The sequence below is a fragment of the Peromyscus eremicus genome, chromosome 2 (assembly GCF_949786415.1).
Source record: "Peromyscus eremicus chromosome 2, PerEre_H2_v1, whole genome shotgun sequence".
NCBI classification, from domain to species: Eukaryota; Metazoa; Chordata; class Mammalia; order Rodentia; family Cricetidae; genus Peromyscus; species Peromyscus eremicus.
The window spans coordinates 122,550,224-122,689,012 of record NC_081417.1 but is presented as its reverse complement, the minus strand read 5'-3'; the positions used below and the strand labels follow the sequence as shown (position 1 = coordinate 122,689,012).

Below are 138,789 nucleotides of genomic sequence, written 5' to 3'. Positions count from 1 at the left end.
GAATGTAGGATGACGTCAGGAGGCTAGGCGGGCCAGGGTATTTCTCTGCTTAATGGCCAGGATTTCAAGAAGTGGGTCTGAATGCTAACACCTGTCTCAAGGGGGGTTAAGTATTTTGAATTATTTTCTACTATTCATTCAACATTCCTTCCTTTTATCCATATTTATTGAAGACAGATCCCTGGAATTTGTTCTCTGCTGTTTAAATTTAAAGATGACCAAGAGGGCTGGGGTTCTATGCCTGGTAAAGTGCTGGCTGTCATTTATAAAACCCTGGGTTTGTGATCCCTGTCACTGTCACTCAACTCCCATCCTACAGTTACCCCCCCCCCCCCAAAAAAAAAAACAACAAGAAGCCAACCAAACAAAAAACAAGAACAAAAGGCATTGTGGAAGGCTAAAATCAATCTATGACAATTAGGTATTAAGATAGGCAACTTACTGTCTGAAATATTCCCATTGCTGGAGAATTTTATTACAACTTATTTTCATTGGCTAATAAATGCTGGTATATTTTTGACTTGTTTTTTTAGATTTTAATTTTACATGTATAGTCCGTGTTTTGCCTGATTGTATGTCTGTGTACCACATGCATCCAGTGCTCTCAGAGGCCATTGAATCAGTACTCTGGAACTGGAGTTCCAGATGGTTGTGAGCCAACATGCGGGAGCTGGGACTCTAGCCAGAGTCCTCTGGAAGAGTAGCCAGTGCTCTTAACTGCTGAGCTATCTCTCCAGCTCCCCAGTGTAAGTTTTTGTCATCACTGTCAAAGGTGGTAGCTATAGTTTTGTAGGTTTATTCCTGAGTCTCCTTTCTTATTCACTGGCCTACATGTCTGGCATTGTCCCAGTTTTGTTGTTGTGGTTGTATAGTATAGTTAGAGGTCTGCTATCTCCAGCATTGCTCTTTTCTGCTTAGATTGTTTTGACATTCCAGGTCTTTTCTGTTTCTTTTTAAAAGTAGGTTATTATTTATGTGTGCCATGATGTGCATTAGACAGTCAGAAGAGAACCTTTGGAAGTCAGTCATCTTCTGTCTGAGGTTCTGGAGCTCACTTTCTCATCAGACTTGCACTGCAAGTGTTTACCCCAGAAGCCATGTGTTGCATAAATCCTAAATAGTCCTAATAAAAATCCAGAGCCAGATATTGGAGTAAATCCTGAAAGATCAGAGGAAACAAACCACAGCCACTTTGTACCTCTCCGACTCCTTAGCCAAAAAGAGAAGATACTGTCTCTGTGAATTCTCAGACTGAATACCTCTGAGTCCTCAGCCAAAAAGGCCTCTAGTTACTATCTCATCACGCCTTATATGCCTTTCTCCACCCAGCCATTTCACTTCCTATCTCAGCCTTCCTAGTGCTGGGATCAGTGGCGAGTGTGCTTCCCAAGTACTGGGCTTAAAGGTGTGTGCCACCACTGCCTGACCTCTATATTTATTCTAGTGGCTGGCTCTGTTGTCTGATTTTCAAGCAAAGTTTATTACAGTACAACAAAATATCACTACATTTCCCCTTTTTTGTGTAAAATAATAAAAGAAGGTTATAACTAATATAAGAAAAACTATATACAATAAGTACAGTAGCCATATACAGTATATATAGTCAATTACATTAACAATGTCCAGTCCATAAACATTTGACAAATTCAGAGAAAATACATTATCCTATTTTGATGAGTCCAAAGTGTTGTACCTAATTCACTTTCTATCCTAACTTGTATTACCAACCCAAAACTATCTTTTGATGTCTTTCAAACTTATACATTTTACACCTCTTTAGTGAGGTTTTTTTTTTCCTGAATTTGTTAACAAGGAAAACTATAACTATCTAGTCTTCAGCTCCCTCAGAGACCCGAGTAGGAAATAATATTAGCTGAGTAAGCAGGAAATGCAAACAAGCGACTTCCAAAAAAATGTGAGAAATGATAGAAACAGCTGGCTGCCTTGACAGTCTCCTGAGGTTTCTCTGCAATATTGGGGCATTCATCTTTGGCCTACAGGCTTAGCATACCTGTCAGACTCCTCTGTGAAGCAAGATTTTCTGAAGGGCTGTCCTGCTTTGTCTTGGCAAAGTTCGGCAGTCCTTTCTTTTGTGTCCTGCTTGTCCATTTTGAACAGCATACTGTCAGCAGTCGAGGCAAGGGTATTTTTTTTACCCGGTGGCTAACTTGACACAAAGAAAGTAAACTCCCTGTGGAGTTTCTTTAATGCACATCATCTTCTCTGAAGTTGATTGGTGCTGCCAGGAGCAGACATGTCTCATTGACATAAAAAAAGAAAAAAATCTATGTATTAAAACATCTTAAATACCATAGTCTGCAGATATCTAAAGTGTTTGAAGATGATCTGTATATCTAAAATATATTTTTATTTGACCCTGAAAACATACCTAAGTTTGATTGTAATGACTAACTACTAACTTGCATTTCTTTATTATCCTAAATATTTGGTAATAACTTTCAAGGACTAGAAAATTGCATTACATTGTTAAATGAGCTGTATGGTTACAATACCTTGAACAAGAGTAGAAATGTATATACAGTATATTCTAACAAAATTAATCTCAAATTTGTATCAATATACACAATTTGTATACAGTATACAAAAATTCAATCCAATGTAAAATATTTAAAACTAGTAGTTGCTTTTTAAAAGTAGATTCAATAATCTACCCTTTTTTTGGCCTGGAGAGAGGGCTCAGTGGTAAGAGCACTGGCTGCTCTTCCAGAGGACCTGGGTTCAATTCCCAGCACCCACCTGGCAGCTCACAACTGTCTGTAACTCCAGTTCCAGGGGACCTGACACCCTCACACATACACACATGCAGGCAAAACACTAATGCACATTAAAACAAAAAAAAGTAAAAATAAAAATTTAAAAAAAGAGTTGAAATAGTAGTTAAAAAATAATCTACCTTTTTATCTTACATCTATATTCCCTTTTTTTCTTTTCAGAGTAAATTAAATAATCTACCTTTTTATCCTATCATTTCTATATCTTTTTTTTCAGAATAGATTCAATAATCTACCTTTTATCTTATCATATCTATATCCTCTTTTTTTTCTTTTTCTTTTTTCTTTTCAAACAAGAATCCTGAATCTAATCTCCTTCATACAACTTTTTTCCTGACCATTACCAATAACAACTTGTAGCCAACCACCAAAACAATGGCAAATATCCATAACCCATCCATAGACCAAAAACCACCCGCCCCACCTCTTGGGAATGTGGACATCATGTTCTTAAGTTTGCTTCCTGCTGTCTGGGGGTGATGACATCTTTAGGGGATCCTGAAAAGGAAAAATTTGGGTTAATTGTCAAATTAACCTGGGAGAGAGGTAGCTGTATCGTTTGTTATCCAGTCTCTGCATAATGGGAAAGTGCAGGGCTTGTCTCAGGTCCTGGCTAGAGTAGTCTGTGAAGCTGGATCATCTCAGCTAGCCATCTTGAAATTGTCCTGAGCAGTTTTTAGTCCAAAGCCGATCTTTGCGTGGTGTTTGTCAGCTTAGTGTCCTTATCATAGTCCATGTGGAATCAGTGTTATGGAGTCCCATCATCATCTTGTAGACTTCAAAGGGTCTCATCATCTTTTTGGAGACTTCAAAGGTTGCTGTTAGGCATGGTCATGGTTCACTGCATAAAATCTTTTTCACGGGACATTTTTTTCTGGATGATTTGTCCTTTTTTCTTCAGATGTCTCATTTATCCAATGTTCTTCAGATTCCTTAGCCTTCATTCTCCTGAAAAACAAAAACAAAACCCTTCCCCAACCCTGACTTTAGGGAAGTTCCCAATCTAATCTTTATCAATTTTGATTTATAGTTTCTCCTGATTTTTTTGTTCTCTCTTCTATAGCTGTTAATATCATCCAGAGCAGTATGTTTTTTTACACTAGGCATTAGGTTCTTTAATTGCTCTGGGAAGGAGTTTCCTCCACGATTACAGGAAAGGACTAAATTTGATATGGGGGCCTGAGAGAGGCCCCTCAGAGCGTTTCCTGATGGCAAAGGCAAGGGATTACCTTGTCTGTCCCTTGTTGATCTACATTCATTAGTCCAATGTCTTCCTTTGCCATACCTTCTGCATAATCCAGAAGGGAGGGGTATTCTTTTGGGATTATTTCTTGAAAAAATACTGTTTCTAGGAACGTCCTGTTTACAGTCCCTTTTTAGGTGACCTTGTGTACCACAATTGAAACATCTGACATTACTATTTTTCTTCAAACCTCTGGAAATCACCTCTCCTATCCAAGCGTTGTCATGATCATGAGATTCAATATTGATTGCATCTCAGATCCATTCCTCCAAGGATCTTGCTTTTAACAGCCTAATTACCCTTTTGCATTGTGCATTAGCATTTTCAAAACCCAGAGATTCAATTATTATTTGTCTAGCTTTTGAATTTGATATCATTCTATTTACTGCTGAAGTCAATCTTTGTAAGACTCCTTCCAGTGTTTCCCTTTTTTTTGGGGGGGGGGGATCCTCTCTTTTAACTAATTTCTCCTTTAAGAAATCCCAATTGAGCCGGCGGTGGTGGTGCATGTCTTTAATCCCAGCATTTGAAAGGCAGAGGCAGGCGGATCTTTGTGAGTTTGAGGACAGCCTGGTCTACAGAGCGAGATCCAGGAAAGGAGCAAAGCTACACAGAGAAACCCTGTCTGAAAAAAAAAAATACTGGGAAATTATAATGGCTGTTTCCTACATCCATTACTGTGGTCTTATAAACGGGCACATAAAGCTAAGCTAAGAGCCAACCTAAACTCATCACAGAATTATCTGTAAATACTAATAACTCTCCTTTTTCTTTATTGCATTCTTTTGTTCTCTAGCTAAAACATGAATCCTGAGTTAAGTAACAGTGGAGAAAGTGCTCACCCTTGTCTCAGTCTGGTTTCAAATGAAATTATTTATTTATTTATTTTGCCATTTGGTGTATAGTGTGAGCCTACTTGGGCCTGTTGCATCAGGCTAATTTCCTCAGACTTTTATAATGAAAGCTGAACTTTGTAAAAGGCCTTTGGTGATTGAGATGATCATTATTTCTGTCCTCGAATCTGTTTATGTGCTGTATAAAATTTACTGGTGTGCATATGTTGAGCTATCCTGAATCCCTGGAATGATCAGCTTGGTCGTGATACATAATCTTCTAAACGTGTTCTTGAATTTGCTTTGTAAGAATTTAATTCACAGGCAGTGGTGGCACACGCCTTTAATCCCAGCACTTGGGAGGCAGAGCCAGGCAGATCTTTGTGAGTTCAAGGCCAGCCTGGTCTTCAGAGCGAGATCCAGGAAAGGCACAAAGCTACACAGAGAAACCCTGTCTCGAAAAACAAAAAAACAAACAAACAAAAAAAAAGAATTTTAATTCACTTTTGGCCTTTTGTTTGTTTTGGCAGTTGGTTGGTTTTTGTTTTTATTTTATTTTTTATTTTTTGAGACAGGCCTGGCTACATAGCCGTGGCTGGCCCAGAACTGTAGCTCACTAAGATCTGTCTGCTTCCTGAGTATTGGGATTAAAAATTACCGCCATTCCTGGCTTCCCTCCACCCTCGAGATGACTTTCAGTTTTTTGGTTTTTTGCTTGTGATGGATTTGTTTTAGGTTGTGTATGTCTTCTTGGATTAATTTTAGTAGGTCATTTAGAATTTTAATCCATTTTCTGGAATATTAGTTTTGAAAATATTCTCTAATAATCCTCTGGACTTCGTTGTAATCTGTTGTAACATGTTTAAAATCTCTAATTGTATTAATTTCAGTCTTTTGGTTAGTGTGACTAAGTGAACCTCCAATTTCATTTTTTCTAAGGAGCAACTCCTTATTTGATTGATAACTTTCATCCTATTTATTGTCTCTTGTCATGCACTGCTTTGGGGTTTGCCTGTTTTTCTAAGACCTTGAGGTACACTGTTAGGTTATTCTTTTAAGATCTCTCACATGGTCTTGCGTAGCTCAGGCTGTGTTGTTTTCTGAAGCTAGCAGCCCATCTGCCTGTGGTGCATATGTGTGTACGTTTGTTCTGTCTCCTTGGTGAATGGCTCTCTATTACTATGTGGTAGCCTTTTACCTCTTCTGCCTCCTCCCCCACCTTTTTTTTTTTTTAATCACCCTGGCTGTCCTGGAACTCAGTCTGTAAACCAGGCTGGCTTCAAACTCACGGAGATCCAACTACCTCTGCCGCCCAATTAAAGGTGGGAGCCACCACACCTGTCTTCTTCTAACTAATTTTAAAGTGTAAAGTGTATTTTCCTAGGGGGGAGACCAAAAAGGGAAAACAAAACAGACCAAACGCTTTTGAAAAATACACACACTCACACACCCCTTAGTACAGTATGTTAAATACTTTTTCTGTACCATGGTGTCTTCTATCAGTCTAGAAATGGCATGTGTCTTCTTAAAGATGTAAGAATCACTACTTAGAAAATGATACTTTATATAAAATGTGACTTTGATTCTTTTATTTTGAACCTTTAGATCCTTTAATCCATTTTTCCCACTACTTGGCTGTTTTACGACACCAGGAGTCCAGCTGTGGGCAGTTTGGGCCATGCAACACGTTTGCAGCAAGAATCGTATGTACCAAAATTAGAACTATGTTCAAGCGAAATTCTCCTTTACAGAAAGTCATTTGGGGGAGGGGGTTAAGGGTTGTTGAGTTTTTCCTATATAGTCCTGGCAAGCTAGCATAGAACTCACTATGTAGCCCAGGCTAGCCATAAACTCTCAGGAGTCCTCTTGTCTCAACTTTTTGAGTGGTGAGGTGGATATATACCACCATGCCTAGAACATGCTAGACAAGACTCTTCTCTAACATATATCTTCAGCCCAGAAAGCCGTGGGGTTTTTGTTTTTTGTTTTTAAGAGGTTTTTTGTTGTTGTTGTTGTTTTGGTTTTTTGTTTGTTTGTTTTGGTTTTTTGTATTATGTTTTTTCAAGACAGGGTTTCTCTGTAGCTTTGGAGCCTGTCCTGGATCTCACTCTGTAGACCAGGCTGGCCTCGAACTCACAGGGATCTGCTTGCCTCTGCCTCCCAAGTTCTGGGATTCAAGGTGTGCGCCACCACAGCCCAACTTCTTTTTTTTCTTTCAAGACAAGGTTTCTCTGTGTTTCCCATCAGTCCTGGAAATCTGTAGACCAGACTAGCCCCCAACTTGGAGATGTACTTGCCTTGGTGCCCGCTGAGTCCAGAAGAGGGCATCCTACCCCCTAGAACTGCAGTTAGGGATGTGAGTGCTGGGAGCTGAGCCCAGGTCCTCTCTAAGAATAACAAGTACCCATTACAGCTGAGCCATCTCTTCAACCCTAAGCTCGTTTGTTTGAGACAGGGTCTCACTATGTAACCCTGGCTTGTTTGGGCTAGAACTTATTATTTAGACCAGGCTAGCCTCCAGCTCATAGAGATTCACTTGCTTCCCAAATGCTGGAATTCAAAAAGCCACTGCCATACCCAGTTCCATAAAGCCCGCCCTTTTTTATTTAATTTTTATTTTATGGGTATGGGTGTTTTGCCTGCATGTATGTTTGTACACCACCTACATGCAATCAGATTCCCTGGAACTGGAATTACAGTGGTGCTCTTAACTGCTGAACCATCTCCCCAGCCTCCAGAAAGCCATTTTTTTTGTTTTGTTTTGTTTTGTTTTGTTTTTCAAGACAGATAGGGTTTCTCTGTGTAGCCCTGACTGTCCTGGAACTTGCTCTGTACACCAGGCTGGCCTCGAACTCATGTAGATCTGCCTGCCTCTACCTTAGTGCTGAGGCTAAAGGTGTGCACCACCATACACAGCTCAAAAGTTATTTGTGGTTTTTTTTTGTTTTGTTTTTTTTTCCAAGACAAGGTTTTTCTGTGTTTTGGTGCCTGTCCTGGGTCTCGCTCTGTAGACCAGGCTGGCCTCGAACTCACAGAGATCCACCTGGCTCTGCCTCCCAAGTGCTGGGATTAAAGGTGTGGGCCACCACCGCCTGGCCTTGAAAGTCATTTTTAGTCATTTTTAAAGTAATATTGCACTGCCTTTTTGTTTTGTTTATTTGTTCAACATAAGTCTCACTGTGTAGACCAGGCTGGCCTTGAACTGACAGAGATCCACCTGTCTTTGCCTCCCAAGTGCTGGGATTAAAGGGGTGTGCCATGACCACTGGCTGCACTGATTTTTAAGTACATTTACTTGTGTGGGGGCAGGGTACACATGCTTTTGTGGGTATACGCACCCATGCATACACATTCAAAGGCCAGAGGAGGACATGGGTGTCTTCTCTTTTGCCTTCTGCCTTGCTCTCACTGAACCAGGAGTTGGCTGTTTTGGGTAGGTTGGCTGGCCAGGGATTTTGTGGGACCTACCTGTCTCCATCCCAAAAGCTGGAGTTACAGGCACACATGGCCATGCCTGGCTTTTTATGCAGTTCTAGGATTAGAACTCAGGCTCTTATGCTTGAACAGCAAACCCTTGTACCCATTGAGCCATCTTCCTAGCCCCAAGACACTTTTAAAATACAGAGTAAGAGATTTAGATTATGAATTCAGTGAATTCTTCCAGAGAGCTTGGTAGGTGTGTTTGGTGGCATGCCTTTGTTCCAACACTCAGGAAGTTGAAATAGGGTCAAAAAAAGTTTAAAGCCAGTCTAGCCTGCATAATAAGACCCTGTCTTACAAGAAAAGCAAATCAGAAAGAAAGAGGGAGAGAAAGAGAAAGAAAAATAGGCACACTTAAAAATAGCTGGGCAGCCAGAGGGTGGTGGTGCATGCCTTTCATCCTATCACTTAGGAGGCAGAGGCAGATAGATCTCTTTGAGTTCAAGCCCAGTCTGGTCTACAGAGTGAGTTCCAGGACAGGCTCCAAAGCTACACAGAGAAACCTTGCCTGGAAAAACCAAAAAGAAAAAAAGAGCTGGGCTAAAGAGATAACTCAGCAGTTAAGAGCACCAGCTGCTTTTCCATAAAGGATCTGAGTTTAAGATTCCCAGCACCAAAAAAAAAAAAAAAAAAAATTAAAAAAAAAAAGCCGGGGTTGGGGATTTAGCTCAGTGGTAGAGTGCTTGCCTAACAAGCACAAGGCCCTGGGTTCGGTCCTCAGCTCTGAAAAAAAAAAAAAAAAAAAGACAAAAAAAAAAAAAAAGCCGGGCGGTGGTGGCGCACGCCTTTAATCCCAGCACTCGGGAGGCAGAGGCAGGCGGATCTCTGTGAGTTCGAGGCCAGCCTGGTCTCCAAAGCGAGTTCCAGGAAAGGCGCAAAGCTACACACAGAAACCCTGTCTCGAAAAACCAAAAAAAAAAAGATTCCCAGCACCCACAAGGTGACTCGACCACCTATAACTCCAGTTCCAGGGCATTTGATACCTTTTCCTGGCCTTCTCTGGGCCCTGGCATACAAGGGGTACACAGACATACATGCAGACAAAACACCCATACATATAAAATAAGAATAATTTTTTTTTTTTTTTTTTAAGATTTCCTGAATTCAAGGGAATGAAGTGGAGATTGATAGAGGAGGACACCTGATTTGTGCGGGGGTTTTTTGTTTTTGTTTTTTTAGGCAGGATCTTTACTATGTAGATTTGCTCCATATACCACCGTGCCTGGCCTTTGATGCATTTGTTTTGTTGTAAGCTCTAAAGAACTTGTTTTGTTTTTGGGATAACTTCAAAATGCATAAATACCTTAAGAGAAATGTTCTTGTATTTTTCTTTCAGCTTCAAGATACTGCAGCATGCTGATTGAAGAAGGAGGACTACAGCATTTGTACAACATCAAAGAACATGAACAGACAGACCCCTACGTCCAGCAGATTGCTGTAGCCATTCTGGACAGTTTAGAAAAACACATTGTGCGCCATGGGAGGCCCCCTCCCTGTAAAAAGCAGCCCCAGGCCCGACTAAATTGATAGCCATAGATAGTTGGATAATGAACAACAGGAATCATTTTTGTGGTTGGTTCATTTGGAATAATATGCTCTCTGGTGTTGGGGTGTGTGGTGTGTGTGTGTGTGTGTGTGTGTGTGTGTGTGTGTGTGTGTGTGTGTGTAAGAGTCCTGTGATCCATTTGGGATTGGTAATGTACAGTACTGCCCATGTGAACAGTCTGATTTGTCTTGTGATTTTTAACTTATGAAGCAAGAAAGGTCTTCCTTCATTATTGTCTTTTAGGAAATCTTTCAGTGTTTGAACTTAACCTGTGCTTGAGATGCTACAGTTTTATGATAAATTGCACGAACCCTTATGCCAGACTTGTCTAGAGTCCCTTCCAGGTCATTTGCAGCCAGGTCATTTGCAGCGTGAGCAGGGCTGCTGATGTGACATCGGCTCTGCTTCGGTTGTAAGTTTTATACTACTTCTGTAAAAATGCCCTCATTCTCTGTGTATCTCTCACAAGATGCGCTTCTTTGTGTGAGTGGAAATCCACTGTGTCTCTGGAAGCTCTTGGCTGTTTGGAGCCTGGATAGCAGTCAAAGAAATACAAAAGAAAAGCCTTGGACGAAGAACGGAGTTGAAAGGACTTAGACACTGCTTTTATGGCGTAGCTCTGAGAGTGGGACAGGTTCTCCTTGTCTCCCTCTGCCGAGGCCGGGAGCAGGAGCTGTTCTCCATGCCGAACGCTGGAAGCAGGGACTGTTTCTGCAGGTTACTCTAGAGATACTCCCCAGTTACCACAGTATCCTGTGTCAAAGCCTCTCTGAGACACTGTCTGTCATGTTGTAAAAGAGTGCAGTTTTTTAAATGTCGTTGGTTAAAACTGGCCGTTTTTACCCCTTCTTTCCCAAAGTCAGTCTTACTCAGTGGAGTAGAGACTACTCACAAGAGTTAATTTGCTTAGTTAAAATACAAATTGACAACAGAAAATTTGCTATGAAAATTTAACCTTGAGCTGGGCTGTGGCTCAGTGGTAGAGAGTGTTCTTAGCATGTATGGATTCAATACCCAGCACTACACACAAAAATGTTAATTTTTCTTATGATAACATGCAGATATCTGTCAGCATAAATGGCTCATTCCTGTACTCTTATCACTCAGGAGACGAGGCAGGAGGGGTGCCGTGAGTCTGAGGCCAACCTATGTTAGAGTGACCTTTAGTATATCTTCATTATGTGTTCATGTTAGAAAAGGATGTCCACATCCCACGTCCAAACATGCAAGAGAAGAATAGGCTGCTGCTAAATGATTAAATATGTAGCTGACCAGGTAAAAGGAAATGTTTTTGATGGACTTTTTTTAGACAGTTGCCTTTCCTTTAAGATAATTGATACAGTGAAGAATCAGTTATTGTCCTATTACCCTGGGAGGTATCATGTTACCAACAAACTTAATTTCCATTTCTATTTTCATTTTAAGCTGGGAATAGTTGAGACCTATAGTCCATTCATCACAAGGGTGAGACAGAAGGGATTACACGTTGTAGGTGAGCTTAGGCTACAGAGCTGTAAGCCAGCCTGGACTATACAGGGAAATCCTTTCTCACAAAACAGAACAAAATTTTTATTTTAAGGAGGCTTGGTAGCACTTGCCCTTAATCCAAAACATTAAGGAGCAGGTGGCATTCAAGGCCAGCATGGGCTAGATAACAAGACCCATTTCAAACAGGTACAGTAACAAGATCGTTTTGTGAATAGGTTTAATCTGAAATCTCATCTGACCACATTTTATTCATACACATCTAAAATGTTTTCATTAAGTTTTAAAATGATATTTTTAAATAAGTCAGAAATATTTCAGTTTAGAAAGGAGCTAGTTTAAGCTGGGCATGGGGCATATACCTGTAATCCTAGTGTGTGGAAAATGAAGGGAGAAGACTGAATTCGAAGCCAGCCTGGGCTACATGAGAGTCACTGTCTCTATAGGAAACCAACAAGCTGATTGATTTATTAGTATGCTTTTAACATGGCTGACTCATGTTTCATACTACTGCCACAGACTTCAGACTTGAGTGTTTTGGGCTTCCTTCGTAGGAATGAATACAGAATCAAACTGAAAGAAAATAGATACATAGAATTATCAAAAGGCCATATAAAACAATGGTTGAATTCTCACTTCATTGATTTCAAGGGTTTTTTAGAGCCATAAGATACATTTTCACCTGCGATGGTTCCTCAAACATGATCTGCCACTGGAGAGGCAGGATTGTTGAAAGTTTGAGGCTAGCCTAGACTACCTGTTGATGCTGATCTCAACAGCCTCCACCACAAAAAGATGGATTTTTCATAGTTGTGCATATTTCAGAGGAAAGAAAATTCTTTCAAAGGAGTTTTTGCTTTTTGTTGACATTTCACCCTCAATTTTAATGTCTAAAATTAAAATTCTGACAATAGAATAGTCTGTAGTAGCTTGCAAGTTGGTGGTGTTGACCAGCCAGGTCTACCTAGTCTACTTTGGGGAAGCCTGTTGGAGAACTTTGGTTTCCAGTGTCAGGACAAAAGTGCATGTTCCTGTAAGCTACTACTTAAACTTTCTGCTTTTACAAATCATTAGAAAAATAAAGCCAGATGTTGTGGTACACACCTGTAGTCCCAATATCACCAACCACATAGCAAATTCAGAACCCTGTCTCAAGAAGCAGAACAAGAAATGGTCAAAAAATTATAGAATTCTTCAGAATAATCTGATACATGAAGATTCAAAAAGATTTCAATTTATATTTTGCAGGCCATCAGGGCTACATTACAAAACTTAAATAAAAAATGATCACATCACAAATGTATCAAGATGTTAGTGCCTCTGTGGTTTTGATTTTTGTGTGTTAGGGGGTGGTATTTTTTTTTTTTTTTGAGATAGAGTCTCACTAAGTGTAGACCTAAGGCTATAGTCTACTTTGATCCTACTCAGTTGACAGTTCAGAGTAAGTGATAAGGTTCCAGGCATGTGCTACTATGTCTGGCTCTGGGATGGATCTGAAAGCCATCAAGACAGAATTTTCAATAAAGTCCTGAATATAGCTAAAATATAGTAAACACATGTGTGGTATGTCCAGCCAGTCTCTACAGACCTCCCCTTTGTAATTAGAGACCATAATGTAAGTGCTTGATACCTCCAAAGTCATTGGCTTAGGGATGTGCTTTCAAGCACAGTTTAGACTAAGCTGAATGACCTTGTTGAACTCATCAGTGTACTCAGACACAAGCCATTGGACCAGCAATAGCAACCCTCGGATCTGCTGAAGGAAATGCATGCACAAGGTCCCAGGGCCAGTCCCAGCACCCCTCCCAGAAAGGAAATGGAATTAGACTTTGTAAGATTGTAATCTAATAAAGCAAAGTATAGCAAATCAAAGCATCTGGTGTTTGTGCATCGAGAAAGTTTTGCTATGGTCTTTATACTCTGAATTTTTTTTCTCCTTCTGGGTTGAGAGTGTAACTCAGCTCAGTACTAGAGTGAGTGGCTCTGAGTTCAATTCCTACTATCAGAAAAAGAGAAAAGGATAGTAAATGTTGTTTGTTATCAATAAAACCATACATCAAGAAGTAATAGGGGATGGACACAGTGACTACTGATCTTAACTGAGGGTTTAAAAAAGAGTCCTATCAGACCCACAAGTTCCGGAGTTGACCATAATTGTTGCTGCTTCTTAGCCTGGGCAGGAGGGTTCACCTAGGTGAGGATGAAGACTGCCTTGGGAGTTTGCATCTGTATTTTTTGTTTCTAAAGAATCAAAGGTCCATGTTTAAAACCACCAACCAGTCATGCTTGATGGTACATGCCTTTAATCCAGCACTTGGTAGGCAGAAGCAGAGGCAGGTGGATCTCTGAGTTCAAGGTTAGTCTACATAGTTCCAGGAGAGCCAGGGCTATATAGTGGGATCTTGTGTCAAAAACAAAACAAAAATTACAATCATATAAATCCAGTTAATAAAGCTTCTCTTACAAATGAGTCCTTTTATGCTGGCCTGGTCTTCCTAGTCAATTTTTTGGGTTTTTTGTTTTTTTGGGTTTTTTGTCTCATAAAACCAGAGCTAGCTTAGAACTCAACCGTCCTGCCTGTGTGCCCCAAGCACACCACTTGCCTGGCTGCTTAGTCACTTCAGTGTGGTTGTTGTGTTAAGATAACACTGGTCAGGGCTGGAGAGATGGCTCAGGGGGTTAAGAGCACTGCCTGCTCTTCCAGAGGACCTAGGTTCAGTTCCCAGCACCCACATGGCAGCTCTCACCTGTCTAACTCCAGTTTCAGGGGACCCGACACCCATGGTAAAAACACCAGTGCACAGAAAAATAAAAAATAAATAAAGGTAACATTGATCTATCTTTGATGCCCTTCAGCCATACTTTCCCCCTTTGGTACATGTTATTGAAAACATTGAATGTACCAAGTTGGGGTAAATTAATGAACAGTAAATGTGGTTCAGTTTTTGGTTTTGCTTCATTTTGTTATTTGAGACAGGATCTTATGTAGCCCAAGCTGGTCTCAGACTCACTATGTGTCTGAGGATGACTTTGAACTCTACATCCTCATGCTAGGGGCTGGGATTACAGGCATGGGCCACCATCCTCAACTATTTTTGCCTTTTTTAAAAAAAAAGTGGTTTGTTTATTTTATGTGCATTTGGTGTTTTTCCTGTATGTAGATCTATGTTATGGCGTTAGCTCTCTGGAACTGGAGTTACAGATAGTTGTGAGCTGCTGTGTGGGAATTGAGCCCGGACCCTCCAAAGAGCAGCCTGTGCTCTTAACCACTGAGTCATCTCTCCAGCCCCAATTTTTGCCTTTTTTAGATAGACTTGATATATATTCCAGGCTGGCCTCAGCCCTCTGCGTGCTGGGATTATAGGGGTGTGCACAAAGCCAGGCTTGGCTTTGTTGTAAATGCATCCTCCTCTCCAAAGCCCAGAACAATGTGTAACAAACAGTGCTCAGTTAAAGGGGGAAGAGGTGACCCAGTGAACAATTTTGTGTGTGGTAACCTGCAGCCTGTCTCTTCTCCGATGGCACATTTATATTAGTTGGTTTTTGTGGGACTTTATGTGATCTAAACTTTGTTAATCACAAGCTGAAGGCATAGGTTACGGCAGTGCCCTACTGACAGCTGATGAGGACTCTTCCGGTTTTATCTGCATATTATTTTGTGGGGAGTTTGTATGTTTGGGCTTCAGTACTGCTCTGAGACTGCTTCCAGAGAGGTTTGCGAACTTGCTTTCCTTCTTAAATCCCTTGTGGCGGTTTCATGTGACTAGCTCATGGATGTTGGGTGGTCAGTTGTCATCTGCTGTGTGTTGACACGTTTTTAGTTTTCAGTGTTAACTCAAAAGTGTTCATTTTAGTACTAATGTAAAACCCACCGGTGATAGGAATAACAGTATGATAGAGAATGCTGCAGTTGGGTTTTAGGGGTGTCATGGCTTGTGTTACTTAAAATTTCATGGGACTTTGCATGATGTGGTACACTTTGTGGTACATGCATTTGTTCTGAATCTTAACCCAAGACACTAGGATGAATAGTAGCCTAAGAAAGAACATTTTTTGTCTTTCCAACTGCTCTACTTAAAAAAAAAAAAAATTATCCAAAACTCAATTCAGTTTCTTTTTTTTTTTTTTTTTTTTTTGGTTTTTCAAGACAGGGTTTCTCTGTGTAGCTTTGCGCTTTTCCTGGAACTCACTCTGTAGCCCAGGCTGGCCTCAAACTCACGGAGATCCGCCTGGCTCTGCCTCCCGAGTGCTGGGATTAAAGGCGTGCGCCACCACTGCCCGGCTCAGTTTCTTACTACTGTGTTGAAGGGATGGCCCTTTAGAACAGCACAGCCTAGCTGACAGTCAGACCAGTGATGAGATGAGCAAGAATATGCCAAGCAGTGTGGTAACACATGCTCTTACTTTAACAAGGAAGTGCTGAGCCAGGAAAAGCTTGAGTTCCATACCATCTTGAGCTGCACCCCTATATTCTCAGATACCAGGGAGGCTGAGGCAGGAGGATTATTTGAGGACTTAAATGAGTCACGAGGTTAAGATGAACCTGGGCAACATAAGATCCCACCTCAAAAAACTGTGTGGTAGTACATGATTTTAATCCCAGAACTTGGAGGCAGATCTCTGAGTTCAAGGCCAGCCTGGTCTACAGAGGGAGTTCCAGGACAGCCAGGGCTGCACAGAGAAACCCTGTCTTGAAAAACCAATTTTATATTTTTTTCAAAATTATTTTGTGGTAAATCATAAATCTATTTCATTAATGGTAAATACTTCACTTTGAGTTACTTTATGGAAAACTTTGAGTTCTTTTAAGGATTTTTTTTTTTTGAGTGGGTGAGTGGTAGTATGTTTATTTTTTGAGATAGGGTTTCTCTCCTGAAACTTCCTCTGTAGACTAGGCTGGCCTGGAACTCACAGAGATCCACCTGCCTCTGCCTCCTAAGTGCTGAGATTAAAGGCGTATGCCATTACACTGGACTCTTTTAATCTTTTTTGAATCAACTTTGAAGCAAGAAGTTCCTTACATAATGAAAGTTGAGATACTTTCATAAAAGGAAATCTTTGAGAGCATTTTTTCCTCTAAAAGTTGAATGTTATGTCAAGATTTCTCAGATAATCTGCAGAAACGTTTTTTTAAGTCACTGACTTATAGGCCATTGAGATGGCTTAGTGGGGAAAGGCTTGCTGCCAAGCCTGAGCTCAATTCCTTCTGGTGAGAATCCCCATGGTGGAAGGAGAGAACTGACTTCCACAAGTTGTCCTCCGATCCCCATGTGTGCATTATGCACACTCGTGCCCCACATTAAATAGCTAGGTATAACAAAATTAATCACCAACTTTTTATGTCTACACTCAGAAGGCAAAGCAGAAAGGTCTTGAATTGGAGGCCAGCTCGAGCTACTAAGTGAGGTTCAGGCCATCGTGGGCTCTATAGAAAGACCTTGTTTGAAAAGTCCAAAATAAGTAAATTCATAACAACATGAAAATCTCTGATTTTACACGATTCCTCTGTCAAATTCCAGACTTGTGCATATGAAAAGCTATCTTTTGCTTGAGCTCTGATGGGTTTAACTCTTCAAAGAACAAGACACCCATCAAGAAGTTGAATGTGTATATTTTGGACACAATTCTGGATTGTATGGGTTGAATGAAGGTATTCTAGTTAAGGCCTGGTGAACAAGAGTATTCTGCACATAAATCATTCTATATATTCAAATGGAATATCACTAAAGTATTAATGTTGTATGTACAGATTGGGATTTTTTTGCCTAAATAAATGTTACAAATTTTATGTAAATGTGTCTAGTTTCGCTCCATATACTTTAAAATGTAGTATTAAGCTAAGCTTTATGTTCCTTAGTAATCCATTGTAACAAGTGCTGTCTGAAATATGTAGAAGTCTGTATACTAGAACGTCATTCTGTCATTCCTTAATGAAGTACTCACGTTAGAACCAGGCTTGCTGGTACACCTGTAATCCCAGCATTTAGGGAGACTGAAGAGGAGGCTCAGGTCCAGGCCAGCCTGGGTGATACAGTAAGACCCCCCTACCTCAACAACAGCAAAGTCTGGGTTCCTCAGTGGTAGAGGGATTATCAAACCTGCTTAAGACACTTCAAGGAATTTAATTTTAATGGAGAAGAATAATAGATACTGTTTAACATGTGCTTGTTAAAGGGACCAATGACCACACCTAATTTGTAACTGGACAGTTGAGTCCAATTAGTCAAAAAAGAATTCCTAGAGTGTAGGGCAGTGGTGGTGCATGCCTTTAATCCCAGTACTCAGAAGGCAGAGGCAGATGAGTTAGAGGTCAGCCTTGCCTACAGAGCAAGTTCCAGGAGGACAGCCAGGGCTGTTGTTGGTTGTTTTTGCTCATTTGGGGGGCCTGACACCCAGCTCCCAAATAAATCATACATAGAGGCTTATTCTTAATTATAAATGTCCAGCTTTAGCTTGGCTTATTTCTAGCCAGCTTTTCTTAAATTATCGTTTGCTCCTTACACCTTTTGTTTATACCTTTCTCTTCTGTAATCTTTCTTTCACTCTTACTCTGGCTGGCTGAGTGGCTGGGTGGCTGGGTGGCTGTGTGGCTGGCCCCTGTAGTCCTCTTCTCCTTGTTCTCTTGTTCTTTCTGCTTTTTCTCCCAGATTTCTCTTATTTATTCTCTCTGCCTGCCAGCCCCGCCTTTCCTTTCTCCTGCCTTGCTATTGGCCCATTCAGCTCTTTATTATACTATCAGGTGTTTTAGACAGGTAAGTATCACAGCTTCACAGAGTTAAAAGTAACATAAACAAAAGTAACACACCTTAAATAAAATACTACCATACAGGGATACATAGAGAAAAGAAACCCTGTCTCAAAAAACAAAACAGCAACAAAATTCCTGGAGAAAATGATACCTGGGTTTGTCACCAACAGTGGAGACTTGGAAGTGAAGCGGCAGCCCCCTCTTTACTCCGGTACAATTGGGATCTTGACTAGATGCTACAATAAAGAATTTAAGATGAAGAGGTGGCTCAGTGATGAAGAACACAGGCTACTCCAAAGGACTGGGATTTTACTCCCAACACCTATATGGAGGCTCACAACTCCAGCTCTAGAGGATCCAATAGCCCCTCCTGGCTTCTGCAGGCACTACATGAATGTAGTGTACAGACATATATACAAATAAAACATCCATATAAATAAACATAGAACAAAAGCCAGGCATGGTGGTGCATGCCTTTAATCCCAGCACTTGGGAGACAGAGGTAGGTGGACCTCTGAGTTTAAGGCCAGCCTGATCTACAGATTGAGTTTCAGGAGAGTGGGGCCTACACAGAGAAACCCTGTCTCAAAAATAAATAAAAATAAAATAGCCTGCCGGGCGGTGGTGGCGCACGCCTTTAATCCCAGCACTCGGGAGGCAGAGGCAGGCTCTGAGTTCGAGGCCAGCCTGGTCTCCAAAGTGAGTTCCAGGAAAGGCGCAAAGCTACACAGAGAAACACTGTCTCGAAAAACCAAAAAAATAAATAAATAAAAATAAAATAAAATAGCCAGGTGGTGGTGATGGCGGCGGCGGCTCAGGCCTTTAATCTCAGTACTCGGGAGGCAGAGGCAGGCGAATCTCTGAGTTCGAGGCCAGCCTGATCTACAAAGGAAGTTCCAGGACAGCCAGGGCTGTTACACACAGAAACCCTTTCTCAAAAAACCAAAAATAAAAAATAAAACAATTTTAGGATAAGTCAATAGTGCCCATGCTTTTAATCCCAGCATGTAGGAGGCCATGGTTAGAGGTTTGACCCAATGTTCAAGGCTAGCCTGGGCTATAGAATAAGATTCTATCTCAATTTTAAAAAGAAAATGCTGTGGGGTATCGTTCTGTATGCTGGAAATATGTGTTTCTCTGATTGGTTAATAAATAAAGCTGTATTGGCCTATGGCAAGGCAGCTTAGAGGCAGGCAGTTTGAAGCTCAGAACCTACATAGTGGAAAGAGAGAATCAATTTCCAAAAATGGGGACCTCCACACATGCATCATGGCATGTATGCAAGCAAAACAGCACACACGTATACACACACACAAATACACAAATGTTTAAAATGTAGTCCTGGGTTCGATCCCTGGCACTGTATAAAACTCTGTCGGAAATGACTCAACAGTTAAGAATGTGTACTATTGGATCTTTATGAATTTGAGGTCAACTTAGTCTATTTATTAAGTTGTAGGCCAGCCAGGACTACATAGTGAGACCCTGTCTAAAAAAGGAAAAACAAATTTAAAACAAAGTTTGTGTTGTTCTTAGAAAGAAATGAATTTGGTTCTCAGCACAACTACAGGCAATTCACAAGAGTCTCCTATTGGCGAAATTATTAAGGCCACTCCACGTAGTTAAAAAGGAGGTTTATTTTGTGGGGTAACTTACAAGTGAAGGGATAGTTTACGGGGTCTGGGAAAGGTGTGGCGCAGTCCGGCGGTGTTCTCAGAACTCTGCTCGGTCTACCTCCATCGTCCAGAGTCCAGGAACCAAGAGAGCCGGCCCATCCTGATCCAGCACCCTCTTCTGGCCTTTTAGGGCACCTGCACTTACACACAGCCTGCCCCTCCCCTCCAGGCATATTATCTATCACACGCCTTTAATCGCAGCACTTGGGAGGCAGAGGCAGGCAGATAGATCCCTGTGAGTTCCAGGACAGCCGGGACTGTTAGAGGAAAAACAAAACAAAAACCAGACTAGGTGTGATGGTGCATGCCACTAAGCCCAGCTTTTACGATATTTCCCTTGCTTATTTTGAGATAGTGCATATATATATATGCACTATCTCAATATATATATATATATATATAGCCTAAGATGGCTTCCAAGTCACTAAGTAGCCCAGGCTGAAATTTATCTAGACAATATTCCTGCCTTACCTTTTCAAGTACTGGGATGACAGGCATGTACCACCACACCTGGAGCCTCCTTTTTTTATTTTTTTATTTTTTGAGACAGTGTTTCTTTTTTTTTTTTAAATTTATTTATTATGTATACAGAAGAGGGTGCCAGATCTCATTACAGATGGTTGTGAGCCACCATGTGGGTGCTGGGAATTGAACTCAGGACCTCTGGAAGAGCAGTCAGTGCTCTTAACCTCTGAGCCATCTCTCCAGCCTGAGACAGTGTTTCTCTGTGTAGTCCTGGCTGTCTTGGAACTTGTACTATAGACCAAACCGGCCTGGATCCTACTCTTGTATTTATTTATTTTTTATTTATTTATTTATATTTATTTATTTGTTTATTTATTTATTTATTTATTTATTAGTGCAGGACTGTGGAACCCAAGTCTGGGCATGAGTTCATCTTCAGGCCTGTATAACTTTTTCTATATAATACTTTTTTTTTTTTTTTTTTTTTTTTTGGTTTTTCGAGACAGGGTTTCTCTGTGTAGTTTTGGTGCCTGTCCTGGATCTCACTCTGTAGCCCAGGCTGGCCTCGAACTCACAAAGATCCACCTGGCTCTGCCTCCCGAGTGCTGGGATTAAAGGCGTGTGCCACCACTGCCCGGCTATATAATTCTTGAAATTTATTTTGTCTAACATTTTATTATCTGCCCACTTAGTGACTTTGTTTTTTATTGCCTTACCCTAGGTTTATCTTCTTGTTGTTTTTGAAACACAATCTTCCTGTCTCAGCCCTCTTGTCTCCAGCGTGCTGGGGTTTCAGTCATGTACTTTTACATCCTGCTCTTTTGCTATTTAAAATTTATATATGGGGCCTAGAGAGATGGCTCAGTCATTAAGAGCACTGGCTGCTCTTCCAGAGGCTGGAGCTCATCAAGTCCCAGCACCCACATGGCAGCTCACCATCCTCTGTATCTCCCGCTCCAGGGGATCTGGTGCCCTCTTCTGGAGAGGTGTGCATGTGGTGTGCACACATAAATGCAGGTAGAACACCCAAACACATAAAAGGAAAGAAAAATTCTTTTAACATTATCTTTGGTGTGTGTACGGGGTACAGGTACCCTCGCCTCTGTGCATACGCAGAGGAGGATGTTGGGGTATCTTTTATCATCACTCTGATGACACAGTCTCCAGCTGAACTTGAAACTCTTTTGGCTAGACTGGCTTGCCAGTGAGAATGGACCTGCTGATCTTAGCCACAGGTGCCTTTACCCCCTGAGTCATCTCACCAACCCAACTTGAAGTTTTTTTTTTTAATTCTATTTACACATCTGTGTGTGTACAGGTATATGTGTGTGGGTACACACACATGCCACATTAAGCATGTGAAGGTCAGTGGGAATCCGTTTGTGGGGATCAGTTCTTTTCTTCCACCACGTGGATCCTGGGGATTGAACTCATGTCCTCAGGCTTGTCAGCGAAAGCTTTCCTCTCCAGCAGTTCTCAACCTGTGGGTCGTGACCCTTTCCCAGGGGTCGCCTAAGACCATCGGAAAACACAGACGTTTACACTGCAATTCATAACAGTAGCAAAATGACAGTTATGAAGTAGCAACGAAACAATTTTATGGTTGGGGTCACCGCAACATGAGGAACTATATCAAAGGGTCGCAGCATTAGGAAGGTTGAGAACCACTTAGAATCTAAGCAGGTCTGTCAACGCAAAGTTTTGTTATTATTTGTTATGTTGATTTTTATATTGATTCCTCTCCTTGGGAGTCTTCCTCTCTTCTCCTGTGCCGTTCTGTCTCCTCTTCACCGTTACCAATCTGCAGGAGAGTAGTTCATTGGCAGGATCGAGCTCCATAGTCCATGGAGTAAAGAAGAGGAAGCCGAGGACAGGAAACAGAAAACTCACTTTATTCATGCTGTTACCAGAATTTTAGGGAGTCCCTGTGATCGTAACATGATATCATGGAAATTGGGTTTGTAGTCTCATTAATAAAAAGAATTTAAGAATGGACTTAAATAGAAGGTCAAGGAAAATTTTAAAAAGAGTAAAAAAAGTAACTGGCAGGGCAGGCAAGCTGTAAATCTCAGTAGCTGGCCTAGAGCAGGAGAATGGAGGAGAAAAGAGCCATACCGTGCAAGCTACTGACTGACATGGAAGCCGCCCACATGGCAGCCATATGACAGGAAATGAGATAAAAAAGGCCAAGAGAGCGGGGAGGTGGTGGTGCATGCCTTTAATCCCAGGCAGAGGCAAGCAGATCTCTGTGAGTTCGAGGCCAGCCTGGGCTGCAGAGTGAGTTCCAGGAAAGGCTCCAAAGCTACACAAGAGAAACTCTGTCTCATAAACAAACAAACAAACAAACAAAAAGGCCAGGAGGCAGTGGCGCATGCCTTTAATCCCAGCACGAGGAGGCAGAGGCAGGCAGATCTTTGTGAGTTCGAGGCCAGCCTGGTCTACAGAGTGAGATCCAGGGATACACAGAGAAACCGTGTCTCAAGAAAAAAAAAAAAATATATATATATATATATATATATATTGGTCTCTGAACTCAGTCTCCATGTAGATTCCAGCCTGTGAAAAAATAAGTCTGGCTATCATGGTGGCACACCCCTTTAATCCGAGCATTGAAGAGGCAGAGGCAGGTGGATCTTTTTGAGTACCAGGCCAACCTGGTCTATATACTCAGGCTAGCCAGGGTTACACAGTAAAATCTTGTCCAAAGACAAAAAAGGACAAGTCATGTTGAGGCAGGATAGACAGGCAGGTACAAGTACATGAGATGAAGGAGCCCCTCATCCTAGAGTCTGGCTAAAGCTTCTCGACAGCAGAGGGGCAAGAACGCCGCCAGCACAATGAATTACCCACTACTTAAGGCCTTTCCCTCTGCCCAGCTCTAAACCTGCACTTTCTAGGAATCTCAGCAGAAACAGAAAGGACGTGTGTCATCCCAGCGGTCACTGTTTTACCTTCTCAGGTTACAGCTCCAGCCAATTAGTGTCCAGAGCCACCTCAGTTATCAAAGGGGGGGGGATGTGGGGGGGTGGGGTGGGGTGGGGTGTTTCCTAGCAACGCTTTGCGATGTAACTAGAGACTCATCAAAATGGTATGTGGCTAATGCTCTGACAGGAACTCTACCTCTACCAACCCACACTTGATATGTCTTTCTTTCTAGGAGACTTCCTTCTAACCCTCACTCTTAAGCCTGTACTAGAGTAGCTTTAATCGAATCTCCAGGTTGGCTTCATCATGTACTTACTAGTTAGGCCTGAAATCCTTTTCTGCCATTGAAGCCACAAGTCCCAGTTAGGCCTGAGTCTAGGTGTGCTGGACAGTTTTATGTCAACTTGACACAAGCTAAAGTCAGTTATTTGGGGACAGGCAGTTGGGACGGAAAACGCTGTTTACAAAATGTAATAAAAATTTCTAAAAAGAGGGCTGGATAGATGGTTCAGTGGTTAAACACTGGCTGCTCGTGCAGAGGACCCTAGTCCCAGCATCCACATGTCAGCTCATTACCATCTGTAACTCCAGTTCCAGGGTATCCAGCACCATCTTCTGGGTAAAGTGCATTCTTCCCCCACCGCCACCAATAATAAAATAAATTTTATTTTATTTTAAAATAAATTTAAATTTTTTTTAATTTTAAATTTAAATTTTTTTTTTCTAAAAAGAAAGAGGAAAGAAATCTTACCTTATTGGGAATATAGCTAAGGGGTAGAATATGTGCTTAGCATACATGAAAGACCCTGTGTTCTATCCCTAGCACCAAAACAGACAAACCTTATCTGCACTTCCCATACCTGACTAGAACAGAGTTTTACCTTAGTTATTTGCCACTAGCCCCTGTGAGGAGGTCTTCAGTCATGGAAGCACTGACCTGGACACCAGGACTTTGTGAAAGAAATTGTTAAAAACAAGCAAACAAGCCGGGGGTGAGGGGTAGGGGGTGAAGGGGGTTGGGTGGCGGTGGTGGTGCACACCTTTAATCCCAGCACTCGGGAGGCAGAGCCAGGAGGGTCTCTGTGAATTTGAGGCTAGCCTGGTCTACAGAGCGAGATCTAGGACAGACACCAAAACTGTATAGAGAAACCTTGTCTTGAAAAGAAAAGAAAAAAAACCAAAAAACCTAAAAAAACAAGCACACAAGCCAGGCGGTGGTGGCAAATGCCTTTTTTTTTTTTTTTTTAATTTTTTGGTTTTTCGAGACAGGGTTTCTCTGTGTAGCTTTGCGCCTTTTCCTGGAACTCACTTGGTAGCCCAGGCTGGCCTCGAACTCACAGAGATCCGCCTGGCTCTGCCTCCCGAGTGCTGGGATTAAAGGCGTGCGCCACCACCACCCGGCGGCGAATGCCTTTAATGCCAGCACCTGATGGTCTAATAAAGAGCTGAACGGCCAATAGTGAGGCAGGAGAGAGAAATAGGCAGGGCTGGCAGGCAGAGAGACTAAACAGAAGGAGAACTCTGGGAGAAGAAAAAAGGAGCCAGAGAGGGAGGAGAGAAGTAGAAAGAAGGAGGGAGGAAGGAGGACTCCAGGGGCCAGACACCCAGCTACACAGCAAGCCATGGAGTAAGTGTATAGTCTAGAATAATCTTGAACTCTTGTTCCCCTGCCTCTACTTCCCTACTACATTAATTACAGGCATGTAACCACATACCCAGTTTATCTCATTTTTCAGAAGACAAGATTGATGTTTATAAGACCCAAATGATAGTAGAGTTGTGGGTTTTTTTTGTTTTTTTGTTTTTTTTTGTCTTTTTTCCTTCTATCTTATGGCGCTGAGGATAGAACCCAGGCCTTGTGCATGTTAGGCCAGCGCTCCCCACTAGTGAGCTCAGAAGTATGTTCTTCATTTTTGGGAAGCAGAGGTCAGAGACCTCTGTCCCTTTGTAATTTATGGGCTGGAGAGATGGCTCAGTGGTTAGGGGTGCTTACAGCCCTTGCAGAAGATCCAGGTTCAATCCCAGCAACCACATGGTGGCTCATTTTAAGTCCAGTTCCGGGGCTCTGATGCCCTCTTCTGGCCTCCATGGACACTGCATACACATGGTGCACAGACATACAGACACCCATGTACATAAAAATAAATATGAGGGAGTGGAAAAGGACTCCAGTGAGTGTGCACGGCACAGGACACATGTGGAGGTCAAAGGACAACTTGTTGGAATTGGTCTGTCTTTCTAACATGTGGATTCTGGGGATCCTTGAACTCAGGCTGTAAGACTTGGTGGCAAGCATTTTAAACTGCTGAGCCATCTGGCCAGCCCTATTAGAGATTTCATTGTAGGTTGTTGTTTAGATTTAATTTTTATTTATTATTTATTTATTCGCGTGTATGTCCGTATGTAGCCACATGTGGCAGGTGGCTGCTGAAGCTGGTGGAGGGTATTGGATGCTCTGGTGCTGGAGTTACAGGCGGCTGTAAACTTCCCTATGTGAGCGTTCATATCTGAACTCAGATCCTCTGTAAAAACAGTGAGCTGTCTTAACTGCTGAGCCATCCTCCAGATGAACCTAGATTTTTGGCATTAGAGTTAGAAAAGAGAAAGGTACTCCAGAAGAAAGACACAAGACTCTTAAAAGATAGAGGCTGAAAGTACATTCTTTTATTTTTATTGTGAGACAGGATCTTATTATGTAGTTCTGGCTAGGCTTGAACTGGATAAGTATACCATGCTGGCCTTGAATTCAGCGACCCACCTGCCTCTGCTTCATGAGTGTTGGGGTCAACCAAAGATGTGTTATCACAATACCCAATGAGAAGAATATTCTCTCTCTTTTTATTAAACAAATCTAATTTTAAAAAATTTATTAGCCAGGCAGTGGTGGCACACGCCTTTAATCTCAGCACTCACTCGAGAGGCAGAGGCAGGTGGATTTCTGTGAGTTTGAGGCCAGCCTGGACTACAGAGTGAGTTCCAGGAAAGGTGAAAAGCTACACAGAGAAATCCTGTCTCAAAAAAACAAAAACAAAAAAAATTATTTACTTTTATTTTGTGTGCATTGTTGTTTTGCCATGGGTGTCTGGTTCCGTGGAAATGGAGTTACAGACAGTTGTGAGCTGCCATGTGGGTGCTGGGAATTGAACCTGTGTCCTCTGGAAGAGCAGTCAGTGCTCTTAACCACTCAGCCATCTTTCCAGCCACAAAAAAGAATTTTTTTGTTGTTGTTTTTTTTCGAGACAGGGTTTCTCTGTGTAGCTTTGCACCTTTCCTGGGACTCGCTTTGGAGACCAGGCTGGCCTTGAACTCACCAAGATCTGCCTGCCTCTGCCTCCCGAGTGCTGGGATTAAAGGCGTGTACCACCACCGCCCGGCAAAAGAATATTCTTAAAGTAAAACCATTTGTCTTTGTGTTCTATTGCTTTGAAGAGACACCATGACCAAGGCACCTCTTTTTTTTTTTTTTTTTTTTTTTGGTTTTTCGAGACAGGGTTTCTCTGTGTAGCTTTGCGCCTTTCCTGGAACTCACTCTGTAGTCCAGGCTGGCCTCGAACTCACAGAGATCCGCCTGGCTCTGCGTCCCTAGTGCTGGGATTAAAGGCGTGCGCCACTACTGCCTGGCCAAGGTAACTCTTATAAAGGAAAACATTTAATTGGGGGCTTGATTATGGTTCAGAAACTTAGTCCATTATCACCATGGCGGCATGCAGGCAAGCATGGTGCTGGAGAAATAGCTGAGTATTTACATCCTGATCCTCGCATAGCAGGCAGAGAGAGAGAGACACTGGGCCTAGCAAGGGTTTTTGAAACCTCAAGCCCGCCCCCAGTGACACACTTCCTCCCACAAGGCCACACCCACTCTCACAAGGCCACACCCACTTCTAATCTTTCCCAAACAGTTCACCAACTGGGCGCTAACCATGAAAATCTATGAGCCTATGGGGCCGTTGTCACTCAAACCACCCCACCATTTCAATATACAGTAGTCAAAGGAAAGGCTATCACCAGGAATACTGATAGTTTAATTTAGCTAGGGATGGAGGGTTGTAGCTCAGTGATTAGAGAGCCTGCTTTGCATTTGTGAGGCCCTGGTTCAATCCCCAATCTCAAAAACCAAATAAGCTGCTGCACATGGTGGCTCAAACCAGTAATCCCGGAACTGGGAAGGCTGAAGAACGGCCCCAAGTTTGTGTTGAGACCAGTTTGTGCTACATAGTGAACTCCAGGTTAGCTCAATATAGCATGAGACCCTCTCTCAAACAAATAAAACCCAGAAACAAAATAAATCCCAGAAATAGAAAACCTAAGAACAGATGTGAGAGAGGCTGGCAATACTGCTCAGTGGTAGAGTCCTTGTCTAGCTTTCCAGATGCCTGAAGTTCAGTTTACAGTACTACCAAAACCAAAACCAAACCAAAGGCAGGAGACCGGCGTCTAGTTGGATGGAACACCATGGTTGAGTGTAAGACGAATTGCTGAACGGTTTCATTAATAAAAAACCCGGAGCCAGATATTGGGGTAAAACTGAGAGATCAGAGAGCAGAAAGAAGCCAGCCACGTTCTTACCACTAGGAAATCCTCAGCCCAAGAGAGAGCTACTCCCTATTATACCCACACCTATATGCTGTGCTGTTCTACCATCTTACTTCATCTTTCTGTCCAGCTCTATCACTTCCTGTCTGTCTCTACAGACCTCCAGACCTCTATGGTTAACTAACGCTGAGATTAAAGGCATGTGCCACCACCACGTTTGGCTCTGTTCCCAGTGTGGCTTTGAACTCACAGAGATCTGAATCTCTGCCTCCCGGAATGCTAGGATTAAAGGAGTGCGTTACCATTGCCTGACCTCTATGTTTTTGTTTTTTTTTGTTTTTTGTTGTTGTTGTTTTGTTTTTGTTTTTTCGAGACAGGGTTTCTCTGTGTAGCTTTGCGCCTTTCCTGGAACTCGCTTTGGAGACCAGGCTGGCCTCGAACTCACAGAGATCCGCCTGGCTCTGCGTCCCTAGTGCTGGGATTAAAGGCGTGCGCCACCACGCCCAGCGACCTCTATGTTTAATATAGTGGCTGACTTATTCCTCTGATCCCCAGATAAGCTTTATTGGGGGGACACAAATAAAATATTACCACAGTTAAAGGTGGGTTAAAAAAAAGACACAATTTTTATCACTTGCCTTTCTCTAAACAAACAAATGTATCTTTCTGTCTGGTAGGGGTAGAAAACAACTATATCTACAGCTTTAATTCCTTCTTTTCCGGAAAGCCATTTGGGTTTTTTTTTAATGTTCTTTTTCCTAATTAAGATATAATTAACAAGCCGGGCGGTGGTGGCGCACGCCTTTAATCCCAGCACTAGGGACGCAGAGCCAGGCGGATCTCTGTGAGTTCGAGGCCAGCCTGGGCTACCAAGTGAGTTCCAGGAAAGGCGCAAAGCTACACAGAGAAACCCTGTCTCGAAAAACCAAAAAAAAAAAAAAGATATAATTAACAGATTAAAATATATGAACAGAGGCAGGAAAGATAGTTCAACAGTTAAGAGCAGGTTGTGGACGACCAGTCCAGTTCCCAGGACCCACATGGCAGTTTACATCTGTAACCATTTCCAGGAGATCCAGTTCTGTCTCCTGGCTTGTGCAGGCACATACATGCATGCAGGCGAAACATTCATATACATACAAATACAAATAAATAAATCTTTCTTTAATGTTATAGATGTTTTGCCTGCATGTGTCTGTGTACCACGTGTATGCCCTTTACCTGAAGAGGCCAGAAGAGGGCATCTGATCCTGTTATGCCCAGATCACGGGGACCCCCAAAAGACCACCATGGAGACTGAATCCCGTATGTAAAAGCAAAGAGCCTTTATTATCTTCAAGCTCTGAGCTTGGTCTCTCTGTCCGACGACACAGAGGTGAGAGCAGAGTTCAGGCAGAGTGGGGTTTTTATCTTGGCAGAGGTTGGGGTGAGGGGATTTCCAGGGTTCAGGACCCTGATTGGCTGATATTTGTCTAGGGGTATAGAGAATGTTAGAATGTCAGGTATTTCCTCTTAGATGCAGGCCCCACTGGGTGAGGTCTGCCAGAAATTGTGTCTGGGCCTCTAAGCCTGTCATGGCAGCTGTGTGGTTAAGCTGTTTGGGGACCCCTCTACAATCCCAGTACTAAAAAGACAGAGGCAGGTAGAGCTCTATAAGTTCTAGGCCAGCCTAGTCTCCATAGGGACTTCCTAGCCTACCAAGACTGCATAATAAGACCCTATTTCAAACAAACAGACAAACAAACAAGAACTACCAAAATGAAGCGGTGTTATGGTTCACACCTATAATTCCAGCACTCTGAAGGCAGAGGTAGGAGGATTGCCACATGTTTAAACCTACCTTGTGCATAATGAATTCCATCCAGGTCAGCCTGGACAGTTCTTTTTTCTTTTTCTTTTCTTTTCTTTTTTTTTTTTTGAGACCAGGTTTCTCTGTGTAACACTGGCTGTCCCAGAACTTGCTCTGTAGACCAGGCTGGCCTTGAATTCAGAGAGCTGCTGCTTGCCTTTTCCTCTTAAGTGCTGGAATTAAAGGCGTGAGCCACCACCACCCAACTGGGGACACTTTTTAAAAAACAAACAAAAATTTACCAAACTGAGTTGTATGTGGTGGCCCTTATCTCTAATCCCAGCATTTGTGAAGTTGAGGCAGGAGAATCTGGATTTCACAATCATCTTCAGCTACATATAGCAAGTCCCAGGCCAGCCTGGGCTACATAGACCCTGTCTCTTACCTAGATGATCAGTTGTGTCAAGGAAACAAAGCTAGTAGTTTATTCAAAATAGCCCTTACCTTTCCATATTTTTCTAAAAGAGCAGTCATTTCTAGGTGTCTACCAAAAAACAACAGCTCTCATCTTAAAGAGAATAAGAAAGAGTTTATTCTGGGAGTCATTTTGAGTGACCAGGGCCCAGGAACACAGATTTAACTTAGTCAATGTTTACGAAATTTTATGGTTTTACAGAACAAAGAAAGTCATACATCAAGGCGAGTTTAAAATACATTAGTGTGGGGCTGGAAAGTTGATTCAGTTGTTGAAAGCATGGCTGCTCTTCCAGATGACTAGGGTTCGATTCCCAGCACTCACATGGTGGCTTACACCATTTATAAATCCACTTTCAGGAGACAGAACACCCTCTTCTGACCTCTGCAGGCACCAGGCATGCATGTGGACATATACATATATACATGCAGGCAAAACACATACACATAATAAAATAATTTTTAGCAATTGTGCTGGCTAGTTTTTATTTTTTTAGACTTATTTATTTTCTGTATTAAGTGCTTTGCCTGTACGTCTGTCTGTGCACCACATGCATGCCTGATGCCTAAGGAAGCGGCAAGCCTCCCTGTGGGTGCTAGGGATGGAACCTGGGTCCTTTAGCAAGAGCAAGTGCTCTTAATCACTGGGCCAGCCTCGAGTTTTATGTCAACTTGTCACAAGCTACAGTTATCTGAAAGAAAGGAACCTCAATTAAGAAAAATGCCTCCATAAGATCCAGCTGTAAGGCATTTTCTTTTTATTTTATTTATTTATTTAGGTTTTTTTGAGACAGGGTTTCTCTGTGTAACACAGAGTTTTCTTAGTGATCAATGTGGGAGGGTCCTGCTCACTATGGGTGGTGCCATCCCAGGCCTGGTGGTCTTGAATTCTGTAAGAAAGCAGGTTGAGCAAGCCAGTAAACAGCACCCCTCCAGGTTCCTGCCCTGTTGATTTCCTGTCCTGATTTCCCTTGATAATGAATCATGCATGCTGTGGAACTGTAAGCCAAATAAACCCTTTCTTCCCCAAATTTCTTTGGCCATGTCGTTTCATCACAGCAATAGTAACCCTAACCAGGACAAAAATGAAATAAAATACATTGGTGGGTATACCCGAGAAGCAGTTACAGCGAGAGAGAAGCTTTTCTATGGGACCGCGATACTATCTGATGGGGTTGGCGGAAGCTAGTGTTCTGTTCGCAGATTCCGAAAGGTTTCTCTCTATTAGTCACAAGATGTTGTTTCAGACACAAGTGAGCAAGGAATGTCTGTTGCAGAGACCAAGAGCTAGCACAAGATGACGTAATAGCCTCTGGGCCTGCAACATTCTGATCTCTTCCCAGCACTGAATTCCAATCAGTCCATCAGCCTCTGTAGACACAGCTTTTTTCTCAGGAGTTGTTGAGACTGAGAGCATTTCCACTCACATCTTAGTTCTACACAAGCATGAGCTCCTTCCCTTCCTAGGACAGAAATGAAAATATTCTCATAGGGGCTGGAGAGAGGGCTCCGTGGTTAAAAGCACTTCATGCTCTTGCAGAGGATCAATCTTGCAGAGGTTTGGTTCCTAGCACCCAAACGGCCGTAACCACTTACACCTCCAGTTCCAGGGGCTCCCACACATCTTCTGACCCCTAAGGATTCCTGGATGCATGTGTTGCTGTGAAACCTGAGCGGAAGCCATGCTGGCTTCACTTTGGAACAGGAGCCACACTACTGTTGGGTCCCCACACTGCTGTTGGATCCCCACACTGCTGTTGGATCCCCACACTGCTGTTGGATCCCCACACTGCTGTTAGTTGGGTCCCCCACACTCTACACAGACAGGTTTCTATTTCTACTTAGGAATAAGTTTCTGTTTCTTAGACTTGATGTGCCTTGCAAAACATGTTTTTGAACTTGCACTGAACCTGTGACCCCATGATGTATAACTGCCCCTTGCTTCCCCTTGCCTTGAAAAATGTTTTCAGGGATACTTTGATCTATACCTGTGCCCACCACCCCTGTGATGTATGACTCCCCAATTCCACGATGCATTCTTGCTTCTTCATTGTATTTTTTTTCTAACTGCCATTCACCTCACCCCTGTAAATGCCTTTGCAGCTATTTTCTATTAACCTTGTGGGCTTTTTCCCCATCAAAGGACCTTAAAAAAGTAGTCTGGGCTGCTCTCTAAAATCCCAACTGAGTGGACCTTTAAAAGAGAGCCTGCTTTAACTGGTCAGTCATGGTCGGGCACACACACATAAACATAAAATATAATAAATAAATATTTAGAACTCTTTTTGTGAGATGGGCATGGTGGTATGGGTCTCTGAGAGTTCAAGGCCAGCTTGGTCTACATAGTGAATTCCAGGAGAGCCAGGGCTACACAGAGAAATCCTGTCTCAAAAAACAAACAAACAACAAGAAAAAAAAAAAAAAAACCAAAAGAGAGATTTTTAGATTGTTGCGTTTGTGTGTGTGTGTGTGTGTGTGTGTGTGTGTGTGTGTGTGTGTGTGTGTGTGTGTATTTTAAAACAGGTATCACTACATGGCCCTAGGCAGCCCAGAGATCCACCTGCCTCTGCCTCTCTCTTAAGTGCTGGGATTAAAGGCGTGCCGCCACCTCCAGCGAAAACCCCTACATCCTGGTCTTCTGATTTTCAGTTTCTTCTGTAGGTTGTTCTCATCTCCAAATCCTGCTGCTGCAGTGTGATGAGTGACTGAAACCTAGCGGCTATCCCCCTACATCCCAGCTAGCAGTGAGGGTAGCTAAGCCACCCTCTGACAAACGGAGGGCTGAGGCGTGCTGTGGGGGCAGGGGTAAGGGAAGTAGACACAGGACTAGAAGGGGCATCAGCACATTCTTCAGTCTTTGAGAAGAAGTCGTTTGCAGAATTATCCCGATTTTTACCTTCTAGTCTGGAAAGGTTCCCACACAAATACTCAGTTCTACCTCTTTTATTGTCGGTGTTATCAAAACTGGGAGGAGAGAAGAGTGCTGGGATTACAGGCGCTTGTCTTGGGGGAGGCGGGGTCTTGCTGTGTACTCTGGGCTGGCCTGGAACTGGTGTTGATTCTGCAGATTCTGCCTGCGGAGGGCTGCGGCTGCGGGTCTGCACCTCCCAGCCAGTCTCACCCGTGTCCTCTCTGGGTTCTTCACCTCCGTGCAGGTAAACCGAGGACCTCGGGGATGGTACCGAATTTTCGTCCTTGCTTCATTTTTAGAAATACGATTAAAGAACGACGTGGTAGGGTGTGGAGCTCACCTTCCACCCTGGGAAGTAGGAGAACCCGTTCAAGGTCATCTTTGCCTGAAAAAGAAAAGAGACTGGGGGGCAAGTATTTCCTGGTCATTTGTTCTTGAAAAGCAATTTTAACATTTGAATTCCTTTGTCTATAAGGGGTCTGGAAGGTGCCTGACCTTGGATAGTATTTTACATACGTTATCTTAAGCTGTCTTGACTTGATCCCCTACCTGATTTGGCATGGATCCCGGAAATAATATATGCACGTAGCGGAGGCTCGCCTCAAACTACTTTTTGGAGGATGACCTTGAACTTCTGACCCTCCTGGCTCCACTTCTCCGTGCTGGGCCGGGCAGCGGTGGCGCTTGCCTTTTATCGGGAGGCGGAGGTAGGCGCATCTCTGTGAGTTCGGGCTGTTACACAGAGAGACTATCTCAACAAAACAAAAACAAAACAAAAGCAAAACAAAACAAAAAGCAAAATAGATAAAATAAAGGTCTGTGCTGTTTCGTTTTTGAAATTTTATTGTATGCGTGTGTCATGCGTGTGTATGGGGTGGGTTGTCCCCATCCACCTTCGTGTGGGTTCCGGAGATGGAACTCAGGTCGCCCGGCCTTGCACGCGCGTTTCCTCGCTGATCCAGGTCAGCAGCCCCTAGAAGTATTTTGTATAATTCACATCCAGGAGTGGAAACGTGACTGGTGTCTTACTTCTAGGGGCAAGGCCTCCGAAAGTTCACTTTAATTTATTAAAGCATTTAAAAATCCGGGACCTGGTAGAGCTCTTGCCTATCATGTGTAAAGCTCTAGGTTCCACCTCTAACGTGCCCCCAAACCAAAACCAAACAAAAACTTCCAGAAGGGCGGCGTCGGTGGCACACTCCTTTAATCTCGGCACTCAGCCGGCGGAGGCAGGGGGATTGCTAAATTCAAGGCCAGCCTGGTCTACATAGTGAGTTCCAGTTCCAGGACAGCCGGGACTACACACTACACACACACACACACACACACGCACACACACACACACACACACACACAAAAAACGCTGTCTCGAAGAAAAAAAAAAAAAGTCAAATAAAGTACGCAGCGCTGCTGTGGGAGGGCCTCCCCGGCGCGGGTCTGAGGACGTGGGCCTCCGTGGGGTGGATAGGAGTTGGGTGGCCGAGCCTAGCTGGCGAGGGCCATTGGCCGCGCGGCCGGGGGCGGGGTCGCGGCGGGCGGGCGAGCGGGCGGGCGAGCCCTTCAGACGCCCTGCGCCCGTCCTGCGCTCCGCGAGTGCGCCGTGGCGCGACGCCGGCGGCGGGGCTGGCGCGAGCGGGGCGCCATGGTCCACTTCTTGCACCCGTTGCTGTGGCCGCGGGTCCTCGTCCTGCCCGACGCCCAGGAGGACGCGCGGGGCCGCGGCGTGGTGCAGGTGAGTAGTCGGGCCGCCGCCTCCTCCTCCCGGCGGGCGGGCGGGCGGCCGCGACGGCTCCCCGGGCTCGCGAGCAGGCCGGGCCCGGCTCCGTGCTCGCCGCCGCCCAGGAAGGCGCGGGAATTGGAGCCGCTTCCACACCGAGGCCCGCGGACCGCCGCCCGTGGGTCTCCTCAGAGCCTTGCTCTCCTCAGAACCCCCCCCCCGTGGGTCTCCTCAGACCCCCCCCCCGTGGGTCTCCTCAGACCCCCCCCCGTGGGTCTCCTCAGACCCCCCCCCGTGGGTCTCCTCAGACCCCCCCCCGTGGGTCTCCTCAGACCCCCCCCCGTGGGTCTCCTCAGACTCCCGCCCGTGGGTCTCCTCAGACCCCCCCCCGTGGGTCTCCTCAGACCCCCCCCCGTGGGTCTCCTCAGACCCCCCCCCCCCCCGTGGGTCTCCTCAGACTCCGCCCCTCAGACCCCCACCCAGCCAGCCCCTTCAGCCCTTTTCCTTAGCGCCTCCACCCTCTCCTCAGCCCCTTCAGCCCTTCTCAGGCCCTCAGCCCCCTCTCCTCAGCCCCCTCCTCAGCCCCCCTCCTCAGCCCTCTCCTCAGCCCTCTCCTCAGCCCTCTCCTCAGCCCCCTCCTCAGCCCTCTCCTCAGCCCCCCTCCTCAGCCCCCCTCCTCAGCCCTCTCCTCAGCCCTCTCCTCAGCCCTCTCCTCAGCCCCCTCCTCAGCCCTCTCCTCAGCCCCTCTCCTCAGCTCCCCCTCCTCAGCCCCTCTCCTCAGCTCCCCCTCCTCAGCCCTCTCCTCAGCCCCTCTCCTCAGCCCTCTCCTCAGCCCTCTCCTCAGCCCCCTCCTCAGCCCTCTCCTCAGCCCTCTCCTCAGCCCCCTCCTCAGCCCTCTCCTCAGCCCCTCTCCTCAGCCCCCTCCTCAGCCCCTCTCCTCAGCCCTCTCCTCAGCCCCTCTCCTCAGCCCTCCCCTCAGCCCCTCTCCTCAGCCCTCCCCTCAGCTCCCCCTCCTCAGCCCCTCTCCTCAGCTCCCCCTCCTCAGCCCTCTCCCCAGCCCTCTCCCCAGCCCTCCCCTCAGGCCTCCCCTCAGCTCCCCCTCCTCAGCCCCTCTCCTCAGCTCCCCCTCCTCAGCCCTCTCCTCAGCCCTCTCCTCAGCCCTCTCCTCAGCCCCCTCCTCAGCCCCCTCCTCAGCCCCCTCCTCAGCCCTCTCCTCAGCCCTCTCCTCAGCCCTCTCCTCAGCCCCCTCCTCAGCCCTCTCCTCAGCCCCCTCCTCAGCCCTCTCCTCAGCCCCCCTCCTCAGCTCCCCCTCCTCAGCCCCTCTCCTCAGCCCTCTCCTCAGCCCCCTCCTCAGCCCCTCTCCTCAGCCCTCTCCTCAGCCCCCTCCTCAGCCCCTCTCCTCAGCCCTCTCCTCAGCCCCCTCCTCAGCCCCTCTCCTCAGCCCTCTCCTCAGCCCTCTCCTCAGCCCCTCTCCTCAGCCCCCTCCTCAGCCCCCTCCTCAGCCCTCTCCTCAGCCCCCTCCTCAGCCCTCTCCTCAGCCCCTCTCCTCAGCCCTCTCCTCAGCCCCCTCCTCAGCCCCCTCCTCAGCCCTCTCCTCAGCCCCTCTCCTCAGCCCCCTCCTCAGCCCCCCTCCTCAGCCCCCTCCTCAGCCCCCTCCTCAGCCCTCTCCTCAGCCCTCTCCTCAGCCCTCTCCTCAGCCCCCCTCCTCAGCTCCCCCTCCTCAGCCCCTCTCCTCAGCCCTCTCCTCAGCCCTCTCCTCAGCCCTCTCCTCAGCCCTCTCCTCGCCCCTCTCCTCAGCCCCTCTCCTCAGCCCCTCTCCTCAGCCCTCTCCTCGCCCCTCTCCTCAGCCCCTCTCCTCAGCCCCTCTCCTCAGCCCCTCTCCTCAGCCCCTCTCCTCAGCCCCTCTCCTCAGCCGCCCACCCACCCGCTCCATTAACCGTGTAGAGAAGGTGGGAATTGAAGTCCTGAGGTCGGGTGTGCTGACCTTGGGTGCTGAGTGCCACCTGGGGAATGAGAACTTCGGTGGTGGCGCTGCTTGGTATCCCCGGAGGGAAGGAAGCAGCCTGCTTGAGATGGTGGTTTTGGTTCGGCTTTTTTTTTGGGGGGGGGGTGAACCTCTAGGCCTCCCTTGGTGTCTGCTTTTCCACTGAGGTACATCCAGCTCTCAGAAAGTGTGTGTGTGTGTGTGTGTGTGTGTGTGTGTGTGTGTGTGTGTGAGAGAGAGAGAGAGAGAGAGAGAGAGACAGAGAGAGACAGAGACAGAGACAGTCCCTGTGTATCCCAGACTGGCTTCAAACTCAGTTCTACCTCAGTCTCCTGAGCGGTGGGATTACAGTCGCCTGCCAACATGGCCAGTTCTTTTCATTTTTTCCCCTTGAACTCACAGAGATCCTCGAGCCTCTGTTGGATTTAAGAGCATGTAGCTCAGCCCTCTGGTTTCAAAGGTTCATGTAAAAATTGAGTTGTATTTGCAAATACATAAAATGGACTCTTGTGTATCAACTTTGTATTCTCCCGCCTGTCAGAGGTTACTTGTTTTCTCCATTTTAAAAACTTTGTGCATGTATGCGGAGATCAGAAGACAGCTTGTTGGTAATAGGTTCTCCCCTTGCACTATGATTTTGGGGGTCAAGCTCAGGTGTTAGGTACCGTTGTCTGCTGACCCATCTTTCTGGGCCCCTACTTTTGAAGTGTGGGTATGGCGCTGGTGAGGTGGCTCAGCGGTTACTGGGTTGGGTTCCCAGCTCCCGTGTGTGCACATGCCCGTGAGTGCAGGTGCCCTCAGCCCAGGAGAGTAGGTCGATTCTCCATCCAGAGTTGCGGGCAGATATGGGTGCTGGGAACTGAACTGTGGTCCTCTGGAAGAGCGGTGTGCCCTCTTAAGCTCGGCGCCATCTCTTAGCCCTTCTTTTTAATTTTTTTTCAGTAATAAGATCCTACCCTAGATCAGGCTGGTCTGGAACTCACTAAGTAGTAGTTCATGCTGGCCTTGCATTCCCAACAATCCTCCTGTCTCATACAACTGCTAGAATTACAGTTTTGTGTCATAACATCCTGCTTGGAGAGAGAGAGACAGACAGAGAGAGAGACAGAGAGAGAGACAGAGTCTTGCCAGGTCCTCAGCACTAGGATTACAATTACAAGCAAATGACACTGGACCCAGCTTCTTTTTGCCTGGCTTCTGGGGATTGAATGCCTTGCCCTTTTGCTTTTAAGGCAAGCATTTTACCAACTGGGCAATCTCAACGCTCTAAGGTTTTAACTCATATACATATCTTTCTTGGGGTGTTCTAGAGCTCTTTGTATGCCTCCATATTTATAAAAGGGTTAATTCATGGGCGGTGGTGGCAGTCAGGAGGCAGAGCCAGCCTGGTCTACACAGCGAGTTCCAGCACAGCCAGGGCTACACAGAGAAACCCTGTCTTGAAAAACAAATAATAAAAACAAACAAAAGAGGAAGATGACATTCCCAGGACTTAAACAGATTGCTGGCTTTGGTAACATCTATCAAGGAATTTATTCTCTGTTCAGTTTATCAAATTTATTGGAATGGAATCTTCATAGAGTTTTAAATTATCATTTTTTAAAAAAATTATTTATTTTTGTTTTTTTGAGACAGGATTTCTTTATGTGTAGTTGTGTAGACCAGGCTGGCCTCGAACTCACAGAGATCCACCTTCCTCTGCCTCCCGAGTGCTGGGATTAAAATTGTGTGCCACTACTACCCGGCTTAAGTTATCCTTTTAATGTATATGGTATCTGTAATTTTTTTCTGGTTAGTAAAACATTAAGTCTTTTCAACACACACACACACACACACACACACTTTTGGCTTTGGATTCCTGGAGAAACTTTTTTTTTTCTGGTCATATCTTTATCATTTCCCTTATTTTGCTCACTTGATGTGTAGTTTGGCTTTTGGTTGTTTGTCCTTGTCTTGTATGTCCGAGGCTCGCCTCCAGCTCCCTGTGTAGCTGAGTGTGCCCTTGAACCTGTAACTCCTGCCTCTATGTCACAAGTGCTGGGGTTACAGATTTGGACCTGTAATTTTTTTTCCCTCCCTGTAGCCCCAGCTGTCCTGGAACTCACACTGTAGACCAGACTGGCCTCAAACTCACAGAGATCCACCTGCCTTTGCTTTCTGAGTGCTGGGATTAAAGGCGTGCACTACCACTGCCTGCCAGTACTCCCCTCCCCCTACTACATACACATGGGACACATATATACAGGTAGAATACTCATACACATAACGACACTTTTTAAAGAGCATATGTATTCTGTTATTGGTCACATAATCTACAGGTGTTAAGATGGTCAAAAACGTTAGTCTTGGGCTTGAGAAATGGCCCAGAGGTTGAATACATGCTGCTCTCGCAAATGTCTTGAGTTTTGGTTCCTAGCATCTATGTTGTGTGCCTTATAATAGCCTGTAGCTTCAGCCCCAGGGGAGGTCTGATGCTCCTGACCTTGGTGAACACCTGCATTCATGTGCATGTAGCCACACACGAGCACACACTCATACATAAAGCTTTTCAAAAAGTTAGACTTTATTAGGTGTGGTGGTGCACGTCTGTAGTTCCAGCAGAGGCAAGAGACTCACTGTAGACTCAAGACCAATTTGATCTACACAGCAAGTTGCGAGGCAGTTAGCCTTCTGCCTCAGTTTCTCTGGTATCTATAATTATAGGCTTCTACTACCAGGCCTGGCTTTATCCCCTTGCTTCATCCATCTCTTCTTTTTTTTATTTATTTATTTTTTTTTTTTTTTTTTTGGTTTTTCGAGACAGGGTTTCTCTGTGTAGCTTTGCGCCTTTCCTGGGACTCACTTGGTAGTCCAGGCTGGCCTCGAACTCACAGAGATCCGCCTGGCTCTGCCTCCCGAGTGCTGGGATTAAAGGCGTGCGCCACCACCGCCTGGCTCTTCTTTTTTTTAAATTTTCTTTTTGAGACAGGGATCTTATTATATAGTCCTAGCCTGGAACTCACTCTGTAGACCAGGCTGGACTCAAACTCACAGAAATCCACCTGCCTCTGCCTCCCAGTGATGGGATTAAAGGCATGTGCCACTATGTTCAGTCTTTTTTTTTTTTTCCCCTTTCTTTCCCAGCTGACCCATCTTGCTGGCCTTTCCATCTTATGTTTTGAAACAGAGTCCACATTGGAGCCAATTAAAGAGACAAGTTAATAGTGAAAAGTAGAAAAAAGATTTATTCAGTATGACCACATTGGTGAATAGTGGCACAATGATCCTGCATACACATCCCAAGTTTCTCTTCAGAGTCCTAAATGTGAATTTTAGGGTTAAGTAGAAGGCCAGAGTTACACATCACAGGAAGAAACAAGGTGTAGTTCTGCCCATCACTGGCCATTGATCATTGTTTCAGCTCAAATCTATCCTGCAGAGTGGTATGGTAAATTACAAGGGTCATTAACAGAAGACAAGCCCCATGGCTGGCCCCAAGCTTCAGCCTTGTTCTTCCCCGAGCATGATTCTAGGGGAAACTGCAATTTCTTCCATATATCCTTTCAATAATCTGCTGGCCAAAGGGGCAGAAATTTCTCTTTTAGAATATCCTCATTCCTGCTGTGTAGGCTTGTTATATCCCAGAATTTCCTGTTTCTGGTAGACTAGCTAGGAGCTCCCAGGATCTGCTTGTCTTTGTCCTTCAGCACTGGGGTTATAAGCTTCCTCCGACTTTTATAAGGATCCTAGGGATCTGCTCTCACCTCTATGTTTGGCAGGTACTTTGGGTCCTGTAAATTGCAGGAACTTCCAGAGACTTAGCAGTTGCTTATTGCCAACCCTTGTTAAGAAACCTCCTCAAGCAGGCAGTGGTGGCGCACGCCTTTGGTCCCAGCACTGGGGAGGGAGAGGCAGGCGGATCTCTGAGTTTGAGGCCAGCCTGGTCTATAGAGCGAGTTCCAGGACAGCAAGGATTGTTATATAGAGAAACCTTGTCTTGGAAAAAAAACAAAACAAAACAAACAAACAAAAAAGAAACCTCCTCCAGAATGAACAATTTGAATTCAGAGAAAATGGCAGCACAAGAGTAGCTGAAGCTGGAGTTGATTTCCTGATCCTCCAGCCTCTGGGGTGCTGGGATCAAAGATGTGTGCCATCATACTTGGCTAAGAAAATTTTTTCTTAGGAGGCAAAGATTGCCACGAGTAAGTTTTGTTTTGTATTTCGAGAAGGTTTCTCTGTGTAGCCTTGACTGTCCACAGAGCGATCCACCTGCCTGTGGTCTCCTGAGTGCTAGCATCAAAGGTGTGTGCCACCACTGCCCATCGAGTAAGTTTTATATTGACAGGTTAGTGGGGCTAGAGTGTGTGTCTATGGTGTGAGTTTTTGTTATGTGACATATCCAACCTTGAACTGCTGCAGTGAAGCAGTTCTGCCTCAGCTTCCCAAGTATCTGAGACCGAGCTGTGTGTCCAGAGGGGTTTGGTTCTTTGTGTTTTATTATTTCTTTCTTTTAACTTTATTTATGTGCATGTTTTACCTGCTTGTATGTTAAGTGTGTGTGTGTGTGTGTGTGTGTGTGTGTGTGTGTGTGTGTGTGTTTGCACGCTCACACTTGGTGCCAAAGGAGGCCAGAAGAGGGTGCTGGTTGCTCTGGAACCGGAATTAACAGACATTTGTGAGCTGCCTCCTGTGTGCTGGGGATCTGAATGGGTCCTCTGAAAGAGTAGCCTAGCACCTATCTGCCTCATGAGCGCTGATGTTACAGTCAATTCTAATCACTTCTTTTATTCATTCATTCATTCATTCATTCATTTATTTATTTATCTGTATTTTGTGTGCATTGGTGTTTTGCCTGCATGTATTGTCTGTGTGAGGTATTGCATCCTGGAGTTACAGACAGTTGTGAGCTGCCATGTGAGGTTTGGGAATTGAACCCAAATCCTCCGGAAGAGCATTCAGTGCTCTTAACCGCTGAGCTATCGCTCCAGCCCTGAGTTTTAACTTCTAATATACAGCAACATGAGAGATTTATTTTTATTTTATGTCGCTGAGTGTTTTACCTGCATATATGTATGTGCGCCACATGTGTGCAGTGCCCACAAAGGTCAGACGAGAGCATTGCATCCCCCTGGGAACTGGAGTTACAGACCTTTGGGAGCTGCCATGTGGGTGCTGGGAGCCAACGGGTCCTGTGCAAGAGCAGCAAGTTCTCTGAACTGTCAAGTTAATACCAGTGTCCCCTCTCCCCAGTAGTCTAGTTTTTAAGAAATGAAAGGGTTGAGTGGGGTGGTGGTGGCCCATGCCTTTTATCCCAGCACTTTTGGAGGCAGAGCCAGGCAGATCTCTGTGAGTTTGAGGCCAGCCTGGTCTACAGTAGGAGATTCAGGACAGGCACTAAAACTACATAGAGAAACCCTGTCTCGAAAACAAACAAACAAACAAACAAAAAACCCAACAACAAAAAGGAAATAAAAGGGTTTACCTAGGATCAAAAGTTGGAGAGCTAAAACTGTAAGGCTTGAAAATATATATCATGGGCTGGAGATGACTGAAACAGGTTGGTGGCTGATGCTTGCATCCCAGCCTTGGAAAGTGGACGAAGGAGGATTAGAAAAGTTCAAGGTCATCTTTGGTGACATAATGAATTTGAGGCCCGTCTATAATACAGGAGACCTTACCTAACACAACAAAAAACTAGGAAATAGGTAGATGTACCTCACTTCCAACACTTGGGATGCTGAGGCTATTGGGACTTCAAGTTGGAGGTCAGACTGGATTACTGGGGAGACCCTATTAATAAATAAGTAAGTAAATAAAATCACCTGGCTTTGAACTGGTCCTCCTGTCTCTACCTACTGTTTCCCCTTACCTCCACAGTGCTGGGTTCACAGGTGTGTGCCACCATGCCTACCAATTAAAAAAATCATATTTTGGGGCTGGGGATTTAGCTCAGTGGTAGAGGCCCTGGGTTCGGTCCCCAGCTCTGGAAAAAAAAAATCATCTTTTGAGAAGAAATGATTTCTTTCATTTACTTTGTGGGTGCAGGTGTGTGGAGGTAGGAGGGCAGGCAACTCCTGGGAGGGAGTCAGTTTCCAGGGAATTGAACACAGGTCGTGAGGCCTGTGAAAAAGTGTCTCTGCTAACTGAGCATATTGCTAGTCCCAAACGTGTTTGTGCCTGCGGTCAAGTTATCCAGGAGGCGAAGGTAGTAGGGTTGTTCGAGCTCAGGTTTTCAGGTCATCAATTCAGACCTCATTTCAAAACCCCAAACATTATATAAATAAATACACCAGGCGTGGTGGCTCAAGTCTATAATCCCAGAACTTGGACAGATGAGGCAGGAGATTTACTGAGAGTGTGAGGCCAGCCTGAGCTACGTAGCCCCTTCTCATGTACTGTATTTGGGACTGGGCTGTTTCTCTAGGACCTTGGGACCCACGAAGTTATTGATATGAGATCTTCCTGAGTTTGTAAGTGAATGTATTTGAGGGAGCCCACGTGAAGGGGGAGTGCAGAGGCCCGAGAACAACTTGTGCGAGTTGGTTCTCTCCTTCCATACAGGCCCTAGTGAGCAAGCTCAGGCGTCAGGCTTGGCAGCAAGCGCCTGTACCAGCCCAGCCGTCTCACCCTCCCTTTTAAACTTCTGAGTTTAAGCACTGAGAATCCTAAAACTGTGAACTTTCCAAACTGCCGTAGCATTATCTCATAGGTTTTGGTAAGCTGTGCTGCCGTTTGCATTTGATTCCAGAAATAATAACAATATCGTTATTATTATTATTGAGGAAGGCTCTTGCTATATGTGCCTGGTTGGCCTGGAACTCACCATGAAGACCAGTGCTGCAAGCCGCAGGAAAATGTAATGGAATTCAGCTACTATCACAAAAGCTGCTGCTTGGAAAAGTCAAGGACTTTTCTGAAGATCAAGCCAGGGCTTAAGCAGTCTTGGTGAGCTGGGCGGTGGTGGCACACGCCTTTAATCCCAACACTCGGGAGGCAGAGGCAGTCAGATCTCTGTGAGTTCGAGGCCAGCCTGGACTACAGAGTGAGTTCCAGGAAAGGCGCAAAGCTACACAGAGAAACCCTGTCTCGAAAAACCAAAACCAAAACAAAACAAAAGAGCCAAAAAAAAAAAAAAAAAACCCTTGGTGATATTTTAGCTTTTCTATATATATACATATTAGCTGGTTCCTACAGTGGTTTTCTTGTAATGCTATGTGTGCTTCCAACAACTCCTAACAGTGTATTTATCTAAAATACCTATCAAGCATCCAAGGCCAAAGGAAACACTTGTCTCCTAGGTCAGGAAGATAACTTTATTTCTTGTGCAATTTAGGGTGAGACCCTCCTTTCCTATACAACCTTACTAATAGAACCCTAACTTCTTACCTCCTCTTTTATCACTCCTATTTTGGGTTGTAAAAGAATGCCTGGTGGTCATTGCTTGAGGAAGATTCTTATCTGCCTTTATGACTCCATAAGAATTCAAGCCTGATGACCTTGCTGGGCCAGAGGATTGCTATTGCTTGTGTTTATAACTGGATTTCTGGGAGACTTGGGGGGAATGAAGAGAATAAGGAGATGGAGAGGAGGAGAGAGAGAGGAAAAGAGAGAATGGAAGAACTAGTTGGGTAAGAACTGGAGAGGAACGGACTAGATGGGAAGAACTAGATTGAAGAGCTAGAAGAGAGTACTAGAGGAATGAGATGGAAGATGAGGAAGAGCCAGATGGGGAAGAACAAGATGAGAGAGTAGGAGATGGGAGAGGAGCTGATATGAGAAGGAACTAGATGGATGAGAACCTAGAGGGGGCAGAACTAATATGAGAGAATTAAGTTAGAACTTAGAGGACAGCAGATAACTGTAGAGAGAAATCAGGCAAGAAAGGAGCTCGGCATGAGAGCAGAATAGAAACTGTGTAGAGAGAGAACTGACTCAGAAGAATAAAGTGTATGGACTAAAGATTTTTATTTAAATAGATTCATTTTCTATCCTCAAAGATTAATTATCAGCTGGTTGTCGATTCTTCCCAGACCCTGGGAGGGACTATCGAGGGGCTGGACCCTCGTAGTCCTCGTTAGACCAGGCTGGCCATGAACTCAGATATGCCTGCCTCTGCCTCTCAAGTGCTAGGATTAAAGATGTGCACTCTCATGCCTGGCTGGTTGGTTTGTTGTTGTTTCATTTAGTATTGCTGTATGTGGTATATGAAAGGCAAAGAATTACTTGTGGAGTTGGATCTTCTCAGGGATCAAACTCAGATTATCAGGCTTGGCAGCGAGTACCTTTACCTGCTGAGCCATCTTGCTGGTAATGACCACTTTATGTTGAATGATTGCAGATGAATTCTTGTAGCTAGAGTTTTCCTGCCTGGCCCACAGTCAGGACAAATCTGTCACTCGCCATTCCCACAGCCGCTCAGACCCAACCAAGTAAACACAGAGACTTATATTGGTTACAAACTGTATGGCCGTGGCAGGCTTCTTGCTAACTGTTCTTATAGCTTAAATTAATCCATTTCCATAAATCTATACCTTGCCACATGGCTCGTGGCTTACCGGCATCTTCACATGCTGCTTGTCATGGCGGTGACTGGCAGTGTCTCCCCCACTCAGCCTTCCACTTCCCAGAATTCTCCTCTCTCCTTGTCCCGCCTATACTTCCTGCCTGGCCACTGGCCAATCAGTGTTTTATTTATACAGAATGATATCCACAGCAAATTCTAACTTTTTTTTCTTTTTCCTCTTCTGCTTACTTAGGAGGAAGCTTCACCCTACTCTTTGGTCAACATCTGCCTGGATATCTTGATTGCTAACTTAGAGCAATGGTGTTCTAAAAGACCTGATGGAACATTGTGCCTTCCAGAGCATTGGCGTTTCCCTCACGAAATAGCTGATCAGTTCCTTGAGAGGATGGCTTGGCAAGGTACTAAACATTCTCTATAGTGTAGTCTTTTTTTTTGGTTTTTCGAGACAGGGTTTCTCTGTGTAGCTTTGTGCCTTTCCTGGAACTCACTCTGTAGTCCAGGCTGGCCTCGAACTCACAGAGATGTGCCTGCCTCTGCGTCCCTAGTGCTGGGATTAAAGGCGTGCGCCACCACTGCCCGGCCTAGTGTAGTCTTAAAATGCTTTTTTTTTTGTTTTGTTTTGTGACTCACTGAGTTTACTTAAGGAAGCTTACAGAGTCATTGGCGAGGGGTTATTTACAGGAGCACAGGCCCACCTTACCAGTGGTTATACTATTGAAGACAACCCTCCACCCCCGAGTGCACAGCAACCTTTAATTACATTTATATCCTCATGGAGGATGGGCCCTTGTGACTCCCTTCCCCCCGACAGACTAGCTCAGTCTTGTGTAGGTCTTGTGCTGATACAGCCAATGAGGAAACAAGATTGCAGTGACCATGTTACGAAGGAAGAAAGTGTTCCATGACACTCCCATTCTTTCCGTCCCTCTCTTCTGCAATTTCCATGAGCCTTGGAATGGGTAATAGAGAACACCCATTTAGGGCTCAGTCAGTGTGTGTGTGTGAGTGTGTGTGTGTGTGTGTGTGTGTGGTGTGTTATTTGCGTGTGTGTTTGGGTGCCTGTGTGTACACATGCAGAGACTAGAAGAGGACATCAGATGATCTGCCCTTACCATTTTCTCCCTTAGCTCCTTGAGACTCTTACCAAGTCTGGAGCTAGGCTGGCAGCCAGCAAGCCCTAGCAGCCCCCATCTCCACACCTACACAGCTCTGGGTGATAGACATGTGTGGTCACAGTGGGCTTTTCACTTGAGTGCTGCGGATTTTTTGATTTGGGGGTTTTCATGTCTGCATAGCAAGTGCTCATACCCGCCAGGCTAGTCCCCAACTCCCGCAGTCAGTCCGTCTTAGCAGCTAAACAGTGATAAGCTGACGGCAGCACTGACCTATGACATACGAGTATCTAGAAGGTAGTTTCACAGGCGGGTCATGTCCAGTTAACAAAACAACAGTGGAAACTTCCTTCCTAAGGCCTTTGCCTCCCTGGCCACAGGCTTTTGACCAAGTTTACAGTACCAGAGATGAATTCCCTCTTGTGGCGTGGACCTCAACTCCAGCTGAAGAACAGTTGGTTGTTCCTATGACAGACTTGCCACGATTCGCCAGCGGCCAAGTCGTGCCTGGCACCCCAGTAGTGTAGTATACATGCGTAGTCCACAGCTGAGTAAGAACTGACAGTTCTCCTCTAACAGCCTACTTAGCATCTTTCAGCACTCTATCAGGTCTGACCAGCAAGGGAGGAAGCTTTCAACTCAGCTCCAGCTTGAGTACTCAGTGACTTATACAATCAAAGTGTATGGTGTCTTCAGCAGTGGGGTCTTAGTTACCCTCTAATTCTAGAGGGCATCCAGGGACAGGGACAATCGCCTGTATTATTTTGGAAGCCTCAGGAACCTCAGTGCTTTCTTATTTGAAAAATACCTTTATTTATAGTTCTTACTTTATCTCAGTCTTTACGGGATAATCTAAGCTTTCTAAGCTGTTCTTGCTACTAGCCTAATAGATAAAGAAAATGAAACCATTGTCATTTATCCACCATTCTGTTATAGTCTCATCCTTTATTCTCTACATTATGGAGGTGAGTCTTTAAAGTTTCTTTGGGGCTGAAGATGTAGCTCAGTGGTGGAGAACTTGTCTAGTGAGTCGCAGTACACGAAAAAGAGCCCAGACTTGATGGCACATGCCTGTGAATCCAGCACATGAGAACAGGAGGCCGGAGGGTCAGAATATCAGTGGTCTTCAGCTTATAATGAGCCTGAGGCCAGTCTGGGCTCTAGGACATTCTGATGGGGGAGAAACAACAACAAAGGAGAGACCAGCAAGAAGGCTCAGTGTAAGGGCAGTGAGTGTAAGGGCAGTTAAACCCGACAGCCCAGGTTCTAGCCCTGGGACCTACGCGGTGGAAGGAGAGAACTAAGTTCTGGGAGTCGTCTTCTGACTTCACAAATGCACCATGGCCTCGGCGTGTCCCCTCCCCACCAAGTAAATAAACTGTAAAAGATTAAAACAGCAACAAGAAACAAACAGTGAGACGGAATTACAAAGGTCATGTTTGATTTGCTTTCTTAGAGCAAAAATTTTGGTTTGACATTCATTTGTGTGTGTGTGTGTACAAAGGAACGGAGGTCAGAGGACAACTTGGAGTTGATTTTCTCCACCATGTGGTTCTACTGATCAAACTCAGGCGGTCAGACTATGCAGCAAGCTCCTTTATCTACTGACCCTTCTCACTGGCCCTTTAAAAAATATTAGCCGGGCGCGTAGTGGCGCACGCCTTTAATTACAGCACTTGGGAGACAGAGGCAGGCAGATCTCTGTGAGGCCAGCCTGATCTACAAAGAGAATTCCAGGACAGCCAAGACTTACACAGAGAAACCCTGTCTTGAAAAACCAAAAAACAAACAATTTAGAGACCCCTGTGCCTCAAGGCATGCACCACCACATAAACCTTTTCTTTTAAAAAGGATTTTTTTTTTATGTATCTGAGTGTTTTTCCTGCATGTACATATGTATATCACATGTGTGCCTGGTGCTCAAGAAGGCCACCTAAGGGCCCTAATCCCTGCAGTTGGAGTTACAGGTGGTTTTGAGCTGCCGTGTGGGTGCTGGGAACTGAACCTAGGGAGTCTGCAAGAGCAGCAAGGTACTAAACAACATCTATAGTGTAGTCTTTTTTTTTTTTTTGTGGTTTTTTGAGACAGGGTTTCTCTGTGTAGCTTTGTGCCTTTCCTGGAACTCGCCTTGTAGACCAGGCTGGCCTTGAGCCCACAGAGATCCGCCTGCCTCTGCCTCTCAAGTGCTGGGATTAAAGGCGTACGCCAACACCGCCTAGCCATGTTGTTACTCTTTAAAACTAGGTTCGGCCAGGCGGTGGTGGCGCACGCCTTTAATCCCAGCACTTGGAAGGCAGAGGCAGGCAGATCTCTGTGAGTTCAAGGCCAGCTTGGTCTACCAAGTGAGTCCCAGGAAAGGCGCAAAGCTACGCAGATAAACCCTATCTCAAAAAAAACAAAATAAATAAATAAATAAAAGTAGGTTCATTAATCTACCCTTTCATCCTATCATATCTAAACTATCCCCTTTTCTTCTTTAGAAAGAGACTGTATTTATAATCAACCTGTTTTAAATAAAAATATTGGTTTTTCTCTGTCCCACACCAGAGGGCTCTTCTGATATGGGACACAAGAATCTCTCAACCTTTTTTTTTTTTTTTTTTTTAGGAATATGCTTGGGTTTAGAGAAGGAGTGAGCCAATTCCACCTCTAAAGCCAGTTTGGTATATTTGGGTGTAGCTTCTCTTACTACTTCCTGCTGGAGGAGGGCGTTGTATTCTTATGGGGACATAAAGAAAATTTTAGGATTATAGGGTAGTCCGTGAGGCTGTATTGTCTGAGCCAGTTGCCTTGAAACTGTACTGGATGTTGAATCATCTGGGCCATGGTGTCATCGCAGACCTTTCAGAGGGTCTTGGCTGGTCAAACCTGATGTATCTTAATCTGGAACAAACCCATAGCTTCTGGCTTTCTGTAGAAACAAAAACAGAGCCTCCTTTCCAAAGCAACATATCCTTACATCCAAATTTTGAAGTCAAGGTACCTTTAAAATATACATATTGGCATAACTCAACAGCTTTTACAATCAAATGTCTTTCTGCAGTTAAGAATATCAAAGACAACACACTCCAGATTCTCTGTGTGATAAGCCATCTTTACATGGCTTATTTTTTATATTAATTTTTACTTTAGAAGACTTTATTTTTAAAAACTATCATTTCTTTATATAACTGTATATATCACTTTTTTGTCTCTTTCAAGCCTACGTATATTTTACACACATTGTAAACTATTCCATCTGAATCTGTCTTATTGTGAACCTATTGCTTTAAACTGTAGCATTCTAAGACTGAAATGATGCTGTGGCTGCTGGCTCTGCCCACCTCAGCTTCCCAACATGGTGGTGGTACTTTTACTGCCAACTCTGGGAGCCATCGACTCTTAGAAACAGTGGGTCTATGCTTTTATCAAAGTAGCATCTCACTCTGTAGACCAGGCTGGCCTGGAACTCACAGAGATCCGCCTGACTCTGCCTCCCAAGTGCTGGGATTAAAGGTGTGCGCCACCACCGCCTGGCTTACCAGTCCCAATTTTATCAGTCATAGGTTACAACTATGAACACAAGTATTTTAATTTTCTACTGGTGTGCCCTCCTAGATTGAGTTTCTTGGGGCCACAGGTGTCTGATAAGCCCATTGCTTAGCATGGAATCTCATATGTAGACAGTGCTTTGTAAATCTTTGCTAAATGTAGTCTAGTACAGCCTGTTTGTTTTACAGATGAAGACAACAAAGTCTTCCAGGGTTGCAGGGATGGCTCAGCAGTTAAGAGCACTAGTTGCTCTTGCAGAGGATCCAGGTTTCATTACTAGTACCCACATGGTGGTTCACAACTATCTGTAACATCAGTTCCAGGGGATTGGATGCCCTCTTTTGACCTCTGTGGGCAGCAGGCACACACATGATGCACATAGACACATGAGGGCAAAACACTCATACACATAAAATAAATCAATCTAAAATTTTTTTAAAAGAAAAAAATGGGGATAAGTGGCTCGTTAAGTCATTCTGTATCTTGATTTCAAGGGATCATAACAGAAAAAGCCAGGTGTAGTGGTACATGCCTTTAATCCCAGCACCAGGGAGCCAGAGGCAGGCAGAGTTCTGTGTTTGAGGCCAGCCTGGTCTACAGAGTGAGTTCCAGGACGGCCAGAGCTATGTGGTGAGACCCTGAACCCCCACCCCCACCCCAAAGTGATTATAATGGAGTTCCTTGCTTGTTGTCTGTCCCCCTATTTGATTTTGTTTGGTTTCTGTGAACAAGGTTGGCGTAGATAAGCCTGAGCTCCGAAGTACAAGCTTCCGTCAGTTGACTTGGGCAGGTTAAACTCTTAGTTTCCTCGTCTATCTAACAGTACTAAAAGTTCCCCTGCAGTGTTAGTGTAAAATCGAAAGGGGGTCACCTTAGTGACGAGTTCAGAACAGCGTCCGGCAGCATCTGTCCTCCTCATTCACTGTCACCTCGCAGCCAGGAACGCCATGAGCTTTGGTTGTCCGTGTCAGCGGTTCTGCTTTTCTTCCAGGCAAGCTGACGGACAGAACAGCAAGCATTTTCCAGGGCAAGCGAACAAACCTGAAGCGGATCCGTATCCAGAGATCCAGGCTCTCCACAGCAGCCTTCACAAAAGCCTTCTGCCATCACAAGCTTCTCGAAGTGGACGCCACCTCAGTGGACTCCGAGCTTCCAGCCGCAGACATCGTCCACGCTCTCCAGAGCAGTGCCTGGATCCAGAACAACCTGCAGTGCCTTCTGTTAGACTCAACTAGTGTCCCTCAGAACTCAAGACTACTGGCCTTGGGTCGGTTCACTGGCATTCGCACTTTAAACGTTGCCAACGTGTCCTTCTGGAACGAAGACCTAGCGAGCGTTTCCCAGTTACCACACCTGGAAAGCCTGGATATCTCCAATACTCTGGTCACTAATATCTCTGCACTCCTCGCCTGTAAGGACCGGCTCAGATCTCTCACAATGCACTATCTGAAGTGCCTGACCATGGCCAACCGACAAATTCTTGCCGTTTTCAGACAACTGAAACACCTGCTTCACCTTGATATTTCTGATCACAGGCAGCTCAGGTCAGACCTGGCTTGTCTTCTGTTACAGCAGGAGGACATCCTGCCCAGCCTTGTGTCCCTGGATATTTCCGGGGGCATCGACATCACTGATGAGGCTGTGGAATCCTTTCTGCAGCAGCGGCCTGAGATTCGATTTGTGGGGCTCTTGTCCACTGATGCTGGTTATTCTGATTTCTTTGTGGCAAAGCAAGGCTTAAAGGTTTGTTCTAACATACATTTTTTTTTTATTTGTTCAGAGCATTATATGTTCTTATACATTAGAATCTATATTAGGTGTGGGTTACTTATATAGAGTCCTAAATTGTTTTTATTTTTTGCTGTTTTGTTTTGAGACAGGGTCTCTCAACATGGCCCTGGCTGTCCTGGAATTCACTCTGTAGCCCAGGCCAGCCTTCAACTCACAGAGATGCACCTGCCTCTGCCTCCCAAGTGCTGTGATTAAAGGTGTATGCCACCATGACTGGCGTTCCTTAACAGTTTGTAACTATCCTGGTCTAACAAGTTGTGGGGGCTGTAACGTTAAGATACAGTTCCAAAGAGACTGAGGCCATGGCACAGTGGGTAAAGTGCTTTCTGGGCAAGCATGAGGACCTGAGTTCAGGTCGTCAACATCCCTGTTTTAAAATGGGGAGAAGTGGGTGTGGCAATGTTTGTAATGTCTGCCCTGGGGGCAGAGGTTGGCTAATCCCAAGAGCACATTGGCCAGCAAATATAGAGAGGAAGAATCTTCCCATGAATGCCTGTGGCCTCCACAACTGCTCACAGGGGTGAGCACACCTACATGCATAGGTGCATACATGTACCCCACCCCCCAAACACATAAACAGTTTCAACCTCCATGTCCAGCTTGATGATGATAGCTACAGCCATTCTTTTCCCATGCAAAATCCATTTCTGATTTTTTTCCCCCTTGGTCTCTCATTTCACAGATGAGGAAAGGGAAGCCCCCACAGTTATGGAACTATTAAATGATAGAGCTAGAACTCATATACAAGTATCTGTGACTCCAAAACTTGTGTTCTTTCCTCTACCAAGAGCTGACTCTAGCTGCTGATGGGGATGATCAATATGGCTAGCACCATTTTTGGCCAAGGAATGACTAAAGAACAATTTCTTTAAATTTTTTTTTTTTTTTTTTTTTTGGTTTTTCGAGACAAGGGTTCTTTTTGTAGCTTTGCGCCTTTCCTGGAACTCAATTGGTAGCCGAGGCTGGCCTCGAACTCACAGATTCACCTGGCTCCGCCTTCCGAGTGCTGGGATTAAAGGTGTGCACCACCACCACCGCCCAGCCAATTTCTTTAATTTTTAAAAGACTTTTTATTTTATGTGTATGATTGTTTTACTTGCATGTGTGTATGTAGTGCTTGTAGATTCCAGAAATGAATTAGAGTTTCAATAATTGTGAGCCACCATGTGGGTGCTGGGAATTGAACCGAGGTTCTCTGGAAGAACAGCTAGTGCTCTTTTTCTTTCTTTTTATTATTTTTTTTTATTTTTCAAGACAGGGTTTCTCTGTGTAGCTTTGCACCTTTCCTGGATCTCTCTCTGTAGACCAGGCTGGCCTCGAACTCACAGAGATCCACCTGCCTCTGCCTCCCAAGTGCTGGGATTAAAGGCGTGCGCTACCACCGCCTGGCGCTAGTGCTCCCTTTTGTTGTTGTTTTGTTTTGTTTGAGAAGGGGTTTCTTTGTGTAGCCCTTGGTGTCCTGGAATTCTGTAGATCAGGCTGGCCATGAACTCTGAGGTCTGTCTGCCTTTCCTTCCCATGTGCTGGGATCAAAGGCATGCATCACCACCGCAGGACTCAGCTAGTGCTCTTAGTTACTGAGCTATCTTTCCAGACTCCTGAAAAATAATTTTTTAAAGAGCACTTAGGGAGGCAGAGGCAGGGAGAATCTCTGTGAGTTCAAGACCAGTCTGGTCTACGGAGTTCTAAGACAACCAGGGCTATAGAGAGAAGCCAGGCAGAAGTAGTACATGCCTTTAATCCCAGCACTCAGGAAGCAGAGGCAGGCGGATCTCTGTGAGTTCAAGACCAGCCTGGTCTACAGAGCGAGTTCCAGGACAGAGCTACATAGAGAAACCCTGTCTTGAAAAACACAAAACAAGAGAGACAGACAGACAGACAGACATGGCAGCTGTCTAACTGCACAGATCCCCAAATGCTAGGGTTACAAGTGCAAACTATCATACCCAGCCCCTTCCCCCCCAAAAAAATTCTGAAGGAGTGGGATGTATCTTAGTGGTCATTCTAGCATGTAGAAGGCCCCAGGTTTGATTCTATGAATGAAAAAAGATGTTTAGATCATTGCTTGAATAAATATGTATAGCTTTTTATGTTGTTACCTTAAAAAAGCATATATTTAAATAAATCAGGTTTTTTTTGTTTTGTTTTTTACTGGTGTAGTGGCAAATGCCTTTAATCCTAGCATGAAGCAGAAGCAGTTAGATGAAAAGAAAAAAAAAAGAAACTGAAAAAAAAAATCTTTATTTGCTGATGCTTTCTTTTGAGACAGGGTCTCACTGTGGTCTCCAGTCCAACTCACAGAGATCTGTCTCTACCTACTACAAGTGTTTGGACTAAAGGTGTGCAGTGCACATGGAGGCAGCTACGGACCACCATACAGGCATAGCCTGGGTCCTTTGCAAGATCATCAAGTACTCTTAACCACTGATCTGTAAACAGCCGGAGTTGAGTGTACTTTTTTTGGTATTAGATGAACATACTCTATTTCTGTTTTGAAAATCACTGTTTTAGATATTTTTTTTTTTGATTTTTCAAGACAAGGTTTCTCTGTGTCGTTTTGGTGCCTGTTCTGGATCTTGCTCTGTAGACCAGGCTGGCCTCAAACTCAGAGATCCACCTGGCTCTGCCTCCTGAGTGCTGGGATTAAAGTCGTGTGCTACCACTGCCTGGCCTCTATGTTTAATCTAGAGGCTGGCTCTGTCCTCTGATCCTCAGGCAAGCTTTATTTGATACACAATATATCACCACAGGTCTAGCTCAATCATTGATCTCCAGGTTCAGTAAGAGACTCTGCTTCAAGAAGAAAAAAAAAAAACGATGGAGGGTAATAGAGGAAGATACCTAACCTCTGACCTCCATATGTATACACACAAGTATACATGTATACACACAGCCCTCTAACACCCCCTCCACAAATCCTTCAGTGAATAAGTGAGTTAAATACCTATGTGTTCCTCTATCACTGATATATTTGGCTTGTATTGTCATAGTTTTATTTTTTGCGGGGGAGGGGTTTCAAGGCAGAGTTTCTCTGTGTAGCCCTGGCTGTCCTGGAACCTACTCTGTAGATCAGGCTGGCCTCAAACTCAGAAATCCACCTGCCTCTGTCTCCCAAGTGCTGGGATTAAAGGCATGCGTTACCACCGCCCAGCTTACATTTTTTATTTTCATGTTTCTTTGAAGCTTTTATGTGTGTGAATGTTTTGTTTTGTGTATGTACCACTTACGTGCCTGGGGCTGCATGAAGTCAGCAGCAGGTGTCAGATCCCTTGGAACCAGAGTTACAGATAGATGTGAGCCACCGTGTGGGAGCTAGGAATCAACCCAGGTCTTCTGCAAGGACAAGTACTCGAAATCACTGAACCATCTCTTTAGTCCCCCATTTTATTTATTACTATTATTTTTAAATGTTTTATTGTGAGACAGTGTCTTATTATAATCTCTGGTTGGCCTGGACTTGCTGTGTAGACCAGGCTGTCCTTACAGAGATCCACTTGCCTCTGTTCCCCCAAGTGCTAGGATTAAAGGTGTGTACCACCATGCCTGGTTTTTTGTTTTTTTGTTTTTTGGTTTTTTTTTTAAAACGTCCTTAGCACGCTCTTGTCCACATTTGCGTTCGAATGAGGGCGTGTGCGTCAGTGCGTGCATGTGGAGATCCAAGGACAGCTTTCAGGAGTTGATTGTCTCCGAGCACACTCAGGTCACCAGGCTTGGCAGCAAGTGTCTTTACTTGGTGACCATCATACCAGCCCCATTGTCATTGTCACTTATTACTCTGTGTGTGTGTGTGTGTGTGTGTGTGTGTGTGTGTGTGTGTGTGTGCGCGCGCGTGTGTGTGCGCGCACGTGACATGTTTGAGGAGGCAGAGCGCATAGGTGAGGTCAAAGGTTAACTGGAGTTGGCTCTCTCCTGCCTTTATATGGATTTCAGGGTTGAAAATGAACTCAGGCAGCGGATGAGTTTAGTAACCCTTTCTTTGCCTCAGTTTTTTTAAACCTTACCTGCTTCCTTGCCTCTTTGGTATTTATGTTTCTGTCTTTCATATACCAAAGTGCATACTGAGACTCCAAGTCTTGAGTGCTTCTGATTTGTTGTTAGTTTATTGGAAGAATTTCTCAGCTGAAATGTAGCTTTGCATTTTTTTTCTCATTCCTTCTGATTGCTCTGGAGTTGGTTTGAACGTCTTCACTTTTTCGCAGTTAGTTCTTTTTTCAAAAGCACTTCTCTAGGTGGACACACCCCTGTGATCCCAGGGCTGGTGAGGCCGAGGCAGGTAGATTGTGAGTTGAAAGCTAGTTTGGGGTGCGCAGTAAGACCCTGCCTGTCTCAACAGAACAAAAGCACTTTCTTGTCCGTTTGAGTACTGGGATGATGGTGTGAGTGGTGGAGGCAGGATGGATGCTTTGAATTCATTTCTTCCTTTCATTTTGTAAGATTCTCACTTATTCTCTGCTCCTCTGTTTTGTTTTGTTTTTCTTATTCTTTACTACCCAGGGATGTTGAAAACTTGATCATGTCTAGTTAAAAAAAAAAAAGAAAAAATTCCTTATGTTTTGGAGAGCAGCTACAGGAGAGGGTGTAATCAGGAGACCTCCGCTACCTTTAGGCTAATTGAAGTGGGCTGTTTAAAACATAGTATCCTGGGATGGCAAGGAAGAGTTATGGCATGGAGAAGCGGGATTAGAACCAAGGACAAGGACGACTGAGCTCCTTTTCCTCTGCCTTCCCGCCTTGACCCGATGGTTTTCCCTGTGTGAGCACTTAGCCTCCTGATAGGCCTCCATTGTGATTGTTCATTGCTGGAACTTTGCACGCTCCTGTGTGGCTTGTTTTGTTGTTTGCAGTAGGAACTGTACCCTGGGCTTCATACTTGCTAGGCAAGCAGTCTACACCAAGGCAGATCTCCAAAACACAGTCAAGTGAGCTTTTGTGGGTCGCCCTCCCCCAGTTCTTGATTCAGACAGGGGCTGTTCTCGTTTGAGAATTCTCTTGCCTCTGCCTCCTGAGTGTTGGAACTCCAGGCATAACTGGACTTCAGGTGCAGGGAGAAGTAATGATTCCAGCACTAGCACCAGCTTCCTTTGTCATGGTACTGAGGTGCACACTTCACTCCTTGGATAGACCTGTAAAATGCAAGTTGAGGAACACAAGGTTCTATTGGAATCAGTACTAAAGGGGAGCAACTTCACTACCTGGAGTATTTGAACACCTGCTATGCTTTTGAAGCTGGCGGAACCCAAATGCATGTGTGAGGAGCTGAAGCCTGCTGTGACTCCATGTTTTTCAGGTTGCTGGAGGAGCCAACATGAGTCAGATTTCTGAAGCACTGAGCCAGTACAGGAACAGGCCGTGTTTTGTGAAGGAAGCTCTCTACAGGCTCTTCACAGAGACGCTCTCCCTGAGTGCCATCCTGCCTGCCATTCTAAAGGTACCTCAGAAAGAAGACTGACTTCATCACCTCTTTCCTGGTCAGTTGAAAGTTGTTTACTAGCAGGCCTGGTAGAGCACCCCTTTAATTCCAGCATTCTAGAGGAGAATGAAGACAGATCAGTGTGAGTTCCAGGCCAGCTACTATGACATAGTGAGACCTTGTCTCCTAAAAGAAAGTGTTTGGTGAACAGTACAGAAAGGTAGTAGTAGCATTGTATTATCTTTTTAAAATATAAAATAGGAGTTATGGATCTGTTTGTAGGAATTGAATTCACTTTGCTCTAGACATTTCCTATGCATTTATTGATTTGTTTAGTCTTCAAACTCTAATATTTGATTTTCTTCATTCTTTTTCTTCTGGGAGTCTCATCTATCCCAGGTTAGGCTTAAACTTCATGTTGCTGAAGATGATCTTGAACCACTGAACCGCCACATCTACCTCCTAGGTGCTAGAATTACAGGCATGTGCTGTTAAATGCCCAATTTATGTAGTACAGAGACATTGAGCACACCTCATGTGTGCTTGGAAGCACTGTACTGCTAAGCTGCACCCCCAGCTCCAACGCTGATTTTCTGATTCTCTTCTGACCAAGCACTAGGACGTGTTTACAGGCGTGTTTGCATGCCTGGTTTATGCCATGCTGGGCATTGAACCCAGTAGTCTGTGCGTGCTAGACAAGTGTCCTACTAACTGAGCTATATTACTTGTCCTAAAGTCAGATTTTCTGAAGGAAAGCAAGAACAGAACAAAATGAAATGAATTGTTGCCTGGAGTAGTGGTACACACCCATGACTTCAGTTCTCAGGAGGGAAAGGTGGAAGGATCAGAAGTTCAAGGTCATCGTTGGCTATATAGTGAGGCCAGCTTGGGATACATTATAGCTGAATTTTGGCTTAGGGATGATAAACTCATTTATTTTTATTTTTTATACATCAGAAAGCATTTAGACTATCATGAGTTTATCCATACTAATTTTGCTTCATCACATGTAAAACTCACTTTTAAAATTTAATTTTACATAACATGTAGGCACAACACTCATAAAGTAATTCTAAAGAAACAAAATCTAAGTAACATTCCTTGTTTTGCATTTGTGCTCTGGTTTTCCTCCACTTACATTGCCTTTCTGGTGTTATGTTTTCTACTTTTAAAGTTCTTCCTTCTCCCTTGGTAACTCATCTCATCCTTTTGTCTGTCCATCTGGTGGTTTTTGTTTTTCCTTCCTGTTTCTTTTGTTCCTCTTCCTGCCTCTGTCTCCTGTCTGGGTTCTAGAGCCTGTCTGACGTGCTTTGTCAGTGGAGTCTTCCAATGTGTGACCTCCCATCTGCTGCATTTATACCTCTCCTGGGTGCTTTTTTTTTTTTTTTAAATTATGTATACAGTGTTCTGCCTGCATACATGCAGAACACCAGAAGAGGGCACCAGATCTCATTGCAGATGGTTGTGAGCTACTATGTGGGTGCTGGGAATTGAACTCAGGACCTCTGGAAGAGCAGCCAGTGCTCTCAACCTCTGAGCCATCTCGCCAGCCCCTCCTTGGTGCTTTTTTTCAGTTTCACATCTGGTATCCCCTAGTGTGAATGCTGAGGATTTATGCTAAGGCATGAGGCATAATCTTATTCACTGGGAGAACGTGTCTGCATCCTAGCTCTTAGAAGGTGGAGGCAGGAAGATTGCTGAGTTTGATCAGCCGACCTCCACAATGAGACCCCGTCTCAAAATATCCCCCAAATGGCATACTCTGACTGATGTTTGTGTCTCTTGCAATGCTCGTCATGGTAGCTCGGGTGATGCTTGGGAAATGATCATACAATTCCTGGCACAGATGAAGAAATTCAGGTCCAGAGCTACCCAGATAGTTAATTTGGATTTGAAGCTTTTGCTGCAATTCCTCAGTGTCCTACAGAGTAAATTCTAAGAATAGGAAAAGTCTGTTATTAACCCAGTGAGCAAATACTCACACCAACAGAAATAGACTGGAGACAGTACCAGAATTTAATGGTGACTGTCGCTCTGAAATCGCTCCTCTTCAGCTCGTGGCTATAGGAATGAGGAATCACCCACACGATCTGCCAGTGCAGTTCACGGCCAGTGCTTGTGTCCTCAACCTCACCCGCCAAGGCCTGGCCAGGGGCATGCCCATCCGTCTGTTGTCGGAGGTCACCTGTCTGCTCTTCAGAGCAATGAAAAATTTCCCCTACTACCAACAGGTAATTTCAATTAAATTATTGACCGACATTGAACCTTAGAGCAGATAGACGGAAGATCTGTATTACTGAATTGTGGTTTTTATTCTTTTATAGATAAAATAGGACTTAATGTTATAGGAAAAAGTAGGAAATATGAATAAGCAATGAAGCTAAAACCATTTACTCAGAAAGCTGGGCGTGGTAGTGTATGTCTTTAATCCCAGTACTCAGAGGCAGAGGCAGGCAGATCTCTGAGTTTGAGGCCAGCCTGGTCTACAGAGCGAGTTCCAGGACAGCCAGGGCTACACAGAGAAACCCTGTTTCAAAATACCAAAAATATAACAATAAAAAGCATTTATTAAGAAACATCCACTAACATTGTCAGGCCAGATGTGATGGTTCTCACCTATAATCCTAGCACTTGGGAGGCGGAGCAAGTAGGATCAGAAGTTCAGGTTATTCTCTGCTGCTACATACAGTTCAAAGTCCAACAGGACTACATGAGATCCCGTCTCAAACAAACAGAAATCCGAGGGAAGAAAAGAAAGTTGAATTGGACCAACAAGATAAAAGTTAGTACTTAGCAGGTCAAAGTGCAACCTTAAGACCTGAGTTTGATCCTTGAGACTCACATGATGGAAGGAAAAAAAACCACCTCCTGTAAGTTGCTTTTTAATCTCTGCGCGCGTGCGCGCGCGCGCGCACACACACACACACACACACACACACACACACACTAAACTTTATAAAAAGATGAAATGACCCAAGTGTTTCAACAACAGATGAATAGATACTCAAATGTGATGTTTGTTTAGATACTCAAATGTGATGTTTGTTTAAGTGAGTTCTGTCTAACAAGAAAGAAGTGAGGTACTGGTACATGAAACATAGTTGACCCTAAAAAACATGAGTCAAGCAAAACATGCTAAAAGAGTGAGTGACATGATTTCATTTAAATCTTTATTGCGGTGGTGGTTATTCAGCAAAGTAAATTTGTCTAATTGAAATGCATGATAGCTCTCAGGATGAAGGCACCTCCACCCTGGTAACCCAAGTTCGATCTCTAGGACCCACATGATGGAAGAAGAGAGCTGGTTACTCCAAGTTGTCCTCAGACCTCTACATGTGTGCTATGATGTGCACACCCAAATACACACACCTACACACACACAGACACACACAAAACTAATATAACGTTTAAAAAAATGGGAGTTGGGACTGGAGAGATGGCTCAGTGTTTAAGAGCACTGGCTGCTCTTCCAGAGGACCAAGATTCAATTCCCAGCACCCACATGGCAGATCACAACTGTCTGTAACTCCAGTTCCAAGAGATCCAACACCCTCACAGACAGACATGCAGGCAAAACACCAGTGCACATGAAATAAAAATAAATAAAAAAAGACATATTTTAAAAAATGGGAGTTGGTCTTTTTTGGTTTTTTCGAGACAGGGTTTCTCTGTGTAGTTTTGGTGCCTGTCCTGGATCTTGCTCTGTAGACCAGGCTGGCCTGGAACTCACAGAGATCTGCCTTGCTCTGCCTCCTGAGTGCTGGGATTAAAGGCATGCCACCACTGCCTGGCTGGGAGTTGGTCTTTAAGAGTACCATTCAGTCTTTATTCCAATTGTAGGAGTGAGTTAAAATCATGGAGAGGACTACATAAGTAGTGAGCATTCTGTAAAAAAGTTCCTTGGTCACACACCAGCCTCATGTCTTAACCTGCTCTGCATTTGCTCATGAGTGTTCCTCCTTTCTTCCCCAAAAGTTACAGAAGAATTGCCTTCTCTCCTTAACCAGTTCCAGGATTCTTATGGATGTCCCGTTTGACAGGCAAGTACAGATAAGCAACGGACTGAGGCCAGCAGAGCTTGGTTACTCACATTCTTACTGGAATGTGCTTCTCTTGGGATCGCTCTGAAATGTTCTGATTTTCATTGCTAAGGCTTTAAAAGTTGACATTTTCACTTTTGTTTTAAAATTTTTCCTTAGCATATATCATACACAGTACTGGATTTCATTGTGGTATTTTCATACTTGTGTATAATGTGTTGATTTTTTTTTAAAGATTTATTTATTATGTATACAATATGCCTGTATGCCAGAAGAGGGCACCAGATCTCATTATTGATGGTTGTGAGCCACCATGTGGTTGCTGGGAATTGAACTCAGAACCTCTGGAAGAACAGCCAGTGCTCTTAACCTCTGAGCCATCTCTCCAGCCCTAATGTGTTGATCTTATTCATCCCCAAATATTCTCTTGTTCCCATCTACTCTGAGCTTCTTCCTCTTTTCAACTAGTCACTCTTCTTTCTACTTTTCATGTCTTTGTGTGAACAGTTAGCTTAATTAGGGCTGATTACAGGGACATGGGTGAGGGTTTACTTAGAGGCAGAGGCACGGGCAGCTTACCAGAGGCCGCACCACTGAAGAGAACGTCCCTCCCTCTGCTATAAGCCACTAGCTGGATAGACTCTAAGGAGGGGAGGGGCAGAACCTCAGGAACCCTCTGCTCTCAGCCTTTAACTGTGTACAGAATTTTTGGAAGGAGAATAAAGGATTTATTTTCACTTGTTATTTATAACTTTGTAAACTTTATGCACCTGTGAGAAAAATAATATTCTGCTTTTCAGGCTTGATGCTGCCAAGCTTGTTATGAGGTGGCTGTGCAGACGCGAGAACCCCAAGATGCAAACAATGGCAGTGAGCATCACCTCCTTCATAGCCCTGAAGGTAGGCGTGCATCAGCTGCCATTTCCCACTTCCTAGGCTCGGGAGAACGTAGGCATTTCACTTGGGTCTTCTGTTTGCTTCCAGCTCTCACCCGAGGAGACTGAACAGCTTCAGGAAGAGCTCATCATGACAGTCAAGGTGAGCTAGTGAGCTGAGGTGATCACCACTCCTACCCCACCATGCTGGGCTTTGAACCCAGGGCCTTGTGCATGCTAGGCAAATGCTCTACTGCTGAACTATAAATCCTTGGTCCGTAATACCTTTAAGAAAAAAGGAAGAAAGTTATGAATAAAGCTTTTGTTATTTATTTTTTCAATGACTTCTTTTTTAATGTGTATGGATTTTTTTTATTGTTGGGTTTTTTTGAGATAGGGTTTCTCTGTGTAACAGCTCTGGCTGTCCTAGAACTCACTCTGTAGACCATACATACACTGCAACTCATGTATACTCACGAATACACACACTCACACAGTAAATAAAATGTAATTAAAAATATATATTAATGGCTTAAAAATACTTGCCTTGGGTAGAGAACCCAGGTCTGGCACTAGAGATCTTTGTATGTGGAGGTTGTGTACCTGGACCAGCTGAGGAAGTTGGGTGTTGAGACAGGGTCTCCCCCTGGGCTGGCAGCTAGCAAACCCTGGTGATCTTCTCTCTACCACCCCACAGCACTGGGACGATGGGTGTACATGACGTGACACCAGGCCAGCTTTTTTTTTTTCCTTCTTTTCTTTGAGACAGGGTTTCTCTGTGTAGTTCTGGCTGTCCTGGAACTCACTCTGTAGCCCAGGCTGGCCTCGAACTCAGAGATCTGCCTGCCTCTGCCCCCCCAAGTGCTGGGATTAAACGTGTGCGCCACCACAGCCCTGCTCAGGCCAGCTTTTTCCATGGATGCTAAGAAGTGTTTTTTGTTTGTTTTTGTGTTTGAGACAGGGTCTCACTCAGTAGCTTTGGCAGACCTGGAACTTGATGTGTAGATCAGGCTAGCCTCAAACTCAGAGATCTACCTGTCTTTGCTGGGATCAAAGTCATACGCCACCATGCTTAAGAAGTACTCTTACTGAGGTAGCCAGGCATGCTGGTATAGGCATTTAATCCAGCACTGGAAAGCAGAGGCAGGGTGTTCTTTGTGAGTTCAAGGCCATCGTGGTCTACATAGTGAGTTCCGGGACAGCCAGGGCTACCAAGTGAGACTGTGTCTCAAAACAAAAACAATATTTTTTTTTTGTATATGTGGCACAGGTGTTTGTAGCCAGGCTGGAGCTGGACTGAAGGGCTTCATGCATGCTACAAATACTCTATCAACCCAGCCATATCCCTAGCCCCCACTTTTAGGGATCCTCTTCCCTTTATATATATATATACAGGAGTGAGTTGGTCATGAGGTTGTTTAACTCTCTTTCTCTTTGGTTTTTAGGAACTTGTAACAATAGTCAGACAAAAGACGGCTGAGAATTTAGATGATGTCACCTTCTTGTTTACTCTGAAAGCACTTTGGAATCTTACAGATGAGTGTCCATCGGCCTGCAAGTACTTTATTGAGAATGAAGGATTGACCGTCATCATCCAAGTCTTAGAGGTGGGAAGGTGGGACTGCGTTTAGATGGGAAGTTCTTTTCTCCGTGCTGTAGTAACCCGTGCATTCTCTTGACAGACGTTCTCCGTGTCCGTGATACAAAGCAGAGTGCTTGGCCTTTTGGTAAGGTGACTTGTTTGAATTGGTTTTAATTAAAACTAATCCTTACATAGCACCTACTTTGTGTTGGGCACTGCTGTAGTCAGTTTAGATTCAGTTAATCATATTCTGAACAAGCAGATAATCCTTACACAGTAATCATCTGTTGCTGTGAACAACCCACAGCTTTAGTGGCTTAAATAACAGCCGTCTGGGGCTGGAGAGATGGCTCAGTGATGAGGATACTGACGGTTCTCCTAGAGACGGCTCAGTGATGAGGATACTGACAGTTCTCCTAGAGACGGCTCAGTGATGAGGAGTACTGACGGTTCTCCTAGAGACGGCTCAGTGATGAGGATACTGACAGTTCTCCTAGAGACGGCTCAGTGATGAGGATACTGACAGTTCTCCTAGAGACGGCTCAGTGATGAGGATACTGACAGTTCTCCTAGAGACGGCTCAGTGATGAGGAGTACTGACGGTTCTCCTAGAGACGGCTCAGTGATGAGGGGTACTGATGGTTCTCCTAGAGACGGCTCAGTGATGAGGAGTCCTGATGGTTCTCCTAGAGACGGCTCAGTGATGAGGAGTCCTGATGGTTCTCCTAGAGACGGCTCAGTGATGAGGAGTCCTGACAGTTCTCCTAGAGACGGCTCAGTGATGAGGAGTACTGACGGTTCTCCTAGAGACGGCTCAGTGATGAGGAGTCCTGACAGTTCTCCTAGAGACGGCTCAGTGATGAGGGGTACTGATGGTTCTCCTAGAGACGGCTCAGTGATGAGGGGTACTGACGGTTCTCCTAGAGACGGCTCAGTGATGAGGGGTACTGATGGTTCTCCTAGAGACGGCTCAGTGATGAGGGGTACTGATGGTTCTCCTAGAGATGGCTCAGTGATGAGGAGTCCTGACAGTTCTCCTAGAGGACCTGGGTTTGATTCCCAGCACCCACATGGCAGCTCACGATCATCTGTAACTTCAGTCCTAGGGGATCCAGTGCCCTCTTCTGGCCTCTGTGAGCACTGCATTGACATTGTGCACAGACACACACAAAATTAAAATAAAAGTTAAAAAAATACAGTAGCTGTCTTATTTACTGAAAACCCCGTAGATGGTGTGTGTTGTGCTGTGCCTGTAATCCCAGCTCCAGGGAGGCTAACAAGTTTGAGGCCAGGCGGGGCTACATAGGAAGATCCTGACTCAAAAATTAAAACCAACCAAACAAGAGAGATTGGGAAACAGCTTAGTTGGTAGAGTGCATGTCGTGCAAGCCTGGGAACCTGAATTTGGATCCCCAGCACCCACGTATAAAGCTGGATGTGGTGGTGCATGACTGTAATCCCAGCACTGAGGATACAGAGACAAGAGAGTGATTGAGGAAGAAACCACATGTTGACCTCTGTCTTCCACACGCATGTGCACTACACAAATATAACACACATAAACATGTATACCTCTCCCCATAAGAACCAATGCACCCATAGTTTGAGCTCAGCTCATGCTACAGTTCTGTTGTTTTGAGGGAGAGATTCTTGTGGCTGCAGGCTGAATAATCTAGGATGATCTGACTCTGGTATCAGAGTTGGCACTGGTGGTCTGCTGAGTCTTGTGTCTCACAGCAGTCTCAAGAGTCCCCATCTACCAGAACTTTCCTAGCTCTGCTAATATCAGGCAATGCTGAGATTGAGGGCATCGGATATGCTTCCATGAGAGGAGCAGCAGAGTCCCATTGCTAAGGAATATCAGGAAAAATTATGTCAAGGGTAAGCAAGATTGTGTGTTCTAATTGCACTCAATCCACAGTGTACAGGAGGGACCCGTTTGTCTCACCTAGTTGGTAAGAGGTAGGATGAACACACAAACTGGACAGCCAGGCTCCAGACCCTCCAATAGGAACCACTTACCTGTAATTCCAGGCAGTTAGTTTTCCAGAAGCTTCTCAATTCCTACGTCTATACTGCCTCTTGACCAAGATATCCCACAGTTTAGAAACTTGTTTCCAGAAGAGTTGGAATTTGGAGAAAGGGTGAAAAAGAGAAGAGCAGTAGAAGATAATCCCGAAGAGTTGAATGGAAGCCTTGTATATCTTAGAAACATCCTACCTGCAGGTCTAACAGATGCTTTTAGTCCGTCTGGGAGCTTGGTAGACTGCTAAAGACTCACAAGGACTTTTGATACCCAGAGTTATGCTAATGGTAACTTGTGTCTCTTTGTTGGGGACTAATGTCATATAAGCTTGACACTGAAATAGTGTTATTAGCAGGGGTCTAGCTGGTTGAGGAAGGCTTGACTAATCCATATCTCAAAACCAGGGCAGTTGCTGCCTCAGACTTTACAGCTGTGATTCCTTTGCACATACTAGTGTCTGGACCTGAGGGCCGCAGAAGCTGAAGTGTTAACCTCACTCTACTCTTGTACAGCTATTGTTTCACCCCTTCGGGCCATTGTACTGTCAAATTCAAAGGGGACTCCTGATGAGTGAGGCGTCCCAGGGCTCCTATTGTCTTCTTGCAAACCTCTCCACTCCAGCAGTGTGTGGCGACTTTGATAGGGTGTTAGTTACTTTACAGAAGTAACATATACATACAAAAAGCTTCCACTGCCTCAGAATGTCAGTGAGCGCCTGGCTGGAAAAGAGGGACATCCACAGTTCAAGGGACTTTGGACATCCTTTAAGAGTTGAACAAGAAACCGAAATCTTAGTTCTTCCGCCACGGGAAATGAATTCTGAGTGAGGCTGGAAGAAGATTTGCTCACTGGAGCCTCTGGATGAGGTTGAGACCCTGTGAGACCTCATTGTAGAGGCGGAGCTAAGTCATGCCCTGTCTCTTGCCTGACAGGAACTGTGAGGTAGTAGTAAATGCGTGTCATTTTAAGCCAGTAAGTTTGTGGTAATTTATTACGCAGCATAGAAGACGAATGTAGTATGTTAAAAACAACAGCAGGACAGTGTTCCTCTTTAAATTTCACGATAGTGTGAAGCACTTGTGTTGGACCGGGAGTCAAACTCCGAGTTCAGTTACTGGCAGCGCAAACCCAACAAGTTGGTCCCGCTGAGTGCCAGGTTTCTTTGCAGGATTAAACATTAGCTGAGAGAGAATACAGATAAAGCTGTTTTTCTCTCGCATTGTGCCCAGCACTTAGTAGGTGCTTTACTTGGTTCTTTGCTGTTAAAGATCATGTTCTTCATGAAGGGGTGGGATTTGGGTCATAAGCCAAGTTCGGAGGGAGGGGGCCAGAGTAAGTTCTGGGACCGAGTCTAGAGGGAGCCGTAGGGAGGGTGCTGGGTCCTGATCCTTTCTCCCTTCCTGCCCGGCTGTGTTCCGCTGCCCTGTAGAACAACATAGCTGAAGTCAGAGAGCTCTCTCCCAAGCTGGTGACAGAAGATCTGTTGAGACATCTCATCAGCCTGCTCCGCAGCACCAATATAGAAGTGAGCTACTTTGCCGCGGGCGTGATAGCCCATCTGACATGTGACAAACAGCATTGGCTATCCCGTGGCCTGCAGAGGAGTGATCTTCTCCAGAACTTGGTACGGGAATTATTCTTAACAAGATCGATTCTTCGTCTGTTGAATGTTGCCACTCATCTCATTAAATGTCATTAGTGATAGTTTCTTAATTTTTTTTGTCTGTTTGGACTTTGTTGTTTATTTTTGAAATGAGTCTCTGTGTAGCTCAGACTCTGCTTAAATTCATGATGATTCTCCTGCCTCAGATTCCCTGGACTTTTGGATTGCCAGTGTGGGCTACCGTGCCTAGCTCTAACAAGAGTTTCAGGGTTTTGTATTTGTTTTTAATGGTGTGTATGTGTGTATGGATACTGCCTGCACACAAGTGCTTGGGACAGCCAGAAAAAGGCACTGGATCCCTGAGTGCTGGAGTTGCAGGCAGATGTAAGCTGCCCAGAGTGGTGCTGGGAACCAGTCTTGGGTCCTCTACAAAAGCAGCAAGTGCTCTTTTAACTGCTGAGCCATTTTTCTAGCCCCTAAAGTTTTGTATTTTCAAGTTTTCCTTGGAGCCAGTGAGATGTGTGATGAGTGGAATTTATCTGCTCGGGTTCAGGTTGGAGAGCTCTGGATTAGGTGGAGCTTACCCAGAGAAGAATCTGCTGTTTCCATGGAAACAGCACAGAAATGCACAGAAAGCCCAGGGGAGGAGGAAAGCAGGGACAGGGCTGCCTCACCATGAAGCCTTTAGAGGTCCTGTCTGTTTAGTATGGTGTCCTGCCCTTAATTGTTCTTCAGGCTGCCCATCTGGTTAGCAGAAATCTAGGTCAGTCATTTAGTCTTTTCAGCCGGATTCCTGGTGTTTTTTGTTGTGTTTGTTTCTCCAGGCAAGGCCTCACTCTGTAGCCCAGGCTGACCTGGAATTCCTGGCAGTCTTCTTCCCTACCCTTCCCAGTGCTGGGACTGTAGGCACTGGCCTGACCCGGCCAGCCTTCTGTTTTCAGTTGCACCTCTAATTCATTCCAGAAAATACCTGGTATGCCATAGTTTTCCCCTCAGGAGTTCCATTCTTTTTGTTATTCTTCGTTTGTTTGTTTGTTTTCTTTTTTATGACAGGGTTTCTCTGTGTAGCCCTGGCTGTCCTGGAACTCACTTTGTAGACCAGGCTAGGCTGGAACTCAAGAGATCCACCTGCTTCCTGAATGCTGGGATCACAGGCGTGCACCACCACTGCCCATTCACTCATTTTTTTTTTTTTTTTTTTGGTTTTTTCGAGACAGGGTTTCTCTGTATAGCTTTGCGCCTTACCTGGAACTCACTTGGTAGCCCAGGCTGGCCTCGAACTCACAGAGATTCGCCTGGCTCTGCCTCCCGAGTGCTGGGATTAAAGGCGTGCGCCACCACCGCCCGGCCATTCACTCATATTTTTAACTTTACCAAGTGCTATATCTGTTAAACCAATTATTCCTCAATCTGCTTTGTTTTCTGTTTGCTTCTATTTTAAACCCTGTGGACATTTATTTTGTCAGTTTCTTCTTGCAGTGAAGATAGCTTTTTGTAAATTTCCTGGTGAAATGTAGTAGCTTTCTGTTCATCTTTTGCAAGAAGAAAGGATGGGTCTTTTGTTTAAAAAAAGCAAAACAGATATCCTTCTGTTAATATAAGAATTAAGGAAAGTGTATAGATAAATTCACACTCAATCTACTATCTTTTAAAAAGAGATCTTTGCTTTGTTTGAAAAAATGTCACTTTACTTTCATTTTGTATGTACAGATACTTTGCCTGTGTGTGTCTCTGCACCATGTGTGCAGTGCCTGTGAAGGTCGGAAGAGATATTGTATCTCCTGGGACTGGAGTTACAGACAGTTGTGAGCCACCCTGTGGGTGCTGGGCCTCTGCAAGAGCAGTCAGTGCTCATTTCTCCAGCATGGCTTTTTAAAGTTTATTTTAATTGTATATGTATGAGTATTTGCTTGTCTGTCTGTCTGTCTGTCTGTCTGTGTACCACACATGTATCTGGTGCCTGTGGAGGCCAGAAGAGGGTGCGGATCCCCTGGAACTGGAGTTTCAGATGGTTGAGAGCCACCGTGTGGGTTCTGGATTCAAAAGCAAAAAATGCTTCACTGCCGAGTCATGTCGCTGTCCCCTTACTTCTCACTGGACTGGGCACTGAGTCTGCAAGGCTTCACAAGCTGGGGAAGCACTCTGCCCCAAGCACTCTGCCCCGAGCGCTCACACCCCAGCCTTCCACTGCAGTGGTTTCCACAGGAAGTTGTTCATAAATTCTACACATAGTGGTTATCTAGTTGATCTGGCAACAGGTATATCTAAGATTTTAAAATCAGCCTCATATTAAAAAAAATTGTTGTTTCAAATATGTATAAGTAATATGTGAAGTAGCCTATTGTGGTAATTTTTAAATAATAGAATTAAACAATGGAACGTAACACTCTGCATTTCCCCCTCTCTTTTGGAGTGCAGCGTGTAACCATCGAGAATTGGCCAAGTTCACGGTGTAAGATGTCAGCACTGGTGACCTACAGGTAATCTGAAAGTATTGCAGCGCCCAGTCTTGCCTCTTGTGTAGTCTGCAGAGATAAAGTGTTGTGTCAAGTAGCCTCGTGTTCAGATCCTGTGATTCCTCTTAGTAAATTCTAAGAAAAGCTTTAAGACTAAGTTTTCCTCATGAAGAGACTGGCAGCGTGCAGTCGTTCATATAAAATGAGACAGTGAATGTGTAGTGTCATATGAAATGCTATTTCTTAAATGACCCCCCTCCCAAATACAGACTGCATAATACATCTGTCTCCATGAAGAACAGGCTCTGTAGGGGGAATACTGAAAAATCTTATACCCCAGAGTTCTAAATTGACATCTCTGTATCTTTTTAGATCTTTCAAAGCATTTTCCCCACTCCTTGGCAACTTCTCCCAGCCAGAAGTTCAGCTCTGGGCACTATGGGCTGTGCATCATGTCTGCAGTAAAAACCGTAGGTATTCAATGTGCACTTAGAGCAGATGTCTTCCAGCTAATATCCTGAGTAATGAATGAGTTTAGAATTGATTTTAGGAAAATGTTCTACAGAACAAAACCAAACAAAAACTGTAAAGCTGGGCAGTGGTGGTGTATTTAATCCTAGCACTTGGGAGGCAGAGGCAGGTGGATCTCTGCATTCTAGGCCAGCCTGGTCTACAGAGTGAGTTCTAGGAAAGCCAGGACTACACAAAGAAACCCCGTCTCAAAAAACAACAACAACAAAAAGAAAATGTTCTCCTGGGTCAAGGGAGCTGACTCAGTGGGTATAAGCATTTGCTGCACAAGCCTGACAACCTGAGTTGGATCTCCAGAACCTGTCTGTCTTGTCAGTGTTCTATTGCTGTGAGGAGACATCATGACCACAGCAACTCTTATAAAAGAAAGTGTTTCACTGGGGACTCAATTGCAGTTTTAGAGGGTTAGTCTGTATCATCATGGCAGAAAGCAGACAGGCATGCAGATGGAGCAGCAGCTGAAAGCTGTACGTCCTGATCCATGGGAACAGGCAGAGACTGGACCTCTCATGGGCTTTTGAAACCTTAAAGCCCATCCCCAGTGACACACGCCCTCCAAAGTCACACCCACAAGGCCACACCTCCTAATACTTCCCAAACAGTTCCACTAACTGGGAACCTATGACGGCCATTCTCATTAGAACTCCACACATATGCCATGGAGTGAGTGTTTGACTGCACGTGCACATATGCACACAGACACAAATCCACAAACAAAACACTAACGGGGCTAGAGTAGCAGTTCTCAACCTGTGAGTAATGACCCCTATGGGGGATGAATGACCCTTTTTTTTTTTTTCTGAGACAGGGTTTCTCTGTGTAGCTTTACGCCTTTCCTGGAACTCACTCTGTAGACCAGGCTGGCCTTGAACTCACAGAGATCCGCCTGGCTCTGCCTCCCGAGTGCTGGGGTTAAAGGCACGCGCCACCCCTGCCCAGTTGAATGACCCTTTCACACAGGCTGCATATCAGATATCCTTCATATCAGATGTTTACGTTACAATTCATAACAGTAGCAAAATTACAGTTATGAAGTAGAATGAAAATAATTTTATAGATGGAGGTCACCACAACATGAGAACTGTGTTAAAGGGTCCCAGCATTAGGAAGGTTGAGAACCACTGGGCTAGAGAGATGGCTCAGTGGTTATGAATACTTAGTTCTCTTCCAGAGAACCCAGGTTTGGTTCCTGGCACTCACCTTCAGGTGACACACCATCTAATTCCATCTACAGGGGATCTGTCACCTTTTTTTTGGCCTGCATAGGTACTTACATGCACACACAAATTGTTAAAATTTTTAAATTAAGCCTAAAATTATTAAATAAAAAAGATTATTCACCCATGTCTGCTCCGTTTAACCACTGCTAAAAGGAAAGTGGAAATGTCTTATTACAGTTTTTTAAAAAGCTACAGAATTACAAGCACATCTGGGAGTAGATATCTAGCAGCAGAGACATCGTGTTCCTGCTCCTCACAGGTCAGTACTGTGAGCTAATGCTGCCTTTCCTTTTTTGTCTTCAGGTGCTGAGGGTTGGACTCGGCCTTGAACATGCTAGGCACCAAACAGAACTGGCCTCTTTCTGTGCATGCAATCCTACAGCTTGCTTTTCCTTAGTCACTTATCACTAATACTCTAATATGTGTTGTTTGAGACAGGGTCTCTCTAGGTAGCCCTGAATGTCCTGGAACTTGCTATGTACAAAAGGTGTGTCCTACCATGCCTGGACATGTTTTTATTTTATGCGTATAGGTGTTTTTGCCTGCATGTGTGAGTGTTTGCCATGTATGTGCAGTGCCTATAAATGCTGGAAGAAGGTATCAGATGCCCTGGCACTGGAATTCTAGACAAGCCCTTTGGAAGAGCAGTCCAGTGCTCTTAGCTGCTGAGCCACCTCTTCAGCCCCGAGAGCTTCTCTTCCTTATTCTGGCTCCAAGATCCTTCCTTCACTTTATCCATTCAGCTGGACATTTAGAATCTTTATGTGCATGTGTGTGTGTACATACAGTGCATGCAGGAACCTATGGAGGCCAGAAAAGAGGGTGCTGGAATCCCTGAAACTAGAATTACAAGTGGTTGTGGACTGCCACGTGGGTGTTAGGAACTGGACAAACAGATGACATGACCACTCCATCGTATAGTTAAGGGGAAGGATTTTTATTGTAGATAAGAGAAAGGGAACAGCCAGAGGCATCTGCAAGAGTCCCGAGCAGAAAAAGTAGACTGAAAATGGCCAGCAGACCGGACATGGCCAGGGCCATCTGCGAGAGAGGGGAGACTAGCAGGGGACCGAGATTAGAGAAGCAGAGAGAGCACAGGGCTGTAAGGAGAATGGGTATCTGCAGGGAGGGAAGCCCTGGAGCTGGAGGGAATTCACTGTAGGAAAGGAGATAAGTTTTTTTGTGACGAGTTAACAGTTACTTTTGATACTGAGGGAGCCTTGGAGGCCAGCATGAGCTTTGAAATGCTAATAGGCACCACAGGTAGCCATATGTCCCTTCTGCCAAAGGTAAGGGACATTTTAGTGGATGGGAACCAGTTTCACAAGTTCCTGAGGAATGCTGGCTTTTATCTAACCACCATAGAATCTCCTATAGTCCAGGCTAAGCTCACTGACTGCTCTTTGGAGTTTTCTCTGGGGCTACGAGGAGCCAGCAGAAGAAGTAAGCGCTGTTAGAACTGCGGCGCCATTCCTCCAGCTCTGCTGTGCTCTTTCCCAAAAGCTAGACCTAAAGGTGTTTGAAGCATGGAGTTGTCTAGAAAACACACACACACACACACACACACACACACACACACACACACACTACAATGGCCATCTGTGGTGTCACCATGTCATTGGAATTGACTTTTTTTTTAACCTCTTAATTCCGGGGCCACGAAGACTTTAATCTTTTCACTGTGTCTTTCATGTGAATGTGGTGAACTGGGAACATTTAAAATGCCAGTTGTCCACGGAGTGTCTTTGTTTTTCTTTTAGCTAGCAAATACTGCCAACTGTTGGTAGAAGAAGGAGGACTGCAACTCGTGTGTGATATCCAGGAGCGTGGTCAGGCCAATGCCCAGGTGAGGCAGATGGCGGCCTCCATCCTAGAGGACTTCAGGATGTACTTCACAAGCTACCAGAGACCCCCCACAGCCCCAGTGCCCTTTCTGACCCAGGGGCCTTTGAAGGGTGCTGCTGCTTAAGGACAGGGCTTCTGCCTTTGGGTAATGGAATTTGGAAACCAGTTTATCAGTTGACTGTCCTTGGTGGGTTTTGTTTGGTTTTTTTCTGTTACAAAAAGGCCGGGTCCTGTTCCTGCAGAACAGGGAGCAAAGACTTGAGGGAGACTTGGTGTTGTCACAGTCCCTCCGTGGCTCCAGGTTATGATAGGAAGGTGATCGCTGCTGCAGGGAGGAGCAGTTGTTACTGCTGTTTGCTTGTTTTGTTTGTTTGTTTATATCGAAATACTTTTGAGAGGTAGAAGGGGAAAAAACAAGACAGGTTTCACTATGTAGCCTAGACTGGCCTTGAGCTCAGCAATCCTATTGCTTCAGTACTGTGATTGGTTGTAAGCATGAGCTACCACACCCTGACAGCTTTGATTTTCTTTCCCCCTTTTCCTCCAATTAGAGGAATCAGACCATTGAGTATGTGTGAATGTATGGGGTTGAGGCTTGGTCCTGACTGAAGGTCTTACTATGCTTGAATATGTGTGTGTGTGTGTGTGTGTGTGTGTGTCTGTGTGTCCGTCCGTGTCCGTGCATGCATGTGAGTGAGCGCCTATAGAGGCCAGAAGAGGTTATTGGAATTGGAGCTGGATGTAGGCGGAGTTTTCCTATCCCACAAAAATAAAAACACTGTGACTTATTAATTACAAATGCTCGGCCAGTAGCTCAGACACTGACCAGCTCTTACATTTTAAGTTAACCCATATTCCTTGTTTACACTCTGCCACGTTGTGGTACCTTTGTTAGCATGGCATGTTCATCTCCTGCTCCCTCTGCTTATGTTGATGACTCCAGACTTCACCCTTCTTCCGTCATTCTCAGTTTGGGCTCTCCCACCTAATTTTATCCTGTTCAGCTATTGGCTAGTCAGCTTCTTTATTAACCAATGAGAGTAATCCATATTCCCAGTATACAGAAGGATTATTCCAAAGCAGCTGCAGTTGTCGGGTGAGAGCTGAGCACCAAACTCTGCAAGAGTAGGAAGCACTTGTACCCACTGAGCTTACCCTCTTTTTTTTTTTTTTTTTCTGAACATTGGTATGTCTGTGTGAGGGTATTGGAGTCCCTGGAACAGGAGGTATAGACAGTTGTAAGCTGCCATGTGGGTGCTAGGAATTGAACCCGGGTCCTCTAGAAGAATAGTCAGTGCTCTTAACCGCTGAGCCATCTCTCCAGCCCCTTGGTCAAGACTCTTAACTGGATTAGTGCCATAAACCCTCTTTGAGCATCAGTTGAGGAAGAAACTCATTCTTAGCAATTCTAAACCACATTCTAAATTATAGCCCCAGCCCTGAGACAGAAAAGATCTGAAGTTCAAGCCAATCTTGGCTATGTACACCTTGCTGCTTCTGCTCTCCACTGTCTCAGATAAGCAGAACTTAGGACCATGTCCATAAACTGCACTCTCTACTCATACCATGCTGTGTGATTCCAAAAACAAGGTTTTAGTTTCTGAACCTGGGTTCTAGTCCCTGGGAACACGGTGTTCCTGGGAACTAACCTTTGCCAGTGGGAAGGTGTGCAAGGTGTGCAGTCCAGCTCTCTATACCAGGCGGCCCTTCAAGTTTGGTTTCTTTCCCAGCAGCCTTCTCCTCACTCAGCAGATGAGACAGGAAGCTCAGGAAGGTGGTGCGGATGGTGCTGATTCTAAGGCCTGGACTCCTGTGGTTTTCTCCCTTCTGGGATATAGACATGGTATATGCCTTGGCAGCAAACCAACAGTATCGTTGCTGTGCACCCTGAGCCCTGCTTCAGTGACTCCAGGCCAAGCTTGTGCTGAGGATGCTCAGCCAGAGCTCAGCTCTGACAGCCTTGGTAGAAGAGGAGAGGAGGTGGGCATTTAGTGGGTAAGCAGGGGCCTGTGAGGAGCTGGCCCTGGATACCTTTTATTCTCCAAGTGTGGCACCTTCTAGCTCTCCTTTGCTCATGCCAGTTAAGTTCCACTTTCCCTCCAGGCACCCAGTCCTCTGTTGCCCACTGATTCCCCGTCCCTTCTTCCAGGCTGCTAATCCTGTCTGTCAGTCTCACTACCCAAGGCCTTCCTGCCGCCACTCTACTGTCTGCAGAAGGCACAGTCCACTGGTCCCCACAATTTCATTACAAGCTAACGGTTGTAGCATGTTTATTGAACACAAGGATCTTAGGTCATCACAACTGATTAACTTCCAGATAAAAAAGCTGAGTTCTAGAGAGGTTAAATGGTTTGTCCAGAATTTCCACTGAGTTATCTGTAGAGAGCTGGAGCCTGTGGACTGGCTCCTGACACTTGTTCCAATAAACCTGGATAGATTTTTTTTCTGTGAGGAAGAAACGAGGGCTTCCTTCTCAGTGGTCCATGGTGATCAGAGCCAGTGACAAAGACCCAAAGCTTATTTGAGTGAAGAGAACCAGAAGGAGCCAAGGCGATCTTGTGGATCGTGTGGAAGGTGGCAGTGGGTGGCTGGGGCAGCACCTTGGTTCTGGGCACCGTGCCAATCACAGTGTCTCATTGTTCTCGTGAAGAAACTGAAGGCCAGGGGTGAACTCAAGAGGGCTCACTTGCCAACAAATTTCGGGGGGCGTTTCTCCCTGAAGGCTGCCATCCCTTCCAGCCGGTCCTGGGTTGGGATGTTCTGCAAAGATACAATGGATATTAGTTTGGGAAGAACAGGACTAGAGGATAAAAAGGCCATTGTATAGGTAGATCTAGCCTGTATCAGCATCTGGGTCCAAGTGTTTCCATTGTCTCTGCACTCTGGGTTATGCAAAGTTGTGAGCCCCGAGGGCTGCTGTCTCAGGAAGGCCAGCCTCTGGCAGCTGTGCGGTCATTGTTGACCTCTGCAGAGCTCAGTTAGAATAGGCTCTGCATCGAGAATTTGGAGCGCCTGTGAGGGTGGTGATAGGTTCTGTTCACAAGCTTGGGATTTTTGTCTATTTGTTACGATGGAGAATAGCTCCCCCCCACTTCTCACAAGTTATGAAAATAATATGCCATCAAGTGTATAGCCCCTCTACAAGGTTGTCTGCGTGTTCTAACCACGCCTTAGCATACTAACTCCAGTTTAGCCCCCAATAGAGGCTAAGGTACTGGGCAGCAAAAGTCATTTTTTCTGTTTGTGAAGTATCTTTTTGTTCTGGTTCTCTGGGTATCAAATGATTAAGGAAAAGAGTCTTGAGGTGAAGACCTGTTAGGAGGCACTGGCATAGTTAGACTGCATGAGGCTCCCCATATTTGCTTAGCCTCCAACAAGCATCACAAACCAACAGTAATTACATACCTGGGCATAGCACATGTGTTCAATGGCCATCCCTGATGCGATGTCCACCTGCAAAAAAGTACTCGCTGATTCAATATGACTTTGTCCAACGCCATCCACATGGAAGAGCCAGCCCACCCTACTGTCTCTACCAGTCTGAGCAGAAATAACTGCTGCTCCATAGCTGATGCTTGGACTTCACAGCAGTGATGAAGGATGCTGAGAGAAATGGGGAGGAGGGTGTGGAATGTGCCTTCTAGGTAGAGGTAGCTTCTGCATGTTTCAGCCAGTGTCTCTTCCTCCTGGCTGCCTGGCCATGCCTTTTGTCAGGACTTAGGAGTGAGGCTCTGGTCTTTATGAACTGGCACATTCTCTAGCCTCTGCGGCCTTGTGCTCACTGTTGCTGATACTGGTAGTCACTAGCAAGCACTGTTCAAAGCAAGCATTTGATCTGCTGAGGAGAAGCCTGAGACATGTTAGAAGGTCGGGCTAATCTAACTGAAGTCCTGGATGCAGCAGTCAGGGGAGAGACTTGGTCTTTGGATTGAGACTCCTCCCTTCCAGGATGCCATCTTGCCATTCCTAGTCAATCAGTCCTCCATTTATATGCCCATGATTCTGCTTGTATTTTAACTTTTCTCTGGAGCCTACCCCCCCTTACTTCCGTCTGCCCCCTACCCCACTGAGGATTGAACACACACACACACACACACACACACACACACACACACTCTCTCACTGCATCAAAAAATGAACACGGCTTCAGGCACGTGAGGCAAGTGCTCTACTACTGAGCTACCGTGAAGTAGGGTCTCACTATGTAGTGTCTCAATATGTACCTCAAATTCTCAGCTTTCCAAATCCTGGGATCATAGGTGTTACCATCATACCTGGCCACATTACTGGCCTCAGCTCTAGCAAACATTCTTTGTTGTTGTTTTCAAGACAGGTTTTTCTGCATAGCCTAGGCTGGCCTTGAATTCTGAGATCCTCCTGCTTCTGCCTCCTGAGTGCTGAGATTAAAGGTGCGCGCACACGTGTGCACACACACACTCACAAACCCTTTCAAACATCAAAGTGAACAGTAATTCTTTTCATAGTTGGGGATTGAAGTCAGGACCTCATGCTAGCCAACAAGCTCTGAGCCAGTCCCGGATACTGGCTGTCCTATGGAGAGTACCACTAATACCATGTAGGCAGTGGACATATTTCATCCCTGCATCTCAGTTCTCATCTCAGGTCTGGTGCGGTGTACAGGGGAAGAATTGACAGGTAAGCTAATGTCCTGAGACCTGCACTTAGGCCCAAGCCCAGGTACATGAGCTGAGGACAACACAAACCTGCCTTCTTACTGCTCACTTTCATGTGGTTTTGCCCTTCTGAACCTATACAGAAGCCATGGAGATAGAACACAATCAATATTAACACCCACTGAAATGAGGTGCATGCACACAGGTCTCCAGCTCCAGGGGTGTTCAGAGAATCCATTTCTGAATTCTTGACAGCTGCGTGGTAGGAATCTACTACATCCAAGCCAATGACTGACATTGACATACAAGTCCTGACCACTAGAATCTCACCTCCATTCCTCGGTCGATGGCAACTTTGCCCAGTCGCACAGCAATGGGAGCCTAGGAGAGAGAACATCCAGAGATTTGGACTAAAGAGACACAGTTCTTACAAGGGTCTGATTCTGTGTCCAGCTTTCCTGTGGATACACCTCTTAAGTCAAGCTCCCTTTTCTATAACGAAGGAAGCACACTTCCTGGCCCTTTTAGTCTTAACCAGCTGAGGTTGCCGTCAGTCCATCCTTTCAACATGTCCTACCCACTGTAGTCACAAAGTATAACTGTCTTTGGTGCTGGACATTAAACCCAGAGCTTCGCCCATGCTAGGCAAGCACCCTCCCATGAGTTAGACCCACAGTGAGCCCTTCATCTGAGCAAACATTTAAGATCTTGTTGAAGCTGGTCTTCCCTGTGGTTCTTAGACTCAGGACTATAGGCATGTGCCACAAAGGTGTTCACAGACTGCTTACGGACATTTACACATTTTACAGATGTGAAATAGAGGCTCATGGGGTTGAAGCACTGGGACCACAAGTATCCAGCGAGTCCCCAACTCCCAGTCACCTTCCCAGCAAGTGCTAGTGTTGGGGTTTATTTTATACCTTTTTGTTTCTCTGTGTGACAGCCCTGGCTGTCTTGGAGCTCACAAAGATCTGTCTGGCTCTGCCTCCCGAGTGCTGGGATTAAAGGCGTGCACCACTACCACCTTTAATATCTTAATAGATCTGAGTAAACTCTAGAACCATTTCACTCTGTATTCAATGGTTTGCCCGCTAGGTGGTAATTGCTTACTACACAGTCCCTGTTGAGAAAGTTCTAAAAAACACAAAAGTTACTTTGATTTTATTTTAGAGACAGCGTGGATCTGGCTCTGCTGGGTGTAAAGGTGTGCACTGCCTATCATTCCTGCTTTTTTTTTTTTTTTTTTTTTTTTTGGCAGTACTAAGGATTGAGCCTAGCTATAGTCTTGTGTATCCTAGGCAAGCATTCTGCCACTGAGTCACATCCCCATCCCAAACCCGCCCTTTACCTACTTTTAAGGCACTGAAATGCTCATAAATCTAGGATAATGCCATGTATGTGGAAATCTGGATCACCTTGAACTTCTGTTCAGTTTATTCAAAAAGGCAATATCGAGCCTACATGTCCAGCGAGCTCGCTAGCCTAGCTTCCTCTGTGGAGGCTTCACTCACTCCCTTGGTCATTCAGAGACTTTGTGTCAGAAGTTTGTCAGCAGAAGGCTGCCCTCCAGAGGGCATTGGGCTCATTTTGTGTGTGAGTGTGTGTGTGTGTATACTATATTTATCCATCAAATTGTTAATGGGTATAGAGGCTGATTTGATAATTTTCATTTTTGTGAGCAGTGCTGCAGTTAATGGATGTCTCAGTTAAGGGAAACAAAGAATATAATTCAAATACTTTTTTTAAAGTTTGGCAAGGTTTTGTTGTTTATTACTGCTATTGCAATTTTATTTCATTTCTCTCTTTGTTTTTCTCTCCAAACCCTCGCATACTTCTTCCTACACAACTTTAAATCCATGATTTCTATTTTCATTAATTGTTACATTTGTACTCTGCTTTCCTTGCCAGAGAACACAGATAGAAAACGGTCTGAAACGAATTAATTGTCCTGACCCCCCAATTAAAGAACATCTCAGCGTGTGGATTATTTCAATTTAAGAGACTAGAGAAGTTCCCCTCTTCTCCAAAAAAGTTACAAGTTTGGGGGGCTTAGGACAGGATCGCGGTAGCCCAAGCTGGTCTTGAACTCAAATCCTTATACCTCAACCTCCTGAGTGCTAGCAATACACACTGGCTTCTGATGTAATTTTTTTTTTCTCCTCGAGTCAGGGTTTCTCTGTGTAACAATTCTGCCTGTCCTGGAACTCGCTCTGTAGACCAGGCTGGCCTCAAACTCACAGAGACCCACCTACCTACCTCTGCCTGCTGGACTCAAAGGCATGTGCCGCCATGCCCAGCTTCAAATGTCATCATAATGTTAAACTGATGTATGGCTCATATTTTTCTAAGTTTGTATTTTGGCTGTTTTGTAACATTTAGGAATGTTTAGAAATTAATATATTTCACTTCAAAATTAAAATTTTGTACAGATTCTACTTAAGAGTGTCTCTGTGTTTGTGTGCATGTCCACCTGTGTTGGTGTGTATGGACCAGATGACAGCCTCACATTTCATCCTCTGCCATGCTGGTCCACATTTTTTTAAGACGTGGTCGCTCATTGGCCTCCAGACAAACCCCTGGAATTTTTTACATTTGTTCTGGGGACTGAACTCAGATTCCCGTGCTTGGGAGGCAAACACTTACTGGCTAACCTCCCAGACACACATTCTGCAATCTTAGGTTTGACTGTAATCTGTGTTTCAGTGCTAAAGTTCAGTTGCCTTCTACCTTTATGAAAACTTGAGATCTCAACCTCACTTCCAGTGTCCTTTGTGAAAAGCCAGCAGACCTCAGAGCTTTGGAGTAGGGTCTAAACCTACCCAGCAAGTAGTTTAAATCTTGTGGGATCGCCCCCTTCAATGCCAGGGATGGACCCCAGGACTCATGCATACATAGCCCAGGCTAGCCTTTAACTCACTAGCCAAGGATGAGTGCTTGTTTAGAATGTCCCCTCTACCAACTCCTAATCCTTCCTTAAGGATTTTAAAAAATGAGTTAATGTATGTCCTGAATATTTCAAGAAAATCCACTATGCAGTTCTGGTAGGAAAGGTGACTGGTTGCATATCTAGTTTTCTAGTGTTTGGGGACACTTTTAAGTAAAGGCAGTGCTGTGCAATATCACATGTGCACAGGTATCTAGTGTGGATGAGGGACTGTTTAGTCCAATTTAAATAACTTCACCTTGCCGCCATGCTCCATACAAGAGATGAAGGTTGCTGTCATCACAGGAAGTTATTGGACACTGCAGCTTTAATGGCTTGAAGCCCACTAGATTCCAGTCCTTCTGAATTCACTGTGTTTTAATTCAGAAGTTGGCTTTAGCTCCTGTGTAACCGAATAGGTGCCAAAACTCCAGGGGGTCACTTTTCATCTTTAGGTATGTGGGTCTTGTGCAGCTCCAGGAAACATCTGGCCCCATGGGCCCCCCATCACCCCTCCGTTCTGTGCTCCAGCTGTTACCGTACCTGGGGCAGGATCTCCTGAGCCAGTGCCAGTGCCCGGTGGTAGGCAGCATTACCCTCCTCATTCTGAGCCACAGCATGGTTTACCAGGCCTAACTCATGGGCCTGCACCCCATTCAGTCTCCGGCCTGTGAAGATGAGCTCCTTCGCTAGGGCCACGCCCAGGCAGCGGGGCAGCCTCTGAGTCCCTCCTGCCAGTATGGAGAGGTGAGAGCAGTGAGTCCGGATGAGAAAGGCAAATTCAGAGAAACTCAGGACGGAAGGAGGAAATGACCTAACAGGGAAGTGAGTCAGGTGAAGTTACCTGCTCCTGGAAGAAGTCCGCGAGTGGTCTCAATTAGCCCCATGACAGCTGTGGAAGCTGTTGAAACAGAAAAGAATGAAGTTGCCCCTTGCCCATCCTCCATTACTAGTCCCAGAGTAGATCATAACTCTACCTCTCCAGCTACTTCCTCAAGGTCTGGCCATACCCAGACCTCTCCAGACTCCACCCAGGCCAGCCACCCACCACCCAGCTGCTATGATTGTCAATCAACAGGTCTTCCCTTCCTGAGCATCCATTGGGGGAAAAGATGGCTGCCCTTCTGCCCACATCACACAGACTATGAAACAATGGAGTGAGTGCCAGCAACAAGGAATGGGTCGCCGGTGGATGCCTGACATCGACGTGTAGGTCACTGGATTTTCTGTCCCATGGACCCTGAGGTCCAACCTGGACTGTTCATGGTGCCTGTTACAACTGTGGTTCTCCTTCATAGGTTGTATCGGCCTGAAATTTCCCTGAAGGTTCATAGGGCAGTCTTCTGAGTTTTGCTTCCTGGGTGCTTTTCCTTCATAGTCCTCTGTTGAGTTCCCTAAATACACGTCCCCTGACCTGTACGGTGTAGGAAGTAAAATGGGGCTGCACCATAGCAACCGTAGCCTTGTCAAGAGAACTTTCTATTCTCCACTCTGAGTTAGCTGCCTTGGGCAAGTGAGTGGCCTGCGGAATTCTGTTACCTGGCTGTAGGATCAAACCCTCTCCAGCTGTGTGTGTGTGTGTGTGTGTGTGTGTGTGTGTGTGTGTGTGTGTGTGTGTTACTGGGAACGGAACCAAGCCTTAGGCATGCTAGGCAAACCCTCTACCCCTGAGCCACACCCCAAAGCCCCGCTCAAGTGTCTCTTCCACACACTGTGTAGACAGAAGGCGCCTTCATGCCTGAATACATAATTTAATATTCCTGGGTTTAAAAGGGAAGGCACGAGGGGGTGGGCACCTCGATGGCACTCCAACTGTCTACCTCTAAGAAGGGCTCTCCCAGCTAAGTCTGACCTTGAAAAGTGACCAATGACCTTGGTTATCCTCCCCGACTTAGGGCTCCACTGGAGAACAAGTAACCACAAGCCTGGCTGGCACCGGGAAGCAGATCACGCTGCCCCGTCACCTTTGCAGTGAGTTGGGACAGTGACAAACAGCCCCTGTGGCTCACCTTTGTTCAGTTCAGGTTCATCAGATTTGGCCAGACCTAGATGGTCAGACTCCCTAACGTGGTCCTGTCTGGCTTCACCTCTCTTGGCTGCACAGTCAGACAGTCAGCTGTGGTTCAGAGGTTCCTGCAGCCTTCCTCAGATGAGGAAAGCCGCTTGCTCGGGCACGGTAGAGAACAGCAGTGGGTGGTGAAGCATCTCTGCCTGCTTCCCCTGAATCCTACGCTGCCTGCCTCCGTTTCTCTCCTGTTTGGAAGGCCAAGCGTGCCGGCTGACTTACGTACCTGCTGTTCGGAGGTCACAGGCCAGGGCAAGTTCCAGGCCCCCGCCCAAGGCAAACCCGTCCATGGCTGCAATAGTGGGCGCAGGGAAGGCAGCTGTGGGGACAAAAGATTGGCTTAGCCTGCGGCAAAACCTAGCAGGTCCAGGGCAGAGACCCGAGGCCCACGGTCCAGGACAGAGGCCCTTGCGGATCCCGGGTTGAGGAGCCTCACCTGATACCTCAGCCAGATTTTCTGAGAAGGAAACTGTTTTTCCCAATAAGGTTAAGTTCTGGGGCCCCACTGGGGGGTTGGGAACAGGGAAGTGGGCCGATGCTGCAGGCCCACCCTCTTGCTGGGACCTGCTTCCCTGTGTGCCAAGCCCTGTGCAGGGTCCTGGCATGGAACCCAACCAGATGTGGTCCTGCCTACCATGGGGATCAGCCTAAGAAGGAAGACAAACTCCTAACCAGGCAATGACAATCTGAGGCCTTCTGCACTCTGAGAAGAGGGAGCTTAGAGCTGGTGAGGAGGACTTCCTGTAGGAGGAAGCATCGGAGGCCTTAAAGGGTGGCTGAAGGTTCAGGAGGCTGGGCAGGGTATGCCAGGCAGTAGGAACAGCCATTGTCAAAGCCTGAAAGTGTGTTCAGTGAACTTGACCATCTGGAGTTACTAGGCAGGAACCCTGAGGACAGACAAGGAGGTCCACTGGACTGGGTACATTGCTAAAGAGCTAGCTAGGGCTGCTAGACATAGCTTGTAGCTAGGCTTGGTGGCATATGCATGCCTGCAATCCCAGCAGTAGGGGAGGTCCAGCCTAGACTACCCAGGGTGTCTAAAATAATAATAATAATAATAATAATAATAATAATAATAATAATAATAATAATTTTAAAAGGAAGAGAAGGAGTGTCCTTCCCCAATCACCCCACCCCACCCCAAGTAATCCCTTGTGCTTTCACTGAGCTCAAAACAGAAAGAATACTCTCTTTAGAGAAGGGGTGAGTCAGGCAGAGGAGGTGCCAGCAGGGGCCCCCAGCCCTCCACCCCCCTCTCAGACTCTCACCAATCTCACTCATCAGACCTCGGAGGCGCTGGACAAAGATTCCCACCTCCACAGCACTCATCTGCTCCCGCTCCTTCAGGTCCGCACCTGCAGAGGGCGAGCTGCCGGTGACTAGGAAATGGCCCCTTACAAAACCCCAGGTGGCTAAAGGAGCCAGCAAAGGGGACTTGAGCAGAAGCAGTCAGGGAGGAAGGGGAGGAACCAGGAAACCCAGGAGCCAGTGGGGGAAGCAGGCATCAGTAAAGAGAGGGGCAACCACGGCATCGAAACAAAGTGGACTCCTTCAAAGTGAAGGTCCTTTGTACATCAAAGGACACTGTCAAGGGGCTGGAGAGGTGGCTCCGTGGTGAAGACTGCTCTTCCAGAGGACCCGACTCAATTCGCAGCACCAGCATGGTGGCTCACAGCCATCTGTAACTCTAGTTCCAAAGGATTGGGCACCCTCTTCTGGACTCCTTGGAAACGGAATGCGTACATGCGGCAAAACACCCATACACACAAATAAAATCTTTTTTAAATTGTATTTATATTTTATGTATGAGTGCTCTGCAGGCCAGAACAGGGCATCAGATCCCATTACAGATGGTCATGAGCCACCACGTGGGTGCTGGGAATTGGACTCAGGACCTCTGGAAGAGCAGCCAGTGCTCTTAATCGCTGAGCCATCTCTTCAGCCCCCTAAAAATAAATCTTAAAAAAATATGAAAAGAACACATGTCAAGAGCATGAACAGAAAACTTGCAGATAGGAGAAAAACAGTTTTCTCTCTCTCTTTTTTTCCCCAGACAGGATTCACTGTGTAACTTTGGCTGTCCTGGAACTCACTATGTAGACCAACGTGGTCTCAAACTCACAGAGATCTGTCTGCTTCTGCAGAGTGCTGGCATTAAAGGCGTGTGCCACCACAGATGGCCTTTAAATATTTTATTTATTTATTTATTTATTTATTTATTTATTTTAAGATTTATTTATTTATTTATTATGTATACAGTGTTCTGTCTGCATGTATCCCTGCAGGCCAGAAGAGGGAGCCAGATCTCATTACAGATGGTTGTGAGCCACCATATGGGTGCTGGGAATTGAACTCAGGACCTCTGGAAGAACAGCCAGTGTTCTTAACCTCTGAGCCATCTCTCCAGCCCCCTAAATATTTTATTTTAAATTGTGTGTGTGTGTTGTCTGTGTGTACATCTATGCAGAGGCCAGAAGAAAGCAACAGATCTGCCGGAGCTGGAGTTACAGGTGGCTGTGAGCCTTCTGGTGTGGGTGCTGGGACCCACACTTAGGTCCTCTGGAATAGCAGCTGTGCTGGTTTGAATGAGAAGGGCCCCATAGGCTCATATATTTGAATGCCTCATCACTAGGGAATGGCACTCTTTGAGAAGGATTAGGAGGTGTGGCCTTGTTGGAGCAAGTGTGTTACTGCCCAGCCTCCTCCCCTCCCCTACCCTCCCCCTCTCCTCTCCCTCCCTCCGTCCGTACCCCCCCGCACCCCCCCTTTGCCTTCCGGTCAGGATATAGCTCTGGACTACTACACCACCATGCCTGCTTAAGATAGCAGTATATGCTCTTAATTGCTGAACCACCTCCCCAGCCTCCAGAAGGATGACTTTCCACAAAAAATAAAATAATAAATAAATAAATAATAAAAAGATCACAAGCTGGGGGCTGTGGCACACACCTGTAATTCCAGCACTTAGAGGTGGAGATATGAGGATCAGAAGTCCAAGATCATCCTCAGCTACAAAGTGAGTTCAAGGCTAGCCTGGGCTACAGAAAAAAATGTCTCTTAAAAAAAGAAAGAAGGCCCGGTGGTGGTGGAGCATGCCTTTAATCCTAGCACTCAGGAGGCAGAGCCAGGTAGATCTCTGTGAGTTCGAGGCCAGCCTGGTCTACAGAGGGAGATCCAGGAGAGTCGCAAAGCTACACAGAGAAACCCTGTTTCGAAAAACCAAAAGAGAAATGCCCTTGTGAGTGCCAGGTGATGCAGGTTAGGGGCAGTGCTCTAGGGACAAGACTGGAATTTACCTTGTGAGCGTGTTGGGACTCAGCGTGTTCTGGTAGAAGCTCCCCTCAGCCCCTGGCACCCACATACCCAAACAGTCTGGAATGTTCTGGTAGAAGCCCCCCTCAGCCCCTGGCACCCACATACCCAAACAGTCTGGGATGTTCTGGTGGGAGCTCCACCTCAACTCCCCTCTCCCATCTCTCTCCCCAGAACCTGCCCCCTCAAAGCCTGCCAAAAGCCAGCCCCTCCCTGGGGCTGCTCAAGACCATGCCTACAGGGTACTTAAGGCCTGCTGTGAAGGCAATACAGACCCTATCTTAGGGTAGGGCCACAGTCTTAGACCACCTGCTGTACTCAGTTCCAGGAAGGGCCTCAGGAATGTGCCATGACAACTCCAACAGATACAGGGCAGTATGCTCCTGCAGACATCCTGTCTGCGTTTTATGGCTCTTGAAGATATCCAGATTATCTTGCTGAGCAGTCCAGATAATCCTGCTCAGCAAGTTGTGGTTCCCTACCAAAAAGTCTAACCCAATGGTTTCAAATGTGGTTTCATGCCCAAAGTCTAGACCAATAGTTTCGAAAAATTACCTTGCCCCATATCCCTTCCACCCAATCCCAAATTGCCAAAGTATGTAATTCCCGGCTGCGTTTTTTTTTTTTTTTTTTTCTATAAAAACTCTCAACACCTGGGCTTGCGGCTGCCGCCACATTTCCCTCCATCTGCAGTGCGGTGGCCTAGGGTCGAACCTGACAATGAAAGGACCCTTATGTGCTTGCATCGAAAACTGGCTCCTTGGTGGTCTCTGGGGGTTTCGTGAAACAGGTACAACACCTGGTAGCCATATTTGGCATGTGACCCTTCCCCTATGACCCTTCCCCTGCCTTCCCAAGGGTCACCCAGGATTGCTTTGCTCATTAAACCTAGATTAATTCGGTTTGATTTGGCTTACTGCATCAGTGGTGGTGGGAACCCAGCAACTGGGGGATTTAAAACTTATCAGGAAGCAAGGTAGACCAGAAAGAACAAAGATACGGGCCAGAGAGACCAAGTTCAAACTGAGTCCTGTTCTAGCCCTCACTAGCTGTGTAGACCAGACTTGGCGAGGAACTTCACCTGCCCATCTGTAAAATGGGACCGCGTTCTATGTGAGAGCCCTAAGGCACACCAATCCCTGAGGAGGAGAGGGTGTGGGGGCACCCACCTGCACAGAACACGCCCTTCACTCCACTCCTGAAGATCAGGACTCGGACTTGCTGGTCTTCCCGAAGCTGGGCCAGCGCTTCCAGCAGCTGGAGAGGACAGAGGACAATTACTCAGGTCCCTCCTGGCCCATCCCTGGCCACGCCCTGGTGTGCCCTTTCTCACCTCACTGACGAAGATGTTCCCCAGGGCATTTCGGGCATGAGGTCTGTTCATCAGAATCTCAGTGATTCCTGCAAGGGACAGGCAGCCTTGAGTGAGCCAGCTGGTTCTGCTCAGTCAGACTGAGGCCTGGAGACAGGAGGCCCAGGTTCAGGGTAGCCTCTTCCCTTGGGGAGCAGTGTGAGCTGCAGCAAGCCACACACTCGACTTGGGCCTCAGTTTCTCCAACCATTAAATAGAATAACCTCTCTCTCTCTGCCCCAGAGGGAGTAGAGGGATTTGTGAACTGTGATTCAGAGCTACATGAGAAACGAGCTACCAGCATGGTACACAGATCCACACGCTCTCTCATACATGTTCCTGTAATTCCATAGCTCCTTCCATATGATTCTCCCCAACCCCCAACCATCCATTTCCCTCTAAAGAGTAATACTCAGGCAAATATCCTTGTATCCGCCAGCCAGGATAAAGAAATAGAACTGAAACAACCACCCCAGGACCTCACCACCAGCCCTGATCAGTCAGTCCAGCTCCTCTCCTCAGTTTGTAGAAATCACCTCCGTGGATTTCTTTCTTTTTCCAGAAAATTGTTATTCTTTTTTTTTTTTTTTTTTTGGTTTTTCGAGACAGGGTTTCTCTGTGCAGCTTTGCGCCTTTTCCTGGAACTCACTTGGTAGCCCAGGCTGGCCTCGAACTCACAGAGATCCACCTGGCTCTGCCTCCCGAGTGCTGGGATTAAAGGCGTGCGCCACCACCGCCCGGCAGAAAATTGTTATTCTTAATATAATTCTATAATATAATATAATGTTGAGATGGGGTCTAATGTAACCCAGACGGGCCTCCAGGTTGCTATGTAGCCAAGAGGATCTGGCTGCATAGCAGCTGATCCTCCTGCCTCCACCTCCTAAGCACTGGGATTACAGGCAAGGGCTACCTCACCCAGTTTATGTGCGGCTAGCGATCAAAGCCAGGGTCACGTATGCCAGGGGAGGACTCTACTGACTGAGCTATATCCTCAGTCCCAGAAAAATGCATCTATTTATTGGAGACAAGATCTCCAATGTATCCCTGACACACCTGGAATTCACCATGTAGACAGTGGTGGCACACGCCTTTAATCCCAGCATTCGGGAGGCAGGGCAGGTGGATCTCTGAGTTCAAGGACAGCCTGGGCTACAGAGTGAGTTCCAGGAGAGCCAAAGCTGCACAGAGAAACCCAGTCTTGGAAAAACAAAACAAAACAAAAAAATAATAAAATAAAATATTCATTTCCAGGGCCAGAAAAGATGGCTCAGTGGGTAGAGGTGTTTACTGCCAAGCCTGACAATTTGAGTTCATTCGTGGGACCCACATATTGGGAATCAAAACCTGCAAATTGTCCTCTGACCTCCACACACGCTTTGCGGCCTGTGCCCCCTCCTCCCACCCAAAATACCCATGTTAAAAATATCTATTAAATGTTCGTTTCCTTGCTATCTATTGTAGAAATCTCTTAATCCCCCCCCCCCCACCATCATAAGGAAAATTGTTGGGAGTGGGCGAGCCAGGTGCTTCCTAGTTTACATCTGGCAGTCTGAGCCGGAAGCTGCCCTGATGCAGTCCCTTCTTTAGCAAAAGGCCAGATTGGCTCAGGGCAGTCCTGGTTCTGGACACCCCGCTTGGATCACTGAAGAAACGCCACTCAAGCAGCAGGAATTTCTGTAACTGCAACTGTTGCCTAAGCCACCGGTTCCTGCTGTGGGGCTTCTCTAATCAGAACTGTCCCAGGCTGCACCTCCTGGAAACTGCAGCTTATTTCCCTGTGACCCGGCCTGCCCCTGTTCAGCGAACCCCCGACTGCCCCTAGTGGCCAGCAGGTGCAAGGCCTTTCTAGAAAATTGCAGGTTTACAACTGGGAAGGGCATAAGGCCTTATAAGAGCATTGTTAATTACGTTGGACTTCTTTTAAAAATTACATTTATAGCCAGGTGGTGGTGGTGCACTCCTTTAATCCCAGCACCCGGGAGGCAGAGGCAGGTGGATCTCTGAGTTCCAGGACAGCCAGGGCTACACAGAGAAGCCCTGTCTCGAAAACAAAAAACAAAACCAACAACATTACATTTGTTTATTTATTTGTCTATTGTGTGAATGTCTGTATGTGTGTGAGCATGTACATTCCATGTCCATTATGTGGAGATCAGAAGACAACCTGAGTGAGCTAGGTCTCCCACCGTGTGGATCCCTGGACTCAGAATGGATCTTGTCAGGTTGGGTGGCAAGGACTTTTCCCCCTAAGCCGTCTCCACAGTCGATGCGGAATAATTATCATCATCATCATCATCATCATCACCATCATCATTATTAGACACTGGGTCTCATTATGTAGCTGGCCTAGAACCTGCTGTGTGAACCAGGCTGGCCTGGAATAGTCAGAGATCCACCTGCCTCTGCCTCCCAAGTGCTGGGATTAAAGGTGTGCACCACTGTGCCTGGCCCCATGATGCAATTCTTCATTCTCCCTTGACTAGAGGCTTTCACCAGACTCTAGGGTGGGGGAATCCTTTCTCTTCCCATGTCCCCATAACTTTCCCTGTCTTTCTATTCTGCCTCAGTGGGACAATGGTGGCCGTTCATGTCTGTCAAAGGTGACGGATGCACAGAGGGACCGGTGTACATCAGCAGGAAGGTGGTGGTAGTTTAGATTTATTCAGAAAAGCAGCAGCCCTTCAAAATTTGGTGCAGGTCTTGAGGAGGAAGAGACACTATAAAAAGTCCAGTGCTATGCCATCCGCATAAGTTAAAACTGACATGAGGGGCCAGCAAGATGGATCAGCCGGGGCTGGAAAGAACACAGGCTGCTACTCCGGAGGATCTGGGTTCAAGACCCAGAACACACGTGGCTGCTCACAGGGCACCAGGAGCTCATGTGATACACAGACATAAATGCTCGCAAAGGACATAAAAGATTAATTTTTTTTAAAAGTGTGCCCTGTGGCACACACACACCCACACATATTCAGTAATAAAATGAGTAAATAAATGTGGCATGAACAATAAAAACAAAATACATCAGACGTGGGAAAGGAGATGGGATGGGGGTTACACAGACTGGAGAGAGGGGTCCACACCCAGCTAATTCACCTGATGTCCACCCATACTTCACAGCATATTGTACAATAAAAGACTTTATTGCTGATGGTCGTGAACTCGCCCCGGGTGTCAGCGGACTCCCCTTGCTCCCTCAGGTCCCTCCGGATTGGATCTTCCATCTCCGCCCCCCGGATCATTGCCAAGGCCCTACCAAGGAAAAGTCCTGGCCAGCACTCTTCTTGGTCCTGATCCCCTGGAGCACAGCTCCGCTCTGATCCCTCCTCTCCTTTCACACCTCCCCCCAGGCCTCCAGAGAGTTTGGGGAAACTGATACAAAGTCCACCCCAGTCAAAGTCGGGGAGCTCCCTCTCGGCCCTGGGGCGGCCTGAAATCCAGTCCTCCTGCCCTCCCGCCTTCGTCTCCCGGCGGCGTGGTGGGTCCAGGCCCGCCGGGCCGGTAACTTTACCTTGGTCTGGACCTGTCAGCGCGTGCACTTGGATCTCGGCTGTCCTGGTCGTCGCCTTGGAGGCGCAGTCGCGGGCCCCCGGGGACCTCCAGGGGCGCGAGAGGCGCAGCGCGCGGGGCAGGGCGCGCAGCATCGGGGAGCAGGCTGGCATCGGGGAGCAGGCTGGCTCCGTAGCGCGGAGACCGGCGACCTCCTCGGCTGGGTTCCAGAGTCCCAGTTCCGGGGCGGGCGAGGCCTCGCAAAGGGCTCCACCTACGGGCGGAGGGAAGGGTTCGGCGGCCCGTGCCCCCGGGAGACCCCGAGGCGGTGTGGGAAAGCTCAGCTTCCTGGTGAGATCTGGGCAGGCTGCAGATTTCCTTGGGATGCGCGGGTAGGAAGGTGGTGTCCAAACCCGAAGGTGTTGTGTGCACCTTCTTCACGTGTACCCTCAGTTCATGTCATTGCGTTAGTCACTGGGGGGTGGTCTGCGCCCAGTGACAAGGTCTCATTTTCCAGAGGCAGTAAGGTCAGTGCTGGCTCCTCCCAGTTTAACTAACTCATAGAAATAGCTCTGAACCGCCAGTTTCTAAACTCGATTGTCCACCTAACCTACCTCTGTAGAGGCCTTGCAGGGACCTAGTTGAGTCATCCAGGGTGAATCAATCAAGTGTCTGAGGAGAACACCCCCACAGCTAAGCTGTGGGCGCACTGTTAAGCCATCTAAGAGTAAAACTCATGCCCCTGATTATTTGTGTGTGTACGCAGCAGGCAGAGGGAGAGTGTCTCTGTTAAACCACAAATAGCCAGATATCATCCGCAGCTAGGCAGTGATCTCAAGGCCAGCTTGTGGCAAACAACACAAAATAACAAATAACACAGCAAACTGTACAATCTATATTCAAAACGCTAAAAGGAAAAAAAAAACCAAAAAAAAAAAAAAAACTGTTTATCAAGAATCCCAAATTCAACAAACTGTCTTTTAAAAGTGAAGGAGAAGCTGGGTTCTGTGGCTTTAATGCCAGCACTCCAGAGACTGAGGCAGGCAGATCTCTGTGAGTTCAAGGCCAGCATGGTCTACACAGCAGAGCAAGTTCCAGGTCAGGCTCCAAAGCTACACAGAGAAACCCTGCCTTGAAAAACAAAACAAAACAAAGGCAAGTGCCACCCTGCCCAGATCAGAGTAGCCTTGAACTCCTGATTCTCCTGTTCCTACCTACCAAAGACTGGGCTTACAAAGAGTACGCCTCTATGCCCAGCAAGAGACCCAATCTTAACACTTTAGACGAGTCTGTGTGAAGTCAGTGGGACAGATCTTAGAGTGGACATCTTTTTTATAAGACAGAGCAGAGAAGACAAAACTCTTTCTAAAGGGATTTGGCCAAGGTGTTAAGCATCGGTGAATACTGCTAAGAATACTAATCGCAGGGGCTGGAGCAATGGCTCAGTGGTTAGAATGAGCACAGGCTGCTCTTCCAAAGGACCCTCACTCAGTTCCCAGCATCTGCCGCTCACAACTATCTGTAACTCCAGGTCCAGGAGATCCAACATCCTCTTCCTGTCTCCAAGGAAACCAGGCACACATGTGTGCACATATATACAAGCAGGCAAAATACTCACATACATATGATAAAAATAAATCTTTAAGAAGAAAAAAATAAATAAGCCAGACAGTGGGGGCACATGCCTTTAATCCCAGCCCTTGGGAGGCAGAAGCAGGTTCTGAGTTCAAGCCCAGCCTGGTCTACAAACTGAGTTCTAGGACAGCCAAGGCTGCACAGAGAAACCCAGTCTTGGAAAAACAAAACAAAGCAAAACAAAACAAAAAAATAAATAAAATAATTTATTTCCAGGGCCAGAAAAGATGGCTCAGTGGGTAGAGGTGTTTACTGCCAAGCCTGACAATTTGAGTTCATTCGTGGGACCCACATATTGGAGAATCAAAACCTGCAAATTGTCCTCTGACCTCCACACACGCTTTGCGGCCTGTGTTCCCTCCTCCCACCCAAAATACCCATGTTAAAAATATCTATTAAATGTTCGTTTCCTTGCTATCTATTGTAGAAATCTCTTAAACCCCCCCCCCCCACCACCATCATAAGGAAAATTGTTGGGAGTGGGCGAGCCAGGTCCTTGCTTCCTAGTTTACACCTGGCAGTCTGAGCCGGAAGCTGCCCTGATGCAGTCCCTTCTTTGGCAAAAGGCCAGATTGGCTCAGGGCAGTCCTGGTTCTGGACACCCTGCTTGGATCACCGAAGAAACGCCACTCAAGCAGCAGGAACTTCTGTAACTGCAACTGTTGCCTAAGCCACCGGTTCCTGCTGTGGGGCTTCTCTAATCAGAACTGTCCCAGGCTGCACCTCCTGGAAACTGCAGCTTATTTCCCTGTGACCCCGGCCTGCCGCTGTTCAGCGAACCCCCGACTGCCCCTAGTGGCCAGCAGGTGCAAGGCCTTTCTAGAAAATTGCAGGTTTACAACTGGGAAGGGCATAAGGCCTTATAAGAGTGTTGTTAATTACGTTGGACTTCTTTTAAAAATTACATTTATAGCCAGGCGGTGGTGGTGCACTCCTTTAATCCCAGCACCCGGGAGGCAGAGGCAGGTGGATCTCTGAGTTCCAGGACAGCCAGGACTACACAGAGAAGCCCTGTCTCGAAAACAAAAAACAAAACCAACAACATTACGTTTGTTTATTTATTTGTCTATTGTGTGAATGTCTGTATGTGTGTGAGCATGTACATTCCATGTCCATTATGTGGAGATCAGAAGACAACCTGAGTGAGCTAGGTCTCCCACCGTGTGGATCCCTGGACTCAGAATGGATCTTGTCAGGTTGGGTGGCAAGGACTTTTCCCCCTAAGCCGTCTCCACAGTTGATGCGGAATAATTATCATCATCATCATCACCATCATCACCATCATCATTATTAGACACTGGGTCTCATTATGTAGCTGGCCTAGAACCTACTGTGTGAACCAGGCTGGCCTGGAACAGTCAGAGATCCACCTGCCTCTGCCTCCCAAGTGCTGGGATTAAAGGTGTGCACCACTGTGCCTGGCCCCATGATGCAATTCTTCATTCTCCCTTGACTAGAGGCTTTCACCAGACTCTAGGGTGGGGGAATCCTTTCTCTTCCCATGTCCCCATAACTTTCCCTGTCTTTCTATTCTGCCTCAGTGGGACAATGGTGGTCGTTCATGTCTGTCAAAGGTGACGGATGCACAGAGGGACCGGTGTACATCAGCAGGAAGGTGGTGGTAGTTTAGATTTATTCAGAAAAGCAGCAGCCCTTCAAAATTTGGTGCAGGTCTTGAGGAGGAAGAGACACTATAAAAAGTCCAGTGCTATGCCATCCGCATAAGTTAAAACTGACATGAGGGGCCAGCAAGATGGATCAGCCGGGGCTGGAAAGAACACAGGCTGCTACTTCAGAGGATCTGGGTTCAAGACCCAGAACACACGTGGCTGCTCACAGGGCACCAGGAGCTCATGTGATACACAGACATAAATGCTCGCAAAAGACATAAAAGATTAATTTTTTTTAAAAGTGTGCCCTGTGGCACACACACACCCACACATATTCAGTAATAAAATGAGCAAATAAATGTGGCATGAACAATAAAACAAAATACATCAGACGTGGGAAAGGAGATGGGATGGGGGTTACACAGACTGGAGAGAGGGGTCCACACCCAGCTAATTCACCTGATGTCCACCCATACTTCACAGCATATTGTACAATAAAAGACTTTATTGCTGATGGTCGTGAACTCGCCCCGGGTGTCAGCGGACTCCCCTTGCTCCCTCAGGTCCCCCCTCCCCCCTCCGTCCGCCCCCCCCCCCCCCCCATCATTGCCAAGGCCCTACCAAGGAAAAGTCCTGGCCAGCACTCTTCTTGGTCCTGATCCCCTGGAGCACAGCTCCGCTCTGATCCCTCCTCTCCTTTCACACCTCCCCCCAGGCCTCCAGAGAGTTTGGGGAAACCGATACAAAGTCCACCCCAGTCAAAGTCGGGGAGCTCCCTCTCGGCCCTGGGGCGGCCTGAAATCCAATCCTCCTGCCCTCCCGCCTTCGTCTCCCGGCGGCGTGGTGGGTCCAGGCCGGCCGGGCCGGTAACTTTACCTTGGTCCGGACCTGTCAGCGCGTGCACTTGGATCTCGGCTGTCCTGGTCGTCGCCTTGGAGGCGCAGTCGCGGGCCCCCGGGGACCTCCAGGGGCGCGAGAGGCGCAGCGCGTGGGGCAGGGCGCACAGCATCAGGGAGCAGGCTGGCTCCGTAGCGCGGAGTTCAACTAACCTACCTTTGCAGAGGCCTTGCAGGGACCTAGTTGGGTCATCCAGGGTGAATCAATCAAGTGTCTGAGGAGAACACCCCCACAGCTAAGCTGTGGGCGCACTGTTAAGCCATCTAAGAGTAAAACTCATGCCCCTGATTATTTGTGTGTGCACGCAGCAGGCAGAGGGAGAGTGTCTCTGTTAAACCACAAATAGCCAGATATCATCCGCAGCTAGGCAGTGATCTCAAGGCCAGCTTGTGGCAAACAACACAAAATAACAAATAACACAGCAAACTGTACAATCTATATTCAAAACGCTAAAAGGAAAAAAAAAAACAAAACAAAAAAAAAAACTGTTTATCAAGAATCCCAAATTCAACAAACTGTCTTTTAAAAGTGAAGGAGAAGCTGGGTTCTGTGGCTTTAATGCCAGCACTCCAGAGACTGAGGCAGGCAGATCTCTGTGAGTTCAAGGCCAGCATGGTCTACATATTGAGTTTGGGGTCAGCCAGGGCTCCACCGAGACACTGTCAAAAAAAGAAGAAAAAAATCCATGCAAACAGTTAACAAAAGAGAACAGGAGTGGCTTTTCCAACACTAGGCAAAACGACTTTATTTACTTTTTATGTGTTTGGGTGTTTTGCCTGTGTACGGTGTGTGCCTGGTTTCCACTGGAGGCCAGAAGAGAGTCAGCCATCGCCTTTTCTGAACTGGAAGGACAGGCAGACTGCTGTGGCAGCCGGGGTTACATAATGAGACCTTGACCCAAAATTAAAAAAAAACCAAAAACCTTCATTTGACTTAAAAAACTATTTTGTGTATGAGTGTTTTGCCTACATGTATGCCTGTGTGTCACGTGCTAGCCTGGTGCCCCCAGAGACATAAGAGGCATGAGATCTCCTGAAACTGGAGTTACAGACAGTTGTAAGCCACCATGTGGGTCCCAGATATTGGATCCTGGTCCCTTGAAGAGTTACAGGTGTTACAACCTTAAACTGTTGTGGCGTTTGAAAGACCAAAGACTCAGACCTAATTCGGATTTAGTTTAGATGAGCTTATTCTTCCGGCAAGCAGAAGGACAGCGGCGGCCTTAGAGCCGACACGCAGAAGAAGCGCGTGCCCGCAGAAGCGCAGGTTAAGGGAGGGTATTAAGACATCAGAAAGGTGGACACTACAAACGTCCCTGGAATTCACAGCCTGGCAGGAAAGTGCTTTTACTTCCCTCAGTTGTATTTTCCTTCCCACTATATAGTAATAAAAGACCATTTCACCCCTTCCCCCGAGGGATAAGCAGGTTTCACAGAAGAAAGGCAGCTGTTAGTAACTCACAGCTCATTATCCTTTTTTATTTATTTTGTTCTTTTTTTTTTTAAGACAGGGTTTTGCTGTGTAGCCCTGGCTGCCCTGAAAGTCATTCTTATCTCATCTGCAGGCCACTAGCATCTCCCAGGCATTCCAGGGAAAAAAGTCAGTGTCCCTCAAAGGATGCCTGGCTCCATATTAAGTTTCTTAGTTATCACAGGGAACCTGTGTAAATTATTACTCAGGTCTGAGCACTCTAATGACTGAGATAGAGTAGTTCATTTCTGGGCAGGCAAAAACAAAAAAACAAAAAAAAAAACAAAACAGTGCCATCAGGTTAGGGCTGGCCGAGGCATCCTTCCAAAACCATCTCACCAGCCCCATCTCACCAGCCCCCTCCTTTTTTTTTTTTTTTAAGAGGGAGAGGCAGGGAGGGAGAGAAGGAGGATGATAAGGGACAGAGAAAGGAGGTTTGATCAGTGTGACAATGTTAGGGAGAATAAACAGAGGGGTCTGATAGCCCAGGTCTGTCTTTAGGGTGCTAACATGAGTGGGACATGTGAACAGAAAAAATAAAATGAAACGAGGGACAAAAACTGTGTATGAGTGATGTCTTGGTCAAGTGTTGTCTGGCTGATCACTGTTACAGTTCTTCAAGATGTTCCAAAGAATCTCTGTTGTTGGAGGGGAGGGACTGACTGCCAGGAAGCAATGAGTGTGCTCCGATACACAGCCTTGCCCTCATCTGAGGGGGTCCGGGTAGGCTCTGCAGTTCTTGGAATCCAAGGTAACTGCAGAGTTAAGACAAGGACTAGTTTCTGTGCTTTGATGTGCTTCTCTGGGGAGGCTGGCAACAGGCAGGCCATAGGTAAAGACAAACACAAGGACAGTGGAGACCAGACTTATCGTGTCCCCATCCCCGAGCTGAAGACAATATAGAAATGTACCAAAGACTTTTAACAATTTTTCCTATACAGCATCATAGGTTTTCATTGGAATATAGCTATTTTATTAAGAAAACAATGTTTTCTAAAGACAAAATTGATAGAAATCATCACATAAGAGGAAGAGATATAAAAGTTACACATATGAAATGTATTTTTGTCAAAAAAGAAAGGAAATTCTTCTAATGGTTAGATGGTAAATTAGTTTTGTTTGAGGGTAAATGACTGTTTCAAAAGGAAGTAGAAATGAGGAAAGAACCCGAAAGCCTGTGCCCCGCCTGCAGGGCTTCAACGGGTTCTAGACCACCCTAAGGACGGAATGTAGAGACAGGAGATACAAGGAAATACACCAAGTCTAGATTCTGATCAAGGTGCTACTTTATTTTTCTCCGAGAGGGTTTATATAGTTCCTGCAGGGTGGGGGGAGCAAGAAGCTGTCATCTGCATAAGGTGGGGCAAGCTAAGGATGTTTGCATAGGATGTTTACAGGGTGAAAGGGTCAAGGGCTCTGCCTCAATGTCCTGTTGCTAGGTGACCTGACTGTAAGATGATCTAGTTGCCTGTCCTTAGAGATTCTGTCCTTGTCCCTGACAAGCCTGAGTATATTACAGAAGGTGTTGATAAGGCGCAGAAATTACATGAGATAAAATACAAAGGATAATGTGTTGGTGAGTATCTTGACACGAACTGGAGTGACCTAGGAAGAAGGAACCTCACTTGAGAATTGCCTCCATCAGATTGGCCTCTGGACATGTCTAAGGGGCATTTTCTTTCCTTGTTTTTGAGACAGTCTCACTATGTAGCCTTGGATATCCTTGAACTCACAGAGATCTGCCTGCCTCTGCCTCCTGAGTGCTAGGATTAAAAGCCTGTGCCACCAAGCCTGGCTCTGCATTTTCTTAGTTAATGATTGATATGGAAGGGCCCGGCCCACTGCGGACATGGCTAGGCCTGGGCAGGTGGTCTTGTGTTACATAAGAAAGAAGGCTGAGCAAGCCTTAGAGAGCCAGCCAGTAGCAGCCTTCCTTCAGGGTCGGTGCTTTGGTTCCTGCCTCCGGGTTCCTGCCTTCGCTTCCCTCAACGAATGATGGATAGATCTGTAAGCCTAATAAACCCTTCCCTCCCCACGTTGCTTTTGGTCATCCTGCTTATTAAGACAGCAGAAGGCAAACCAGGACAGGTGGTGTGTAAATGACTGAGTTCACTGTAGTTAAAGACCCTGTTTCCTAAGGGCAGGGTTTGCTGGGCGCTTACTTCATCAGGTTCTTCTTCTTCTTCTTCTTCTTCTTCTTCTTCTTCTTCTTCTTCTTCTTCTTTTTTCCTTCAAGACAGGGTTTCTCTGTGTAGCCCTGGCTGTTCTGGAACTCTCTCTGTAGACCAGGCTTGAACTCAAAGATCCACCTGCCTCTGCCTCCTGAGTGTTGGGATTAAAGGCGTGCGCCATGACACCATATCCTACTGTTCTTTACAGATTAGAAGGAAAGCTACAAAAGCAGCCAGTGGGAACCCAGGCACTCCAAATTAAGTTTTGAATTTGACTTTTGAGGTTTTCAATAATAGAAATAAAATATAGAAAGTCTAGAAGGAGTCACGTGTGTGCAGGCATCTGGAGGAGCCAGTGGAGTGAGATCTTGAGCTGGAGTTACAGTTGTGAGCTGCCTGACCGACATGGATCTGGAAAATGAATTCTGATCCTCTGAAAGAGCAGCAATCTCTCTGCACTGCTGAACCTCCACTCCAGCCCCTCCATTTTTATTTTTTTTTTGAGACAGGATCTCATTATGTAGCCCTGACTGGTCTGAAACCCAGGCTGGCCTCAACTCAGAGATCTGCCTGACTCTGTGGACGTGAGGATTATAGCCATGCACTAATATGCTTGGTATAAGAAGGCAATTCTCTCACACCTATGAGAAACCAAGGCACTGTAAAACAAGTGCACTCAGTGATGTTCTACAAAAGCAGGTCTTTGTCCTCCGTGCAAAAGGAGAGTGCGTGCTTAGCATGCAGAAAGCCTTGGTTTCAGTTTTTAGTATTGATAAGTATTTGTGGGTTTCTCTGCTGACATAATAAGCCAAATCAAGACGAATTAAAAGTCCAGGTTTCATGAGCAAGGCATCCCTGGGTGATCATGGGGGAAGGAGAAATCACATGGCAGGTCTATGGACCGGAGCTTAAATACCTTGTAGGCATGGTCTTGAGGAGCCCTGGGGAGGAGCCGCTGCTTGTCAGGTTTTCTGAGGGGGAGGTCTGGAGAGACACAGAGAGAGAGAGAGAGAGAGAGAAAGAGAGAGAGAGAGAGAGAGAGAGAGAGAGAGAGAGAGAGAGAGAGATATGCCAAAGTGGTTTCCCAGCTAAACATCCCAACCTTCTTGGATGTATGGGCACTGGTTCAAGTCTGACTACTTCCTGTTGGCAAGGGGTGACATGGGGAGGAGAAGTCTGGAGTCAGTGGCTCATACTCAGCAGGAGGGGTGGGTGAAGAAGTATTCAGTTAGCTGCCATCCTCAGGATGGCACTGTTCCACTCACTGTTCCTTGAGGAAGCAGAGGAGGTAAGTCGCTAGGAAAAAAAAAAAGACTATTAACAGCGGCCCTATGAACAGTGCTAGCCATGGGAAGAGTGAAGACTGCCAGAAAGAATTAAACAGAGATGTGCCCATTTATCCTGGATAGGGGCCCACTTGAGTCTGGAGAAGTGGTACCAGCATTGATGTCCCAGAAGCGTGGAGGGATAGCATGCCAAATTGAGGGAAGATGTGTTCTAGGAGTACCTGAGTCATCACATCCGCTGTTTTCCTGGAGCTGGGGTGTAGTAGAACATTATTTTGAAGTGTGTTACTTTTATTTATGTTCCATTTGTTTAACCCTGTGAATCTGTGTTGCTGTGCCTGTCTAACACACCTGATAGTCTAACAAAAAGCTGAATAGCCAATAGCAAGACAGAAGAAAGGATAGACGGGGATAGCAGGCAGAGAGAATAAATAGAAGGAGAAATCTGGGAAGAGAGAATTGAAAAGAAGTAAGAGAAGGAAGAGGACTCCAGGGGCCAGCCACCCAGTCACCCAGCCACCCAGTCACCCAGCCACCCAGCTACACAGCAAGCCACAGAGTAAGATTTACAGAAGAGAACAGGAAAAGTACAGAGGCAAAAAGTAGATGGGATAATTTAATTTAAGAAAGCTGGTAGAGCCGGGCGGTGGTGGCGCACGCCTTTAATCCCAGCACTCGGGAGGCAGAGCCAGGTGGATATCTGTGAGTTCAAGGCCAGCCTGGTCTCCAAAGCGAGTTCCAGGAAAGGCGCAAAACTACACAGAGAAACCCTGTCTCGAAAAACCAAAAAAAAAAAAAAAAAAAAAGAAAGAAAGAAAGAAAGCTGGTAGAGCCAGGTGGTAGAGCATTCGGGAGGCAGAGGCAGGAGGACCTTTGTGAGTTCGAGGCCAGCGTGGTCTACAGAGTGAGATCCAGGAAAGGTGCAAAGCTACACAGAGAAATCCTGTCTCGAAAAACAAAACAAAACAAAACAAAAACAAAAACAAAAAAAAGAAAGAAAGAAAAAAAGCTGGTAGAAACTAAGCCAAGATAAGGCCAGGCATTCGTAATTAAGAATAAGCCTCCATGTGTGATTTACTTGGGAGTGGGGTGGCAGCCCACCCCCCAAAAAAAGAGTAATAAAACAATCATCAACATTTTGGCACCCAACATGGGGCTCAAATATCCAGCTAGAGCCTGAGAGAGCTAAACAACAACAACAAAAAGAGTATACGGCTTCTTTAAGAGTTTTGTCTGAAGCCGGGCAGTGGTGGCGCACGCCTTTAATCCCAGCACTCGGGAGGCAGAGCCAGGCGGATCTCTGTGAGTTCGAGGCCAGCCTGGGCTACCAAGTGAGTTCCAGGAAAGGCGCAAAGCTACACAGAGAAACCCTGTCTCGAAAAACCAAAAAAAAAAAAAAAAAAAAAAGAGTTTTGTCTGGACAGTTTCTGCCAGTCAGTGGGCCCTTGAGCAGCCAGTACGTTAAGTAGGAACAAAAAACTAAGTAAAAATGCCTGCCACAGTGCAAGCATCAGCATTCAAGAGTTCTAGGAAGGGTCAACGAAGTTCCTGGTCAGACAAACCTCCAACTGGCTGCCAGTTTCACGCTTGGCTTTCATGACCCAAGAAGTGGGCAGAGCCAATTGAGAGCTGCATGAGGAGAATCCAGGTGTGGGTTAGCAGTTTAAAGGTTTGCTCATACAGTCAAAAAAGGCTGAAGATACACAATAAAAGAGGCCCCGATGGAAAAACCTCTAAACAGGTTACAGTGTGGTTAACAATGTATATAAGGCTTAAGAAAAGGAAAAAGGTATAGTCATAGGGAAAAAAATGAATAGTTTATAAAATAAAATCTTTAAAGAGAGAGTAAAAGAAAAAAAGCCACGAAAGATGGGAAACACACAGGAAGATTGGATCCTATATGTTATTGTGTCGATTTGGAATCTTTTGATTGTTGAAAAGCAAAGGACAGCTGCAAAGAAACCTGGAATTGAAAGAGGGACTGTTGAAATAAATTGGCTTATATGCTTTAGGACTGCCTTAACTTTTAAAAAGTCAAAAAATATGTTCATTAAATGGAAATAAAAAATGCTTTGGAGTTTTGTTCCCACATGAGATGAGAGGTTGTGGATTCCTTTGGGGTTAATGTGGATCAGGTTTGATCAGACAAGACCTCCTGAAACTTGACAGGTGATCTCTATCAGCAAAGGTTATTGCTAGTCTTCCCAGGACTTGACCATTATCTCAAAATTTTCTCTCTGGGAACCTAAAGATACTTTGTCCATAGACAGCAGGAAGCAATATGGACAAAACTATGCCCACATTCCCAAGAACTGGAGGGTATGGGTGGCTGTTGGTTATTTGGTGGGTTATGGATGTTTATTATCATTTAATGGACTATAGAATATTGATACAATTTTTTTTTTGAGACAGAGTTTCTCTGTGTAGTTTTGGTGCCTGTCCTGGATCTCGCTCTGTAGACCAGGCTGGCCTTGAACTCACAGAGATCCACCTGGCACTGCCTCCTGAGTGCTGGGATTAAAGGCATGCGCCACTGCCGCCTGGCAAATTTTATATATATATATATTATACACACACACTAGTTTAAAGAGTTTTTGTATATTGATAAAAATTTAAAGTTATTTTGTTTACAACATATTGTATATATGTTTCTATTCTTGTTTAAGGTATTGTATCTGTGCAGTTTATTTAAAAATGTAAGGTAAAATTCTAGTTTTTGAAAGCTGTTATTATAAACTATAAGGTTAATTAGAAAATATATGTTAGTGGTTAGTCATTTATAATAACCAAATTTGTAGATATGTTAGTTATGCTTTCCAGATCATATAGAGATACAGTCTAGATAGATAGATGGTCTTCAAATCTTTCAAAGACCTGCAGAATATGGTATAGGGAAAGGGGACTTGCTAAAGAAACCCACCCTGACCCTGGAGCCCAGAACCAGGGAAAGAAACAAACCCTGGATCTGGGACCTGATCCAGAGAAAGAAACAATTTATCTCCAAACCCAGAACCAAAGAAACATGCACTGACTATGAAACCAGTGACCAAGAAACACACTTTGTCCCTGGAACCAGAGCCAGTGAAAAAAATATGCCCTAGCATTAGAATTACAGCCAAAAAGCTAAGAAAGGCCAGTGAAAGAAACATAGTTTGGCTCTGAAATCAAGGCCATCTCTGCCCCTAACACACAAAACTAACCAATCACTGAGAAAAAAAAAAACAACAAAACACAACACCTAACCAATCCTTGGGGAGAAAATCTTCTCCCTGGAGAAACCTACCCATAAGAAATCCTATATATGCTGGGCGGTGGTGGTGCATGCCTTTAATCCCAGCACTCGGGAGGCAGAGCCAGGTGGATCTCTGTGAGTTCGAGGCCAGCCTGGTCTGCAGAGCAAGATCCAGGACAGGTACCAAAACTACACAGAGAAACCCTGTCTCAGAAAAAAAAAAAAATCCTATATAAACCATCCTGCCTGCTCAGTTGTGGGCCGTTCTTCTCCACCCTGGTAGAGGCAGCCACTCTCCTGGACTCCTCCTTCCCAAAAAAATTCTCTTTCTCACAAGGGTTTTGGGTGTGAAGATCTTCATTTGCTGGCACAGAGAAAGAAGAACCTGGCTACAACATCCCTTAGGGGACTGAGCATAAAAAAATCCTTGCAGAGATGTTCCCTTAGGGGGCTGAGCAAGGCGGAGCTGAATGGAAGAATCTTGCTGAGAAGTCCCTTAGGGGACTGAGCAAGGTGAAGCAGAAAAATTAACAACTTTTTACCAGAGCTGGAGGAGACTGCTACATTTCTGCAGGGGTTTCTCCTTTAGCAGAGTGAAGCAAAAGCAGCAACATCTTGGGCCAGAGAAGAAGCAGAGCTCTGCTGGGAAGCCCCCTTAAGTGGGGGCTAAGCAAAACTCAGCTGTAGAAGCTCTTCAGGAGAGGAGCAGGATTGCTATATCCTTGGCGGGGGTTGGAGGGTGGGGGGTGGGAGGGTGGGGGGGTGGGGGGAGACCATCCCCTACTGCACCAGGTATAGCCTGACTCCTGAGCAGTCAAGATACCTTTCCCTCTAGAGCTGAGCTGTCCCACGGCAGCTCCAGTTGCCAGAGCTGTCCTAGAAGCTCAAGGGGTCGCCTGACTCCTGAACAGTCAGGGTACCTTTCCCCCAGAGTTGCAACGCACTCGCCTACAGCGTTGTCTAAAGAAGAAATACAAATGGCCAATAAATATTTGTGTTTAACGTGCGTAGCTATTAGGGAAATGTGAATTAGAACCACAACCACTTAAATGTTTTTGAGATTTTTATTTATTTTTATATTATGTATATGAGTATTTGCCTACCTGTATGTAGTGCCTGAGGAGGCCAGATCCCCTGGGACTAGAGTGATCAGATCAGATTCCCTTGTACTGGGGCTATAGACAATTATTAACTGCCATGTGGGGGCTGGAATTTGAACCCAGGTCCTCTGGAAGAGCAGCCAGTGCTTTAACCACTGAGCCATCTCTCCAGCCCCCAAATTCAAACCACTCTGAAATTTCATCTTGTCCTAGGCAGCTGTTTTCCACATGGGTGAAAGTGACCTTATTAACTAAGCTGCAGCCATTCACTTCTACCGTACAGCGTCTGCGTGGCCTTGGCCGAGGAAGGGTGTACCTTAGTTGAAAAGGGGCGTGCTGGAGCCAAAACAGGAGGTTGAATTTCCTGGAACTCGCTAAGGATGTTTATGAATCACCAGGTTGGTGCTGAGAACTGAACCAGGGTCATCTGCAAATCCACGTGGTCTTAACTGCTGAGTCCTTTCTCCAGCCCTGATTAGCGAGTTTTTGGTACAAATTTTGATGTTATCTGAAGCCTGTCCTATTGAGTTCTGCACATCTAGGGAAAAGTTACTGCGAGTTCTTCACATCTAGAGAAAAGTTACTGCGAGTTCTGCACATCAAGGGAAAAGTTACTGATTAATAAGTTTAACAAGCTGTGTCTTTGCCTCTGTGAATAGAAAACAAGCTGTGTCTGCAGAGGCTGACTGGTTGGAAGTGCGGTGAGGGGGCTGAAATGCGGCAGGGATGGAGCCCAACTACCGTATTTGGGGCTAGCTTTATTCCTAAACAACCGTTCTTTGCCCGCTTGTGTGTCAGAACTATGGTTAATAGACAAAACAGATAAAACCTTTCAGAACCTATTAACTTAGCAGACCACTATCTTCCACCAACCCAAACGCTAGTATATATCTGAGTCCTAGAGGAGAGATTACCCCATATTTCTGTAACCTTCTTTCTGATGTATCCATCAATGTGTTTTAAACTTGCCTGGCCAGCAAGGTCGTTCTTCAGCGGCAAGTCCTATGGGGATCATGGAACGGGACCATGGCATGACCATGGCATGAGAAAATAAAGAAGACAACAAATTTGAGATTAGGACGTCTCACCCAGGCTGATGGCTCAGGCAAGCATGTTTAGTGAGAAGTACAGGATCTTGTACACAGTCCGTAGGGGCAGAAATGGGCCAAAGTCAGCAGAAAGCTAAGCAAGTAATGTTGCATAAGGGGAACACGGAGCATCTCAAGCATGTCAGGGACCAGCACACAACGGTCTCGGGACTGATAAATTCAGTCTCTTCAGGGAAAAGCCACATTTCCAGGAACTGACCCTAGACTGGCCCTGGGCAAGGGAACAGAACTAGGTTCCACTTCTCTTTCACCAGGGCCTCCGAGAAAGGCTCAGAGTGACCTGACTCTCAAAACTCGGGTTGTGACTTTGTTCAGTTACTGTAAAATGTCATGAGACTAATTTCAAAGGGAATGTGGAACCTGGGATAACTTAGTTCCATGTTTTCTGAGCCATGGTCAGTTGAATTTGGTTCTAGAATAAACTATCTCCTGTTCTCTTTGAGATGAGAGCTGTGTTTCTTGTGTTGAAACCTAAGATGCTGAAGACGTCTTTCACTGTGGACCTGGTGGAGACAGTGAAAACCGTAGTTTTGAAGCAGTGAGTGTTTCAGCCAGAGGTGAAATCTGTGGCCAACTTAGTGAGATCCTAATGGGTGACCTTTGGAAACAAGTGATCTCTCTCTCTCTCTCTCTCTCTCTCTCTCTCTCTCTCTCTCTGTGTGTGTGTGTGTGTGTGTGTGTGTGTGTAGGATATGTGTGCATGCCTGTTTGCAAGAGTGTTTGGAGGCCACAGGTTGTCATTGGCTGTCTTCCTCAAATGCTTCTCGTTTTATTTATTGAGGCGGGGTCTCTCTGGACTGGAGCTCTCCTGATTCACTAATCTAGCATGTCAGGGTGTCTCTTGAGTAGTGGGATTATAGGTGGGCTGGTGTGCCTGCTCTGTTTTTCTGCAGGTGCTGGAGATCCAAACTGTGGCCTTCAATCCACTGAGTTATCTCCCTGGCTCCTGAAGCTAGTGATCTGCCTGCCTCTGCCTCCCAAGTGCTGGGACTAAAAGTAGGCACCGCCACTTTGAAATTAGGGATTTTTAAAGCTAAAAACAAGCAAAGCTCAAGGGAGACTTTACTCAGTTTTTCCTTATTTGTCTTTAGTCAAGTTCCTACTGTCAAAGAGAATTCCTGGAAAGGAGCTGTGTGTGCGCAAAGGCTGGTGTACTGATTAAAACTTCAAGCTGGGGGGTGGTGGCGCAGGTGGATCTCTGCATTCGAGGCCAGCCTGGTCTACAGAATGAGTTCCAGGACAGGCAGGGCTACACAGAGAAACTTTGTCTCAAAAAAACAAAACAATAACAACAACAACAACAAAACCCAAAACAAAAGTTCAATGGATGTGGGGGTTTGGAATTAGGTCTGGGATTTAATTAATTAAACTTTCTCTCAGAGTGTCCTTAGCCTCCTGCTCACAAAGAGCTATTGCTTGCCTACCACCCAGCCATAATAATAATAAACATATAAGAAAAAAATCTAAACTTTAGGAAGGTATGAATTTAATAAAACATTATTCTCTACCTGTGGGCTGAGATGTCAGGTCTCAAAGAAGCCCAGGACAAGTGGCTGGCTGAGGTGCTTACTGACATATCCAAGTGGACTTTGTCCTGCTCCCCTCCCAGCATCACTCAGTACCCGTGTGTAGTCCCTCCCAGCCCTGCTCACTCCACTCTCTACCCTTCCCTTCTCCCAGCTTCTGATCCTAATACAATGCAGCCATTTTTGGACATGGGCTCTCTTGGTCTCTTGGCTGCCTCCTCTCCTGATCTCTTTTTTTTTCCTTCCTTCTTTCTTGATTTTTTTGAGACAGGGTTTCTCTGTGTAGCTTTGGAGCCTTTCCTGGAACTCACTCTGTAGCCCAGGCTGGCCTCAAACTCACAGAGATCCTCCTGCCTCTGCCTGCCGAGTGCTGGGATTAAAGGCATGTGCCACCACACCTGGCCCCTTGCAATTTATTTTTTGGCATTGCTCCACCACCGCCTGGTGGTAGTGCACAATTTTAATCCCAGCACTCAGGAGGCAGATGGATCTCTGAGTTCAAGGCCAGCCTGGTCTACATTGAGAGTTCCAGGACAGCCGGGGCTACACAGAGAAACCCTATCTTGAAGAAGGAGGAGGAGGAGGAGGAGGAGGAGGAGGAGGAGGAGGAGGAGGAGGAAGAAGCAGCAGCAGCAGCAGCAGAAGCAAAAGCATGAGGATCCAAGTTTGCTTCCCAGCATCCATGTGAAAACTGGGTGCAGCAACCCTATAATTCCAGTGTTAGAGAGGCACAGATAGGCAGTCCCTGGGGCTTGCTGGCCACCCAGTCTCCCCAAATTGTTCAGCTCCATGTTCAGTGAGAGACTCAGGCACAAAACAATGAAGTGGGGAATAATTGAGGAAGACACCCCACCTTCACCTCTTGTTTCCACATGCATACACACACACACACACACACACACACACACACACACACACAGAAATTTGAAACTGGGTAGCAGGCCCCCAAAAGAGTTAAAAACAAACAAACAAACAAACAAACCAACAACACCATCCTAATGCTGTGACCCTTTAATACAGTTCCTCGGCCGGGCGGTGGTGGCGCATGCCTTTAATCCCAGCACTTGGGAGGCAGAGCCAGGCGGATCTCTGTGAGTTCGAGGCCAGCCTGGGCTACCAAGTGAGTCCCAGGAAAGGCACAAAGCTACACAGAGAAACCCTGTCTCAAAAAACCAAAAAAAAAAAAAAAATACAGTTCCTCGTGTTGTGGTGACCCCCAACCATCAAATTATTTTCATTGCAACTTCATAACTGTAATTTTGTTACTGTTATGAATTTCAATGTAAATGTTTTTGGAGATAGAGGTTTATCAAAGGGGTTGTGACCCACAGGTTGATAACTACTGTCCTAGACCCTTACTCTATAGAACCCATCTTTATGGTAGAGATCACATGTACTTCGCAAAAAAGTTTCCATGTAGTCATGCCTTAAGCTTTATTGTGCACATGGGATTGAGATAATTACTACTAGGAAACTATTTTTCAAAATTATTTTGTACTTAACTATGTCTAAAATAAACTGACCTGGTGTCAAACTCTAGAAGATGAACCAGGACTAAGTTGAATTTTTCCTTCTTACCTCACCCAGATCCTTTCCCTGACAACTGGGACACTTGCAGGGACCCCCACAACAGTGGAGTCAGTTCTTCCCGAGACTGCTTGGTGTTCAACCCCAGAACTCAAAGGTTACTCTTTGTGTACCCTTATAGCTATCCTGCTCCGTCTCCTCCTGGTTGCTTTCCATTGTACCTACAACAAGTGTCCCCAGTTCCCCTGCTTGCTTCTCAGCTACCCTCCTCTCATAGTTATATGGAGGTTATGCGTACCCACCCTTAAAGATTTATTTATTTTATTTTATGTGTATGAGTGTTTTGGCTGCATGTATGTATGTGTACTATATGTGTGCCCAGTTCCCATGGAGGTCAGAAGAGGGCATCAGATACAATAGGACTAGACTTTTGGATAGAACTGGACTACAGTTGTGAGTGTCCATATGGGTGCTGGGAATAGAAACCAGGTCCTCTGCAAGAGCAGCTGTTGTTCAAATCTTAGATGGTCTTTTAATAAAAAAAACCCAGGGCCAGATATCAGTGTGAAAGCCAAAAGATCAGAGAAACAGAACAGCCAGCCACTAGTTCATCCCTCTACAAAATCCTCAGGCTAAATAGAGAGAGTTCTTGTTTCCTCACAATTTATATACCTTTCTCTGCCCTGCCATATTACTTCCTGGGATTAAAGGCATGTGTGCTTCATAAGCAAAGGCATGAGATCTCAAGTGCTGGGATTAAAGGTGTGTGCCACCACTGCCTGACCTCTAAGTCTAATCTAGTGGCTGGCTCTGTCCTCTGATCCTCAGGCAAGTTTACTAGGGTATGCAATATATCCCCATATTTTCCCCTTTTTTGTCTAAAATAATAAAAGAAGGTTATAACTAATATAAGAAAAACTATATATAAGTACAATAAGTATATGCAATATATATAGTCAAGAATTATATTAACAATGTCCAGTCCATTAACATTTGACAGATTCAGAGAAAATACTCCATTATTTATCCTATTTTGGTGAGTCCAAAATGTTGTACCTAATTCACTTTCTATCCTAACTTGTATTACCAACTCAAACTATCTTTTGATGTCTTTCAGACTTATACACTTTACACCTCTTTAGTGAGTTTCTTTTCTGAATTTGTTAACAAGGAAAACTATAACTATCTAATCTTCAACTCCCTTAGAGACCCAAAAAGGAAATAATACTACCTAAGTAAGTAGGAAGTGTAAACAAGCAACTTCCAAAAAATGTGAGAAATTACAGAAACAGCTGGCTGCCTGGACAGTCACCCAAGATCTCTCTGCAACACTGGGGCATCCATCTTCAGCCTACAGGCCTAGCGTATCTGACAGACTCATCTGTGAAGAAGGATTTTCTGAAGGGTCTTCCTACTTTGTCTTGGCAAAGTTCGGCAGTCTTTTCTTTTGTGTCCTGCTTGTCCATTTTGAACAGCATACTGTCAGCAGTCGAGGCAAGGGCATTTTTTTTTTTTTTAACCCGGTGGTTAACTTGCCACAAAGAAAGTAAACTCCCTGTGGAGTTTCTTTGATGCCCATCATCTTCTCTGAAGTTGATTGGTGCTGCCAGGAGCAGACATGTCTCATTGTCATAAAAAAAGAAAAAAAAATCTATGTATTAAAACATCTTAAATACCATATTCTGCAGATATCTAAAGTGTTTGAAGATCTAAAATATATTTTTGTTTGACCTTGAAAACATACCTAAGTTTGATTGTAATGACTAACTGCTGTGGGATGTTCTGTATGGCAAATGTGTTGCTCTGATTGGTTGGTAAATAAATCACTGATTGGCCAGTGGCCAGGCAGGAAGTACAGGCGGGACAAGGAGGAGAATAAAGCTGGGAAGTGGAAGGCTGAGTCAGAGAGACACTGCCAGCTGCCACGATGAGAAACAGCAAGTGAAGATGCCGGTAAGCCACGAGCCACGTGGCAAGGTATAGATTTATAGAAATAGATTAATTTAAGCTGTAAGAACAGTTAGCAAGAAGCCTGCCACAGCCATACAGTTTGTAAGCAATATAAGTCTCTGTGTTTATTTGGTTGGGTCTGAGCAGCTGTGGGACTGGCAGGTGAGAGAGATTTGTCCTGACTGTGGGCCAGGCAGAAAAACTCAAGCTACAACTAACTACTAACTTGCATTTCTTTATTATCCTAATAGTTGGTAATAACTTTCAAGGACTAGAAAATTGCATTACATTGTTAAATGAGCTGTATAGTTGAACAAGAGTAGAAATGTACAGTATTTTCTAACAAAATCAATCTCAAATTTTATCAATATACAAAATTTGTATACAATATACAAAAATCCAACCCAATGTAAAATATTTAAAACTAGTAGTTGCTTTTTAAAAGTTGATTTAATAATCTACCTTTTTTATCTTATCATATCCATATTCTCTTTTTTTTTTCTTTTCGGAGTAGATTCAATAAGCTTCCCTTTTATCCTATCATTTCTTTTTTTTTCAGAGTGGATTTAATATTCTACCTTTTATCTATATCCTCTTTTTTTCTTTTTCTTTTCTTTTTCTTTTTTCAAACAAGAACCCTGAATCTAATCTCCTTTATTTATCTTTTTTACTGACCATTATCAATTAACAACTTATAACCAACCATCCTAAACAATGACAATTATCCATAACCCATTGAATGACCCACTCCACCTCTTGGGAATGTGGGCGACATGTTCTTAAAATTACTTCCTGCTGTCTGGGGGCAAAGGCATCTTTAGGGAATCCTGAATAGGAAGAGTTTTGGTTGTCAAGTCCTGGGAGAGGTAGCTATATCATTTGTTGTCCAGTCTCTGCATAATGGGAAAGTGCAGGGCTTGTCTCAAGTCCTTGCTCAAGTGATCTGTGAGGCTGGATCATCTCAGCTAGCCATCTTGAAATTGTCCTGAGCAGTTTGTAGTTCAAAGCTGATCTTTAGGTGGTGTTTGTCAGCTTAATTGCATTATCATAGTCAATGTGGAATCATTGTTGTGGGGTCCCATCATCTTTTTGGAGACTTCAAAGGTCGCTGTTAGTTATGGTCATGGTTCACTGCAAAAAACCTTTTTTTGTGGAACATTTTTTCTGGATGATTTGTCCTTTTTCTTCAGATGTCTCATTTGTCCAGTGTTCTTCAGATTCCTTAGCTGGATGTTTTATTTTCCTGAAAGACAAAAACAAAACCCTTCCCCAACCATTAGATTTGGGGAGTTTCCAGATCTTATCTTTATCAATTTTCATTTATGGTTTCTGCATAGATTTTTATTTTGTAAAGCTGTTCTATCAACCTGAAGTGTTGATTTTGGAGTTACAAGTAAATGTGAGTAGGCTAGCTGACAAACACAGACTCTTCAAGAACAGCCCACAGACTATGCTGAGAAGAACACCAGACCAGTTCATCGAACAGGGTATTTCTTTCTTTCTTTCTTCTTTTTTTTTTTTTTTTTTTTTTTTGAGACAGGGTCTCTCTACATAGCTCTGGCTATTCTGGAATTCACTATATAGACCACGCTGGCCTCAAACTCACAGAGATCCACGTGCCTCTGCTTCTCAAGAGCTGGGATCAAAGGTGTGCACCTCCACACGAGGAATGATTCACAAGCCAGGTATCATTCATAATCAAAAGAGGCTCAGAGAACTCAGCAATATTTATAGACAGAACAATTGAAAGAAAGTACATAAATAGTGACAGGCAAGCAGTTGCCTTATTTGGACATGGTCTGAACAACTGGAAAATGCTTATGATTGACTGAGATATGGCTGTTATAAAAAATATACATAGTTAATGTGTGGTGGCCTATGCCTTTAATCCCCCAGCACTCAGAAGGCAGAGGCAGGAGGATCTCTGTGAGTTTGATGCCAGCCTGGTCTACAGAGTGAGTTCCAGGAGAGCCAATACCATACAGAGAAACCCTGTTTCGAGAAACAAACAAAAAACCAACCACCCACCAAAAACCAGAGAGAGAGAGAGAGAGGAGAGTTATGTTAGTTTTTTTTTTTTTGGACAGGGTCTCACTTTGTAGCTTGGAACTTCCTGTATAGACCAGACTGGACTTGAATTTGTTTCAAGGTCTATCCATCAGAAAACAACACAGGACAATCCTAAAGCCGAATAGATAGTCTGTAGTCTGTATTACTGGCCTGAGGCCACACAGGGAATTTGCCCAAATCATGCAGCCCTGATCCTCACAGTTGTCTTTTATGCATAAAAACCGAATCCTGGGGTTGGGGATTTAGCTCAGTGGTAGAGCGCTTGCCTAGCAAGCGCAAGGCCCTGGGTTCAATCCTCAGCTCAACAAAATAAAACAAAACAAAAAACTGGATCCTGGTTGACACACTTCAGTTAGCAAGAAGCAGAACTACAGAAGCCAAAAGGCAAGCTGAGCACATTTGGGGTTTTCCTGGATCCTGAACTGGGGCCAGGTCTTTGATGGATTGGGTCTTTTTACACTTTTTGGCAGGTGTTGAGTCCTATGTGCTGGGTTTTAAGGTCAGAATGGCACCTCTAACATGGGGTCAGTTGGGCTAATGTCTGGGGGGCTTTGCAAAAATTCAGAGGCCCACCTGCTTCTGCTTCCTGAGTGGATTATGGGAGCTCACTGCCATTCCATTTTTTTTTTTTTTTTTTGTTTTTAGACAGGGTTTCTCTGTGTAACCCTAGCCGTCCTGGAACTCGCTCTGTAGACCAGGATGGATTGAACTCTTTAGAGATCTGCCTGCCTCTGCCTCCCAGAGTCGGGGGATTAAAGGCATGAGCCATTAAGCCGGGCTCTGACTTAATTAAAAAAAAAAAAATGTTATCCACATGTAGAATTCTGACTTTACTAGTGTACCTCGGGTTGTAGCTCACACGCCAATTGTTGAAACTATCCTCTCTTAACAGATTCAGAACGTTTCTGACACTCCAAAGAATCCTCAGGCTTCTGAGTTTCCTCTGTGGCCGGCCCTTCCATTCCAGGCCTTCCCGCTCTCACTGTAAAGGGCAGAAGCACAGAAACAAACACCGAGTGGTGCAGATGCCAGGTTACAGGACTTTCTTCCTCCTGCTTGAGAAACTTCACCTAGGTCTAGATCAGGCACTCCGAAGGCCCTATGAACGACTGGCCGCTAGGATCGCCGCGCACGCGCAGACGCTCTACGCCGCCTCCTCCCTCCGGTCCCCATAACCCGGCCCCGCCCCCGACGCCGCGGCCCCGCCCCCGACGCCCGGGGCTGGGTACCGCGACCTCAAATCGCTCCCGCTCGGCACCGGCTTCAGTCGGTGGGAGACGGTTCCCGTTGCGCTTTCCTTTGGGTCCGCTTCTGGAGCCATGCCTTCTGCTGTGTTGACGTCTCCGCGCCTGCACCGGGTGTTCGTGGTCGGCGTGGGCATGACCAAGGTAAACAGAGCTGGGAGGCGCGGCGCGGGCGGTCTGCCCCTGTGATGCCCCGCAGCCCCGAGGTGACAGGGAAGCGTGGTCAGGGGACGGTCGCCGTCTGCACTGCCGTCCCATCCCTCCTAGAGTCGCGTGGGCTGCAGAGAGGCCACTCGTGGGTTTATGGTGCTCCTCCTGGGGTCGCCGTGTCTCGGGTTTGTTCCCTCAGCTATTGTTTTCTTCAGCTTCCTGTTTCCCTTTTCTCTCTGCTGAGCCCGTGAAGGCGCCCGCAAGATAACCCAGACCTCATACTTCCTTAGATTCTAAATCCCGAGCTAGGCCGGCCGGCCGGCCGGGCGGCTCACATCTGTCTGTAGTGTGAGCTTTCGGAGGTGCAGCCGGGACCAGGAGTTCGAGGTCATAGAGGATTATGTAGCAAGACCTTGTTTTCACCAAAGAAAGCAAACCAAAACGACAGAAAAACATTTGGAGCTTGGACGGAGGCCAGGGCTGTGTGACGGAAGAGGAGATTGTGAATGCCACCAGCTCTGTAGCGGTTATTAGTGCCCTTCTCAGGTAGCAGCAGGTGCGGGTGTGGGTAGAAACAAGCGACGCTTGGCTCCTAATGCAGGTGCAGTTCCCTCCATCTTCTGACCATATTGCTGTTTCTCTGGTACTGAGGCGACCAGAAGCTCCCATAGCCCCCTCTCTCAATACCCTGACTCCCCTCCGTGCCCTAGTAATGCCAAGTTACCTGTAGCTTCTGACTTAACTTTCTGCTGCTTTGCATCTAGTGGCACTACTTATATCAGCTGGCATCCCCTGGTTAACTTCTTTGTGCTCTTAAAGGGACAGATCTTGTCTTCTAGTAAACCCTTGATTATCTTGGCTTTCTCACGGAGCCTTGAGCTTAGCTTTAATTTACTTGGATGCACTGAATTTTTTTGTTTAGATGTCTATAGTCTCCTAATGTATTACTACAGGGTGGGTACCACGATCATTCACTACTGTATTCTCCACAATGATAATCCCTGCTGATCAATATTAGATGGATATACTTCGTGAAAGAGTTACTTGAGAGAATTTTTTTTTCTGTGAAAAAACAGCCTTAAATTTTATATTATTATTATTTTTTTCAAGACAGGGTTTCTCTGTGTAGCTTTGTCCTGGAACTTGCTCTGTAGACCAGGCTGGCCTCAGAATCAGAGATCCTCCTGCCTCTGCCTCCTGAGTGCTGGAGTTAAAGTCATTCACCACCATTCCTGGCAAATTTTATATTATCTTAGTATCAGGCTGAGAGCATGCAATTCATTCAAAACATGTAAATAGAAAAGTTGACTAATATCTTGTAAAGCTTAGAGAGCAACGTACTGTTTTTTTAGAGGGGGAGCTTTTGATACAAGTGGATAGTAAAACTTTCAAAAGTGTTTTCTAGCTTTAAAAAAAAAAGACAGTATCTTTTTTTTAATTAATTAATTAATTAATTAATTATTTTTGACAGTATCTTATTATATAGACCTGGCTGGCTTTAAACTTCCCCAGCCCTGGGACTGCAGGTGCATCCCCCCAAACCCCCCCAATCCCCCCGCCCCCTGCGAGTATGCTCCATTTTAAATAGTCTTCATTGGTTGTCTAATGTCTGTTTATATGGACTGTATAGAAAGAAATAGGATATGCTTTTTTTTTTTTCCATTTAGGAGGTTGAGGTGAAAGAGGCATTAATATTCCATAGGGAGAGTCAGGCATGGTGATACACGCCTTTAATCCCAGCACTCGGGAGGCAGAAGCAGGAGGATCTCTGAGTTTGAGGCCAGCCTGGTCTACAAAGCAAGTTCCAGGAAAGCCAGGACTACACAGAGAAACCCTGTCTCAAAAAACAAAACAAAACAAACAAACAAACAAACAAACAAATTCCTTAGGGAAGAGGAAAGGAATAAAAAATGGTTTCATCATTAAGCATTTATTCAGTATGGGTGCTCTGTGTTATATGTGAGCAAAGATGAGGGAAAAAAGCAAGATTGGGCTGGGGATCTAACTCACTTGGTAGAGTACTTGCCAAACATGTGTGAAGGCATGATTCCACCTCACTCTTGGGTAAACCAGACGTAGTGGTGCACACCAAAGTTCCAGCACTCAGTGGGTGGTGGCAGCAGAATCAGAAGTTCAAGGTCATCCTCGACTTTATATAGTGACTTCAGAGCCAGCTTGGGTTACATAAGACCTTATCTTAAACAAAGACCAAGGCCTAGCAAGATGATCAGTGGGTAAAAGTTCGTTCCATCAGCCTTCACAACCTGAGTTTGATCTCTGGTCCTCATGCACTGCTAGGAGAGTGCTGACTCCCCATGTACTGAAGAGCAGGTGGGCCCTACACATACACACATGCTTACTGCAGAGCAAGTGGGCCCCTACACATACACACACATGCTTACTGCAGAGCAGGTGGGCCCCTACACATACACACACATGCTTACTGCAGAGCAGGTGGGCCCCTACACATACACACACATGCTCACACACTAACAAACTGAAGGTAGATTTTTAAAAACCCACATAAACAAACAAAAAAGAAAAGAAAAGATAATTTGGAATTTTTAGTTAAGCATAGAAGATTGAAAACATGAACTTATCTTTTGGTCCTCCCCTCCCCCAATCTCATTAAATCAATAAGTAACAATGTGCATTGGAGCAGAAATTATAAGCAGAGATGCCAGAAAATACATAGAAGATTAAAAGCGGATAGAAGGCCGGGCAGTGGCGGCGCACGCCTTTGATCCCAGCACTTGGGAGGCAGAGCCAGGCGGATCTCTGTGGACAGGCACCAAAACTACAGAGAAACCCTGTCTCGAACCCCCCAAACAAACAAACAACAACCCCCTCCCCCCAAAAAAACTAGCAACAACAAAAAAACTAAAAGCAGATCGAAGCCAGTTTGGTGGCACACTGCTATAATTCTAGCCCTCTGCAGGTGGTAGCAGAATTATCTCAAAACCAAACAAAACCCAACTACCACAAAAATTCTCAATGTGGTAGGTGCTTCCTAGCTTTGTTCTTAGAAAACACATCCAAAAATACACTACCTTCCTGTCATGGGTTGGGGGAATTATTTGAAACGATTCCAGGGAAAAGTCAACTTGCTACGATGTTGTCTTCCAGTGAAGCTTAGTAGATGATAAGCTCTACTCATGCTCAGCAAGCGTCCTTTAAACTTACAAAAAGTTTGTGTGTGTGTGTGTGTGTGTGTGTGTGTGTGTGTGTGTTTGTGTAAGAGAGAGAAAGAGCGCTCAGATGACAACTTTATGGAGTTGATTTTGTCCTTCCATCTTTTTGTGGGCTATGGGAAACCCAGGTCACCAGCCTCGTGTGACAAGTCCCTTTACCTGCTGAATCATCTTGCCAGCCCTATCCAAACTCTTTGTTAATTTTTAAATTAGTTGTTGGTACAGGGTATCCAGCCCAGTGCCTTGAGCATGCCAAGAAAATGCTGTACCACGGAGACAAGATCCTAATCTTCAAAGATAGTGAGTTTGAATCTACGAGCCTGAGCTAACATATAAGAGACCCTGTCTCAAAAAAACAACCTCAACAAACCAACCAACCAACAGATAAAACACACTGAAATACTAACGTTGAGCGGGAGGTATTAATGTGAGTTTATGAGATCTTTCACCTTTTAAAAATATTCCTAGCTCTGTCACTTGAAGAGGCCTAGAAAAGTAGCCCAATCAGTGGTACTCTTGATCTTAAGACTGGGGTTCTGAAATACCTTTTATTTTTTCCAGAGAAAGTGTCTTATTTATCCCATTCCAGCCTCAAACTCACTATGTAGCTGAGGATGACTTTGAACTTCTAACCTTCCCGCCTCTACCTCCTGAATATCCAGATTACAGATGTGAGTGTCCTGTCCTGGTTGTGTGGTCCTGGAGGTGGAACCCAGGGATTCATGCATGTTAGATACTCTACCAATTGAGTTATATACCTCCAGGCTCCTAGGCCCCCAACCCCTGAAATCTTATTCTATTACGAGAACATGTTGGTTGGAGAAATTGCAAAATCTCGGTGAGGTAAGAGATGATCAAGATAAGTTTGGAGAATTTTGTCATACTAATTGTGAGGAAATCAGGGCCCCCTTGGGTTTTGTCAAGATTCAGGTGCCAACTTGACAAAGCTCTCAGTGACCAAAGCTAGGACAGTTTGAACTTTGTGTGTGTGTGTGTGTAACAGACTAAAGGACAGCCTCAGGTTCCATTCCTCAGGCTCTGTCTACCTTGTTCTGTTGTGATGGATTCTTCCTTGTCTCTAACTCACCAGGTAGGTAGGTGGCTGCCCAGTGAGCCCCTATGACCTGTCTGTCTCTGCTAACCCTAGGGCTGGAGTCATAAGTAGGTGGCACACTGGGGCTTTTTAAGTATGCCCTCACATCCTCACGCAAGGCAAGCATTTCACCAGCTAAGCCGCTTCCCCAGTCCAACCATTTGACCTTTAAACATGATAATGGTTTTAATTGAATTAAAGCCAGTACATTGTGTCCAAATAATTCATTTATACCTTAAAAGCAAATCTTTGTAGGATATTAGTGAACCTATTCGTTTTCTTAAAAACTGGTAAATAAAAGGAAACAATCATTTAGTTGTAGTTATTATCAATGATAAAACTCAAGTTCCTAGGAGAAAATTAGGAATCCTGTATCTGCTGGACAAATAAATATTATTGATGAGGTGAGTGGTGAGGTTGGGAAATTATATAGTATCAAATTTGGAAGAGATGTATAACTTGCAGAACTACCATTTTGTTTGGTTTTTGAGACAGGGTAGGGTCTCTCTACATGCCTCTGACTGTCCTGTAACTGATTGTGTAGATCAGGCTGGCCTTGAACTCAGAGATCTGCCTGCTTCTGCTCCTGAGTGCTGGGGCTGAAGGTGTGTCACCATACCTAGCTAGAATTACTGATGTTTTAATTTTATTTTACTTTGAGGCAGGATCTCGTGTAGTCCAGGTTGGCCTCCAACTCCCTATGTAACAATGACCCTTCCATGCTCAATCCCCTTCCCTCCACTTCCTGAGTGCTAGGATTGCACGTGGGAGCCTGTACACGTGGTCTGTGCAGTGCTGGCGATCAAACCCAGAGCTGTATGCATGCCAAGAAAGCATACATTCTACCACTTGAGCTGCAGTCTCAGCCCTGGAACCACTCTTTTGTAGGTGACCAATGGATAACGTTTGTGCCAAAAGACACGTTTGTTAAATAAGTGGTTCATTTGTTTATGGATCCGTTGGTTGGATCAATAAAGATTTGTCTGTCTGTGTGTGTGTGTGTGTGTGTGTGTGTGTGTGTGTGTGTGCGCGCGGTCAGTTCTCTCCTGTCACCTTGTGGGATCTGGGGATTGAACTCACATCAGGCCTTTGAACTAGTGCTTTCACTACCAAGCCGTCTCACAGTATTCCCTTCCACTTCCCTTTTGTTGAGATATGGTCTCTGCATTTTGCCCAGGTTGTCCCCAGACTTCTTGGGCTCAAGTGACCCTGCTGCCTCAGCCTTCCTCAACACCATGCCTAGATCAAAGTACAGTATTTTATTATAACACATTATGAAGAGGTCATTGGTGTGGTTTCAATTGCTCATTACAGTGTCCACATTACAATTCCACATCCAACTTCCACATTAAAATAATTTCCATCTGTTAAGTTTTACCTAGTCTTACAAAGAACTATCCATGGCAGGGGTTGTAGCTCAGTGGCAGAATGCTTACTGCCCCCATTTGCTGTTGTTTTTTGTTGGTTTGGCTTTTCTTGTTTTTGAAACAGGGTCTTACTGTGTAGCCTTGGCTAGCCTGAAGCTTGCTATGTACACTTGACTGGCCTAGAACTCACAGGAACCTGCCTGCCTCTTCTCTGCACCTGAGTGCTGGGATCCAAGGCGTGTGCCACCATGCCTGGCCAGGCTTCAGGTTTAATCCCTAGCACCATTTGAAGGAAGGAGTAGGGCCGGGGAGAAAGCTCAGTGGTTAAAGTGCTGTCACTCACAAGTCTGCATTGCTAGAACCCATGCAAATGCCAGGCAGGTGGCCAACCTCTAACTCCAGCGATGGAATGCAGAGATGGCATCCCCAGAGCAAGCGTGCCTCCAAGATTATCCAGGTTGAAAGCTCTGCGTTTGGGCTAATGATCCTGCCTCAGTGAATAAGGTGGGCAACCAAAGGAGGATGAATCTCTGTATCAACCTTGGGCCTTCATGTGTGTGTGCACATGTATGTATGCCTATGCACATGCACAGTGCACACAGACATGGAAAAAGAGAAAGAGTGTTTAAATATTTTTCTAATTGTATCTCTGTGTCAGGTCAGATTTGTTTCATAGACTTCAACCAAAACAATGTAACACTGAAGATGGGAGCAAGTATCAGCTATGAATCTGTCTCTTGGTAAACCAGAGATCGACAGGAAAAACAGAAATGTGGGGCCTGTGCAATGGTTCAGTGGGGGCGTCCCACCACTCCTGGTGACCTGAGTTAGATCCCCGACCTGAAGGTGGAGGAGAGAAACACCTCTTTGAAGCTGTCCTCTGACTGTGCATACAGAATAAATGGGGAAAAATGGTTCCCTGGGAAGCTTTCTTATTTTGTCTCCTAAATTAGTCTTTGCCAGATTAATCTATACTTACGATGCTAGTATTATTGCCTATTTTGTGTTAGATTGGAAGCTCCTAAGAGTAAGGACTGGTGTTTTTATGTTCAGAGTAAAGGAACGTGGCAGATGCACGCGCGCGTGTGTGTATGTGTGTGTGTGTGAGAGAGAGAGAGAGACAGAGAGACAGAGAGACAGAGAGACAGAGACAGAGACAGAGAGAGAGAGAAAGAGAATGAGCCCTATGATGCATGTATACTGTGTGAAGAACAACTTTTGGTACTTAATTCTCTCCTTCCATGGTGAGAATGAAGCTTGAATGTAGATTTTCAGATTTGTATAGGAAGCATTTCACTTGCTGCCCCACCCCTTCTCCTTTTTTTTTTTGTCTTGGGATGGTGTGTGTCATAAATCCCAGGCTGCCCCAGAATTTGGTGTGTAGCAGCCTTCCTGCAGGGATTACAGGCCTTGGCCACCATGCCTTATTGCTCTACCCACTTGGACATATCCTTAGTCCAGTACAGTGTTTTTGTTGAATGAATAACTGAATGAATTTCCGTGATACTCTTGTGAAACAAAACAAAACAAAACCTTCTGTACCTGTTTCTATTTATCATTTTCTTCTGTATTCTAGTTCACGAAGCCTGGAGGTTACAATTCAAGGGATTATCCTGATATGGCAAAGGAAGCAGGTAATAGAAAAGTATTTTTGAACATTGAATAGCTTATTGTGTGGTCTGTGCTCATTCCATGAGTAGATCAGCCTTGCAAGCATAAAAGAACCACCATCGTGGGGAAGAACTCCCATGGAGCTTGTCTGGGGTGTAGTGGAAAGGGAAGGAAAAGACATACGGGCATGTTTAGCAGCTAAATAGCTAATGCAGACATCATTCTATGCTTTCATGTGTTACTAAGCTGTGTGTTGGGATGGCGTCCTACTTAACTTTGTCAACTTCATACAGCCTAGAGTTACCTGAAAAAGGAGTCTCAATTGAGGGATGGCCCAGGTCACATTGGCCTGTGGGCATGTCTGTGGGGGATTGACTGTTCATGGATGTAGAAAGGCCCAGCCCACTATGGGTGACACTATTCCTTGGGCAAGTCGTCCTAGTTTGTGTAAGCATGTTGGCTAAGCATGAGCTTGTGAACAAGACAGAAAGGGAGCCAGCCAGCAGTGGTCCTCCATGGTTCCTGCCTTTGAGTTCCTGCCCTGATTTCCCTCAGTGACAGACTGTGAAGTGAGGTGCAAGCTAAATAAACCCCGTCCTTCCCTAAGTTGCTTTAGGTCAGAATGTTTTGTCACAACAACAGAGGGTAACTGGGATAGATGGCAGAGGCAGCTGGGGAGAGGAAAGCAGGGTCATTGTCTCGGTTACTGTTCTCTTGCTATGAAGAGACACCATGACCGAGGCAATTTATAAAAGAAAACCTTTAACTGGGGGCTTGCTTACAGTTTTAGAGAATGAGTCCCTCACCATCATAGTGGAGAACATGGCAGTAGACAGGCAGGCGCTGGAGTAGCAGCTGAGAGCGTATGTCCTGGTCCGCACGCAGCAGGCAGGGAGAAAGCTAACTGGGCTTTTGAAACTTCAAAGCCCTCCCCTAGTGACACACCTCCTCCAACATGGTCATGTATAGTTGGTTCTGCACTAGGATGTAGCTCAGTTGCTAGGGCACTTGTTTAACCTATTGTGTTCTGAGCTCACCACCCCCATACCATAGAAAATGGGCACGGTGGTTTCCACCTGTGACCCCAGCACTGGGAGGTGGAGGCAGGAGGATTAGCAATTCAAGGTCAGCTTCAGCTACATAGTAAGTTACAGGCCAGCCTGGGCTGCATGCAGATAGAGACTCTTAGAATTTAGTATATTTATTTTGGGGTACAGTTAGGAGAGAAAGCATCAGAAAGAAGATATGGAAAAGTGGTACGGTGGCTCAGAGGGAGAAGGGGAGCGCTAAGAGGATTCGGGGGTGACTTTGTCATTCGAACCGGACCGATGACAAAGAAGTAAATGGCGTCTGAAGAGACGCTGCTCTGAATGTGCCTTACCAGAAGCCACTTTGTCCAGTGCTTTTTGATGAACTTGTCTTGTTTTTACAGGCCAGAAGGCATTGGCAGATGCTCAGATCCCTTATTCCACTGTGGAGCAGGCATGCGTTGGCTATGTGTACGGTATGTAAGCAGAGTGCTCTAAATTATGCTCATAAAATCTATCAGCAAATTCATAAGTGAACGTTAACCCTCAGGACAGAACTCAAAGGTTACCTGTGTGTGCTGGCTCAGTGTTCTTGCCATTATGGTATTATCAAAACAGGAGGCAAATTACAATGCTGTTTTTGGGAGTTGGCAATATGGCTCAGTTGGTAAAAGCTTTTTCATAGCACTTAAAAAACAATTCTTAGCTGTCCATGGTGGTACACGCCTTTAATCCCAGCATTCAGGAGGCAGAGGCAGGAGGATCTCTGTGAGTTCAAGGCCAGCCTGGTCTACAAAGTGAGGTCCAGGACAGCCAGAGATACATAGTGAGACCCTGTCTCAAAACAACAAAACAAACAAAAATTTTTAGTTGGATATGATGGTTTGTGCCTGTAATCTCAATACTTGGGAGGCTGAGGCAGCTGGATGTCTGTGAGTTCCAGGCAGCCTAGTCTACCTAGTGAGTTCCAGGACAGTCAGATCTACATAGCGAGACCCTGTCTAGGGGAGAAAGAAAAAGAAGAAAGTCTGTACTCTTTGACTCATATCTACCCATTTTTCATACCCTCCTCCACTTTAAATACTGGGGAGTGAACTTAGAGCTTTGTACATACTAGACAAGCCATTTCCTCAGCCCACTGCTGCATTTTGGCAATTATACTTTTACATTAATACAATTTAGAATTTAAATTATACAATTAAAAATGGTATTTTTACCATTGAAAGCTACTAGCTTATATGTTAGAAGTAATGGTATCCTGTTCTTAGATAGTCAAAATAACTAAAATGTATGATACTATTGATGAGTCTTTGTGCATAGCCATCATTTATTTGCTTTACTTTTCAAGATACCAGGAGAATCCATGCGTTTATTACCATGGCACTGGTGAGCCTTGCCATTTTTGTAGAAGACTCCTGGCAAGTCTCAACCCCCAGCTGCTGTCATCTTGCTGTTTCCACGTTCCTGCCTTGTGGGCTGTGTTACTTGGGGGGGGGGTGGGAGGTCATGTTTGTATCAGTGTGGGTCATATTTCTGTAAGGCCTGGATGCATACAAAATCTCTACAACTTAGTGAAAAAAAAATTTTTTTGAGACAGGGTCTCACGCAGCCCAGGCTGGCCTCAAATTCAAGGATGGTCTTGAACCTCTGATCCTGTGCCAGCATCTACTGAATGATGGAATAATGGGGATGCACCACTATACCCGATTTATGCAGTGCTGGGGATTGAACCCAGGTCCTTTGCATTCTAGGCAAGCACTCTACTAACTCAGCTATATTCTTAGCCACAAAGCTTCCTGAAGTTTTTTTGGATGCAGTTTCACATTATTCTCATGGTGATTTCTAACCTGTGGACTTCAGCAATCCGTCCACTTTAGCCTCCTGGGAAGCCAAAACTTATAGTCTGTGCTACCATACGTGGTTTAAATCGTGGAACGTTTATATGAAAAGTAAATAGTGGCCTTGTGATGGCCTTTAACAATTTATGTGTGAGAATCAAGTGTCCATGAACCATCATTTCTTTTATTACAACTCTGTGAGAGTGAATTATTTGCTGTTACCTGGTGTGGTGGTTTGAAAGAAAATGGCCCCCAAAGGGAGTGGCACTATTAGGAGGTGTGGCTTTGTTGGAGTAGGTGTGGCCTTGTTGAAGGAAGTGTGTCACTGTGGAGGTGGGCTTTGAGGTTTCCTATGCTCAAGATACTCCCAGTGAGACAGTCAGCTTCCTGTTGCTTGCAAGTTGTAAGGCTCTTAGCTCCTTCTCCAGCACCATGTCTGCCTGTACACTGCCATGTCCCATCATGATGATGATAATGAACTAAACCTCTGAAACTGTAAGCTGCCACTTTAGTTAAATGTTTTCCTTTATAAGAGTTGTCATGGTCATGGTGTCTCTTCACAGCAGTAGAAACCCTAACTGTGTTACCTGGCTGTTTACTTCCTTCCTTGCCTCTGTATCATATAAAGGAAGTATAAGGTGAAAGGTTGTGATCAGGGACACAGTCTAGCAAGTACCAGGGTCCAGGTTTCAATCCTGGCTGAAATAGGAGGAGTCAGGAAGAGGAAGACATCCGAAGTGCATGCTTCTTTACTGCCCTCTGCGACGGTCAGGCCTGGAACCTCAGTTCTCAGGAGGCTAAGACAGAAGGACTGCTGTGAGCACCAGGCCATCCTGAGCTACATGAAACCCTGTCTCAAAAAAAAAAAAAAAAAAAAAAAAAAAAAAAAAAAAAAAAAAAAAAGAGAGAGAGTGCGTGTAGAGGTTTGTTGTGACTGCTTTTTATGTTTGCACAATCAGAGGTAGTCAGTGCTATGGCCATTTCTGACTCAGAGGTCATAGTGCATCACCATCCTGCCTGTGTCGGACACGAGGACAGTCTGTAACAGTGAAAGCATTGTCACATGGGCATGCTGGACTGCAGCTCCACGATTTCTGTGCTGTGCGTGTTAATATCCTGTCTTGTTTCTCTGTAGGGGACTCCACCTGTGGGCAGAGGGCTATCTACCACAGTTTGGGATTGACCGGCATTCCTATAATCAATGTCAACAATAACTGTTCCACTGGTTCAACTGCTTTGTTTATGGCCCGGCAACTGATTCAAGGAGGTAAGGCGTGTTTACTCATTTTTATTATTATTACTTTTTAGTGTTTTATTATTTTATGTATGGGTGTTTTGCCTGCACATATATGTCTGCCCCACATGTTGTGACCACAGAGCCAGGAGAGGGCATCAGATCTCCTGGGACTAGAGTTATAGATGGCTGTGAGCCACCAAATAGTGCCCTTCACCACTGAGCTTTCTCTCCAGCCCCGAGTGTTTGCTTATTGCTCTAACATTCTTTTAAAAAGTTTTCTAAAATATTTGTTTATTTGTTTGTTGGTTTGTGTGTCCAAATTCGCCAAGGCACATACATAAATTGAGGCCAGAGGACCACTTAAGAAAGTTGGTTCTTTTCTTTCATCGTGTGGTTCCTGGGGATTGGACTCAGGTTGTCAGGCTTGGTGGCAAGGACTTTCACCTGCGGAACCATCTTGCTGGTCCTTGTCTCAGGTTCTTAAATGAATATGGGGTTAATGTCTCCTTTTAATCACTTCTCTGTGCTGCCACCAGGGAAAGATTGCTCTGTAACAGATTGACATATAAAATGTATTGCTTTCAAAACGAACCTTTTATTATTTGTTTTTGTGGCATTGGCAATGAAACCAGGGGCCTTGAGGATACCAGGCAGGCACCGTACCACCAAGCGGTGTCCCCAGTGCCTCCCAAAGGCTTTGTTGAAATAAAGTTCCCATGTCATGAAGTTTACTGTGACGAGGTATAAGTCATAAGGTGCAGCCATTGTCACTGTGTGTTTTAGAGAATCCCATCACTGTGATGAAAACCTTGTTTCAAGCAGTAAGATCACAAGCCCCAGAAAACCAGCCGCTGTCACTCCTGGTTTCTTATCCACCTTGGGCCCTCGCTGCCGCTACCTGCTTCCTGTCGCTGTGAACTCATCTGTTCCTCTCGGTGGCGTCATGAGACACAGGCTTTTGTCACTTCACTCAGTCTGTTGTTTCAAAGTTCATTCTTAGGGCAAAGCCAGTATTTATTCCCGTTTATGGACAAATAGCCTTCTGCTTCATGGCTAAGCTTTAGCTTATCTGTGTGTTCATCTTTTGATGGACATTATCGGTTCTCCTTTTTGGCTGTTATGAGGAATTCTGCCATAAGCATTTGTGCACAGGTTTTTTTGGTTTTGTTTTGTTGGCCAAATATTTTCATGTGTGCATGCATATGTCTATATCTATTTATATCTATATAAGGTATATATTAATGTATCATAGTCTCATTTCCAAATATACTGGGCCTTTAGTTGGGCCCTCTTCTAGTCTACCAATTGATGATCGTTCTACTGCCTACGGTTCTGATTTTGGAGCTTGTAATCTTACTGTGGAAGCCGGGGCCTCAACCTCTTCCTGGTACTGTCGTCTTATTGTCTGATAAAGTTGGTGCCCCTCTTTCTCCTTCCTTGTTCTCCTTCTCTCTCTTCCCTCCCCTCCCCTCCTCTCTCTCTCTGTCTCTCTCTCTCTGTCTGTCTCTCCTCCCCCACTTCCTTCATGCTGGTGACTGAACTCAGGACTCCATGCCTGCTGATTAAGTGCTCGACCCCCGAGCTGCATCCTCCAGCAGCTCTTTCTTTCTTTCTTTTTTTTAAAGAAAAATTTTGGTAGTTTTTTGTCACGTTTTGCTCTTCACTTGAACTTTAACATAATTTTTAGATGTCCTTTTCCTCCTCGATCAATTCTTTTGAGACTTTATTTGGAATCCCCTTTAAGTTTAATTAAAATCATAGTTAAATTTAAAATATTTAAAAATTATAACTTAATTTTTTTTGTTTAGTTTATTTTATGTGTATGGGTGTTTTGCCTGCGTGTATGTCTGTGTACCAAGTGCATGGCTGGTACCCATGGATGCCAGAAGCGGTATCTCCTGGAACTGAGTTACAGACAGTTGTCAGCCACCATGTGGGTGCTGGGAATTGAACCTGAATACTCTGGAAGAGCAGTCAGTGCTCTTAACTGCTGAGCCATCTCTCCAGCTGCTGTAAATAGCTTTTTATATTTGTTTTTTACTGAAACATTTCACACTAATAGAAAATTTTCTTAGTATAATGAGACTCAGGGGCGGAATTAAGCTCCTTCTTGATTTTTCAATAGGTAAAGGTGTGTGCCACCAAGCCTGAGTTTGATCCCTGGAATGCACATAGGTGAAGGAGAACCAACTCTTCCACATTTCCCTCTGACCTCCACATGCGCTGCTTGAACACACACACACACACTAACCAACTAACTCAATAAATGTGAAAAATAATCGTCACTGTAGTTTTTAAGTGATTACATCTGAGGGGGCTGGGGATGGCTGGGTAAAATGCTTGCTATGCACATGTAAGGATCTGAGTACCGATCCCTAGCACCCATGTAGAAAATCCTGTCTTGCAGGAGTGGTGGCATAGGCCTTCAATCCCAACACTAAGTTCAAGCTAGCAAGGAGGTACATAGTGATACCCTGTCAAAAAAAAAAAGGCCAGGCATGGTGGCGTGTACCAGTAATCCCAGTGCCGGGAAGGTGGAGACAGCATGGTCCCTGGAGCTTGCTGTCCAACGTGTAGGCAAAGCAGTGATCTTCAGGTTCAGAGAGACCTGTCTCAATAACAAGGTGGAGAGTGATTGGGGGAGACCCTTAATCATTGATCTCTGGTCTCCACATGCATGCACAAGTATGCACACCTGCATGTGCACCATACACAAACACAAGTGTATACATATGCACAAATAAATAAATAATTGTATAGGGTTATGGTATGCCTGTTTATTTCATGCAAATTAATATTTATTTATTTATATCTTGTTTTGTTTTGTTTTTGAGACAAATTCTGTGTAGTTCTGGCTGTCCCAAAACTCATGGAGATCCACCTGCCTCTGTCTCCCAAATGCTGGGATTAAAGGTGTATGCCACATAAATGGAATAGATTAATATTTATATTGAAGTATTTAATAGTATTTTGTTGGGTGCCTAGAAATTTAAAATTTCAAAAATTTACTATTCCTTTAAGGTGTGGCAGATTGTGTATTGGCTCTTGGGTTTGAGAAGATGGAGAAGGGGTCCCTTCCAATAAAAGTGAGTCTCATTTATTATTATTTTGGAATTGTTTTAACACTATGAGAAAACCATCTGACCATCATAAATAGTCTCTTAGTAAGCAACAGAGAATATGATTTGATGTTTTAAAAAATACATATATTTTAAGATTTACTTGCTTTTATCTCTTTGTACAAGTGTGTGTGTGTGTGTGTGTGAGTGATTCTGTGCTATGTGTGCTTGGGTGCCTGCAGAGGCCAGAGGAGGGTATGAGATCCCCTGGATTTGGAGTTATCAGGCCTCCCAGTGTGGATGCAGGGAACAGAGCTTGAGCTGCTTGAGTTCTCTGAATGGCTGAGCCATCTCTCCAGCCCATGATTTGACATTTTACTTTACTATGACAGGATCTCATGAGCCCAGGCCAGCCTCAACCTCACTTTGTAGTTGAGGATGCCCTTGAACTTCTGGTTCAAGGCAGGTTCCTTGGTACTTTAGGAAAACAACTGGCTGTTCATGTTGCTGCCCCTAGGTGGAGCTCTGTGGAGAAGCTCCTGCTTGGTCTCAGTTCCGTGTTTGTCCTACGGTGTATATATATATAACGTAGTACAACTTTCCACTTTCTATAGGTTGCCGTGCACTGAAGCAACATTTCCTTCTAATAGAAACAAGAGTTTCTATTTTGAGCAGGAAGGAGAGCTTGCTGGGGAGATGGCTCACCGGGCTGCCAAGCTGCTGACCTGAGCTCGATCCTTGGAACACTTGTGGTAGAGAGAACTAGTTCCTGCAAGTTGGTCTCTGACCTCCACAGACATGCCTTGAAGTGCTCATGTCCACACCCCCCACCCCCCACACACCAAATAAGTTTTTTTTTTTAGAAACAGGAATGCTTGCTTCACTGAGAATACTAGTCACAGCAGCAGGACCTGTCAGGGAACCATTAGTACACTTTGCTGTTGAGTAACTGAGGGACTGAATTTTAAATTTAATTTTAACTAATTTAAGCTTAAATTAATACTCTGTTCCATCACTGAAAACGTTTTGAGTGTATTTGGGATAACTTGGGTCCATAAATCTATTTTTACAACTGGGATTTCATGAAATCTAAATGTAATGTGTATTAAATATTCCCGATGAAAATTTACTTCTAAATTGGGGTGTGTCATAGGAGTAAAATATACAGTTTTGTTGTTGTTTTTGGTTTGTTTGTTTGTTTGTTTGTTTTGGTTGTTTTTTTTTTGTTTTTGTTTTTTGTTTTTTTTTGAGACAGGGTTTCTCTGTGTAGCTCTGGCTGTCCTGGAACTCGATTTGTAGACCAAGCTGGCCTCGAACTCACAGAGATCCGCTTGCCTCTGCCTCCCAAGTGCTGGGATTAAAGGCATTCATTCGACACCACATCTGGCTTATACACAGCATTTTGATGACTTAATTTGATAAAAGAATATAACTCAGGAGGCAAAGCTAGGCCACCAGATCTCATTACAGATGGTTGTGAGCCACCATGTGGTTGCTGAGAATTGAACTCAGGGCCTCTGGAGGAGCAGCCAGTGCTCTTAATTTCCGAGCCATCTCTCCAGCCCCAATGAGCAGAATCTTAAGCTGACATGTTCATGCCTTTATTCCCGAGTCTTGAATAGTTACTGCTTGAGTAGTGGATACCGAATGTTTGATAAACATTTCTTTTTTTTTTTTTTTTAAATTCACTGGGTGGAGAGATGGGTCAGCAGTTAGGAGCACTGCCTGCTTTCCCAGAAGACCTGCATTTGATTTCCAGCATCTGTATGGTGGCTCTCAACCGTCTGGGGGGCAACACATGGTACACAAGACATACATGTAGCCAAAACATGCATACATATAAAATAACAAAATATTTTTAAAACCTAAGGAAAAAAAAACTTAAATTCACATGTATTTGTTTTGTGGGTGTGTGTCCTTGTGAGTGTCTTCACAGAGGCAACTTGCAGGAGTTGGTTCTCTTGTTCTACCATGTAGGTGCCAGGGATCAAACTCAGGTCATCAGACTGTGTGGGAAGAGCCTCTACCTGCTAACCCATCTCCCTGGCCCTGTAAACATTTCTTAAAAGAATTAATAAGCCAAGCTTGGTGATCCCAGCATTGGGGAGGCAGAGGCAGAGGCAGAGGATCTCTGTGAGTTCTAGGCCAGCCTGGTCTACATAGTGAGGTCCAGGACAGCCAGGGCTATGTAGAGAGACCCTTTCTCAAAACAAAAACAAAACCTGGGAGAAAGAAAAAAAATTAGTAATCAAGGAAGTATATATATTTTTTGAGACAGGGTCTCGTGTGACCTGAACTGGCCTCTGACTTGCTGTGGGAGCCCACAAAAGTTTCCTAGTGAGATCTGAGCTTACTTAACATGGCAGGGCTGCATCAGGGGATGGCTTGACCAGGTGCATGGTTACCAGGTGGTTGGGATGGTCTGTACTTGGCTGTGCTGGGGGAGGTCTTTTGCTCCACCCCTTGGCATTCCTTTAAAAGCCCTTTAGTAGAGACAGAAAGGGCTGGTGGGTTTTGACCCAGGCTCTCCCGAGGCTATCCTGTGTTTTCTGTCTGTCTCTGTCCTCTATATTTCTATCTGCATAGTCCTCATTTCTCCCTGCTCAGGAGTACCCTGGGGGGGGGGGGGCGGCGGGGAAGAGGGTTCTGGTCTCTTTCAACTTGCTATGCAGCTAGTGCTAGTTTTAAACTCTTGACCCTCCTACCTCTACCTCCCGAGTGTTGGAATGTGCCACCATACCCAGCTTCTCATGTTTTCCTGTGACAAAGTATTTCTCGATGATTTTATTGACATACCATTTTTTGTTTACTGTGCTCTTAGGATAAACAAATGTCTTAGCAATATTGTAAGTTTCAAGAAACACTTTTATATCAGCTGTTCATTAATTTTATTTTTTTCTCTTTAAGTTTGCAGATCGGTGCAATCCACTTGACAAACATATTGATGTCTTGATCAATAAGTATGGATTGTCTGCCCACCCTATTGCTCCACAGATGTTTGGGTCTGCTGGAAAAGAGCATATGGAAAAATATGGTATGTTAAAAAAAAAAAAAAAACAAAACAAAACAAAACAAAAAAACCCCACCTTTTAGAGCCGTGATTCTCAACCTGTGGTTCTCAACCTGTGTGTGTGTTTGTTAACAGGACCATTTCACAGGGGTCACCTGAGAGCATCCTGCATATTAGAATGCTTTTTATGATTCACAACAGTAGCAAAATTACAATTACAAAGTAGTAACGAAATATTTTTTGTTTTGTTTTGTTTTTTTGTTTTTTTGAGGCAGGGTTTCTTTGTGTGACTTTGGAGCCTGTCCTGGAACTCCCTCTGTAGCCCAGGCTGGCCTTGAACTCACAGAGCTCCTCCTACCTCTGCCTCCCAAGTACTGGGATTAAAGGTGTGCTCTACCACCGCCCGGCTGCAAATAGTTGTGTGGTCGGGGGTCACCACAACATGAGGAACTGTATTAAAGGGTCGCAGCATTAGGAAGGTTGAGAGCCAGTGCTGGCACACACCTTTGATTGCTGCACAGAGGCAGTTGAATCTGTTTGAGTTCAAGGCCATCCTGGTCCACATAGTGAGTTCCAGACCAGCCTGCCTCAAAATAATAGCAACAGCATCACCTTTGAGGCTTATTACTAGTTACATTCGTGCAATAAGAAATAACAGGTATTTGATAAGGACATGTGGAAGAGATTGGAATATATAAGATGTAAATGAAATAGCTTCTCTTTAGTTAATTAATTTTTACTGTGTCTGGGTGTTTTGCCTGTGTGTTAGTCTGTGCATCGCATGCATGCCTGGTGCCCTTGGAGATGAGAAGAAGGCGTCAGGTCCCCTGGAACTGGAGTTACAGGTGGTTATCAGCCATGACATGGGTGCTGGGGATTGAACCCAGGGCTTCATGAATGTCAGCCAAGCACTTTATCAACTGAGCCACACCCCCAGCCCTGCCAGGGGATCTTTTATGAGGACACTAACCCTGTTCATGAAGGTCCTTCCTACTGATTCTAGCACCTTGGGAATTAGATTTCAACATGTGAATTTTGGTGGGGACATGAGCACTCAACTCACTGCCTCCCTCCAAAGGCCCCATCTCCCAGTCATTGAGGCCAGGTTTAACATTAGAATTTAGGGGGGGAGATATTAGAAATAACTTTGAGGTTCTTTGATAATGTCACAGATGAGAGCTTAACGTCTCATTGGGAAGTGGAGGGAGATCCTGGTGTATCCAGTAACTTACTGTGTAGCAAGGAGAGTCGATTTTAGTTGTTCATGTTTGTATTTACGGGTGCTGACAGGTGACTGCAGCACCTTGCTCCCACAGGCTCTGCGTTCCTCCTTCACAGCACTGGGGATCGAGTCCACCAAGCCTGGCTTTCAGTTCTGTTTTTTTTAAACATGAAAACATGCTTGTCTTTAATAATAACAGAAAAATGGGAAAGCCATCTTGCTAATACTCTCTCTCCAGTTATGGTAAGCTTGGCAACACAGGTGGGCAGAGTACAGGAAATCGGAGCTGTTAGATGTTGCTGCTGGTGGACATGAAATGGGAATCTAGCGATTCCTCTTCCACGAATGATCTCCTGGCTTTACCTTCCAATGTACGGAAGGTGTTTCTATGTGGTTGATATCAAAGCACTGTGTGTAGAAGATTCCTCAGTAGAGCACTAGGTTAAGTAATCAGCTTGGGTGGTTTTTAAAAAAACTATCTTGCAAATGAAGTTATAAGGAGTTTTGCAACAAATTGTTTGACTATCATATAGAACTTAAATTTCCTCGCTTTCTAGACAATGGATGTGACTAGATTACAGTTTTGTTTGTTTCTTCTTCTTTGTCTGCATCTGTGAACGTGAGTGGGGGTACTCATGTGCCATGCCATGCACATAGGTTCTCACCCTCTACCTTGTCGAGGCAGGGTCTCTCTTCCTGCTTCTTCTGCCCTGCTCTGTGTTCTGCAGGTTAGTGGTCCTTGGGCATGCAGATGATTCTCCTGCCTCTGTTCCCTCTCTCATAGGTTCATTGTGAGTTACAGATATTTGCTTCTGCATCTGCATTTTTAACTAGGTTCTGTGTATCAAACCCAGGTCATGAGGCTTGTGTGGCAAGCTCTTACACCCACAGAGTCCTCTCCCTGGCACAATAATTTGAAAATTGAAATTGTTCATGGTTGTCAGTTGAGAGATTATCAGTTTTGAAAGAAAGTATGATTCACTTTTAGACTTAGGGACTTAGGAAGAGTTGTTGCCCCTAACGGTTTTCACTTTTTTCCTTTTCCTTTTTTTTTTTTTTTTTTTTAATTTATTTTTTTATTTTGAGACTGGGTTTCTCTATGTAGTCCTAGCTGTCCTGGAACTTTGCTCTGTAGACCATGCTGGCCTCGAACTCAGAGATCTGCCTGCCTCTGCCTTCCAAGTGCTGGGATTAAAGGCGTGCACCACCACTGCCTGGCAGTTTTCACATTTGTTTTGAAATAATTTCAGACTTCATGATACTGTGGCACAAAATAATACAAAAAATTCCTAGTATCTTTTTCCTAGATCATTTATATTTTGCTATCCTTTTTTTTTTTTTTTAGTATCTTTTATCTATATTATTATGTAACTTAAATGTTTGAGAGCAGGCCACTTTAATCCCAGCCCAGGTAGAAGAATATCTGTGAGTTCAAGGCCAGCCTGATCTGCATAGTGAGTTCTAGACTAGCTAGGGCTAGTGAGACCCTGTCTAAAGAAAAAAAGAGTAAATTACAAACTTTCACAGCTAAATTATAAAAATCAAAATCAAGAAATTAATATCAGCCGGGCAGTGGTGGTGCATACCTTTAATCCTAGCACTCAGGAGTTCGAGGCCAACTTGTTTTATAGAGTGAGTTTCAGGACAGCCAGAACTGTTTCACAGAGAAACCCTGTCTCCATAAACCAAAAAAAAAAAAAGAAAAAAGAAAAAAAAACCGAATTAATATCAAGTCAAGTATATCGATGTCTGTGTCTGAGCTGTTGTAGGGGAATTGCTTGAGCCCAGGTCTCCAAAGCCAGCCTGGACACCATAGCAAAACCCCATTCTTTCCCTACTTCAAGAAAAAAAATTAGTTAATGTTAACATGTTACCCAATCTGCGAGCGTACTCCTAATTTCACTAATTTATCCCACAAATACCATTTTTTGGCTCCAGAGCCCCTCATGAGTTTGTTGTTTACTTTTCTTTAAAAATTAAAAAAAATTTGCTAACTGGTAGTGGTGCATGCCTTTAATCCCAGCACTCAGGAGGCAGAGCCAGGCGGATCTCTGTGAGTTCCAGGCCAGCCTGGTCTACAGAGCGAGTTCCAGGACAGCCAGGACTACACAGAGAAACCCTGTCTCAAAGCAAAACAAAACTTAAAGATTTTTACTTTTTATGTGGGTGACTGTCTTGCTTGCATATATGTCTGTGCACCAGTTGCACAGAGGCCAGAAGAGGGCGGTGGATCCCCTGAAACTAGAATTACAAACAGCCATGTGGGTGCTGGGAATTGAACCCGGGTCCTCTGGAAGAACAGCTAGTGCTCTTAATGCTGAGCCACCTCCCCAGCCCCTGTTGGTTATTTTTCAATATTTTCTTTGTTTTTATTTTTATTTATTTATTTATTTTTGAGACAGGGTCTGATTCAGCACAGACTGGCCTAAACTGTGTGTCTCAAGGCTGGCTTTGAACTCCTGATCTTCCTGCCCCTGTCTCTTAAGTACCCACATTACAGGTGTGTACCACCATGCCCTGCTGTACCCCCACCCCTATTTTGCTTATGTTCATCAAGTTTAATGTTAATTTATTCTGTTTTTGAACTTAGGGCTGCACTAGTTAGGCCTCATGCGACACATTGAAATCATGTGGAAGTTTTTTGTTGTTGTTGTTTTATAATTTCCTGTGGTGCTGGGGACTCTGGGCCTGTGCTAGTCAAGTGCCCTGTCACTGGGGCCTGTCTATCACTGGGCCCTAGCCCACTAGCCCTGGGTGTTAGTTTTATTCTTGCCTCATAAAAAGAAGATTGATTTTCACTTTTAATGCTCTGCAGCCATTTATGGAGCATTGGGACGGCAGGATCTTTGTAGATTTGGTAGAATTTGGTATGACATGGTCTGAATCCAATTTTTTTTTCTTTTTTTTTATGGTTGGGTAGTTGCCTAGCAGTTGTCTCTGTGCTCTTTGTTTTTCTTTTCTTTCTTTCTTTTTTTCATCTCTCTGTGACAGGATTTCAGACTGGCCTCAAATTCACAGAAATCTGCCTGCGTCTGCCTCCTGAGTGCTGGGATCACAGGTGAGCGCCATGATGGCCGCCCTGCCCTTCCCTGTCCTGTGTTCTTTCCTCTTTCCTTGCTCCCCCTCTCTTTTCCTTTCCTCCCCTCCCTTCATCCTCCCCATCTTTTTTTTTTTGAGACAGGTTTAATGTAGCACACCTAGGCTGGCCTCTAACTTTTAAGTAGTTGAGGATGAGCTTGAACTCCTGATGATTCCAACATCACCTGAGTGCTGGGATTACAGGCTTGTGTCACCGCATCCAGTTTTTGTGGTCCTTGGGATTGAAACTAGGGTCTCCAAATGCTAGATCCCTACCGACTGATCTACGTCCTCAGCCTAATTTCCTGTATTCCTTTTAGATTACATATTCTATTTCCAATGGGATCAAGTTTAGTAAATCTCTGTTTCTCCAGGAAATTACCCATTTTACTTAGATTTTGATAATCAGCTTGATAAGGACTCTAAACACTAACGCCTATTATTTATTGACTGATTTAAAAAATCATTTACAATTTAAAGTTTTATTTCTGGAGGCCTGGGAGGATGGCTCAGAGAAGAGCACTTGCTGTACAAGCATAAGGACCTGAGTTCGAATCCCCAGGACCCACACATCACACACAAATATAGCACTTACACATGCACACACAGTAAATAAAGATTTAAAAACAAGTCCTTTATTTCTGTTATAGGAACTTTTTTCTCTGAGTTCACACTTGGAGAGAGCGTTGTTCTCTTCCCATGGTGGTTTTTGAGTGACTGTGGGCTGCCCTCTCTCTGGACTGTTTTCCTTCAGGCTGCTCTTGTTTCTCCAAAGGTCTGTGGTTGGGATTTGGCCTTTTTGTGTGTTTGTTTTTTCTCTTTTCCTAACTTACGGAGATTTTGAGGTTTGGGCATCACCATTTTTCTGGTTTTGCTAATTATATGGTACTGTACACTCATGCTTTTCCTTCTTATTTGTATTATTTTTGGAGGCTCTAGAGACAGATGTGGCAGCTTCCCTTGGCCTTGGAAATCCTGGTACTGATGTATTTTTAAACTTACATTTTTTTTTTTTAAGTTTTGTATTACTTGGAATAGCTCAATAATTTTCTAGTCTAAAATTTGAAATATTTGAATTTGTTTTTGTTTGTTGACAGGGTCTACCCTGTAGCCTGGGCTGGCCTGGGGCTCACTGTGTAACCCAGGCTATCCTGGAACTGATGTAGTCCTCTTGGTTCAGTCTCCCTCCAAAGTGCTGAGATTATAGGCATGAACCACCGCATCTTAGAACTTAACTTGATAGAATCAGCAGATTTTTGTGGTTTTATAATTTGATTCTAGGAGATTTGAATCTTTCTATACTAAGCATACTCTTTGAACAGCCAAAATTCTTTTTTTTTTTTTTTTTAGTGGAACATTTTTTGGGAGGTGAGGTAGGGATTCATGTAGTTAAGGATGGCCTTGAACTCCTAATCTTCCAGCCTCCACCTCCTAAGTACTAGGATTACAGGTGTGTTCTATGCCTGGCAACAGCCAAAAAGATTAGCTGGCAGTTCTGATTTAGTAGTCATCAGCCTTTGATTAGTGCCAGGCTTAAGAAATACATGGCAAGTGATTGGCAGAATCCTTTTCCAGGAGATGGTCTTTTATATGTGAAATTGGATTCCATGGAAAGCCACAAAGCCATGAAAACAAAATAAAAAACAACTGTCGTTGTTTCCTTTACTCTTTGGTCTTTGCCAACCCCCCCCACCCCCTGCCAGCTCCCAAATAAAATCATATACAGAGGTTTATTCTTAATTATAAATGCCGGGTCTTAGCTTGGCTTGTTTCTTGCCAGCTTTTCTTAACTTAAATTGTCCCATGTACCTTTTGCTTCTGAGCTTTTTCCTTTTCTTACCTCTATATATCTTACTTTCACTCTTACTCCGTGGCTGGCTATGTGGCTGGCCCCTAGCCTCTTCCTCTCCTCATTCTCTTGATCTTTTTTCCTTTCCTCCCAGATTTCTCCTTCTACTTATTCTCTCTGCCTGCCAGCCCCACCTATCCTTTCTTCTACCTAGCTATAGGCCATTCAGCTTTAAAGACCATCAGGTGTTTTAGATAGGCAAAGTAACACAGCCTCACAGAGTTAAACAAATGCAACATAAAAGAATGTAACATATCTTTGCATCATTAAACAAATGGTCCACAGCATAAGCAAATGTAACACATCTTAAAATAATATTCTGTAACAACCAACCAACCAAAAAAAAACCAAACCCCAAACCAAATAAGAAACAACAACAACAAACCCTCAAGTCTGTCTCCCTATAGTTTCTACCCACGGTCTTTTATTATTATTATTATTTTTAAAAAAGATTTATTTATTTATTATATATGCAGTGTTCTGCCTACAGGCCAGAAGAGGGCACCAGATCTCATTACAGATGGTTGTGAGCCACCATGTGGTTGCTGGGAATTGAACTCAGGACCTCTGGAAGAACAGTCAGTGTTCTTAACCTTGGAGCCATCTCTCCAGCCATCCCACAGTCTTTATTTTATTCTGAGACAAGATCTCATTGTATAGCCTTGGCTGACCTGGAATTTGAAAGTGTATACTAGGCTGGCTTCAAACTCACAGAACCTGCTTCTGCCTCCTGAGTACTGAGATTAAAGATGTGTAGTACAACATCTGGCCCTGTTTAATTTTGTATTTTGAGATAAGGTTCAGTGTAGTCCAGGCTGGCCTTAAATCTTGATCCTCCTTGCTTCCACTTCCTGTGTTGGGGGTTGCAGGTGTTTGGCACCACTCCTGGAACAATGTAAGTCCTATACTGTGGCCACAGATCTCTGGTACACCACACCGTTAAAGTTCACCTCGTCTGTAGTTAAGTAGAACCTCAGAGTAGAACCTATTCCATTGTGTCCTTTGCCCAGGTTATTTGGTGTTAAAAGTAGAACTGGGAGCCAGATGTGGTGGCACATGCCTTTAATCCTAGCACTCTGGAGGCAGATACAGGCAGATCTCTGTACATTCCAGGCTATCATACTCATCATATTGAGTTCCAGGCCAGCCAAAGGCTAAACAGTGAGACCATGTCTCAAAACACAAAACAAACAAACAAACCAAAAAAGATCTGGAAAGTGTGTATAATTCACTGGCTGTAACTTTTCTAAAGATCCTTCTGCTGTATCATAAAGGGAAGTTGTGGGGTTGTTTACCAGGCCATGGAGGATGTGACTTGTACAC

At 45.1% G+C, this 138,789-nt stretch overlaps 4 protein-coding genes and 2 non-coding genes across 7 annotated transcripts in view; 4 read left to right on the top strand and 2 right to left on the bottom strand.

The window, feature by feature from the left end:
• The window catches only part of Zyg11b (zyg-11 family member B, cell cycle regulator), a 53,073-nt gene extending 41,893 nt beyond the window's left edge, over positions 1-11,180 (top strand). Inside the window, exons 11-13 of the mRNA XM_059255849.1 lie at positions 5,759-5,771; positions 6,474-6,571; positions 9,685-11,180. Of these exons, the coding sequence (XP_059111832.1) occupies positions 5,759-5,771; positions 6,474-6,571; positions 9,685-9,875 (302 nt within the window). The 3' untranslated portion in view covers positions 9,876-11,180. The remainder of the gene's footprint in view (positions 1-5,758; positions 5,772-6,473; positions 6,572-9,684) is intronic.
• A 23,295-nt stretch (positions 11,181-34,475) lies between these two features.
• On the top strand, positions 34,476-73,254 carry Zyg11a (zyg-11 family member A, cell cycle regulator). Its single transcript, XM_059256029.1, has 14 exons — positions 34,476-34,632; positions 45,340-45,505; positions 50,742-51,493; positions 56,829-56,969; positions 59,006-59,182; positions 60,927-60,991; positions 61,792-61,891; positions 61,976-62,029; positions 63,312-63,473; positions 63,549-63,593; positions 66,904-67,098; positions 69,496-69,557; positions 69,906-70,003; positions 73,045-73,254. Exons 1-14 carry the CDS (start codon positions 34,543-34,545, stop codon positions 73,251-73,253), a joined length of 2,316 nt encoding a protein of 771 aa, XP_059112012.1. The 5' UTR covers positions 34,476-34,542; the 3' UTR covers position 73,254.
• On the bottom strand, positions 57,901-57,964 carry LOC131905424 (small nucleolar RNA Z39). Its single transcript, XR_009377936.1, has one exon. It is a non-coding gene; the product is annotated as a small nucleolar RNA Z39 (small nucleolar RNA).
• LOC131905428 (small Cajal body-specific RNA 24) lies at positions 68,525-68,652 on the top strand. Its single transcript, XR_009377940.1, has one exon. It is a non-coding gene; the product is annotated as a small Cajal body-specific RNA 24 (non-coding RNA).
• Positions 73,255-75,382: 2,128 nt separating the features above from the next.
• On the bottom strand, positions 75,383-95,087 carry Echdc2 (enoyl-CoA hydratase domain containing 2). Of its 2 annotated transcripts, none has more exons than XM_059254667.1 (10): positions 95,028-95,087; positions 87,397-87,464; positions 87,233-87,320; positions 84,020-84,106; positions 82,978-83,070; positions 81,531-81,587; positions 81,230-81,417; positions 78,094-78,144; positions 76,535-76,582; positions 75,383-75,889 (listed from the first exon to the last, which is right to left on the bottom strand). In XM_059254667.1, the coding sequence occupies exons 2-10, from the start codon at positions 87,445-87,447 to the stop codon at positions 75,812-75,814; spliced, it is 741 nt and encodes a 246-aa protein (XP_059110650.1). In that variant the 5' UTR covers positions 87,448-87,464; positions 95,028-95,087; the 3' UTR covers positions 75,383-75,811. The 2 variants fall into 2 exon arrangements, with proteins under 2 accessions (XP_059110650.1, XP_059110649.1); XM_059254666.1 differs by lacking the exon at positions 95,028-95,087 and adding an exon at positions 90,929-91,139.
• Positions 95,088-113,427: 18,340 nt separating this feature from the next.
• Positions 113,428-138,789, top strand: part of Scp2 (sterol carrier protein 2) — a 90,487-nt gene continuing 65,125 nt past the window's right edge. The window contains exons 1-6 of the mRNA XM_059254665.1: positions 113,428-113,877; positions 121,111-121,168; positions 122,578-122,649; positions 125,147-125,278; positions 128,270-128,334; positions 131,215-131,341. Coding sequence (XP_059110648.1) covers positions 113,809-113,877; positions 121,111-121,168; positions 122,578-122,649; positions 125,147-125,278; positions 128,270-128,334; positions 131,215-131,341 — 523 coding nt within the window. The 5' untranslated portion in view covers positions 113,428-113,808. The remainder of the gene's footprint in view (positions 113,878-121,110; positions 121,169-122,577; positions 122,650-125,146; positions 125,279-128,269; positions 128,335-131,214; positions 131,342-138,789) is intronic.

What these genes read in the sequence shown, in the direction of transcription:
- Zyg11a (XM_059256029.1), top strand. Translation starts at nt 34,543, where the DNA reads ATGGTCCACTTCTTGCACCCGTTGCTGTGGCCGCGGGTCCTCGTCCTG. An exon ending in ATGGATGTCCCGTTTGACAG is followed by an intron (nt 60,992 to 61,791) that starts GCAAGTACAGAT and finishes TCTGCTTTTCAG; the next exon opens with GCTTGATGCTGCCAAGCTTG. An exon ending in TCATCATCCAAGTCTTAGAG is followed by an intron (nt 63,474 to 63,548) that starts GTGGGAAGGTGG and finishes TTCTCTTGACAG; the next exon opens with ACGTTCTCCGTGTCCGTGAT.
- Echdc2 (XM_059254666.1), bottom strand. Translation starts at nt 91,079, where the DNA reads ATGCCAGCCTGCTCCCCGATGCTGCGCGCCCTGCCCCGCGCGCTGCGC. An exon ending in GGAACATCTTCGTCAGTGAG is followed by an intron (nt 87,321 to 87,396) that starts GTGAGAAAGGGC and finishes TGTCCTCTCCAG; the next exon opens with CTGCTGGAAGCGCTGGCCCA. An exon ending in CCATCGACCGAGGAATGGAG is followed by an intron (nt 76,583 to 78,093) that starts GTGAGATTCTAG and finishes ACTTTTTTGCAG; the next exon opens with GTGGACATCGCATCAGGGAT.